Here is a 143105-nt window from a genome sequence, read left to right as displayed (position 1 = left end):
ACACAAGATACTAAATGTGCAGTAGACTAATTTTACTGAGCATTAGCGCAGTAGGCAAAATCCATGCTAACGTGCAGTAGAATTAGTCTGGTGATCATTAGCATCACAAAACAGTAGAATTAGTGTCCTGTGCAGTAACGCCAATTATGGTGCATTAATTAGTGCCTTACAAGTACTAAACTTAATGCACTGTAATTAGGTTGCATTAATGTACTTGTAGCTGTGTCCATTGACTATTTCATGAAACCCAGACTTGCCTTTAGTGAATGAAACTGAGATAATCTGGGCTAATTCAGGGAGTTAAAAAGGGCCAGCTCAGGCTGTCTTTGGCTAAATTAGAAAGAAGCATAAACACAGTAGGTGGGATTTTTAAAAGTGCTGCTGTTTTGTAGAAGGTACAACTGAAAGCTAATGCAGACAGTGCTCTGAAGTTACTTAAGGTGACATCCAGGGAGGAACTTTAGGCTTTGTAACATATAACAGGTAAGTACCTGGACCAAAAAGGGAGAAAAATGTTCCCAGTTTGCTTCCTTGGCTCATTGGATTTAGACTTATTGATGTGACGTTCAGAGAAGTTAGACACTGAGGGAGAGTAGTATGGAGAGTTCATGGAGATTGCTAAAGATGGACATTGATTTAAACTCACAGTCCCTCTGGGAAGAAGGACACCTTCATGTGTTCAGGATTTAGAGGATGGAGTTCTCCTCTGAGGCTAGGAATTGGGCATTATTGTGGTGGTGGTATTGTCAACTACATTTGGCATGATAGCCTTCTGCTTTAAGCACATGCCCAGGAAGTCTGAGCTAGTATCTGCAAGACCATACCACCTATCTCCCAGGTGACTGCCCTCATCGACACGTTCTAGACCCACCTGTGGAATGGGGCATTCTTCATGAACAGGACTGCCACCAAAGCATTCGAACAGAAGCACCTTGGGTTCACAAGGGGCCTGGCTGCCATGCACAGCAGATGCCATTTAGTCTCCTAGGGGAAACCTGGATGGTAAGGGGCCCATCATGGGCGGTACAACTGTGGGACTAAGCAGCTGTGCAGAGCTCATTGCCACAAACAGCCCTGCAAGATGACAACCAAACATGGATCATAATCTCCAAAGCAAGGAAACAACCCCTCTAGGCAGGGGAACCAATACATACATGGAAGATACACACACTGATACAATCAACTGTTGTGCAGCAGATGTGTGTATGGGGAAGAGGTAGAAGGGCAGGTGGTCTTTAGCAACTGGGAAAAAACTAGAATTCTGAAGCTGTTTTATTGGCAAAAAGATACTTTAACTGTATCTCCAGGGATCGTTCTGCAGACCCAAAGGCCTGGACATACATACTTCTCCTTTGTCACCTTGTACCAGAGAATGACGAAGGTGGCAATATATCAGCCATTTGAAATGACTATAAGAAAGTCTGTGTCTTCTGATCTGAAAAGCTTCAGGTAGAAAGAAAGAGCTGAGCACAGTGTTCATTAGCTGGGGTGGTATGGGCTAGCAGATAGTGATGTAGAGGATGATCTGCTTTGGGAACCTGACATCTTTGCAACACCATGCCCCTTGCTCTCAAGTAGTCTGCTGCTGTGTGTCCATTGGGCTGGGAACCCTTGGATCTAGGACAGTAAATTGGGCTTGTCTGCCTCAGAGCATGGGAGCCTAAAGGTATCTGGAAACCCTGTCTTAGATATAGGAGGAGTGCTTTGGACCCAGAATGTTTCAAACAGTATACCTGAGAAATGGAGAACCAACTTTTGGGGGCAGAATTTTGTCTCATAAGAAGGTTTCCCTTCCAACTCTGCTCCTGGCTCCTAGCCAAGCGCCTGATTTCCTTACCCACATCACCTGGTGCTTCTGTTTTCATTGTTCAGGGCTCCTGGGACTGCCTGCCTGGAAGCCAATTGGGCTAGACATTGACAAATACCCTTCCACAGCACAGAGGTTATCAAAAGAAATCATCTGCAGAATATTTCCAGCAGATGGACATTAAAATGTCCCCTGCAGCAAGATCACCATATACATAGATCAAAAAAATAGTGCAAGAAAGAGAGAGAGAGATTCCAAGAACTCTGGCTTTGGAAGAGGAAAAATATCTCAGGAGGGATAAAACACACATGCAGAGAAGCAAAGTAAGTTTGGTGCTGACTTTAGAGATACTATGGGATTATAGAGGGGATGTAATCCCTTCTGGTTGGGATGCGTTAGTCAGTATATCCTACTTAAAGGAGGGGGCTAGACAGATGACTTCACTAGGTTCCTTGTAGCCCTACTTCATTTCACGTGACCCTCTGATGCAGAGGCTGATTCAAGGGCAGTATATATATTTTCCCATATTTTTGTTATCATTTGAATTTTAAGTAATGGAAATTAAGGGCTCGTTTACCTGTGACATTCCGGTGGGTTCCAGGTCTAAATTAAATTTTCAGGTGGTTTAGTTAAAATTCACTAATGTGGACCCTTGTCCTTTGGCTTGCCAAAATAAACTAAGGCTACTTCAGGTCAGACAACCACAATTCTGGTTTGGCTTTAAAGCACTGAGCTAATCCTTTTGGACTTCACCACTTTTCTGAAGAAGAAATCTTGTGGGGCAAGGGGGCGGGGGAAGGATCTGGGCACAGAACCCAGGAAGTGCCCCAGGCAGTGATGTTACCTTTCAGAAACCAAAGGTGGAAACTTTGTCTCCTGCTGCTGTCTGGTGAAAAGACACAGCAATAACAAAGATGATGCATAGATGTTTACAGTGGATTATGATCTAAAGAAAAATTGCTACTGTCACACTCGAACTGCAGATAGACTTGGGGCGGGGGGCTGGGGGGCAGCAACAGTAAGTGAGATTTCTGAACGTTCCAGTCATGTGGATGCATGGAGTTTTGACATATTAAACAAAACAAAATGAAATAATCAGATACATTACATATAAGATGAGAAGCCTTTGCTTGGCAATGTCTCTGCTCAGGCTGAGCTGTCAGGTAAGGGGGCTTCTGTGTACCTGCATGGCACTGTCTTTAGTGTCACATACCGGAGTTGCTTTCCATATAAAATCTTTTATATACCTCACAATTCCTTTGTTTGCCATTATTCAATCAGATTTTACTACCCTCTTCAGTTGCTGATTCTGATTCATGTCCATTCTTCACATGTCTTGTGGGCATCTTTTTTGGTACCTCTTTTCCCCTCTTGACCACCTGTATTTATGCATCGTATGCTGTCAAGCTTGTAACAATCATATGCAGGTTATTCCCCGAGCAAAAAGGGGCGCATTATGGTCCGCCAAACTTGTTCTATTTCAGATATAGATGTTTCCTTCTTTGGTGTCCAGACTAAAATATCACATGGTTCCTATCATGAACCTAATGTATGCTTCATCAGACATCATGTTAATCTACAAACAATATTAACTATTGTGTTACAGTTTGTTTATCTATCTATCTATCTATCTATCTATCTATTTCTGTGTGCCTTCTTTAATGTGGTTAGAAAGATGTTTCCTGGCTTGTGCTAATGCTTAATACCTATGGTTAACAGTTAACTTGTAAATTTCATAGAAATTTTTTTAGACATCAGGGCTGGAAGGGACCTTGGAGGATCATCGAGTCCAGCCCCCCACCCCAGGGCCAGGAAGTCAGTAGGGATCATAGGATCCCAGCAAGATACGCATCCAAATGTGTCTTGAAGGCGTTCAAAGTGGGCGGTTGAACCTCCTCAGGCAGCAGTCTGTTCCAGACCTTGGGGGCTCGGACAGTAAAAAAGTTTTTGCTTATGTCCAGCCTGAAATGGTCATGGAGGAGGTTGTGACTGTTCGACCTTGTCATCCCTTGGGGGGCTCTGGTGAACAAACGTTCTCCCAGATCCTGGTGAACACCCCGATAAATTTATAGGTGGCCACCAGATCATGCCTGAGCCTGCACTTTTCCAGACTGAAGAGTCCCATAGTTCTCAGCCTCTCATTGTAGGGTCTGTTTTTCTGACCTCTGATCATGCACGTGGCTCTCCTCTGGACTCTCTCAAGCTTCTCCACATCCTTTTTGAATTGTGGGGCCCAAAACTGGACACAGTACTCCAGCCGTGGCCTCACCAAGGCTGAGTACAAGGGGAGAATGACGTCCTGGTATTTGCTTGAGAAGCAGCTATGGATGCAAGCCAGCTTTTTGGTTGCTTTACTAGCTGCAGCATCACACTGAGGGCTCATGTTTATCTTGTGGTCAATCATGACCCCCAAGTCCCTTTTGCCCGTAGTGCTAGCCAGCATAGCACTGCTGAGTCTATAAGGATGCTGCAGACTTTTCTTCCCAAGGTGGAGAACCTTGCATGTTTTGGTGTTAAACACCATCAGGTTCTCATCATAAACACTATGGAGATTTATTAGGGCTGCCAAATGGTTAAAAAATTGATCATAATTAGTTGCATGATTTAAAAAATAGTCACAAGTAATTATGTTTTTAATCGCACAGCTAAAAACTCAAAATTCTGCAGGTACTTTGTATGGTTGGGGAGATGGGGAATTTGTAAAGGCATGGGGGCTGTGGGTATGAGTGGGGGGTTGGAGCTCAAGGAGAAGGGCTCCCCACATGCCCTGGAAGGATGCAGGGTACTGTAGGTCAGAAATGAGCGGCGGCAGCAGGGCTGGGAAGGATGTAGCTTAGGAGTGACAGACACACACACACACACACTCATGCACACACAAAGATGGACAGACACACACAGATAAACACACACACACATAGAGTGCCTAGCAGGTAAGTCTGTGGAAGGGGAGAGGGAAGGGGTGGGGGAGGGCAGATTGAGGCCCCCATGGGGAGGGAGGGAGTGGGACAGGGGCAGAGGCTGGGGTGAATGGGACCCTGGGCCCAGGGCAGGTTGTAAGACAGCCGTGAAGAGCTGGTCCAGGGACATTAGAGAGGGGCACAGCTCCCCACCATTGGGTGCATCCCGGGGGAGGCATGGGAGGTATATGTGCCCTGGACTTGTGTGTGGGTAGGAGGCACACTACCCGCTGCATGCTGGACTCTGCACCCTGATGCCTTTTCCTTGGGAGCCATGCATGATGCCATGTGCCTTCCGCATGCTGGCTGCACTGTGTTCCCTACCTGTGGTGGGCAAGAGGCACAGTGTGGTGTCATGTATGACTCCTAAGGGAGCAGCAGCAGGGCACAGAGCCCAGCATGCAGCGGGAAGCCCACTGCTCCTGGTAGGGTTTCTCTCTGCAGACAGGCTCACCCTGTGTCAATGAGATGCTGCAGCCGGCAAAGCAAATAAAACTCTGGCTTGCCTCTACCAATGCATCTCAAGCAAGACCCAAGAAGTTACCCTCCTGCTTTACTAGGACTTGGTGAGGCCACAGCTGGAGTACTGAATCCAATTATGGGCTCCATATTTTAGAAAGGATGTGGAGAAGCCTGGAAGAGTCCAGAGGAGAACTATGTGCATGATTAGAGGTCAAGAGAACAGGCCTTATGAAAAGAGGCTGAGAGGCATGGGACACTTCAGCCTAGAGAAGTGAAGGTTCAGGGGTTACCTGGTGGCAGCCTATAAGTATATAAGGGGTGTGCATCAGGAACTGGGAGAACATCTGTTCACCAGGGTACCCCAAGGGAAGACAAGGTCTAATGGTCACAAACTGCTGGAAGACTTTTTTAGACTGGACATAAAGAAAAACTTCTTTACTGTGTGAGTCTCCAGAGTCTGGAACAGACTCCCCCCAGAGCTGGTGCAAGCATGTACTCTGGATGCCTTTAAGAAATTCTTGGATGCTTATCTTGCTGGGGTCATCTTTCCCCAGTTGACTTCCTGCCCCTTGAGCAGGGGGCGGGACCCAATGATCTCGCAAGATCCCTTCCAGCCCTAATGGCTATGAAATCTATAAATCTATGAAGTTCCTCCACCCGGGCCCTTCCTGCTTCCCAGGCCCCTCCCAGGGCATCCTGGGCTTTTCTAGGCATGCAGGGGGGCTCCCACCACTGTGCACAGCCCAGGAGAGGCAGGCGGGGGGCACATGCCCCCTGAATTTGTGCATGGGGTGGAGGCAGGCTGCCACTGCATGCTGATCTCTTCACCCCACTGCTGTTGCCTCAGCAGCCACACATAACGCTATGTGCCTTCTGCTGCCAGGCAAGCAAGGGACAAGGCTCAGCCTGGTGGCAGAAGGAACATGGAGTCATGCACAGCTCCCGAGGCAGTGGCAGCAGGGCACAGAGCGCAGCACGCAGTGGCAACCTGTCCCCTGCGTCTCTCCTGGCGTGTGCACACAGCACTGGAGGCTCCTTGCATTCCTAGACAAACTGCCCAGGGCTCTGACTGCCCCACCAACCACACTGGGGCCCCATTCACCCAAGCTCCTGTCCCTTCCTCTGCTTCCCTCCCTTCCTCACTGTGAAGCCCTCCATCCCCGCCCCCACACACAGACTCCCCTTCCCCCACAACACACTTACCTGCTGGGCACTGCTCCACCATGTGGCCAGGCTGCATTTCTGGCCACCTGCAGCAGGCTGCAGCTGTGTGTCTGTGTGTGCGCATGTGTGTCCCTCCGCCCGCCTGCCACGTACCACTAACAGGTCTTCTGTGTACCACTGGTGGTATGCGTACCACAGTTTAGTATCCACTGCTATATATGATCTGTCTGTCTGTCTGTCTGTCTTAGAATCATAGAAATTAAGGTTGGAAGGGACTGTTATTCCTTTCTCTCCATACAGATATCTCCACTTCTTCAAAGCCAATGGTATTGCTCCTGACCCCACGTTAATTGGGAAGATGATCATTGAACAGAATGTGGCTGTTTTACTTTTCCTTGACTCCTGGAGTTAGCCAAGAGTAACTTGGTAGAGGGATTGCACCCCAAATCTTCCTGATGAAAATCATCAGGAGCTTAATGCAGCCAACTGAGTAACATCAGGGAAGGCTCTGTCTCCAGGGCTGTATGTAGACAAAAGAAGAGGCGTGTGTGCATGACACTTTAAAGTGGGCCAAATGCTTTTGCACTGCTTCAATGGTGTTGCTGCTTTCATGCCTCGGCAGCATATTACGCATTAATTCCAGTAGCTCTGGGAAATTTGGCAGCATAATGTGCCTTAAATGACTTGGGGCACAGCAAACTAAAACTCATTTGAAGAGTTGTAGTTTGCTGCCCCTACAGCCACAGAGCAAAGTACAGGCAGTCCTCAACTTTCAACGTTTTGAGTTACAATGTTTCACGCTTACAATAATTTGTTTATAAATTGGCACTGTTTCAACTTTCTGACATCAGTTTTGAATATACAGTGCTTGATTTGATTTGATGCCATGCCAGCGAACAAGTTTGCTGCATTGCCCGTCTCCCTGGAGAACATCTGTTGAAACTTCCTTGGACACTTTCTTTAAGAAAGCAAGACTCCAGACAAACCTGCAGCCAGGACCCCTGAGAAGACTCCAGCCAAGAACCCTTCAAAAAGTCCAGCCAAGAGCTCTTCAATAAGTCCAGCAAAGTCAACTCAAAGAAATCCTTCCAAATCAATATGATTGCTATTTACAATATAAATACATTGTTGTAGCTATATTACTCATCTATAACTGATCAAGTAGAAAATTCTGGGGTATTTTTGGTGAAAATAGGGTATTGGGCCTGGTTCAGGAACCAATCCCCCATTTATAACATTGTTTCTTATGAGAAAATTGGTTCCAAGTTACGATGTTTCAACTTAAGACACAGTTTTCAGGAACCAATTGTGTTGTAAGCCTGAAGACTGCCTGTACCGGGCTCCGTGCAGCTCCATGGCTCTGCAGGAAGCCCCGAAGGCATCCTGACAGCTGCCCGGGAAATCAGCTCCACCCAAGAAAAGCGGTGAGTCTGTCTGCCTGCTTGAGCTGCGCAGGGGCCTGGGACTTCCTTCCATGGCTGCGGTGACCCCCAGGGCCACCTGAGCCATGGAAGGAAGCGCCACTCCCCCTCCCCACAGCCCAGGGACCACTCCACCCATCGGCAGCTCGCCCTCCCCTCCCCGCCAAAGAAGCAGGTAAGTCAGTGGAGAGTATGCATGACACAGGGATTTAATCAGCCCTAAATTGAAGCAGTGTTTTTTTTAAAATGCACTGCTTCAAATTAGGGGCCCCATTTCATTCAGTAGTTTTTGCATGATGGAGCTAACCCTTGACTTTCGTATCTGTCATTTCCTCTGCAGACAGCCCACAGTGTAGCAAGACAGAAAATGGCCAACCAAAGCTCTGTGTCTGAGTTCATCCTCCTGAAATTGTCTGATGCTTGGGAGTTGGAGATATTATATTTTGCAATGTTCCTAGTGATTTACCTGACCGCCCTGATGGGGAACCTTCTCATCATCATGGCTGTAGCCCTTGACCACCATCTTCACAACCCTATGCACTTCTTTCTGATGAACCTGTCCATCCTGGACACTGGGATCATTTCTGTAATCATCCCCAAAGCCATGTCCAACTCCCTGACAAGCACCAGAACAATTTCTTATGCTGGCTGTGCCACCCAAGTTTTCCTCTTTGTCTTCTTGGTGGGAGCAGATTTTGCCCTTCTCACTGTCATGGCATATGACCGCTACATTGCCATCTGCAAGCCCTTGCATTATGAGATGGTCATGAACAGAAGAGCATGTGTCCAAATGGCATTCAGTGCCTGGGTAGCAGGGATACTCAACTCCAGCATGCACACTGGGAACATGTTTGCATTCACCTTCTGTGGAGGTAATGTGGTGAATTTGTTCTTCTGTGAAATCCCCCATCTTCTCAAGCTCTTGTGCTCAGACATATATTTCAGAGAAATCTGCATAATGTTTGTCACTTTCTGTCTATTTCTGTGCTGTTTTATTTGCATTGTTGTGTCCTACATTCAGATCTTTAGCGCGGTGCTGAGAATCCCTTCAGAGCAGGGCCGGCATAAAGCCTTCTCTACCTGCCTCCCTCACCTCATTGTGGTCTCCTTGTTTGTCTTTTCTGTCGCGGTTGAATGCTTCAAACCTACTTCCCACTCTCCAGCAAGATTGGATCTCATAGTCGGTATCATATATTCATTAGTTCCCCCCACAATGAATCCCATCATCTACAGCATGAGGAACAAGGAGATCCTTGCTGCTCTGAAGAAACTGGCTCACTGTTTGTTCTTCACTGACCACTGGGTGCCCAATCTTTCTCAGTGAACTTGCTGTCACAGTGTGCTTCTTGGGCAGTGTTAGTTATCTCTTTGACAGCACAGTATCTACAAAAGTGAGGTTCTTCTCAGAAGTTTCATGACTACCAGCAATCTGAGCCTCAGTCTTTTATTCAGGGTTGTAAAGCAGGAGTGGCATCATTGCAGATAACTGTTTGAACTTCCCTCATAAAATTGATGTGCGTGAGAGAAGAACACCTCAACATTTAGAGGTAGGGCCTCAGCAAATAAGCATGACTGCATTGTGCTGGATGGAACATGAGCAATTGATGCTGTGGGAGGACCTAACTTAGTTACTTTGGTGGAGCTGCCTCCATTTCTACTGGAGAGAATCAGATCTACCATTTTCAGCCATGAGATGGCAATATAAACCAGACAGGTCCACTTCTGGGTCTGCTGCCGACCGCACTGGGGATCCCACCCCCACCGCACTCCTGTGGGATGCTCCATCCCTCCCACCATCACAGCATTCATGAGCCACCTAGTACCTTGAGGTATCTAGAAAAAAACATTTAAAGCTGTGTCTATGTCCAAATCATTGATTTTTCCTGAATATTTCCAAATCAATTTAGAGGGTTCTGATTCAATTCAAAGAGATTAAAGGGTCTCCTGATTCAATTTAGATTCGGCGATTTGGCCACTGAATTGGGCTGAACCTCCGCTGAATTAAATCAGTGACTGAAGCTTCACACAACCCAATTTGTTACACAGAAAAATTGATGACTTTTTTGTCTTAATTAGCTTTAGGCTTCCAAACCAGTTGAGTCCAGTGGGGGGTTTTTTCATGCCCCCTGTAACATGTTTACAACTGAACTTCATTTCATGTTTTTGCAAAGATTTTTTTAAATAAATCCCAGTGGGACAAATTAAAATGAAAACACATTCACTGTTAGCTGATCAACTGATCATAATTTTGAAGGGCTAAATCAATGCAATACTTGTCTTCACATAGCTAATAGATTTCCAGGCCCCTGTTATACCTAGCTGTGCTGTTGGAAGCACATTTAAGTGCTTATGTAACATTTGTAACAATTGTTCTAAGCATTTATAAATGCTACCATTTACAAATGTTTGTAATAGTTTCTAGGCATTTTCAAAGTTCTCAGCCCTCTCCTTTAAGGGTTATTATGCCAATCTCATTAAAGCATTTAGTTAGGGTGGTGTTACAGGTTAGCTTTAAGCTATTCTAAATACCAGGCATGCTAGGAAGCATGCTTCCTTGGGCTTCATGTTCTCACTACGCTGTGCCCAAAGGAGATCTTTTTCCAGAAGTGTGGGAGGCTGGGAAGGAAAGCCATGCCACCACCACCCCCTAGATTCTCCTGGCTAGGGATGAGCCATGAGGATATGGGTCTGTGGGGCTGGCCCGATCAGTATAAAAACCTGGCCTGGTGAGCAGCTCAGGGTTACTTGCTCTCAGGAGCTTCTGGGAGCAGACGTGTATGTGGCAAACTTCACAGACACCCCAGTCTCCTTCCCCTTCTGTGGGCAGAGGGAGACCCTGGCACACATGACCCACAAACGCACCAGGCTGCAGCCCATCCATCTCCACCTCTAGAACCTCCTCCTGAGGTTCTGGTTGAATTTCACCTCTCGGCTTTTTGTTTTTCGTCACCCCATCCGTGGCCCCACCAAGTCCCAGGACCTCCTGCTCAACCTCCTCCTGGCCCTGGGCAAATGGGTCCTGTCCGTGACCAGGAAGGAGGCTCTGACCCAGGAAGGTGCCTGGTGATTGTGGGGCAGCATTCCTTTCACTACTGCATGCACATTTCTGGGCAGAACACCAATGGGCGGCATCCACCAGATCCTTGGATGCCTTTGAGAACCAGTGGGTGCAGCCTGAGGGGCTCTTTGCAGTGTCCCCCTCCAAAGCACTTATTTTCATGTTTTGACCCCTTGGCCCACATGGCACTTGTTGTCCCATGAATTTAGTTGTTCCATTGATCCATTAGCCACCATGAAAAGGGGCTACTAGTTAGCCAGACAGGCCTTGCCCACATTACTCAAAAGGACAAATAAACAGAAGGAGGCTCTGGCTGGGAAGGTACACAAAGACTGTGGGGTCATGTTCCTCTTACTGGTCTGCACATGTTTCTGGGTGGAGAACCACTGAGCAGTGTCTACTGGCTCCTTGGATCCCTTTGAAGACAGGTGTGTGTGGCCCAGGGTGCTCTCTTCAGTGTCCCCCTCAGGAGCACTCATTTTCACATTTTGACCTCTTGGCCCACATGACACTTCTATCCTGTTTTCTGCCTCTGTTGTCCCCTGAATTTTGTTGTTCCATTCATCCTTTAGCCCCCATATAGTAGGGGCTGCCAGTTAACTGGGTGGGCCTTAGGATTCATGGTAACTGAATGGACAGGAGCTTCTGGGGCCTGGCCAGTTGATATCTGGGGACCCCTTATGCCAGCTAACCTGCTGCAGCAGCCCTAACCTAGAGTTCCCTGCACCCTCTACCCACTGCAGCAGTCTGGTAGTGGAGGCTTCTGCCTGGCTATGACCTGCTGCCACCTACAACAGCATGCAGCCGCAAAGCTGAACACCTGCCAGACCTGGATGGGGATTGCATGGATGCAGCAAAGGCATTTATCAGAGAAGCCCAGAAATGACAAGTGAAACATTACAACTGAGGTGCCTGGGAAAGGAAGTTTGATGTGGGGGACCATGTGTTGTTTCTATTGCTGGACAGTAAGTGTAAGTCACTTGCCCGGTGGCAGGGACCCTATGAAGTCATACACCAAGCGGGGCCCATGGACTACGAGGTGTACCAGACAGTTAAGCAGAAAAAGAAGCAGGTATACTATGTTAAAATGTTGAAGAAGTGGGAAGACTGGGAGTGTATGTACTTAGCCTCTCATCCTGAGGAATTAGAATTGGGACCCACGTTAACAGAGGGAAGTGGACCGGTGATATAGAATTGCCCCACAATTGTTGGAAGAACAGAGAAGACAGGATGCCGAGCTAGTCAAGGAGTATAGAGGTGTGTTCCAGGGAACCCCTGGGGAAGCTCAGGGTGTGCTACACTGGATAAAGACTCTTCTGGGCCAGGTGATCTGTGAGAACTGGAGACGGATTCCCCAGCGACTTCAAAGCCAGATAAAAACAGAGATTGCAATGATGCTAGAGAAAGGTATCATATGCAAATCCTATAATGACTGGCAAAGCCGCATTGTAGCAGTACCTAAGCCCAACGAAAAAATCAGTCTCTATTGATTTCCAGAAGATGAACACAGTGGCAAAGTTTGATGCCTATCCAATCCCAAGAGTGGACAAACTGGTGGAAAACATCGGGCAAGCTCACTACATTTCCACTTTAGACCTGACAAAAGGTTACTGGCAGGTCCCAATAGTGCCTGAAGATCAAGAAAAGACAGCATTCACCACCCCACGGGGTCTCTTCTAGTTCCAACGCATGCTGTTTGGGTTACATGGAGCCACATCTACATTTCAGCAGTTAATGGGCAGAGTTTTGGCTCCCCATGGGGGTTACACAGCAGCGTACATTGACATATTATTATATACACTGAGAACTGGGCTGAACACCTCACTGTGCTGAGAGCAGTAGTGCAAGACTTGAGAAGGGCCAGGCTGACAGCCAATCCAAAGAAATGTATGATAGGAAAAAAGGAAATGCAATACCTGGGGTTCCTAGTAGGAAGCAGGAAGGTGAGACCTTTGTTGAGCAAAGTGGAGGCATTGCGAAGATATCATGCACCTCATACTAAAAAACAAGTGAGGGCTTTTTTGGGGCTAGCCAGTTATTATAGAAAGTTTGTACCTCACTTTGCAGATTTAGTAGTACCTTTGATGAAGTTGATAAAAGCAGGGGCTCCAACCAAAGTGAGATGGACACTGGAGCCAGAGAAGGCGTTCCGAGCGGTGAAGGATGCACTATGCTTACAACCACTCCTGTATACACCGGACTTTAATAAACCTTTCCTCGTGCAGACTGATGCATCAAATGTGGCTATCGGAGCAGTATTGGTTCAGAGAGAAGGAGAAGAAGAGCACCCTATAGCCTACATAAGTAGCAAATTACACTCACTGGAATGGAGTTATGCCACAATAGAGAAGGAGTGTTTGGCGATTAAGTGGGCTATTGAAACACTCTGATATTATTTGTTAGAGGGGTGGTTCATGCTGATTACTGATCACACACCCCTAGGCTGGTTGCAGAGCATGAAAACGGACAACTCAAGACTGATGAGATGGGCCCTTAGTATGCAACCATATTGCTTTGAGGTAAACCATCACCCTGGAACCCAGAATATAATTGCCAATTTCTTCTCAAGACAATATGAGGAAGAAGAGGGGTAGGAGAAACAGGGATTCTGGATGAGAGAGAAGAGAGGGGGTGGGTAACAAGGAACCTTAACCTTGTTACTAAGAGGCAGGGTGACCCCTCCAAGTCTGGAACCTTCCAGGCAGGGCCAGCCAGTCGGGCGACAAGAGAAGGAAGTTCAAGGTCTTACAGATGGTGAATGGAGAAGGACAGAGGGGTGGCAGAGAGACAAACTCCCAACTACTACAGTAATGTGCCTGCTGTCTCGGTCAGAAGGATACATCATGCCCAGGGCCATCCTCACGATCATTTCAAAGCATAGAGAAAAGACAGGCCTAAGCAGCACCCTACCAAGGCTGGCTAATGTGGGGGGGATTACCTGTGGCAGGGTATCTCCCACAAAATCCCACATCGTGTGACCTTGGAGAAAAGGGAAGTAGGAGGTGCCTGAAAACCTCCACCTCCTGAGTTACCAGGTGACCAAAGAAAGGCCAAGAGAAGCCCAGGACCAAGGCTGTACCTGCAAAACGTGAGGACCCACCCGGGTGAGTGAGGGCCTTAAGGAGGGAAGGTGTGTAGCAGGACACTAAGGTGCCTGCTACTCTCAGAGCAGAGTCAGGAACACAGGTGCCAGTTGCCGTGATGACAGGTTAAGGAGGGAATTGGCTGCACCTGCACCTGGTCAGCTGACCGGAAGGGGCAGGGCTGGGATCCCATATGAATCCCAGGCCTGAGGCCAGGAGGGCAGTTCCCTGCTGGCAGCCAAGGAGGAAGGGAGCTCTGCTGGAGCAAGTGGAGGGGAGAGGCCTGACTGCACAAGCAGCCCCTGATGCTGTTATGGGATGGAGTATTCCGTGGTAGGGAATGAATGATGCTTTAGCTGCGCAGCTTGGATTTTTGTTATAGCCCAGGAGGTTGTGTTTTGTGTTTTGCTTTTTTACCAGAAGTTTAGGTGAGGCTATTAGGGGTTGGAGAAGGCCTCATAGAGGACCCCCAGTGCTGTGGGAATCTCAGCCCCAGAGAGAGGGGGCCAGCGAGAAGCCCCAGAGCAAGGGGGTCAGCGAGAAGCCCCAGAGTGAAGGGGCAGCAAGAAGCCCCAGAGAGAGAGGGCAGTGAGAAGCCTCACAGAGAGGGGGCAGCAGAGCACCAGGAAGGTGCGGAGTGAGACAGAGCGAGACAGGGCTGTGGAAAGCTCAGGGAAGACAAGGGGAGGGCCAAATTACAACAAGTCCAGATCAAACCATGTCAGTATCATCTGCGAGGCTTGGGCTGCAGTGTAGGGGAGGAAAAAAGAGCCACAGATAGTGCCCCCTGGCACCAGGGCAAGAAAATGGGCAGCCTCCCACTAATTAACATCCATTAATTAATTAAGATCAAGTTGTGGCCGGCCATAACAGGAGGGTGAGGTCACCAGTAGATGGACTCCAGAAGAGGCACTCCTGTCACAAGGAGACTTTTTGATAACTGCTGGGGGTGCATTTGTGCCCTGGGGGGTTAGAAAGGACATGATTGTATTACCTGGTTAGATGAAGACATAAATCAAACAATTCAGGAATTTTGCCAGGAAAGATGTCTTTGTTAGAAAAGGAATATTGTTAGAAATGCGCAGCTTGCATCTTGCACCTGATAAGAAAGAAATACTGCCCAAGGCTCCTTTCTCCCCCTCACCCGCCTTAGCCTTTCTCATGCTGATACAGAAGCTGGAATTCAATGGACTGTGGCCTTGGGGTATGAACTTTTGGCAAACTGTTGTAGTTTCTGGGCATGCTTAATGAGCTGATGCATATTTAGCTCTCCGCCCCGCATACTTAAGTAGCTAATTATACTATACATGCGATGTATGTAATGATGTAACTACATGTATGCTTGTATGAAATGGAAGTAGCTGTAAAAGTTCCGGTCTCTGCACACGTGCTCAGGAGAGAGAAGATAAATTCCGCTTGCAAACACAATTAGTTTGTCAGAAGCTCATTTGGGCATCAATGCCCCACTCTGACCTTGTTTGCAAACAAATACAACCTTTTGTGCCGACTGATGACTGTGTGTCTGTGATTTTTGGGAGCCTCCAAAGAAACGAACCGCTTTTTGCAACAATCTGGCAAGCCAGCCAGGAGTTCTTTGGATCACCTCGAGACCCAGTGACAAGGTCGTCCCTGCCACCACGGGGAGTGCACACCAAGCCGCCTTTTTGGGCTCGCCCAGGGGGCTTGAGACGTGAGTCAGGGTACCCGGGAGATTAAAGGCTACCTGTGCAAAATTTTTGGTTTCTGAGGACGCCAGACACACATTCCGGCATTCTGATCAAGATCTCTAGGATACCTGAGTGAGTATACGAATTCCCTTGCCCAATTTGGTTTCTGGATCCAGGGGCAAAGATTTGTTCGATTTGGTTTTGTACCGGGGGATTTTTGGCCCGGTATTGGTGTGCGTAAGACGTACTTTTGCGAATGGTCTGTGACTAGGATCTTTTGGTATTTGGTGTGCGTTGGGCGCACTTTTGTGGGCATTAATATGGGTGCAGATTGCTCCCGTGTAGAAAACTCAGGTACGCCTTTAGGATGCATGTTACAGAACTTTAGTAAACTTGCAAAGCAGGCAGATTATGGGGTGAAGATGAGAAAGGGTGATTTAATTAAGTTTTGTCAACTCGAGTGGCCAAGCCCTCAAGATCACTTGGAAACTACACACACCATGGAGACCACAGAGTTCAGGACAAGTGGAACGCATGAATAGGACCTTAAAAACTCTACTCACCAAGATCTGTATTGAAGCACACCTTAAGTGGCCTCAAGCATTACCGCTAGCTCTTACTTGCATTCGAAACACTCCCTGACGGGGCATTAAATTAACCCCATATGAAATTATGTTTGGCAAGCCTCCTTGAGTCTTACCCCCTGGGATGCGAGAAAATGTAACTTTTGAATTAGGTAATAGCGAGCTTCACATGTACGTTATTGCTTTGCAGTCTGTCTTGTCTTCTCTTCACAGATATGCAGCCTCCTTTCAGCATCTGCCTTTAGACGTACCGGTACATGACTTCCGCCCGGGAGACTGGGTCTTGGTGCAGCGGTGGAAAAAGGAACCTTTGACTGAGAGGTGGAGTGGCCCTTTCCAGGTACTTCTAACAACCCACACCGCTGTAAAGATTGCTGGCCATGACCGTTGGATACACCATACCCGTGTGAAACGACATCCACGAGCATCAAAGGACATCAGCTCCCAGGACGAGCTCACTCCGGAAGCTGAGCCGTCCTTGGAACAAGAAGCCAGCAGGTGGAACTGTGAACCTACTGGTGATCTCCAAGTGCGCCTGAGACGGCTTAATCAAAGTTCAGAAAATTAGATAAGGAAGTAACAAAGAAAAAGTTTAGGCTGTATTTGATCTCAAGAGAGGGAGGATATGGTGGGAATCTTAATATGCTTTGTTGTTATCGATGTAGTAAAAGAGGCAGGACTGAGCAGCCCTAGCCGCCACCCTATATCCCCGTTTCCCCCAATTGCTCCCCCAGAAGCAAATTTGTATGTTGACATGATGGAAAGAATTGCAGGTACCTTCAATCTCACCAACTGCTGGGCCTGTGGGGGACTCCAAGAGGCCGGAGGCCGGTGGCCTTGGAGGGCTTTTCCTTTAGCCCCAAAGTGGCTAGTGAGTAGTAAGGCAGATGTTAAGAGTACTAGTTAAGAATGGGGAGCAGAAAGCATCTTGACGGGGGAATATTGTTAGAAATGCGGAGCTTGCATCTTGCACCTGATAAGAAAGAAATACTGCCCAAGGCTCCTTTCTCCCCCTCACCCGCCTTAGCCTTTCTCATGCTGATACAGAAGCTGGAATTCAATGGACTGTGGCCTTGGGGTATGAACTTTTGGTGAACTGTTGTAGTTTCTGGGCATGCTTAATGAGCTGATGCATATTTAGCTCTCCGCCCCGCATACTTAAGTAGCTAATTATACTATACATGCGATGTATGTAATGATGTAACTACATGTATGCTTGTATGAAACGGAAGTAGCTGTAAGAGTTCCGGTCTCTGCACACGTGCTCAGGAGAGAGAAGATAAATTCCGCTTGCAAACACAATTAGTTGGTCAGAAGCTCATTTGGGCATCAATGCCCCACTCTGACCTTGTTTGCAAACAAATACAACCTTTTGTGCCAACTGATGACTGTGTGTCTGTGATTTTTGCGAGCCTCCAAAGAAACAAACTGCTTTTTGCAACATCTTGATAGCATTTTCAATGCTGTTATAGCCATTGGCTTTGCCAGGAATGTTCTCAGAATTACTGAGAAACATTTCCTTCAGATTAGAGAGCATCTAAACACTGTGTATGCTGCAGAAGATCCTAATGCTCCTCTTCCTGATTTGATCACAGAGGAAGATAAAACTCTTATGCCCCATATTGAATGCTTAATTGGTACTAGAAATGATAAAAATCTACTTAAGAGAAGGGTTTAGCAAAACCAGTTTAAAATGGGTGTTTATATCTTTTGGTGATTTTTGTGGGAGGCTGGGGGTGGGGGTAGTAAAGTGCATCAACAGTTTTTGCCTATGTAGATTAGCATTTGCTTTAGTGTCTTGGATCGCTAATCACATACATACAGGTTTTATTGTAAAGATAAAGCCAATGAGACTTAATGGTTACTAGAACTGATTTTAAAAAAACCTTCTTAGGAGAAGGGTTAACAAAATAAATGAGTAAATATTGTAAAAGTTTTTAATGGAAATAAAGACTGAATTTAAAAATATATATTCTCACAGACTTTGTATGGTAGGAGGTGGTGGGTATGTGTGTTATAAAGATAAACCAGACCACAAAAAAGATGACCTGTGTATTCAGAGCTCTGAAAATTTTAAGACTAAAGAAGTTATCTTTTACAAAAAGGCCTGTTGTAAAGATAAAGCCAATACAGCTTAATGGTCACTAGAAATGATTAAAAAAAACTTCTTAGGAGAAGGTTTAACAAAATAAACCAGTAAATATAGTAAAGTTTTTTGATGAAAATAAAGACTGATTTAAAAATATATATTCTTACAGGTCTTGTATTCTATGGGAGGGACTGTGAATTTTCCAAGAACCAGACATATGTTGTAAAGATAAACGAGACCACAAAAAAGCTGACCTGCGTGTCAAGATCTGTACGTATTTTACGACTAAAGGGGTGAAGTTTTCTTTTAGTGGTGACTTTGTTTTAAAACAGTTCTATTTCACTTTATACATACATTATTTTCCTTACTGTATTATTCAATTTTTAATATAGAGGACATACTTATTGTATCATTTCATTTATATTACAGAGAGCTTATCTAGTGGGAAAGCCCTGAAATTTTACCACAGCAAAGTAAAAATTATTTTAAAATGGTGAGTTATTTGTGGCTGGGTTAATATAATCACACTAAGTTGTAACAACTGTTTGCAACCATTTGTTTCCAAACAGAACCTCTTCTTCTAAAATAGAAAAGCAGAACAAACGCATACAGTCATGTTTTTATCCAGGAGTAAAAGGTAATTTTTCTGAAATCAGCTTTTGAAACTTTATGTGTTTCTTGTGGAAGGAGAAGTTGTGTGTACGAGTGAGTTCCGCCCCCCGCCCCCTTGAAGGTGCATAGAGAGGGTGGGGTTAAGCAAATTTTAAATTTATAATGTGTGAGGAAAGTGAATTCTCAATGTTGAGATGTAAATTTTATATTTTCTGAGTGATCATATGCACCACTCCCAAAGAAGAGCGGGGGCCGGGGCAGAGACCTCTAAAAACACAAAAAGCCACAGAAATTCTTGGCCTGCTGATCATAACACCCAAGGATCAGAAGACCATCAGGACAGAACAGAAGGGCATGGTTCCTCAGAGAAAAACACACCACCTATCTCTGAGAAAACCATATGTAAAAACATAAGGATTCATGCCCCCCAAAACAGGTGATCTTAGCCCCATGAATAAGAAACCCAGGACAGGTTGCTCATATAATTTAGAGAAAGAGGAGAGTATTAATCCTTTTTTGAAAGATCATGATTATTGTGAAAAAAGGGTGGGATTTTGGGGTAGGGGTAACCACCTTGTCTTGAAAGATCATGATTATTATGAAAAAAGGTGGGGGGTTCTGGTGGTGCTGGCAGGCATATACATCTCAGAAAGAATGTGCAGAATCTTTGAAAGATCATGATTACTAGTGGAGCAAAAAGGTAAATTTTACTCAGAGAGGAGGTAGTCTGTGTAACTCATAGTTTCATAGTTTCTAGGGTCGGAAGGGACCTGAGCAGATCGTCGAGTCCGACCCCCTGCCATGGCAGGAAAGAGTACTGGGGGTCAAACGACCGCAGCAAGGTGTTCATCCAGCCTCCTCTTAAAGACCCCCAGGGTAGGAGCCTGCACCACTTCCCTTGGAAGTTGGTTTCACATCCTAGCCGCCCTGACCGTGAAGTCGCGCCTCCTGATATCTAGCCTAAATCTACCCTCTGCCAGCTTGTGACTGTTATTCCTGGTCACTCCTGGTAGTGCATGAGGAAACAGGGACTCCCCCAGTGCCTGCTGGCCCCCCCTGACTAGTTTGTAACAGGCCACTAGATCCCTCCACAGCCGTCTCTTGTGGAGGCTGAACAGGTTCAAGACCCATAGCCTCTCCTCGTAGGGCCTGCCCTGCTGCCCCCTGATCATGCCAGTGGCCTCCTCTAGACCCTCTCCATGCTGTCCACATCCCTCCTGAAGTGCGGTGCCCAGAACTGGACGCAGTACTCCAGCTGTGGCCTGACCAGTGCCGCATAGAGGGGGAGGATCACCTCCTTGGACCTGCTCGAGATGCATCTGTGGATGCATGACAAGGTGCGGTTGGCCTTCCTGACTGCATCCCCACACTGCCGGCCCATGTTCATCTTGGCATCAATGGTGACTCCAAGATCCTTTTCTGCCTCTGCACTGATGAGAAGGGAGTTCCCCAACCTGTAGGTATGGTGCTGATTGTTCCTCCCCAGGTGCATCACTTTGCACTTGTCGGTGTTGAATCCCATCCTATTCTCATCCACCCACCCCTGTAACCTGTCTAGGTCCGATTGCAGCCTATTCCTCCCTTCTAGTGTGCCCACATCCCCCCACATCTTAGTGTCATCAGCAAATTTGAACAGGGTGCTATTTACCCCCTTGTCCAAGTTACTGATGAAGATGTTGAACAGTGCAGGCCCAAGGACCGAGCCCTGTGGAACCCCACTGCCCACACCCCTCCAAGTCGAAAATGACCCATCCACCACCACTCTCCAGGTGCGGCCCTCCAGCCAGTTGGTGACCCATTTGACTGTGTGGGTGTCAACACCACACCAGTTTCTTAATGAGAAAGGGGTGAGAGACAGTGTCAAAGGCCTTCTGAAAGTCCAGGAAAACTATGTCCACTGCTACCCCTGCATCTAAGGATTTGGTGACCTGATCATAGAAGGCCACCAGGTTGGTCTGACAGGACCTGCTGCTTATGAACCCATGTTGATTGCCCCTAAGCATAATCTCTCCTGCTGGCCCCTCATGGATATACACCAAAATAATTTTCTCGAAAAGCTTGCCCAGGATTGAGGTAAGACTAACTGGCTTATAGTATCCTGGGTCCTCCTTCCTCCCCTTTTTGAAGATGGGAACCACATTGGCCCTCTTCCAGTCCTCTGGCACTACACTAGAGCACCATGAGTGTTCATAAAGCCGTGCCCAGAGTCCCACAACTCGGACAGCAGTCATGGCCTGTATCATAAGAGGGGGGAGTCATGGTAAATGCAGGGGTAAGAATGGGTGGCTAAGCAGCAAGTGGCTTGTGGGGCAAAAAGTACGGGCCTGCGTGGAAAAGACCTGATAAGGAGCAGAGGTTGTGGGACACTGCACTGGAAGATGAAAGCAGTGAAAGTGAAACCGCGCCAGGTGAAGCCACCATGGGGAAATACAAAAAGGAAAAAAATGGCTGAGCCCAAAGGAGCCGGGATCGGCACACCCGTCAGTGTGGGCACACTTTATAACAGTGTGCCAGGACCAATTGCATGGCCAGAACCCTGGGTCCAAGACAAAAGGCCCAAGAGAAGACAAGCGGTAGGCACCGGAAGTGGCATCCCCAGCCAGCCCAGAGGGGGCAGAGAACACAAGCAGTCCCAGTGAAGGGACCTGGTGACTACCCCAGGAAGCAGTCTCCATGAGAGCACAGGGTCAGAGGGGGCCTGAGAATTTGTTTACAGGGCCAACATGGATTGAGGAAGTTGGCAGCAGAGACTGGAGCCTGGCAGGACTCAGCAGAGCCAGGATACAGATGAGACTGATGGACAGCAAGTACGAAGCCCAGGGCAGAGGTGATGCATTGGGGGATGGACTGGTACTGAAGCCGGACAACATGTAATTGGAAAGGAGGAAGGCCAGGGGAAATGCTCGGGATAGTAACATCCCCCATACCCAATGGCCATCATATTCCAGGAACCTGAGCACCAAGAAGACACAGGACATCAGCCTCAACAATGCAGGTGAAGGCATTGTGCTTGGCATTAGGCAGGGTGTAAGGGAGGCGGAGCACCACAAAGGCAGAACAGTGGGAACAACCAAGGGGAGAAACCAAGGGGAGGTGGAACCAGACATCGTCCTCCCAAACTGAAGGCAATCATCATCAAAAATATGGCAGGTGAGGCCCCCTGGTAAACTGACCCAAAATCATTCCAATAACCAAGCTGTTCATCTCTAAGAATAATGGTGAAGTTCGAGAGGAATCCCTGTGGTGGGTCAGAAGGGGGTGCTCCTGTGTTGAGCCGCCCACCTCACTGCGCCCAACCACCTTCCAGGCTCCGAGTGCCTCCCTAGGGATATCTTGCATCCGGCTGACCCCCTTCCTGGAGCACACTCGCTAGCCTGGGGGTAACGTAAGCTGCCACCACCCCAAGAAGGGACTCTCTTGGCCCTGTGTCCTCGAGGAAACACAGGTCTAATAGTTCTATGGGTACTCAACCCAGTACAAGCACTTGGGGCACTTCCCCAAGTCAGGGGCCAGAAAGGAAAGCTCCTCTTAGACCGCAGAGCTAAGGGGCCTCTTAGGCATAATTTAGACCCACCCCTCAATAACTCTCCTACACTGGTCACAAAGAAGAACTGTGTTGATCGCAGGGGTAGGGTGAAAATCGGGTACAAGATAGAGCGATATCATAGAAGTCCCATAGAGCAAAACAGTCGGGCTGAGGTAGTCTTTTGATCACGCACCTGAGCTACTGCCAGCTAGATATCTAACCAGATCTCGAGTAGCTTACTCACAAGCATCATCCCAAAGCTGTTGGAGATCCCCTCTGGAGGCAGGCCATTCCTCGCTCATGAGTTATGGGGGAGAGAGCCAATTTCAGATGGTAAAACTCCTCTCTAAGTCTGAGTCCCCCACATGGCTGCTGCCCCCTCCTCCTGAGCAGTCTTAACTTATATAGCCCCTGTGACCTCATTCACCTGGTCCAGTGGAGGCCAGCTCCGGCTGGCTGTCAGCCAACCAATTTGAAACACATCAGTAGTTGCCAGGCAGACTCTAGCCCACCAGGTAGATGCCCCCCACCCAGGTAGCTGATACCAGTCATGTAGGCAGAGGAAGCAGGTTTCTCCCCTCCCTCAGGAATGTATCCATCTTAGGTTACCTAAAGAGATGGGGTAAGGGTGTGTCTCCTCTGCTGGGCCCATGCTAATCAAATTGTCACAGGGCAGAGATTTTGGGGAGAAACAAAGGTGGCTTCCTGCCACAATCCCCATACATGATGCACCGGAGAAAGACCCTAAGACTACAGACTGGTTAAAGAGGAGCATGGGGAAGGATAAACACTGGTTGAGAAAAAATAAGAGATCTCCTGCTAATGGTGCTTTCAAAGGCCCCTCAAATGCTTTCCCTCCTCCTGGGCATGACATTTCACCTGGATCCATGGAGCCAGAGACAGGGGATGAAGAATATGATTCAGGAAGCCCTTTAGAGGGCCTCTCAAATGTTCCTCATCTTCCCAGGCCTAACCCTTCCCCAGGACCCATGGAGTCAGAGAGACGAGATGATGACTGTGATTTAGGAAGCCCTTTAGAGGGCACCTCAAATATTCCCCAGCCTCCCAGGCCTGACCCAAAACCGAGACTTGAAGAGTCAGAGACTTGGGATAGCAAATCTGATGTAGAAGGCACTTTAGAGGACCCCTCAAGCACCCCCCAGTCTCCTGAGTCAGCAGAGGATGTTTTACCAGACATACATATGGTGCGGGTGAGAAGGCAACAGTGGTCTATAGCTAGGTCTGGGGACATGAGGTACACAGAGGAGTTCCATTTTGTGAATCTGGAGCGTGTGCCATTACACGTGGCATATGAAGCCATAACCCAAGGGGAGAAGAAATTGTAGCAGAACTCCGCTGAAGATTCACGGGCAATGACTATGCCCAGTTACATATTCAGGCAGATAGAATGGCAAACTGTTTATACTCTTGATCTATTAATATAAACCAGATGACCCCAGAGCTGTTTTTACAGTGGATCAGTAACCTGTTACAAAGCCAGAGAGAAATATTGCTTTATTTGACATTTCAGATGGTTGTGGTGGTTGTGAGAGTTGCAGGCAGAGGGAGCCATAGAGTTATAAGCAGTATCCCCTATTCCAAGATCATTGCTAAAAAGAGGAATTATTTAATCGACTTGAATACCTATGATTTTAACCTGTGCTTTGGTGGCAGTCTATTGGCTGTTACAAAACATAGAGGGGCCAGAGATACTGAACTGCTAGATGGTGCCAAAGAACTGTACAGGAAATTAGACATGTCTATATATCAAAAAGTTATGCTGCATCAAGTACCTTTGTTTGAAGACCTTGAACAGGTTAACATTCACACAGTGATGCATAAGGAAAAAAATGTGTGGAGTTTATTTAAAACACAGGACATACCCAGATACTCTGACACCTGTTTCTTCTGCTGCGTGGTGAACATTATTATAGTATTTTGGATGTGAAAAAGGTGTTTGGCATAAGAAATTATTGTGATCTCTGTCAGACGTTGTACAGCCATAGCCACATGTGCAGGTTCTGATGTCATCTTTGCCTGAGCCTGAACTGTGCTGAAAATGTGGGCAAGACAGAGAGGTGCCTTAATTGTTCTGTCATTCCAAAGAGTGCTTAAAAAGGCATGTGGCCCTGGCCTCTGAAAAGAGTATTGAATGTCTGACTAAAACTCTTATGTGAACAAAAAGTATGAGTGCAAAGGGAGGCAGTGCAAACAGTGTTATGGGAAAAGTACGGATGTAAACAAGCACTGGTTCTTTATGCACCAGATTAAAGATCCTGAAGAAGACAAGGGGTACTTCTTTATGATTTTGAATGTGTGCAGGAGATGGGGGGGATGCAGGTGCCCAACTACATTTTTGCAATGGAGCTAAGACAAGGGAAAAATACCTCAGAAAGCCGCAGTCAAAACTCCCCAAAAAGGCTTTTAAAGCTAAGCCCAAAAAGCCAGAAAGCACTTGGGACAAAGGGTGTCTGTCTGGTTTTATTAAGGTCTTTATGGATAAAAAGTTAAATGACTATACCTTCATAGCTCACAATGCCAAAGGATATTATGGTTACTTCATTGTTAGCCAGTTATTGAAGGAAAAAATGGGCTTGAAACTAATCACCCAGGGTGGTAAACTCATATGCATAGAAGTGACCAGGTGAGGCATCTGTTTCATAGATTCTTTAAACTTTTTGCCAATGAAACTTAGCAGGCTTCCATAGGCAATGGGGTTTGAAGGAGGCAAAGGTTATTTCCCACAATTTTTTAACATGGCAGAAAACCAAAATTTTGTGGGGCTTCTCCCAAAGAGGGAGTATCACAGCATTGAAAATATGATGTCCGGTGAGAAAGAACAGTTTTTAGAATGGTATCAGAATAACCGCTATAAGACGTTTGACATGCAAAAGGAGCTGGCCTATTATTGCCAGCAGGACATAAAATTTTTGAAAGAGGCCTGCTGCCTCTACAGGGATGAGATTATGAAAATGACACAGCAGGTAGACTGAGTGAAAATAGATACTGAACTCCAAAACACAGAAGGCTGCATAGATCCTTTCCAATACATCACGATGGCCTCCATCTGCATGGGCATGTACAGGTTTATGTTTTTGGAACTGCAGACCATAGTGCTTCTCCCCCCAGACAACTATCACAGACAGAAAAAAAGGTTTTCAACCCCATCTATTCAGTGGCTAATGTACATTTTGGAGAAAGAAAATATTCAAATTTGACATGCCTTACGAGGTGGGGAATTTCATGGTGGGCTCCTATTTTTTAGATGACTATGCCAACATTGATGGGGAACCTATAGCATTTGAATTTAATGGATTTTTTTCATGGTTGTGTCAATTGCTACAGTAAGAAAGACCAGGACCTGTTGATGGAGACCACCTATGGGCTTCTGAATTACTAGGTATTGCACAAAACTGATTATCTCGAGAGAAGGGTTTACTGTTAGGACCATTTGGGAGCACAAGTGGAGAACTGTGTTAGAAACGGATGGGGAGTTGGCAGGTTTTTTAAGTAGAACCCCATTGCCTTCTCCACTGGTGCCTAGGGACACTCTTTTTGGAGGGAGAACTAATGCCATCTGTCTATATTACCTGTAGCAGGGCGCTGAGGTGCCTGCTACTTGTAAAGCAGCAAGTAAGGAGCCCAGCTGTGGATTGACAGGGATACTGGTGGGAGTCAGCTGACCGGAAGGGGCAGGACCTGGCTCCTATATTACTTCCAGGCTGAGGCCTGGCAGGCGGTTGCCCGCCAGCAGCCATAGGGGTAGGAACTCTGCCAGAGTGAGAAAAAGGAAGAGGCCAAATACACAGGCAGTTGTTCAGGTGAGAGATAGAGAAACCCAGTGACAGACTTGAAGGTGATTATGGCCAGATGGCTTAGGTTTATATTATAGCCAAAGGGCTTGAGTTTGCATTGGCAGTTTACAACCAGTGGTTTGGGTGAGGCTATTAGGGATTGAAGGAGGCCTTATAGGGGACCCGCAGTAGCATTGGGACCCCAGTGCCGGAGAGGGCACAGCATTTGGGGTGTGTGGACCCTAGCCCCAGTGTGGGTGTGGTAAAACCCAGAGCGAGAGGGCAGTGAGAAGCCCAGAGAAAAGGGGTAGCATGGAAGATAAGGGCTGCAGAGGGCCCGAGCACCAGAGGGCGTGCTGAGAGACAAAGGCTGCGGAGAGCCCGAGTGCCAGAGGGCACACTGGGAGACAAGGGCTGCGGAGAGTGAGCTGAGAGACAAGGGCTGCGGAGGGCCCAAGCACCAGACGGCACATTGAGAGACAAGGGCTGCGGAAAGCCCGAGCACCAGATGGCGCGCTGGGAGACAAGGGCTGCAGAGAGCCCGAGTGCCAGATGGCACCCTGGGGGACAAGGGCTGCGGAGAGCCCGAGCACCGGATGGCACCCTGGGAGACAAGGGCTGTGGAGAGCCTGAGTGCCAGAGTGCGTGCTGCGAGACAAGGGCTGCGGAGAGCCCGAGCACCAGAGAGAGCGCTGGGAGACAAGGGCTGTGGACAGCCCGAGTGCCAGATGGCGCCCTGGGAGACAAGGGCTGCGGAGAGCCTGAGCACCAGAGGGTGCACTGGGAGACAAGGGCTGTGGAGAGCCCGAGTGCCAGATGGCACCCTGGGAGACAAGGGCTGTAGAGAGCCCAAGCGCCAGAGGGCATGCTGGGAGACAAGGGCTGCGGAGAGCCCGAGCACCAGAGGGCACGCAGAGACTGAGAGAGACCAAACAACTTCCAGTACATCTGCATGGCTTGGGGCATGGTAGACGGGTGGTTGGAGCCACAAATAGCCCATAAGGCTGGGTTGCTCAGAACCCTTGTATAGAAGCAAGATGTGGAGTAGCAGGAGCACCGTGATCAAGAAGACGAGAGGCAGCCTCCCTTTAATATATTTATGATCAAGACATGGTGGGCGAGAATGAAGGGTGCCTTATAGGCGAACTGGACATGGTGAGCGCTAGAGGAGAGCACGGCGACCTTAGGGCCCCCCCCCGGTACATTACAAAACTAAACCCAGCAAACAAATACACTATTATGATTGTACCAGTCTTTACCTCTTCATAAACAAAATGAAAGATTACCCAATCAGACACTCTGAAGTCATTCATGACAATTTGCAACCCCTGTTGAGCTATTTTGGAACAGCCAGGATGAAACTGTACCCACTGTGAAACCTTTTTTCCCTGTGCTACCCATCAGGGTGAACGGGAAACTTATGTTCACACTGTGCTGCCTCTGTGCAGAAACAAGGGAGAAAAACCGCGACGACACTGATAAAGAGAGGTCCTTCCTGGGCATGTGGTGCACATCAGAATTGAATAAAGCTATCACCAAGGGGTACAGAGTAGCTCAAATCTATGAAGTCTGGCATTTTGCCGAGAGGCCTAGCACCCTTTTCTCATGGTACATAAAAATGCACCTCTGCCAGAAGCAGGAAGCCTCAGGCTACCCCACCTGGTGTATCGACCAAGAAAAACAAGAGAGATATGTGGCCAGTTTCTTCCAAAAAGAAGGCATGACCTTATGCCCAGAGCATATCAAACCCAGCCCTGCAAAGCACCAAATAGCAAAATTGTTTCTAAATTCTTTGTGGGGTAAATTCAGTCAGAGAACCAACTCGCCCAACACCAGCATCATGAGAGACCCCGAACAACTCTTTGGCTACCTCTTTTCTCCTGCCTGTGAAATTTCATCTTGCAATTTTATTGATGATGAGGCAGCCCACGTGTCTTCAAAACACACCAAAGAGCATTACACACTCTCGGGTAACACAAACATCTTTATAGCCTGTTTCACCACCACTTATGCATGCTTAGACTTGTCCGAGCTGTTAGACAGCTTGCCAGACCGGTGTCTGTACCACAACAGATATTCCATGATATTTGTGATCCACAGGGGAGATTGGATCCCCCCGCTAGGTGATTATTCAGGTGAGCTCACCAGATGAATACATCATGGAGTTTGTGTTGGCTGGGTTGAAAACCTATGGGTACAAGTTGTCCAGGAGAAAGTTTGCTTGAAGGTCAAAGGGATTACTCTGAATGTGGCCAACTGTGAAAAAGTCTACTTTGAAACCTTGAGAGATCTTGTTCTAGATTATGGGGCAAACCCCGCTGGGGACACCCCTAAAACAATTGTGATACAACAGCGCTCTATCGTCAGGAACAAAGCAAGTGACGATAGAAACCAAAGCCTTGAGAAAAATGCAGAAAGTCATTTATGACAAAAGGGTCCTCACAGAAAACTTTAACAGTCTCTCCTGTGGTTTTTAAACATAGATTTGCACTGGAAGCACCCCTTTTCTGTGGTTTTGGCAGGCCCTAGCAACTGTGGTAAAAGTTACTTTATAACAAACCTTCTGGATCAGGCTGATACAACATTGTCTGTTATGCCTGAGAATATTGTGTGGTGCTGTAGCTGTTGGCAGCCTTTGTATAAAGAACTGCTTGGTAAATATCCTTTCATCAAGTTTGGGGAGGGTCTACCTTACAGTCTCAGTGACGGCTGTTTGTTTTCTCCTAATAAAATAAATATGGCTGTGGTCAAAGATTTGATGGACTCTGCTTGTGACCATGGCAAAGTCCAGAAAGCTTTTACCAAGTACGTGCGTCATCAGTATCTCAGTGTTATGTATACAGTTCAAACTGTTTTCTGTCAAGGGAAAAGGAGCTGCACCATAACCCTTAATGCAAAATACATGGATTTGTTTAAAAAGTCCAGGGATAAGCTACAGATAGCATCCCTGGTGCAGCAAATTCACCCAGGTAAGGCCCAATTCTTTCTAGAAGCTTTTGAAGATGTCACTAAAACACCTTACAGGTATCTGGTGGTTGATTTAAATGCTTCTACCCCAGATGCTTTCAGATTAAGAACCAGACCTTTTTCTCCTGACCAACTGCTGCTTACACTTTAAAAAAAACAGCAGGTGGGAATAAAAAGAGATGATGTAGTGTCAGCCTCTTCTTAGCTCTTGAGACGGTGGAAGGGAAATGTGTCTGACCACGTAGAAAGAAATTTGGCTCTCTTAAAACTGCTTCTTCTATCCTCCCAACAGCAGAGAAAAGATATACTCTTGTTCAGCCTTTGACAATTTAGTAGTGGCCATTTCAGAAATTGATCTGAACACCTTAAAAGGAAACATCCCTTTCACATGCTGAAAGAGAGATGTGGGATCATAAAAAACCTAAGTAACAAAAGATTGCCTCTTAAAAAAAAGAAACAGCTGGTGAAATGGTCTGGGGGATTTATCCACCCCTCTGTTAAGTTTTGCTCTCCCTCTGATTACAGGGTTTTTGAACAGCCGGTGATGGAGCATGCAGAAAAATGTACCTGGTGCCCAAACATGAACTGGCACAATTAAGGGCTTCCCCACCACCTCAGGAATATATCAGAACCAAGGCAACCCACTTATTGGATGCTGAAATGAGGGATATTCTCCAAAGGCCAGGTTTAGCAGAATATGATACGGCTAAACTGTATGCTGCTGAGCTTCAGAAATACCTGACCTACGTAAAGCAGGGTGATCTGGACAGAGGGAAGTGTTGGATAATGTGCATGCCCAATACAGGAAAAATGCTAAAGTGTTGCTCACTATGCTGAGCCAGTACAAGGATATTTCTTTTGAGGATTATCAAGGGGGTTTTGCCTATAAAAGGATGCTTGTCAAGGGCTCTAACATGCTCGGCTTGGGGGGAACCCTTCAGACTCATGCCGGGAGTAGTAGTCCACCTAAAGACTGGGACATCCTTATAAAAGCTGAACATACCATCGTCTGTTATGGGCAACACCGTGAATTGTGATCATTTGGAACGCCTGAAAGCATCAGCCTCAGACCAAGAAACACCAACAGTGCCACTTAGAAGAAGCAAAAAACTTTCTTTAAAAGCCATTGACTCTCCATTTAAAGTCTTACGCTTTGAATTAAACTATCTTATACTGCTATAAAGTATTTATCTACAGAGGATTTTTTTTCAATGAAAACACACACACACACTTAAACAGCAACAGATTTATTTACAAAGCATCAGCTGAGTGTTTTATTTAGCCAAAGCATTCATGAAAGTCATAGCAAGAAATACATGTCTGGGCATGTTGAAGCACGTTTTGAGCAGGCCTGGCCCCATGGAAATTTTGATATTTACTTTTTACAAAATGCATCACCACCCTATCATTTTGCGGTAAATCATCGGAATAATGCAATTTTCTGTTCAAACAATAGCCCCTTGCTACGGTGATGCAGGAAGAACATACAGTGGTATCCACTGGTGACAGATCAGGGGTCTTGTAACTGTTTCGTCTGAAAAGCAATGTCCACAGTTTTCTTGTTTAAAAAGAACATAATGAGTTGAGGGAAGGGAGGGCGGTTTGGGGGGCGGCTGCACGAGTCGAAAAATTCCCCACAGTTCTGATCCTCCAGGTGAACAGGCAATGGGTGCTCTCAGGTTGATTATGCGGGTGTGTGTTGACCACCAAGCTCTGGGGCCTTTGGGACAGTCCAGTCTTAGGAAGCCAGCTGCGGGGGGGAAACCATCTAAGAAAGTTTCTTTGGCACAAGGGTCTAAGCTGTTCAGTGTCCATCTTCACATGTAGTCAAACAGGACGTTTCTCCTCTGATTTATTTCAGTAATGTTGTGAAAGACCCCGTACACGATCATGTTAACTGTGGTGGGCAAAGCCTCAGCAAAGCGTACTTCTGCCCTCAGGTTCCCAGTTTGAATCAGCCAATAATGATCAGCACACTCCTGGTCAGGAGACAGGTCAAAGGCAAACAAGGTGTGCCCTAGGGCAAACTCCTCACAGTTGGATTATCTTTCATACGTTTACCGGCTGTCTGTACCAGCTGCATGTATTCTCTCACGCAGTTACCGTTCTCAAAATCTGGTTGTAGGGGCTTTGTCAGGGTTTGTTTTCCATCCACGTAGAGGGCCACAAAATTTATATTGTAATGTTTAACGTTAAAGGGGTTCTTAGCATAATTCTCACTAAAGGCATCCATGAACCTGGTGATGATGAGTTTGGGCAGCTGCTATAGAAACAGATTCTTCTGGTTGCTGACTCGGCTGCCAGAGGAATGTTAAACACTTTCATACCCATGTGATCTATGGGGTATTTAGTGTTGGCCATAAGCAAGGCCTCCGCATGGCCCAGTTGGACACCCCGGACTACCTTCACTTTTTTCCACAAAATTGAGGTGGATGTGGTTTGTAGTTTACATTGGCCAGCCGCTGTGATGCCCATCAAGTAGAAGGCATCTTTGCTGCGTGTTAGTTTAATTTTCATGTCCGTGCCATTCAGCAACAGTTTTTCTTGAAAAAACAAATCACTATGGAGATGACCAAGCAGTTCTATCTTTTTGCCTCAGTCTGCCAGGTTTGCCTGTCTCCGAAACCCTTGATTATTACCATCCCACATGACCATTTCATGATGTCTGGGGGTATCTTTGCAAAACAGGCCGGCAGAAAATTTGGTGGTGAGGGTGTCATTGGTGTAGTTGAGAACCAATTTGATGAAGGCTCGGTAAGGGTAGCAGTTGTTGCTCTGGCTTATGAGACGGTCTCCCAGAGTGACATCCAGCTGACTGAAGACAGAGGCCAGCGGGTAATTCACCAGACCCGCCGCTGCCCCGGCATCAAGATCAGTTCTGTCGCCTTTTACAGTCCTGCAGCAAAGGTACAGCAGCGTGTTGTTCAAATCCATGTAACCTTCACCATAACCAGCTATGAAAAATTCAAGGGGGCTGGACTCGGTAATAGCCGAGAGTGGGGTGAGCTCAACATACAGGCTTTTCTTGATGCAAGTCTGCGTCAGGGCTATTTGAAACACATCCGGTTTGGATTTGGTGCATTCTTCAGTCCCGCAGTGAACAAAGGCCATGGCAATTAAGATACATTTCTGTTTCCTGCAGGAGAGCACCCCTTCTTTCTCCCAGGCTGCTTCTTGGTTTTTCATGTATGGCTGCCCTGTCAACTTACCCTCTTCTTTTTAATGGGTTGAGGAGGTCCTGCACGTCCAGAGTGTGGTGCGTCTCTCTTTCTTTTAAGGCTCTTTCTTTGAGTATACATGAAACCAGACCCTTCCTGCTTTGCCGACTTGACCACATTATCCAGGACAGCTCAGTAGATGTGACTGATCACGTCTTTGGCTGTTATACACGGCATTTTTAGCATGGGGATTAATAATCTCCAGACCCTTTCTCAAAAGCGGAATGGCTTTTCTAAAGAGGCTGCACAATATGCCTTCTATGCCAGCCACGTACATCACAGGCACCCCCTGATATCCGAGAAGACCATACCCGGCCTGGGCTTTATAATAGTTTCTGTACAAGTTAGGGTCCCCATAGTTTTTACCATCACCATCATGCTTTTACTTATTTTAAAATCTCAAAGTCTTCCCAAGGGCATAGGTAAAGTTTAACGATTACCTTACCAAAGCAAAATGAGATGTGTTTGTTCTGATCTGTCTTTATTTCAATGCTGATTGTGTCAATGTGGTGCTGACTAATGGGGACATAATGCGGCTTGTCATATGTGATGATGACAAACTCATTGCTCCTACAGACAGGGACACAGCTTAGTAAAGGAACCAAAAAGTCCCCAACAAGCTTATGTTCCACAATGTTTGTGTAGCCATGCAGTAAATTGAACCCACTTATAATATTGGCTGGGAAGGGTGTTTTTTTAACAGAGGACCCAGGTAGCATTCCCAGAATATAGGCTAGCTCACCATGGGTATAAAAAGCATAAGAGTTATCTTTGGTTTTAAGTCTCACTTTTCCCATCACTTGATCATAGCATATAACTAATTGGGGTGCAGTAGGATGAATGGTAATTGTATCATTCATAAGATCCAGCAACTCTGTGATGGTTGTATAATACCCCTGATGCAGGAGGTACTCCCATTTTCTTAGTCCCAGAAATGATTTTGAAAGGGGTGTCTTCACTGATGTTTTTGCAGCTGTGCAGGTATTGTATTTCTGCTAACTCTATCTCCTAGTTCCCCAGCAGATCCAGAGGTTTAAACAGCTGTATGGTAAAGTTTGAGGTGGTGTACTCTAGAAAAATCCTGGCACAAGTGTTGCTGGACAAAGTGATGTAAAAGCCGCCATCACACATCTCAGCCTTCTGACTGAGGTACCCCTATATGTTGCAAACTTTAGAGGCTTCCACCCAGCTGTTAAATTTAGCTGGCCAACCCAACCATTCCACCAGCAACCACTTCTTTCTTCCCTTTCTTTTTGTTGCTAGAACTTTTTCAACCCTGTAAACTCTGCCCTGTTTGTGGTTCACTTTTTGTAGTTCTTCAGGGTAAAAAGAACCCTTGATAGGTTCGTTTTTGTAATCTTTTAGGCAGTATACAGGCATCTGCATGCATCTAAGGACTTCATCCACTATGAAAATCTCATTGGTAAATGTTTGTTCATAACCTTTTTCAAACCTCCCTTTGGTTCCAGACACCCACATGTGGTCTTCTTTTCTAAACAAGGGTGCTGCTGTTTTTATTTTAAAATAGACCCCATGCATGGTTTTCTACACCCATGGAGAGTTTGAGAAGTTCATGTTTAAATCAGGAGGTCCAGATGATCTCCACCCCAGGGTTCTGAGAGACTTGGCAGGGGTCATTGCAGGACCTGGCATGGCTTTATGAGCACTCGTGGTGCTCTGGTCAGGTGCCAGAGGACTGGAAAAAGGCCAATGTTGTCCCCATTTTCAAAAACGGGAAGAAGGAGGACCTAGGTAACGATAGGTCCGTTAGTCTTACCTCAGTCCTGGGGAAGCTTTTTGAGAAAATTATCCAGGAGCACATTTGCGAGAAGCCAAAGGGGAGATTATGCTCAGGGGCAACCAACATGGGTTCATTAGGGACAGGTCCTGTCAGACCAACCTGGTTGCCTTTTATGATCAGGTCACAAAATTCTTGGACACAAGTGTCACGGTGAACATAGTCTTTCTGGACTATAGAAAGGCTTTCAACACGTCTCTCACCCCATTCTCATGAAAAAATTAGGTGACTGTGGCACTGATGCCTACACAGTCAGATGTGTTGTAAATTGGCTAGAGGGCTGCACCCAGAGAGTGGTGGTGGATGGGTCATTTTCAGCCTGGAGGGATGTGGGCAGTGGGGTTCCCCAGGGCTCAGTCCTTGGGCCCGCACTCTTCACCATCTTTATCAGTGACTTGGACGAGGGGATGAAAAGCACCTTGGTCAAATCTGCAGATTACACTAAGATGTGGGGAGAGGTGGGCATGCTGGAAGGGAGATACAGGCTACAACTAGATCTAGACAGGTTACAGGGGTGGGTGGATGAGAACAGGTTGGGATTCAATACTAACAAGTGCAGGGTACTGCACCTAGCGAGAAAGAACCAGCAGCATACCTACAGGCTGGGGAACTCCCTTCTCATCAGCACAGAGACAGAAAGGGAACTTGGAGTCATTATTGATTCCAAGATACCGCACCTTGTCATGCATCCACAGACGCATCTCGAGCAGGTCCAAGGAGGTGATACTCCCCCACTGTGTGACATTGGTCAAGCTGCAGCTGGAGTACTGCGTCCAGTTCTGGGCGCTGCACTTCAGGAGGGATGTGGACAACATGGAGAGGGTCCAGAGGAGGCCACTCGCATGATCAGGGGGCAGCAGGGCAGGCCCTACAAGGTCAGGCTACAGGACCTGAACCAGTTCAGCCTCCACAAGAGAAGGCTGAGGGGGGATCTGGTGTTTATCTATAAACTTAACAGGGGGAACCAGCAGGGAATGGGAGAGGCCCTGTTCCCCCGAGCACCACCCGGAGTAGCTAGGAATAATGGTCACAAATTGATTGAGACTAGGTTCAGGAGGCACTACCTCATAGTCAGGGCAGCTAGGATCTGGAACCAACTTCCAGGGGAAGTGGTGCTCACTTCTACCTTGAGGGTCTTCAAAAAGAGGCTAGATAATCACCTAGCCTGGGTCGTTTGACCCCAGTACTCTTTCCTGCCATGGCAGGGGGTCAGACATGATTGTCTGCTCAGGTCCCTTCCAACCCTATCAACTATGAAAATATGGTAACACATAAATGTAGCAAAAGGTGTTGCGGGCTGTAAAAGACCTCCACATCTTTGATTTTAATGTTCTGTTAAATCTCTCTACCACCAATGCTTTCACTTCATTATTCGTCACAAAATAGTGAATATTATACTGTTTTAACAGTCTGCTTAAAGACTTATTTAAAAATTCTTTCTCTCAATCAGTCTGTAATTTTCAAGGTACATGGCCTTCTGTAAAAATGGTTTTAAAGGCCCGAGCTATTTCACCACCTGACTTGTCTTTTAGACCCACAGCCCAGGCATACTTTGATAATATGTCTATCGCTGTTAAGATGAACTTAACCCCATGATTGTGCTTGGGAAATTGCTGCATATCCACTAAATTGGCCTGCCATTGTGTATCAATATCTAAAACAACAGTCTTGTTTCTTTCAAAACATCTTCTTGCTGGTTTGTGTGGGGTGCATAAGCATCCTGATCTGAAAGCCAGGCGGCCACCCCACTTCTGTTCAGAACCTTATTCTGCCTTTTGGTGGCTTCAAAAAGCATGTTCACCCTGCCAAAACTTCCAGCTTCACCAGAAGAGTAATAAATTTTCTTTAACATAGCTTCCTGTGTAGATGTGTCTGGTAACCACTGTGCCCCTCCCCACCCCACACTAACACCTGTGTGGTGCATTCAAATGCTTGAGGACAAATTTAAACCATGGTAAAACAAGGTTTATTAAGTAAGTAAGAAATACAACATTAACAGAGGTCTTCAGCCTCATCTTGAACAGTTGTTCAAAACCAGGCCACGCAAGAAACCTTCTTCTGAACAGGTTTGGGATATTTTAATATTTGAAAATAGCCCCCGAGTACATCCCTGCTCGGTGACTTCCATGGGCTTGTAGCCCTGCTCAGTAACCTCCATAGGCTCAAAGCCTGGGTTAGCGTTCATTGTCTTTGGACAAAAATGTTGCATCAGTCTTTGGTCTCAAGCTGCTGTCTTTTGGACATGAACAAAAACAGTTCAGACATGAGACCTTTACTTTCAGTGGGGTGCCAATTTGCAGATTTTGAAAGCTCTCTGTGAAGGTGTTATCTACCTGCAAAAACATTGTTATTAACACAGGCCCAGACAGTTACAAAAAAAGCACCTCCACAAAAGTCATCTAAATTAGGCACCTCAGCGGAATCACTTGAGACAAAGGTGTCCATGCTCTTCATAGGCAGGTATGATACGGACTGCTCGAGTTCTGTCACTGTCCCTGGTCATGTTTTGGTAGACTTGTCATTCAGCTCACACTCCTGAATCTCCTCCATTTCTGTCCCTGCTTGCCTTAGCATGGTCTCAGACAAACAGAAGGGTCTCTTTGGAGAGCAGCTAGACCTGGTGGTCTTGCAGCCTAAGCCCCTCCCACTCCTCTACTCACTTCAGTTCAGCATCATTTGTGGGGAGGTCCGAGGCTTCTGAAACCCCTGCCAATCGGTCAGGGGTGTTGGGGTGGGTTGTTAGAGGGGTCACAACACCCGAAACTGCCACCCTGTAGGCCACGCCTGTGCCTAGGGGCTAGAGCAGTCTGGTGCTTGATAGATCATAACTGTACCAGGTGGTCTAGGGCAAGTCTTGCAGCATGAGGGGGTGGGCTTTGGGGGGGCCTGCATTAGCTGTCCTTCTGATGTCGTGGACCATGTGGTGGTAGTGTCACACAACATGTGACTAGGGCAGGGGCGGAGTGGCGATGTCATGCACCATGTGACATGGGTCAGGGGGTGTGGCTTGTGACATCACACATCATATAAGTGGAAAGGGGGAAGGGGTGAAACTTATTCATGCTGCTGGCCTGACGTGGGGGGCATGGAGGAGCCAAAGGGGTCCCTTCTCCTGGAGATTCTCACCGCACTGGTGGCCCCTGATAAAGTTGTAGGCAGCCACAAGATCCCCCCACCCCTCAGTCTCCTCTTGTGGAGACTGAAGAGATTCAGGTCCCTCAGCCTCTCCTCGTAGGGCTGGCCACAGAGGCCCCCCACCATATAAGTGGCCTCCTCTGGACCCTTTCCAGGTTCTCCACATCCCTCTTGAAGTGCGGCGCCCAGAACTGGACACAGGACTCCAGCTGTGGCCTGACCAGCACCGCATAGAGGGGGAGCAAGACCTCTCTGGACCTGTTAGTGAGGCCCCTGTTGATGCACGACAGGGTGCAGTTGGCTCTGCTTATTGCTTCGTCACGTTGGTGACTCATATTCATTCTGGAGTTGATCCTGACTCCAAGATCCCTCTCTGCTTCTGTGGTGCCGAGAGGGTCAGCCCCTAACCTATAACCATAATGCTGGTTCCCTCTCCCCAGGTGCAGCACCCTGCACTTGTCCTTGTTGAACCTCATCCTGTTCAGATCCGCCCACTTCTCCAACCTATCCAGGTCTGCCTGGATGCGGTCCCTGCCTGCCGGTGGATTCACTTTCCCCCACAGCTTGCTGTCATCAGCGAACTTGAACAGGGTGCTCTCCACAACCTTGTCCAGGTCGCTAATGAAGATGTTGAACAGCACTGGTCCCAGGACTGAGCCCCGGGGGACTCCGCTGCCCACACCCTCCCAGGTCATCATCCACACATCCACCACCACCCTCTGGGTGCACCCCTGGAGCCAGTTTGCCACCCATGTGACTGTGCATTCGTCAATGTCACAGTCCCTCAGCTTGCCCACCAGAACTGGGTGGGACACTGTGTCGAAGCCTTCTGGAAGTCCAAGAAGATGACATCGACTTCCTCTTTCACATCTAAGCTCTTTGTTAGCTCGTCATAGGAAGAGACCAGGTTAGTCAGGCAGGATTGGCCTGGCATGAACCCATGATGGTCCTGTAGCCTCTCCTTATAGGGCCTGCCCTGCTGCCCCCTGATCATACGAGTGGCCTCCCCTGGACCCCCTTGATGCTGACCACATCCCTCTTGAAGTGCGGTGCCCAGAACTGGACGCAGTACTCCAGTTGCGGCCTGACCAGTGCCGCATAGAGGGGGAGGATCACCTCTTTGGACCTGCTTGAGATGCATCTATGGATGCAGGACAAGGTGCGGTTGGCCTTCCTGACTGCCTCCCCACACTGCCGGCCCATGTTCATCTTGGCATCAATGATGACTCCAAGATCCTTTTCTCCTGGCTTGTGCATCTGCTCTTTTCTCCTCCTTGGCAGATGGTGCTTTAAATCCATGCCTGAAATTCACTGCCACTGAGCCCCTCACAAAAGCTGCCTCGGGGCCGTACTGTGTGCACATTGGAAGAAGGAAATTCTGAACCAGAGCATTTTGTTCTGAAAAAACTTAGGCCCTTCTCTGGCCTAAGGCTTGGCCTTATGTAGTAGGCTCTGGGTCACCTGGTCCTTCACTTCCAATTCCTGGGTTGTCAGGCTTGGTCTGCACCTGGACTCGGTGGCCATCTTGGTTCACATCCTCAGCTTCTGTGCAACCTGTGTGTGGCGGAGCACCTTTGGGGGTGCTCACCACTTGAGGGCTGTCACAGGGTCCAAGGGGAGCCTGCTTTGAAGAAGCAGCTGGGGAAACCTTCCCCAGGTACCATTTTAAGAGGAAAGGTATGTAGCAGGGCACTGTTTGTGCCTGCCACTTTAAGACCTAGGGCCAAGCAGTCAGCAGGTACTGAATTGTGGTGGCCATTTTAGAGCTCTGGCCTTCCACATAAACAGGGCAGTTTGCTGCTAGCAGGCAAGTAGCAACATTGCCTGGCTGTGAGGCTCCATAACATCCTGGAGGTAAGGGAGGAACTGTAAGGGATGGTCTGGAGACTCCTGATCCTGGGAATGACCTAAAAGTGCACCCTGCTGGAAGTGGGTGGCCTGGTGAGGCTCTCAGTAGTGCAGGAGCCCCCAGGAAATGCCAGGCCAGTTATCACCTTAGTGAAAGGTGTGTAGGGGCACCTTAACCCTAGTCCTCACCTTTGGGTAGGTTAAGTAACACCACAGGTAGTTGGGGACCAGGCACAGCTGTGGCCACCAGAGCCCTGTGGGGTGCAAGACCCCAAGAGACCCTGAGGAGGGAGAGTGGGGCCAAGCACAGCTATGACCACCTGAGCCTACTGGGGAGTGAAGCCCCATGGCCCCAAGTGATGGGGCAGTGTAGAGCCCCAGTGAGGGGGGCAGAAATGAGGATCTCAGTGAGGGGGTGACTCCAGGTGAGGGGGGTGGAGATCTGGAGTCCCAAGTGAAGGGGGTGCTTTGGAGCCCTGAGTGAGGGGATAAGGCTGCCCTGCTGAGGGGTGTTCCCAGAAATGGGCAGACATGAAGAGCCCCAGTGCAGGGGAAGGAAAACCAGAGGGCTGAGTGCCTAGTCTGTTGATGTATATCGAGTTACCCATGGAAGGGGCTAGAGCAAGCTTAGACCCAGTCAGGTAACTGGCTGGCCACTACCCTGGTGAGGGTCATGGGAAAGGCCCAAAAGATGGTATGTCTGCCACCCAAGGGATGGACTAGCTAAGCCTATGGCCTAAGGGGCTCACTCCAAGAAGGAGCAAGGCAGGATGAGTCGTTGATGTATGCAAGAGACCCTGTGAGAGAGGGTGGAGTGAGAGAGGCCCTAGTGAGAGGAGGGTAGTATGAATAAGTGTGTGACAGGCCTGATGGCGCAGCCTAAGCTTGGTCTGGGTGGGAGCACTATAAACATCTAGGTGACATCTGCGAGGCATGGGCTGCAGTGTAGGGGAGGTTCAGAGCTGCAGATAGTGGCCCCTGGCATCAGGGCATAAAGTGGGTAGCCTCCCGCCTTAATTAACAACTATTGATTCCTTAAGAACAAGGCATGGCAGGAAAGTCAGGTGGGTAGCATGTCCAATGGCAAGTGGGGAACCTAGCACTGTGGCTAGGTGAAGAGCCCTACCTTGCCACATTGGCAGCTCCCAGAGACCCACCAACTAGGACCCAATGGTAAGGTAAAGGGAAGCAGTGCATGTGTGTACACATAGAGCCTTTCCCTACACACACATACACCTGGGTACCAGTACAGCTGGGAGCAGCTAGGAGCCATGTGGTACTGCAACAGGGCAGGAGGACAAGGAAATGGCTGGGGATGGGGTGAGGCTGGTCTGCTTGGTTCCTGCTGAGTCTCCCCCTGGGTCCTACTGCCCCTGTCTCCTGTCATCTTTGACAGGCAGCCAGGAGCAGATAAAGATTTTCTAAATGTTTAAGGGCCCTGTGGGCTGGATAGAATGACCTGGTGGGTCAGATGCAGCCCACGGCCACAAATTGCACACCCCTGCTTATATGGTAAGAGAAAGTTGAGTAGATAAAGCTAAGGGGTGAGAACTCACCATGATTTGTGTGGAAGTCTAAGATGAAGGGACTCTCAGCTCAGGCAGCACAGAGAGAGGCGCCAGGTTGGAATGGCATTGCATCTCACCATGCAACCAGAGAGGGATGAGTGCTGGTGATGTATAAATTGCTTGAGTGAGCCCAGTCTGAACTTGTTGCCCACTGAGTCCTAAATTGCTGATACTTTAGGATGTTAGCAGGTCAGGTAGGAGCCTGCATTTCTCAGATCCTGAAAGAGCTGAGCCTGAATGTAAGACAGCTGGGCTGCTTCTCCAACTAGCAGAGGAGCTGTGCCACTCCCAGCAGCAGCGGGCAGTGATGAGAAGCAGCATTCCCCAGCAGTAGTGAGAAGCAACAGTGGTGGAGCAGGGCCCCAGCAGCAGGGAGACAAATAAAGCCTTGGGCTAAGAGCTGCACTACCTCTACTGGCTGCTCTGTGCACCCTGCCTGGGATGGACTGAGACCACTAAGCCTACTGACTGCACTGAATGGTTAGTAGGGAGTTAAGGGGGGCACTGATTATTATAGGGTTCTTACATCTGTCTGTCCCTTTCCTGCATTCATAACCCTTCTTATAGTTTATTATTGCTTGTGAGTGGGGAAGTTTGTTCACATGGGAACACACAGGCAGAAATTATTTCCCCATGCTTCTGGGTGGGAGCTTTAGCCAAGTTTGTGTAACAGTCCTCAGGTGAATTGGGTCCTTGCTGCTCCTGTCCAATGCCTGGCAGATGGGTTACATGACAAGTAAAAGACATAACACAATTTGGGAACAGAGGGTCATTGAACTACTGGATGACTAATCCACAGCCCTGAATGTTCCAGTGAGACCATGGACTGCCTGGTCAACAAGATGGGGAGCAGGAAACACTGGCAAAGTGGCTAGTGCATTGCTAGCTACGCACTAACTAGCTGCTAAATAAACCAAGTGAGTCGAATGGATTCTCTTGGCTCTCAAGCAGTCTTTCTCTCACAACCCACTTGTTCTCCAATCCAAGGTTTCCCCAATCCCAGCACAAACCATATACGAAGTGGAGGAGATGAGTGCAGACCACGATGCAGGGGAATGCAGCTTCAGGTACTCAGTACTCCTTCCCCTCAGCCATAGCCCAAACCCTCTATCCACGGGGAACCCAATGCAGCTCTTCCAGCAGAAGTTGCCTATGGTAGGCTGGGCACCAAAGACTGCTGTGATGCTCCAGAGTAGTCACCTTAACCCTGCCCTATGCACCTGCTCTGGCCTTTCAGGGTCTTGCCCTCCTGCCTCACCTGCTACATCTTGATGGTACAAATAAAGAGGGGGACCCACCTTCTGAGGCTAAGAAGCTCTGGGTGATCCTTTAATTCTGTTCCTCAATTTATCCCACTTGATTTGGGGCTTTGACCCCTCATCCTTCAGGGCCCCACCTCTGCTAATCTCAGTATCTCGGTCCAGGGACTCTGACCCCTCATGGGATCTTCTCATGAAGCTTAGCCCCCACTCTGGCCCTTATTGCCTTAAGGGCTAAAATTGTGGCCACCTGCTGCCTCCATAACCATGCCCAAGTCTTTCAGGTGTCACTCAGTATCAATTTGGAGTGGAACCCTTAGCCCCACCCCGGACCTTGGCCAGTGAGACCTCACAGCTTTGGCTTTCAGACAACCCAGCCTTGGCTTTTACTCTAGTTGTCCCCCTCAGCCCATATTCACTGCTCTGAGACTTGGATTATGAACCCCAGCCTCTCTTATTCTCCAGGCCACTGACCCTGTCTCATTCCCCAGACTCCTGGCCCTGTCTCATTCCCCAGACTCCTGGCCCTGTCTCACATGCTATCCCAGTCCCCTGGAACCCCTGGTCCAAGCCAAACTACCTTCTCTCTGCCTTCTTTACAGCCCCTGAGGTCCCTGATCCTTATAGAATTCTATGCTGGGTGCCCCTCAGGTGCCCCAGTGCCATCCATACCACCCTATCAGCTATGCCCAGTCCACTGCCAGCTACATTTCACTCATCCACCTCCCTGGGTCCCAGAAAACTTGCCCTGTAGCTGCTGCCTCTTGCAGCTTCTCCAGGGTACATGTGTTGCCTGAGTTCCCCTCTACTGAAGCCTAAGGCAGGAGAATTTCTGCTCTCAGTGAGAGTAAGGGCCAGACGGCCTCTATGGTTAAGGGGCCATGCTTTGTGTATGCTGACTCCCACAGCTTTTCATCTCCTGGCCTTCTGCTTGCCCAGGGCTTTCTAATTCACCCAGTACTCAGTCTGCCCTCAGGCGCTGCAGCTTAAAGCCCCAGCTCAACTCTAACTTCCCATAGTTAGTAGGAGGGCAGTGGGTGGTGGAGGCAGCAGGACAGCAGAGGGTCTAGTGCTGGGGAAAGACCAGTCTGCCCTGCAGACATAGAATAGACTTCAGTCTGGCTTGCCTTGGCCAGGAGGTTCTGACACATGGGCTCTTCTGTGCTGCATACATGGAAAGCCTGAACATACCCTGTGTGCCCACACCCTGATCTGCCTTGCTGGAGAACTCCCATGGCTTGAGAACACTTCAGCCTCAGGGACAGGACTCACTCACTGCCCTTGCATATAGGAAACTGTTACAGGGCAACAGACTCAGAGGACTGTGGGGCTGACATCAGAGGGACTGTGGAATGGTCAGGGTCACTACTGTCTTCTCACTGTCAGCTCCATGACAAAGGTGCCTTCTTGAGACCCTCCTCAATGGTCTGTTCCACAGCCAGGCCACCCTCACATGCCACCCCATTTCAGCCACCTCTCCCTCCCACTTATCCATCACCCCCAGATGTGTCCCTTCTGTGAGGCTAATACCATTTCAATTTTTCCTTTCCAGAAAGCCAGGTGGCTCTGATCCTCTACTTTATTGTCCAGATGAGGAAGCATAGCTGGGTCAACATTAGCCAGGCCAAACCACCATCCCTCAATGCCTGCAGCTACAAAAGGAATCTGTTTTGCAGCAACTGTTTACACAAAGGGGTCAGACCCTGGAGACAAAGACCTTTCCCTGTGGCAAGCAGCCAGCCCCTGAGCACAGCTTCCTGCAGGAGTAGTATAACATGGGGTTTCACTCCCAAGGGCAAAGGCATGGGCAGGATAAGCAGGGTAAGCAGCAGGCATGTCAGGGGAGACTAGCAGAGGTGACATTGCCCTCCTGGCTAAAAGAAGGTCATGATGCCAGGGATGGGGGGAAAGGGACACCAGTGCTATCTTGCAACAGGCATACAAACCATTCTCCATGGCACAGCTCTCTTCTGGCAGGCAAGCTGTTCTCTCATGGAGAAGCATGGCCCTGCCATAGTAGGTATAGGCTTCCAACCAGTTGGGAGACAGGACTATGCCCAGAGAGAAGAGGGAGACATCACAGGGGTGAGGGTATCAAGCAGCTGACATCAAAACAGCATGAACACAGGGCTGCTGCATTCTGCAGCTGAACCTCGAGGGGAAAGACAATCTTGGGCAGGTCAAAAGTAAATGACTCAGAAAAATCCTAGAAACATTTAATTTTGGATTAACACACACACACACACACACACACACACACAAAAGTCATGTTTCATTTGTGAGAGGTTATCCAGTCTGTTAGTCTGAAGTCAGTCAGAAGACAGGTAGAGATGCATCTTTACAGACCAGCTAAATAAGTTGGATAGAGAGAGCACAAAGTTTTGTGGGCTGAAGCTCTCTATGCATCTCACTTCAGCCCTCTCTATATACATTACTTAGTCTATGAAGGTACACCATCACCCAGCCTGCTTTCATTTCTGAGTCACTCAACCCTTTTAAAAGCCTTTTTTTTCTGTGTAAGTTTGAGCCAAATAAAAAGAAAACAGGTTTTGGTACAAAAACATCAAGGGCTTCATTGAAAAAATGCTAACAAGGAAAATGACAGGGTTTCCAAGATGGCAGAAACCATTAGTCTAAATAGTCATGACACATTCCAAAGTTTCCCACCATGTCTTTTCTGGCTGAAGCCCTTAACAAGTTCCACCTGGATCCCTGAAAGGTCAGCACCTCCAGCAGCGAAACACCAAGGGCACAGGCTCCTTTGGCCTCATAGTTCAGAGCCTGGGGGGGGGGGGGGGTTCAAGAACAGAGGACTCAGCACCAAGTGGGGTCGCAGACTCTGTGTGAAATGTGGGGTGAGTCACAGCACTACCCTGAGGGGCTGCTGTGGGAGCCAGGTAGCAAGTCACCCATGGCCATGTGGACATGGGAGGGATGCTCACTACCTCTCCCCCATGGTGGGGCCAACCAGAACAGTCCCTGTACATGTACCTGGATGCACCTCCTGCCATGGACACAGCCACAGCTGTCTAGAGACATACATTTCTCCTCTTTGTACAGGGCCCTCTCATCTCACTGGCAGCCTTTAAAGCACTTCCTTGTACACCGGGCTGGGCTGGGCTGGTACATGTGATGTGACAGGAGGGGGTTCACAAGACATAGTGGCTCCTGTATAGGCAGCTGATGGTTGGAGGCGACACCTGTGAGATGCAGAGCTTGGGGACATTGATATGCCACCAGGCCCCCTCACCCCGGGCCTTTTGGCGGCTCCCTGCTTCCTTCCCTGCCCAGTCAGATCATGTCATCTTGGTTCTTAGTGGCTGTCTCAGAGAGGATAGGAACTCTCTATTGCTTTCCATTTTCCCCTAGACCAAAGGGACCCAAGGTCAACCCCTGATGCCAGCCTAGTGGGGATAAACATTCTTTCTGCCTTCCCCTGGTATGTGTTCTGCGTCCCCCTAGCTCCCATTAAGGACAGTGAAAACAAATCAGGAAAGTAGTGAGTGAGGGCAATGGATTGAAAACAATTGTGGAGACTCACAGCAGAAGGAGGCCCCAATCTGGGCTCTGGCAGGCAGTTGCATAGGCCTGGAGGCTCCAGCATGCCCCATCAGAGGCACACAAGTTATAGATACAGTGGCCAAAGTAGATGACAGGACTGAACAGCATGTGGCAGTGGCTGAAGAACCCAGATATGGTTCAGGTCAGCCTGCCGGACTCACAGCCTGATACGACTTTGTCCAGGCATTAGGGCACATGACGCATCCCTCCCACAGAGCTTGTAGTAGGAGTGATGAGGGCAGGAGGGGCCTGCAGGGAAAGCAGGAAAAGCTAAATGAGCACCTTCCCAGCTGCCCTCTGGACTCACCCTTTTCTCCCAAATCCTGAGAATCCTTCATGGTTCCTCTGAAGGAAACTGGAGCCCAGGCTTAGTCTGGTCTATCCCTGTGGTCCACAAATCCCTTGAACACTTCTCAGACCATCACCACCCTCAGTACAGATGCCCACCAAGCCCTACAAATACAGCAGGGCAATCCGAAAGCTCAGGATGCTAAAGACTGCATTGGGGTTGCTCCATGCTGAGCCATGCTGTGGCTGCTGAAACTCCTGCCCAGGCTATAGGTGCCCCAAAGATAATCCAGCTCCTGGATCATCTGCCACTGGGTGGATCCTGGCAGCCTCTTATCGATTGCGATGGCCCAGACATCCTCTGCCTTGGCCACCAGGGCCACATAGTTGTTGAACCCTGCCAGCCCAGTATTGTGGTAGGATGAGCAAAAGCTCATGATGGGTGGGTGAAGAATGAGGAAAAGGTGATGTGCTCATTTGTGCCCCACAGAGAACATTAGAAGACTTGCATGCTAGCACTGGCCATGATGGAAAGCACTGTGGAGCCCCTAACAACCAGCTTAACCACCTCCCTGGCTGCCACGTTCTGGGTCCTGGGGATGCTCCTGCTCCAGGGAGCAATGACACTGAGCTGGGACACCTCAATTTAGACCTGGTTAAGCTTTTCCTAGCTTCTCGCCAGTGGGGGCAGGATGAAGGAGGAGACTCAGCTGGATATAGGCAGGAGATGCTTGATGATGTGACTCTGGGTGTCACCTAACTTTATGCAGCTTTATGTGTCCAGACAGGACCACCATGGGCCATGGGGAGAAGACACCTGAGCCAGACAAGAAGGCCTGACTTTGCAGCTGAATGGCCTGGTAGGATTGGAGGTCAATGGTCAGCATGTTTCAGGGGTTGTAGAAAACCCCATAAGATCTTCATTGGGCCCTAGGGGGTGGATCTCCATCATGAGGACTTCAAGCCTAGTCATGATGGTGAACTCTGGCCAGAAGTCTGGTCTCTGACATGGGGCTAACCACATAGTACTTCTGGCCTAAGCTCCCCATGGGGTACAGCACCATGCTTTTAGATGGCTGGTCTTTTGAGCTCACTGTGAGGATGGAGACGATTGGTCAACAACCACCAGAAACATTCTGTTGAATAAGCCTGTCCCCACCATCTCTGTGGAGGCTTGAAAGTCCATGTCTCACCCTGGTGAAGGGTAAGGACCCTCTGGAAATCTGTTCCTTTGACAGTGACCATAGTGGAAAGGGCCAAGCCAGTGATGAGCAGCTGGAGGTTGCCCTGGGCCATGGGGCTCCATGAGCCCTGCATCTATGGGAAGGTGATAAGGAATTGCTTCCCCATGGGATTGGTGTCCAAGCCAGGTGTAAGGCAGAGGTGGGTGGTACATTTATAAAAGCTCCCACCCCCGTGGCTCTTCTGGTGCTCCTCATTCTTGACCCTCAACCCCCTCACTCATCTGACAGCACCCATTCTTTTTACTCCCAACCTCCCAGTGCTGGGACCCCCCCAGCTATACTTGTGCCCCCACCTCTCAACCTACCCCAGCCTTGAACTCCTTTGCACCAGCTCTGCCAGTACACTTTCCTACCACCCAAGTGTAGACAAATTCAGTTTGGAAATGAGACATCTAGCTGTCAGAGAAGCAAATGTTTGGAATGCTTCTCTAAACAAAGCACTGGAAGCACTTCAAGTAGGGACTGGATTGCCTTGTGGAAGGAATGATAGGCCATGACATGGAGCCCTGGCTCAGCAAGTCTGTGGAGTTATGTGCTTCCATCCCCAAGATGGGCATGGAGGTAAGTCTAGGACAGGGTGGTTGGGGTCCGGTAATCCTATGGGCAGTGCCCCCATCTCCCCTACTTTTTAGCCATGGTGCATTCCTGGGTGTTTTTGGTTACTGTGCCTGTCACTGGGGGTGGGGGTGTGAAGTGGGTATCTGGGGAGTCCTTGGGTAAAGAGTTGTCTTTGAATACAGGGCACTGGTTTGTAGTCCAGGAGAGACCTTCCATCCCTGTGTTCCCAGCCCCTCACCCTCTCCTAGCTCATCCAGGGCTCCCCCAGGTCCTCATGCTAGTCCTGTCCCCCTTTGAGTCAGCCCAGACCCAGCTCAGTTCAGACTCACCACACAGCACCAATCCAGCCCAGAACAGCACCAGCAAAAGCGTCCTTATTCCCAGTGCCATTGCTGGAAAAGTAAGGACCAGGAGAGGGGTCATTCTTCAGAGAGGGGTCAGAGGTGGCAACAAGGTGCTAAGGGATGGGGACACGCACAGTGTCTGGGGGGAAGGGGGAGGGATCTAGTAAGTTGAAAGGAGGGTGGTTCATAACCCCTGGACCCCATGCCCAAATAAGGAGTATGCAGAGTCTACAGGAGTTGAGCTTGGGGCTCATACAACCCATAGCAAGGATCCCCCACTTTGAGGACACCATCCCTTCTGCATGAAGAAGGCAAAAGGAGTCCCCTGAGCTTTGCAGAAAGAAAGCCATGCACTTACCAGCCCCAGGATTCTGACAGGCTGGGGTAGGTGCCAGTGAGGTCATATAGTAGCCTCAGCCAGAAGGAACAGGGGACACCTAGGGAGGGCACCCAGTGCCAGATCCAATTTCCTGGAACAGATAACCCCATGCCTGTGGGCTGGGTGGAGAGAGAGATTCAGAGGGCAGGAGCTTCCTCTTGTCACTGCCATGAAGCTGAGGGTTCCTGATATCGGTGTGGGGGACAGAGTGAGAAAGGAGGGGGAGGCTGGTGGAAGGGTGAAGGGGTCCAAACGCTAGAGGCAGAGGAGTCCATACCAACACTACCACATAGCTATTCAATGATTCTACAGCTGATTCCCCCAGTCTTGTGAGCCAGCCCTTTCCCAACACTTGGCCCAGTCCTGCCACACAACATCCAGCTGGTTGCTAAATCTCTGCACCATGGAGCTCCTTGACCTGGCCCTCAGCCAGCTGGGCACTGCCTCCCCACACAGGGTGGTCACCAGCCAACACCCTCAAGTGCAATCCTTGCTAGGTTCCCGGAAGCTGATCAAACCAGCAGCAGCTACCTCTTCCTAGAAGGCAATAAATAACAGATAAGCCATGAGCCAGAGGCTGTCTTGCTTCCAGGTCTCCAAGTGCATGGAGACAGTCCCCACCCTGGATGTGTTACAAGGGGATGACACTGCCTGGAGCAGGGGCTCCATGAGGTGTGACAGCTGAAGGGTCCCACCAGCCCAGCCATTCTGGGGCTCCATGACCAGGGGTTGCCATATCTCCAGTGACTTTCAGTGCTCAGGCTGGTTGTGGACCTGCCTCTCTGGTAGCTACTGCCTGCAGAGGCTACTCCAGGCTCTTCCACAGCACCAGGCCTAATGTTTGCTCCTTCTCCCACTTCAGAAACTTAGACATGGCCCCTGTACTGTGTATGAGCTGGAGTTTAGCCTGCAGGGCTCTGAGTGTGGGGGCCCCTGGGGAAGAGTCCTGTTCAGAACCAGGAGCAGGAATTCCCTGTGACACAAAGCACTTGAATGTCTTTACGGTGACAGCATCTTGGTTGGGGTTTGATTCTGGACAACAACACCCCACAATCCTTCTAATCGTCTCTAGAAACCAAAGCACATCTACAGAGGTGGATCCAGGGGGGCAGGGAAGCAGTTGCCCTGCCACCCCCTTTGACTCCTGACCCACACTTTAAAACCAAGTGCCTGTTCATGAGATCAATTGTCTTCATTAGCATGTACCTGATTCCTGGTGATATCTCTTCCCTTCCCAGGGATTGATGAATCTCTCTCTTGTTTGACGGTCTGAATGTTCCTTTAATCAAGCTTTCTCTCCTTCAGTGTTGCTGTGTGTCAGCCATTCCTCTTTATATCCCTTTTCTATTTTCCTGCTTTCAGATCTCTTTTACTTCTAACTAAAATCCTTATAACAGTTGTGTGTGGTCATGTTGACTCAGGTGAACATTAACTCTGGTTTGGAGAACTGTGAAGGGTGGGTTGCACTGTCAAAATGCTCCAGGAGGCTCAACTATGCTTTATGAATCAAAATGAGAGATGTGAATTTTACTATGATGACTGTGGGATTAACACAATGAATAGACCATAAAATAAACTATCTAAAATAAAACAAAATCTAATGAAAATCTATTCAAAATAAAAATGCCAGGCTGTGTCTGGTCATACCTATCTCTAGAGGTATTTCTTTATGTGTAAAATGAATGTCTTTTCAAATTTTGAGCTTTCACAACAATTTCTTACATTTAAAGAATGAGGAAAGAAAGTCTCTGGTTTCAATTTGAAGTTGTAATTTAAAAAAAACCCATCTGGATGACAGCACATCCGGTTGCAATTCTGACTGTCAAACCTCTCTGGACATAGCTTTCTCAGTGAAGACTTCCCCACTGCAATGGGATGTTATGAAAGGGACATCTCCCTGCTGCTCCCAGCCCTCCCTGCCCTTCATTTCTGCTCTTCCCATCCAGCCCTGCCCCTTGGGGGAAGAGCCAGACACTCAGAGATGGGACACCACAAAATGGTGGGCCTGGGTTGTGGCTTGGGGCCACAGGCTGGGAGATGGAAGATGGGTTGAGGAGTCTGCCCCTAGGTGTGGACCCCAAAGCTGGGGTGGCCACTGCAGTTATCTTTAGAGAGAGTTGGGGGTGGGGATTGGGGCCAAGGGCTACAGTGGGTGTCCCCTGATTTGCCTCTGAGAGAGCAGGACAGGGATACAGGGCAGGGAACCAGTCAGAGGACTCCGGATGGGCCCCCAAGACTATAAGGGAGACTTGGACCATGCCTATGCCCCACTCCCCTGTCAGTGCTGCTGTCCTCAAGATCTGGCAGCTGTTTGCTCCCCCAAGGTCCAAAGGTGAGGACTGAATCCCCTTGCCTTCCAGGAGCAAAGTCTGCCCCACAGGGAAGCTGTATGTACAGACAGCATGGCTCAGCATGGGCAGGGGGGTGGGGGGGCGGTCCTGTGGACACTGACCCTGACTGCCCCAGGCAGTGGCACCAGGTAGCTCTGGGTTGGGTTGGGGGCAGGGCAGGGCAGGTCATGAAAAGGTCTTCCCTGACAGGGCACTAGGGCTACATCCCTCCCTTTGTGCTGCCCCCCACACAGGGCCCTGCCCACCCCACCATGTGTCCTGAGCTCAGCCCAGAGCCCTGCCTCACAACACCTGTCCATGCCAGCCGGGCCTCAGGGTCCCACGTCTGCATCCGGGGCTGTGATGGCCACTCAATTCTTCACCTAGAAGGGGATCCCCTTCCCTTGCGTGGAGTATTCATCCGAGACACTCAACTACATGGACAGCCAGTTCCAGGTGCTGGACAATGACATCTTCAACATCGCCTACCCCAAGTCAGGTAAGCAGTGGAGGGGAATCCAGAGTTTGGGGAGAGGAGAGTGGTCCAGAAAGTGCAGGACGGGCTGATTCCCATATGCCAAACCTTTCACCCAGGCACCAACTGGATGCTGGAAATCCTGAGCCTGATTCGGTGCGATGGGGACCCCAGTTGGGTGCGCAGTGTGCTGAACTTGAGGTGGGCCCCCTAGATCGAGACCAGCAGGGGGCTGCAGAATGCCCTGGGGTACCCACCGCCCCGGCTTCTCAGCTCACACCTGCCCATCCAGCTCTTCCCCAGGTCCTTCCAGGGCTCACAGGCAAAGGTGAGCAGGGTGAGCAGGGAGTTGTGGGTCAGGAGTGAGGGGGTCTCCCAGGTACAGCATCACCTCAGCCCCTGAACAGGTTGAGCCACCATCTCCAAACCCAACTGGGTTTCTTCCCCAGAATGTTCCCAGGTGGCACAGAGATCCTCTTGGTCTCTGCAGAAAATGCCTCACCCCATTCAGCATCTTCCCTCTCTTGGTTGCATCATGTTGGTTGCTCAGAGTCACCCTGGGATGGTCTCCCCTCCCCTGATGCTCCCAGCCCATGAGGCCCCAGTGCCTGGCACTGGTCCCTGTTGTGTCTGTGAGGGCAAGACCCAGCCCTCTGTGCTGTTGATTTTTGCCCCATTCCTGTTTTCTCCATCCTCAATATCATCCAGTTCTGTCTGCCAGATATTCAGGTCCTCCTCTGTGCAGATGATGCTCCCAGCCCTGGGATGTCACCAGTTTCATCAGCTCACTCCCATGTTGTATGCTGAGGTTGTTATTATCACTATCCCATAGGAACCATCACAGAGGGTTCTGGAAGAGCTGCACTGTGACCCCCTGCAGTCTGACACCCCTGTTCACTGCCTGCTGCCTATCCTGTGACCCAGCTCCTTACATGTCTTATGGCTCTAGCACCAGTCCCTGTCTTCTACCAGTGCTTCCACAATCCCAGAGAGACAGGATCCACTGCATTGCTCTTGTCTGTATGTCAGGTCCCTAGGCTGGGGAAGCTTCAGGAAAGTCTGGCTCCACCTGCTCTAGGTGCCCCCAGGTACTTTCTAGCCCATCTACTCTAGGGTTCTGTGGTCCTTTCCTTCATCTCTGTCTCATGCTCTTGAAGTTGCCTGGCTTGAAAGAATGGGCCTGGACTGTCCCAAAACAGTCCTTCCCCTCCCACCCACAAGCACATGCCACATTAGCAGTGGGGAAGACTAGGGCAGGACTCACAGCAGCCATAGGAGGATCTCTTCTTCAGGATCTGAGTCTTGCTCCCCTCTCCCCAGGTCATTTACACCCTACGCAGCCCCAAAGATGTGCTCGTCTCACTCTATCACTTCTCCAAGGCCTTTCACCTCTACAAGGACCTTGGGTCCATGGATGCCTTCTTGCAGGACTTTGTCAGCAGCAACCGTGAGCAGCACTGGTGGGTGGTCTCTACACCCAAAACACACAGGCCTGTCCTAGGCAGACACCTGGGTTTCCTGGGAGCCCCCACTGCATTTAATTTGGGAATCCCCCTGCCCAACACAGCAGGGAGCTCAGCGGGGCAGTGATGGTGTCCCTAGGCCCCACTCCACAAGTCTCAGCTCTATCAGGAGTCTCCAAAAGTCTTGGTGTGTCACACACAGCACCTGACACCTTCCAGTGAGACCCACTCCCCTTCCACCACTGGGGACAGACCTTCAGGCTCCTCTCTCACTATCCAGGGCAGTGAGGGCAGCAGTGGCAACATGTACAATGTGCAAGGGGGTGCACATGCACCCCCTGAGAGTGCCAGTGTACCCCCTGACTGGCCATACTCATGACTTAGGTGATGAGCAGGGGGTGGGGGCAGGCAGGAACACTTATGCCCCCCATGAGTGCTAGTGAGAATGGCTGTAGGGAGACACCCCCACCCCCAGTCAACAAGACTTGTCATGGGAGGGTCCCCTGGTCACTAACTGGTAGCTGGGGGAGGGGGTATGTGCCCCTCCCAACTATGGTGGCACCAGTTGCCCATGGAGGGCAGGATGGGCTAGTTCACCAGGCTGTGGGCCATTATCACAGCTACTGTCTCCCCATGCAATCCATTATGGCTCCTGGTTCGACCACATGGCTGGCTGGCTGGGTCTTCGGGGCCAAGAGAACTTCTTCTACATCACCTACAAGGAGGTGCAGGAGGTAGGATCCTGGGGATGGGGTCCCCATATCCACCAGGAGGAGCAGCTTTCAGGTCAAAACCCCATGGCTGTTTCTGGTGTAAAATAAGAGTTACTCCCAGATGCCAGTTCGGCCCTGCCCTTGCTCGACTGCAAAAATGTAAGGTGCTGGTGAGACACAGACTTGGCCCAATTGAGGCCTCCCCTAGAGCCCTGTGTCCAGCCTTTGGCCCCAAACAAGTAAGTGCAGGGCAACAAATATGGTCAGAGGCCTGGGAAGCAAGGTAGATGAGGGAAGGCTGGAAGAGCAGGGAGTGGAGAAGAGGACCTTGAGGGGAAATTTGATAACAGGCTTGAAATATGCAAAGGGCAAGTCTACAGATGCTGGAGATGCGCTTTTCTCTGTGGTGGTGGGGAACAGGGCAAGGAGCCATGGCTTCAAAGTGCAGTAGTACAAACTGAGATTGGAGACGAGGAGGAACTTCCTGGCTCTAAGGGGGGTCAAGCACTGAAACAGGTGGCCTAGAAGTAGCTCTGGAGTCTTGAAATGTCCAAGAGTAGGCTGAACAGACCCTGGTCTGTGACATTTTAGTCAGGGCTGATCCTGCCTGGAACATCCATCTTGCTCCACAGGTGTGTTCCAAGTTTCTTTCAGGGCAAGGCTGGGTGAGACATGCTTAACCAGCCCTAATTCACCAGGAGTGCAGTACTCATGAACAACACATGCCCTTGGAGGCTGGGGGGTGGGGAGGGCATGGTGACCACCTGCAGGTGGTGGTGGCAGTGGCAGTAGCAGTGGCAGTGGCAGCAGCAGGGGCATGGCAGCAGCAAGTGGGGAGCTCCTGCAGGCAGCCATGGCAGTGTCAGCTGTGGGAGGAGGGGGTGAGTAGATGCCACCGGCAGCACAGCCACCTGAAGATGCAACCAATAGGAATGATGGTGGCCAGCAACGATCGACGACTGCCCACAGGCATTGCCACCGGTGTTGGCAGCAAGGGGGGGCATGGCTAGTGGCAACTGTCCACAGGTGCCACTGGCAGCAGTGGTGGTGGCTGATCGCAGGGCATGCATGTGCACCTGTGTGCACCCCCTACACATCACCAATGGCAGTACTGGTTCTGGCACCAAAGTGAGCCCTTCAGTATGAGTTTCATAGTTTCATAGTTTCTAGGGTCGGAAGGGACCTGAGCAGATCATCTAGTCCGACCCCCTGCCATGGCAGGAAAGAGTACTGGGGTCAAATGACCCCAGCAAGATGTTCATCTAACCTCCTCTAACCTCCTTTCAGTTCAGTCTTTCCCTAGACACCTTCCTGGCTCACTCAGAGCTGGTCTTTCCCTCCTAGGACCTTCATGGAAGTGTGGTGAGGATCTGCCACTTCCTGGGGAAGGAGCTGAGTGAACAGCAAATATCCTCAGTGGTGGAGAATGCTTCCTTCCAAACCATGCCGGAGAACCAGATGTCCAATGGCTTACAGATCCCTGATGAGTACATGGATCACCAGAAGGGGCAGTTCCTTAGGAAAGGTGGGCACTGAACTGGGTGATAGGGGGCTGCAGGTCAGGATTGAGGGCACTGGAAGGGCTGAGGGCCTCAGGGCTGGTGCCCTACATCTAACTTGGGTCTTATGTCCCTCCCTGGCTCTTCAGTGGTGTCTGGAGACTGGAAGAACTTGCTGTCAGAGGAGCAGAGCCACTGCATCACCACCAGGTCCTAGGAGCAGCTGCATGGACTTGGTATTGCCGTCCCCTGGGACTAACATACCCCCAGGGCCCCTCTGTGCAGCTCCAGCCAGGGTATGAGCCAACAGACCCCTCCTCTGAGCTCCACAGCTGCTGTGAGCACAGAGAGGTGCTGTCAATTCTCCAGAGCAGAGTCTGAGACTAGCATAGGGGTGCACCCCAGGCACATACACCCCAGGCAACTGCAGGCCATGAGGGGAGTGCCTTGGTCCTAGGTCCCTCCATCACTTCCACAGCAGCCCTGTGCCAGGATGCACTTGATCCTCTGCTCTATACCTTCCATGCCCTTGCTGAGAGAACCCAACTTAGCCACCTCACCCAGCCATCATGTTCATTGCTTCCATCTATGCAGCTGCACAGAGACCCTGGGTGGGTTGTTTACTCCCTCCCCCCACCCCAGGGACCTAGACAGCACCCCTGTGCTGTGCATGAACTGAGGCCTGGCCCCCAGGGAACATTCCTGTTCAGCACACATTTGACCGTCTTTACAGTGACAGCGTCTGGCTTGGTGCCTGATTCTGAACAATGACACCCCATAATCCTTCTAACACTTTACAAATCCAAACCACCTGTACAACAGCGGTGGATCTAGGAGGGCAGGAATGCAGTTCCCCCCTCCCCCTTGACTCTGGAGCTACCCACAATTTAAAACTAACTCTCAATAAAGTTGATTCTCTTCATTATTGCCTACCCACTTCCTGGTGATCTCTCTTCTCTTTCTGGGAGTTAATGACACTTTCTCCTGTTTTATAGTCTTGGGCCATGTGTAGACAAAATGGGGGGCATGTGTGCATGACACTTTAAAGTGAATTAAATGCTTTTCCACTGCTTTAATGGTGTTGGTGTTTGCACATATCAGGGGCATATTGTGCAGTAATTCCAGCTGCTGTAGGAAATTCGTCAGTGTAATGCGCCTTAAATGACTTGGGGCACAGAAAACTAAAACTCCTCTGAGGAGTTTTAGTTTGCTGCCCTACAGCCACAGAGTGAAGCACCAGGCTCCATGTAGCTCAGGGGTTTTGCAGGAAGCCGTGCAGGCAGCCTGACAGCAGCCCAGGAAAGCAGGCTCCACCCAAGAAAAAAAACGAAAATTAGTGAGCCTGATCTTTTTTTTTTTCCCTTGCAACCTCCCTGCCTGCCTGAGCTGCATGGAGGCCTGGTACTTCCCTCCATGGCTGTAGTGGCCTCTGAGACTGCCCAAGCCAGGTGTCTGTGGGCAGGTGCTGCCGCTGCCACAGAGGAAAGCACCCCCCAAAACCCAGTGACCGCTTCTCCATCTGGCAGCTTGTCCTCCCCTCCCCCTCACTGGAGAAGCAAATAAGTGCATGAATGTGTGCACAACACGGGGGTTTCCTTGGCCCTAAATTGAAGTGATGTTTTTAAGAACCCACCACTTCAATTTAGGGCCCCCATTTTGTCTACACAAGCCCTTGATGTTTCATTAATCAAGCTTCCCTTTCTTCAGCAGTGTTGCATCGAAAGGGTCAAGCAAAAGAGAGCAGACCCCTAGAACGAGTCAGTGAAGTTTGTGAGGAGCTGAACGAATTCCTTAGGGTGAGGACACAGCCCCAGGAAAGCACTGGAGAGTGGGATGTCAATTCCCTGCTGGGCTTGAAGACTTGGCAGGGGGGAGGAGGTTGGTAAGGGTGTGATAATGCCCAGTCCCACCACAGTTCTTTCCCCCCCGCCCCCCACCGTGTGAGTGGTTGGGAAAAGAACTGTGGTGGGACTGGGTGGCTTCATGGAAAGAGATACCAGGTAAGGAAAGTCCCCAGGATGCCTGTATGGGTTGAGACTCAGAGAGACATGACCTGAGAGGGAGCCTCAGCGTGCCTGAGTGGCATAAGGTAAAACGAGCCCAGAGATGCTGCCTGGTCTGCCAGCAGCAGCTTGCTCTCCGTCTCTGTTTAACTGTGTAAACAGCTCTGTGAGCATGGAGAAGCTGTGCCCAGGCAGAGAGGAGCACACGGCAGTGGATGGAGGAGAATTTGTGTTTTGCAGGAGTCTGAGTAGGAACAGTTTCTGCAGACTGTGAGACACCTGAGCCTGCGTGGGTACCCTGAGGTAGCTGAAGCCACAAGCCTGTGGTGTAAGGAGTGAGGGACTGCTCCTCCCTCTATTTGTTGGGCATAAGTCAGGGCGATTGGCTTTTGGTTGTACATAGTTAATTAGGGATCAAATATAATGAATCTACAACATAGTGCCCAAAAGTTATTAGCTGTGTATCCACTGATTTAAGCATCCTTTAAGTGTAAATAGTTCTCAACTGTTATTCCTGTATTAACTCAACCTTGTACATTGTAAATAAAGAATTTCAAACTTTTTATATTATTTAATGTTTGTTGGCATGTAACAATCATGGCGGGCCAGTAGAGGGTGCTCCTGTATTAAGCCACCCACCTGAACTGCGCCCAACCACCTTCCAGGCTCTGAGTGCCTCCCTAGGGATGCCTCGTGTCCGGCTGACCCCCTTCCTGGAGCACATTTGCTAGCCTGGTGTTAACGTGTGCTGCCACCACCCCGAGAAGGGACTCTCTCGGCCCTGTGTCCTTGGGGAAACACAGGCCTAATAATCCAATGGGTACTCAACCCAGTACAGGCACTTGGGGCACTTCCCCAAGTCGGGGGCCAAAAAGGAAAGTCTCCCTTAGTCTGCAGACCTAAGGGGCCTCTTAGGCATAATTTAGACCCACCCCTCAATATGTCTCCTACATCGGTCACAAAGGAGAACTTTATTGATTACAGGGGGTAGGGTGAAAATCAGGTACAAGATAGAGCAATATCATGGATATCCCATCAAGCAGAACAGTCTGGCTGAGGTAGCCTTTTGATCACGCATCTGAGTTACTGCCAGCTAGATATCTAACCAGATCTTGAGTAGCTTACTCACAAGCATCATCCCGAGGCTGTTGGAGATCCCCTCTGGAGGCAGGCCATTCCTCGCTCATGAGTTATGGGGGAGAGAGCCAATTTCAGATGGTAAAGCTCCTCTCTGAGTCCCCTGCATGGCTGCTGCCCCCTCCTCCTGGGCAGTCTTAACTTATATAGCCCCTGTGACCTCATTCACCTGGTCCAATGGAGGCCAGCACCTGTTGGCTATCAGCCAACCAATTTGAAACACATCAGTAGTTGCCAGGCAGACTCTAGCCCACCAGGTAGATGCCCCCCACCCAGGTAGCTGATACCAGTCACGTAGGCAGAGAGAGCAGGTTTCCCCCCTCCCTCAGGAATGTATCCATCTCAGGTTACCCAAAGAGATAGGGTAAAGGTGTGTCTCCTCTGCTGGGCCCATCCTATCACATTGTCACAGGGCAGAGATTTTGGGGAGAAACAAAGGTGCTTTCCTGCCACACTTCCCCCCTCCCTTTAAAAGCTTGGACCCCTAGCTTTACAGAGCTATGGGTACAAGCGTGCTTTGTTTGGAAGGGTCGCCTTTCACACCTGAAGAGAAATTACGCAACACATAATACTGATTGTCAAGTAACTCTGTCATTTGCAGACCTGTAGGACACTGCCTGCTGATCGACGAGAGTGTTACTGTTTCTAAATGGTGATCTACACGCCCATGTTTCTCCTGCCACAACTTGATGGTAAAGGAGTTGGCTCGTTACCTGTACGTGTAGTCCCATTAGTAGTCTCACAGTCGTCCTGTGGGGTCCTACATTCCTGAGGGCTCCACCATCCCTACACCCTCGCCTGTTCCACCGGGGTCTGACCAGCCAGTTGGTCTTGCCACGTGTCCTCGGTTCCAATCAAAACGAACAACAAAAGACAAGAAAAACAAGAAAACAAAGAAGGGTCTCCTGGCCTGTTTTATTGTTCCTGCTATTTGTAGCCAAGATCAAAACAAATTGGCCTTCATGAGGTCAGTCTGTCTTTGGTGGCTCTCTCTCTCTCTCTGAGCCTGTTGTTGAGGTTGCCATGATTCCTTTTTAGTGCATTAAGTCCATCTGTGACACCATCTTTTTGGCTTGTGCCACTTCTACATGCCATATGGTACCACCAAATCTACAGTGCCCCTCTATTAGGGGTATTACAGTACAATTCTCTCTGCCGGGCCCTGCCGGGTCAGTAGTCTGGGCTCTAATTCCCCTCTTGGGGGCTTACTTTCTGCAAGAGTCTCCTACCAGCTCTCCACCTTCCCTGCAGTGTGTGTCAGCTCGCTCCTCCTCCTTGTCCTCCTTCTGGTTCTGTGCTTCTTCTCCTTTCCTGTCACCTGCTCTTCTTTATACCGGCATGGGAGTTCTCTGTCCCTCCCCTCCCAAAACACCTGGGTAAGGGAGATTTCTGCCAGGCTCCTTGGGGCTGAGCACCTGAGGTCGCTGAGCCTTAGTTTAGCCCGTGTGCTTTGGAGCCTGGTGGCTCCTTCTCTCTCTCACACTGATCCTAACAATAACACATATAAAACATGATAGCACTTTAAGGAACTCCCCCACCAGAGCTCTCTCAAGCAGGTCTGAGTCCATCTAACCCACTACCCAGAGTCGTTTCGTGACAGGGCATCTGCTACCACATTCTGGGTTCCTTTGATGTGTTTGACAATGAAGTTGAACTCTTGAAGCTACCAGGCCCATCGTTGCAGTTTGGCAGTGGTGTTTTGCATTGTCTGCAACCACTGCAGTGGGGCATGGTCCTATAGGTTGGTGAACTGCTGCCCCCATAAACAGGCCTTCAGCTTGTTCAGTGCCCAGACGATTGCCAAACACTCCTTCTCAATAGATGACAGGTTCTGCTCCTGAGGGATTAACTTCCAGTTTAGATACACCACAGGGTGCCACGTCTCTTGGTGCTCTTGTAAGAGTACAGCTCCTACTCCTGAATCGGAGGCATCCGTGGTGATGTAGAACGGTTTATCATAGAGCGGTGCCTTCAGGATCGGTTGTTTGACCCGGGCAGCCTTTAGGGTGTCAAATGCTTCTTGGCACCCCAGCTTCTAGACCACTGGATCAGGGATGCCCTTCTTGGTCAGCTCATGTAGGGGAGCTGCTGTTGCTCCAAATCCTGGGACAAACCGTTTGTAATATCCAGCCAGGCCAAGGAAGGCTCTGACTTGCTTCTTGGTTTGTGGAGGCGGCCAGTCTTTAATGGCCTCGATCTTGTCCCATAAGGGAGCAATATGACCTCTACCCACACAATGTCCCAAATATACCACTTCGGATAGTGCCCACTGGCACTTTTTGGCTTTCACTGTAAGACCAGCTTGCTTGATCTTGCTTAACATGGTGGCCAGATGAATCAGGTGCGATTCAAAGTCCTGACTGAAGATGGTGATGTCATCGATGTAAGCCATGGCAAACTGCTCGCACCCTTGTAGTAGGTTATTAATCAGTCTTTGAAAAGATGCCGGAGAGTTGCACATACCGAAAGGTAAAACCGTAAACTCATATAGTCCCACGGGGGTCTATAGGTAAAGGCGGACTTGGCTATGGCATCCGGATCCAGTGCCATTTGCCAGAATCCTTTGGACAGATCAAGAGTAGAGATAACCTTGGCTGGGCCCAGGTGATCAAGCAAAGCATCCATCCTGGGAATAGGGTATGCATCAGGGGTGGTCACAGCGTTCAGCTTCCGGTAGTCCACACAGAACCAGATGGACCCATCCTGCTTCCGGATGAGTACCACCGGGCTGGCCCAGGGACTCACTGAAGGCCGGATTACCCCTAACCCTTCCATCTCTGTGATCTCTTGAATTATTTCTTGCTTTACTTCTTGTTAACTGGGTAAAGTCTGCAGTGTATAGGGCGATGGCTGCCCATGTCTATAGAGTGTATTGCCAGGTCCGTTTCACCCGGTTTGTTGGAGAACACTGTCCCAAAGTCTTTGAGTGCTGTGAGCAGCTTGTCCTTGTCTTGAGAGGACAGATGGTCCGGCAGGTGGAGTTCCTTCCATTCCTGCTTCTCCATCCCAGTCACCGTACATGACCGGCTCCTCTGGGTCCTCAGGTGATCCTTCTACTGAGGAAACCCAGAACACCGTATCACCTCTATCAAAGTATGGTTTAAGCATGTTCACATGAACTGTCTTAGGCTTCTTCCCACTCCTGGCACTACATAAGTTACATCATCCAGCTTGTCCAGGACAACATGAGGACCTTCCCAAGCGGCTTGCAGCTTGTCTGTCTTTAGTGGCAGGAAAACCATAACCTTATCACGTCGTTCAAAGGTACGTAAGCAAGCCTTTTCATCATACCAGGACCTTTGCTTCTCCTGGGCCTGTCTCAGGGAGTCTCATGTCACTTTCATCATGTCAGTCAGTTTCTGACGAAAGTTTGGCACATACTCCACCACGGAGGTCTTGGTGGAAGGGATTTTTCCTTCCCACTCCTTTCTCACCAAATCGAGAGGACCTCGAACTCACCTCCCAAACATCAGCTCAAATGGCAAGAACCCAGTAGACTCCTGGGGCACCTCCCAGTAGGCAAATGTGGAAGTTTCTCATCCTAGTCTTTGGAGTTAGAGTCCACATAGGGCTTTAGCATACCTTTCAAGGTCAAATTGAACCTCTCTACTAGCCCATTTGTCTGAGGGTGGTAGGCTGTGGCCTTGAGGTGTTTCACCCCACAGCACTCCCACAGGCATCACCTCTGCCAGGAAGTTGCCACCCCGGTCAGTCAGGATCTTTAAGGGAAACCCCAGCTGAAAGAAGATCTTGGTGAGGGCATCAGCAGCTACAGGTGCCTTGGTGGAGGTCAAGGCAACTGCCTCCGGATATTGAGTTGCAAAATCCACAAGAGTCAGGATGTATTTCTTCCCTCTACAGGTCTTATGCCTCAGAGGGCCCACAATGTCTATCCCCACTCTTTGGAAGGGTTGATCAATGATAGGGAGGGGCTGTAGGGGAGCCTTTCTCTGGTCCCCACTTTTGCCCATCCACTGGCATGTCTTGCAAGATCGGCAGTAGTTCACCTGGTCCAATGGAGGCCAGCACCTGTTGGCTGTTGGCCAACCAATTTGAAGATGCCCCTCACCCAGATTTCATAGATTTCATAGATTTCATAGACATTAGGGCTGGAAGGGACCTCAGGAGATCATTGAGTCCAGCCCCCTGCCCAAAGGGCAGGAAGTCAGCTGGGGTCATAGGGTCCCAGCAAGATAAGCATCCAATTTACTCTTGAAGGTGTTCAATGTAGGTGCTTGAACCACCTCCGCTGGCAGACTGTTCCAGACCTTGGGGGCTCGGACAGTAAAGAAATTCTTCCTTATTTCCAGCCTAAAACGGTCTTGCAGGAGTTTGTGACCGTTCGACCTCGTCATCCCTTGGGGCGCTCTGGTAAACAAATGTTCCCCCAGATCCTGGTGGTCACCCCTGATAAACTTATAGGTGGCCATCAGATCACCCCTGAGCCTACGCTTTTCCAGGCTAAAGAGTCCCATGGCTCTCAGTCTGTCATCATAAGATCTGTTTTCCTGACCTCTGATCATGCGCGTGGCTCTCCTCTGGACTCTCTCAAGCTTCTCCACATCCTTTTTGAATTGTGGGGCCCAAAACTGGACACAGTACTCCAGCTGCAGCCTCACCAAGGCCGAGTACAAGGGGAGAATGACGTCCCGGGATTTGCTCGAGAAGCATCTATGGATGCAAGCCAGCATTTTGGTTGCTTTACTAGCCGCAGCGTCGCATTGCAGGCTCATGTTCATCTTGCGGTCAATGACGACCGCCAAGTCTCTTTCTTCTGTAGTGCTATCCAACGTAGCACTGCCGAGCCTATAAGGAAGCTGCAGGTTTTTCCTCCCAAGGTGGAGAACCTTGCATTTTTCGGTGTTAAACACCATCAGGTTCTCGTCCGCCCATTTGCTGAGTTTGTCCAGGTCAGCCTGGATCACCCGCCTATCATCTGGCGTGGATGCTTTGCCCCAAAGTTTGGTGTCATCGGCGAACTTGGCCAGTCCACTCCTGACTCCAATGTCCACATCGTTAATGAAGATGTTGAACAGGATGGGTCCCAGGACAGAGCCTTGAGGGACCCCACTGGTCACAGGGAACCACGATGAGTGACTGCCATCGATTACAACCCTCTGGGTCTGACCACGGAGCCAATTTCCCAGCCAGCAGATCGTGGTGGAGCCAAGGCCACAACTGGGCAGTTTGGCCAAGAGGTGATCATGGGATACCAGATCAAAGGCTTTTTTGAAGTCAAGATATATGACATCAATCTCTTCTCCCTTGTCCAGGTGATAGGTCACCTGGTCATAGAAGGAAATGAGATTGGTCAAACAAGACCTACTCACAACGAACCCGTGCTGGCTATCCCTTAGAATGTTAGCCTGGGCCAGTCCATCAAGGATAGCCTCCTTAATAAACTTTTCTAAGATCTTCCCCAGGATAGAAGTCAGGCTAATGGACCTGTAGTTAGCCAGATCCACTCTCCTCCCTTTCTTGAAGATCAGCACCACATTGGCCTTCTTCCAGTCTTCGGGCACTACACCAGAGCGCCAGGAATTTTCAAAGATCTGTGCCAGGGGCTGGGCTATGACGCTCGCCAGCTCCTTGAGTACCCTGGGGTGCAGATTGTCAGGGCCGGCTGACTTGAAGGTATCCAGCTTCTCAAGGTGTTCCTTCACGAGGTCAGCATTTATGGAGGGTAGGGGATTCCCATCACCCGGATCTCCCTGTCCCATAGCAGGCATGGGCATCCCATGGGACTGATGAAAAACTGACGCAAAGTACCTATTTAATAGGTTGGCTTTTTCCTGGGCGTCAGTTGTCAGTTGCCCCATCTGGTTTAGCAGGGGTCCAACATTGCCCTTGCTTTTCCTCCGGCTCCCCACATATCTGAAAAAGGACTTTTTGTTGTCCTTGATGCTTGAAGCTAGTTGGAGTTCAGTTGCAGCCTTGGCTTTCCTGGTTTGCTCCCTGCAGGACCGGACCAGTGCAGAATAATTCTCCTTGGAGGTGAATCCCGTCCTCCATCCTTTGTAGGCTTTCCTTTTTAGCCGCAGGAGGAGAAGGAGGAGGAGATATCAGTCACGTAGGCAGAAGGAGCAGATTCCCCCCTCCCTCAGGAATGTATCCATCTCAGGTTACCTAAAGAGATAGGGTAAAGGTGTGTCTCCTCTGCTGGGCCCATTCTAATCTAGTTGTCACAGGGCAGAGATTTTGGGGAGAAACAAAGGTGGCTTCTTACCTGTCACAGAGCACTCAGGTGCCCTGTGCCTGAGAGCAGAAACAGCTCGGGAGAGACTCCTAGTGTCAAAAAGCAGGAGGCCCAGCTGCCAGTTACCAGGGCAGCCAGAGTCACAGGTGCTGGTTGTCAGGACAACTGCTGGGGAGCCAGCTGACAGGAAGGGGCAGGGCCTAGCCCATATAAGCCCAGGCATGAGGCCAAGAGGGCAGTTCCCCCCCAGCATTTAAGGGAGGAGGAGCTTAGACAGTGCAGACAGAGGGGAGAACCCTGACTGTGGGAGCTGGCCCTGATTACTGCTATGGGTTGGAGTACTTCCTGGTAGGGATTGGATGTTGTGTGGCTGGACAGTTTAGCTTTTTTATGTTATAGCCCAGGGGCTTTGTGCTTTTGTGTTCACTGTTTTAACCAGAGGACCGGGTGAGGCTATTAAGGGTTGGAGGAGGCCTCATAGGGGCTCCACAGTAGTGTGGGGACCCTGGCACCAGAGAGGGTGTGGCATTTTGGGGTGTACTGACCCCAGCCCCAGAGCAAGGGGGCAGTGCGAAGCCCCAGTGAGGTTAAGAAGAGGGCCAAGTCACAGCAGGGCCCAGGTCAAAACCATGTCAGTACCATATGCGAGGCTTAGGCTGCCTTATAGGGGAGGAAAAGGAGCTGCAGATAGCGCCCCTGGCACTGGGGTGCATAAATTGGGCAGCCTCCTGCTAATTACATCAATCAATTAATCAATTAAGATCAAGGCATGGCAGGAAAGTAAGCAGGTGGTTGGCCCATAACAGGAGGGCGGAGTCACCAATAGGAAGGCTCCAGTAATGATACCCCTGTCACTGCCACACCGTCCAGTCAGAGAAATTGACTGCAGTGTACCCCCCTCCCCCAGTCACTGAATGGCCAATGCCAAGGGTTACAATAGGAGTTCTCTGGGGTCACTCCTGCAGTACAAGCTATTTCAATGTGTTGCTGTGAGGTGACAGGGAGAAGGAACTATCTAGCAAACAGCTTATCTGAGGTGGAAGATAACCCCCAACCCAGTGCATTTTCTCCACTAATGTATCCCAGGCAAATTCTACACTGGATCTGAGTGAATACCACTTGTCCAGTGGTGTGTGTCCTCATTCTTTACTCTAGTGTAAATGTAGATTACATAGGTGTAAATGTGTCATGTGTCCAGGGATTCATGTAACTCTTGATGTTTCCATTCGCCATTAAAATGCTCAATCCCTTGTCAGGGATCTGGCTGTGCTTTCCATTGCCAGAGTGCCTTGTAGAGCACTGTCCATTTGTGCCAACACCACAGCTCAAAGGCGGACTCTGGCCTGGTGGGGAGTGAGCCTGGCATCACTCTCACCTGGTCCAGGGGGGGTGATCCTGGCCTGGTGTTGGTTCAGGGAGTTGGGATGTTTTTCTCTAAGGCCTGCCAGGCACTGATCCCAGCCAAGGAGACACAAGGCATGGAGCAGTAGTGCCAGATGGAAGTGAAGTTCTTCCCTTAATCGGAGAACAGGGAACATTTTCCTCCATACCCAGCCTGGTCCTTTGGGCACCAGGGATTTGGGGTCTCTCTGTGCAAGGCTGCAGGGAGACCCTGAGTTTTAAATACATCCAGGGGCCTCAATCCTGCTTGGGGGAGACATTCTGAGAGAGTCCTAGCCACTGGGGGCAGCTGAGATATGGCCCTGCCTGAGATAAGTGCATACAAGGGGCCCAGCCAGGTCTAGGATAGAGGGAAACCATGCTGTGATGCACAGTCAGTGACATGAACTGACCACAGGGGAAAACCAGCACCTTAAAACAGTCACAGGCTAAGCTAGTGAGGGCATTAAACCTTCAGTATATTTTAGGTTATTAAGTATTCTTAACACTTCCTGAGACCATTGCCTGCCTGCTGGCAGAGCACACTGGCATCTTACAATGGTTCCAAGGCACAGGTTTGAACCTGTTTTTGGACTCATGCCAAGGGCTGCCCCACCCCTCCCCTCCCTGCCGAGGCCCAGCTGGACATGATACCAGGCCATGTGGTTGGCCATGCCAGGCACCTGGATACAATTCCAATCATATCCCATCTATGGGTGTCATTGGTTACCGAGGTGAGCTGGCCTCAGCCTCTCCAACCACAGAGCCATTCTGCCTTGGCTGCACTGGAATTTTGACATCAACAACAAGGTTTCTGGCATCATGACCAACATGCCTGTGGGCCTTGGGCTTGGAGCATCATGTGCCAGGCTGCAGAAAGTCAGAGAAGAGAGACCCTTCAAGCAGACTGTACCATGGGTTGCAGGGAACCCCTCCCTGGGTCTGCAAGGGCATAGCTCTTTCCTTGCTGGCAGGGATAACAGGCTGGTATCACCCCCAGCTTCAAAACATGGCAGTGTTTTAAACCAAGTATCTCAAACTTGCCCAGAACTTACCAGCTGCTGAGGCCTGGCCCAGAATGCAGCCCTGTCCTCCCAATTCACCAGGAGGGGCAGCAGAAAGCTCCTTCCCCATGGAAGACAGCCCAAGCAAAGTCTCTCTATGTGACTTCAAGGCTAAAGCAGCAGCTGAGGCCTTGGGATACCTGGGGTCCTGGGCCCCAATATTCCACTGTCCTGCTGTGGTAACCTTGGGCAAGCCATTGGTCTGTGCCTCTGTATCCCCATTACTCTGTGGTCCATTCTCTAAAACAGCTGGGGAGATCCTGCCTCCAGTGTACAAAACTTGGAGATCTGTCAACAGGTGAGGGGCTGTTATTTCCAGGAAGCCAGCTGCTTCCCCAGGGAATAAACATGGGCAACCCCTGAAAAAGTGAAGACAGCTGGGCCTGGAGGGTAAAACACAGACACAAATCCCAGCTGCGAGCTCATGACTCAGGGGATCTTGGTAGCTCCATCCACCACTGGCAGTGTAGCCCCACCACTCCTTCAAGGTCCCGATTTCTGTTTCTACTGCCCTCAGAACTCATGCTGTTCTATTGGGAATGGACACAGAGCATACCTCAGACCCTGGTCAGCCCTTCTGCATGTTTATCTGTGATGGGCACTGAGGCACCAAGGCCTGTTCCACTCAGCTTCAGGGCCCTGAGCTACTGCCTCTGTCCAGACATCCTAAAGAGACCTAGAATTCAGGACGTGACCATTGGGGTGGGCAGGACTGTGATGTCATTTAGTGTCAAAGCTTCATGATACCATTCAACATCATGACCATAAACAGCAAAACCCTGGGGTCCTGTCCATACCCACAGGATGAGAGACTTCCTTGGCATGCAAATGTTAGAGCAAAAGCTGAGCATCCTTCAGGACAGAGAGCTCAGAGCTGGATGGGACCCTCATGTCACTGAGTCTGACTTTCTGGATGGTACCAGGCCAGAAAGAACCATGCAGCCATCTTCCCTCCTTGTTCCTCTCATGTTCTGACCCCAGTAACTTCCAGGAGTTAAGGCCCCATAGGTATAGAGACTCCTAGTGGTGGGACAGTAGGGGGTGCTCCTGCATTGAGCCACCCACCTCACTGCACCCAATCAGTTTCAAGGCTCCAAGTGCCTCCCTGGGGGCATCTCACATCTGGATGACCCCCCCTCCAGAGCACACCCACAAGCCTGGGGGTAATGCTGCCACCACCCAGAGTCTGAACTGGTCTTGGACCTGTGCCCTCCAGGAAACAAGCCTAGTAGTCCTTGAGGGTATTTGACCTTCTGCAAGAACTTGGGGTGCTTCCTTCACTCTGAAGCACAAACAGTGGTCACCCTTAGTCAGCCCAACCAAGGAGATCCCAAGGCATAATATAGGCCCCTCTCCCATTAAGTCTCCCACGCTAGGTACAAAGGAGAATTTTATTGGTTACAAGGAGTAGGTCTGAAATAGAGGAAAAGGGTAGAGCAATATCAGAGAACTACCTAACAGCAAACAGTGGTATGGTAGCCTTTTATCACACATTTGAGTTATTGCAAGCTAGATATCTAGTTAGATCTCATGTAGCTTACTTATGAGTAACATTCAGAGGCAGGTGGAGATTCCCTCTGGAGGCAGGCCGTTCATTGATCATAAGTTGAGAGAGAATTTCAGCTGGTCCAGCATCTCTTTTCATCATGGCTTCTGTCCCTCCTCCTGGGCAGTCCTTCATTTATATAGCCTTTATGACCTTATTTACCTGATCCAATGAAGGCCAGCAACTGTTGGCTACCAACCAACCAATTTGAAAAGTTTCACTGGCTGCTGGATAGACTGGCAGGATCTTTAGCCCACTCCCAGTCAGGTTGGCATTGCTTAGAACAACAGGGAGTTTAAGCCCCCCCACCCAGGTGTGTGATGCCAGTCACATAGGCAGAGGAAACAGGTTTCCCCCCTTCCTCCGGAATGTATCTAGCTCAGGTTACAACTCAGTGTTACATGAAACCGATGGTGGCCAGAAGTATCTACCCTCTACTGAGACTATGGTCACCAAATTGTCAGATAGCAGAGTTTAGGGACGGACAGAGATGGTATTCTGCCACACTGTTTCTCTCGTGGTTTTTTGCTAGGTATGGCCATTTCCTAGGGGCCTGTGCCAAGATGTATTAGTCTGGCTGCAGCACCTGGCCTGAGAGGAGGAAAGGTACTTTAAAATGGCTTTAAAAAGAGGGATCCCCAAAACAGAGTACACAATGGCTCTAGTTTGGGATAACAGTGGGAGTGACAGATATGACCCAGTACAGTAGATGTAGCTCTGTGGTAACATGGCCCCGTACCCAGGCCCTTCTGATCCATAACACAAAGGCATTATTGAGTTAGAAAGCAGCAATGAATAGCTAATTTTATATAAAAATCAGAGAAAATGAGTGTTGGAAGGGGTCACATCTAATCTAAGCCCTGCTCAAAGCAGGATCAGTACCAGCAACATCATCCCACTCAAGGCTTTGTCTAGCTGGGTCTTTACAACCTCCAAGGATGAGGATTATACCACCTCTCTAGGTAACCCATTTCAGTGCTTCACCACCACCCTAGTGAGAGATTTAAGTTGAATATTAGGGAGAAACTCTCCCTTGCTGCAACTTGAGCCCATTGTTCTATATCTGCCACCAATGAAGGGAAAAAAAAAAAAAAGTCTCACTCCATCCTCTTTGGAACCATCCTTCAGGTAAGAAATGTTACTATCAAATTCCCCTTGTCTTGTCTTCTCCTGACTAGTTTTGATGAACCTAATTAATTTTATAGATGGGTCTGGCAGCCTTGTGCACTATTTACACTTGGGGCAAGTTGTACATGGGATGTTTTCTTCACTATCACGTTGTGAGCAGATGTCAGGCTCCCTTGTGTAGTATCTTCCAGGTCTGCTGTGCACATGCTCTGGAAGCTGCAGACCCAGTGCCTCTCGGTGGTGCACCTTGAGGAGCTGACCGCCTTGTCATTCAGGTATGCACAGCCACCCCCTCCTCGTATTGGAAACCTGGAATGGGAGATGACGACCTGGTTGTCAGCCAGTCCCAGAGGAAGAAAGAGCCTCTGGCAGCCCCAAGATGGATCACTGGATCTCTTACCAATGTGAAAGGACAGGTTTCCTCAGAGGTGCCACTGCAGTGCATGGTAGATGTCCAACACTGCTTCTGGTGGAGGTCACTGCCATGGACAGGACACTGGATTTGATAGATCCGTCTGATGAGGCCTATTCTCCCACACTGAGGTGGGATTGAACAGGATCTGGCCCAGTCCCGCTTCCCTGGGGAACACGATTCCCTGAAGTGGCCACATGAGGCAGTGAGTTGGAATTTAAATCTCCTGCCAGGGGTGGGGGGCTTATTTCTGACACCTTTCACTCTGACTTAATTGCACTGCCTCTTCTCCCACAGAAAAGGACCCTGCTTTCTGTGAAGACTAGGGGGCATTTTGTGTCCATCTCAGATGGCCCAATAGGCAAGTACTGTGGTCCTTTGTAGGGTACTTCACTTTCTCTCTTCCCAGGACTTGAAAAAATAGAAAGTGAGGGTTGGTCACATCTAGTCCAGCCCCCTGCTCAAAGCAGAAATCAGCCCCAAGTAGATCATCCCAGCCAAGGTTTTTTCTACGTGGGTCTTCAGAACTCCAAAGAATGGAGATTCCACCACCTCTCTGGGCAACTTGTTCCAGTCCTTCACCACTAGGGAGGTGCAAGGCTTCCAACACAGCTTCAGATCTGGAGAAGTTTCGGACACTTCAGGGGCCAAAGCAGCACATCCAGGTCAAAGCACCAGCCTCGTTTGGCTTCCCAAAGTGCTTCAGAGCAGCCTCGGAGATCTGGCCATAAGGTATAGTGGGGAAAACAATAAAGTGTCTATAACTTTGTTGTTTTTTGTTCTATTTGGATGAACATTTCAGGGGTGGTAGACTCTGTAGAGAGGATGAAGCCTGCTAAGTTTAAAAAAATATTGGTGCAGGAATTTGGAGGTAACAGCACCCCAAATTCTTGAAAGTAAAACTCATGTCACATATAGGCATTACAATATAGCAGGGTAAAGCCTGCAGGGCTGGTACCTCTTACTGAGGCCACAAAGCCTGCCAAGTTTCAAGGAGTTCGGTGCAGGGTTTTTGGTTTTTTTTGGGGGGGGGGGGGAAACGGGCTTACCCCCTGCCCCCAAGCTGTGGACAAGCAGAACTGGTGCCCTGGATGCTGTGGGACTGACAGTCTCTGACTTGGAGCATGGAGGGGAGACCCCGCTGCAGGCCTGGCAGCAAAGCTGCTGTGTTCCCAGTTACCAACCAATCAATCATGATTCACTCAGGGACCAGCTCAATACCCAGGACCTGGCTATTACAGAAGGACTTAATGAGCATCAATTAGCACCCAAAAACCATGCTAAGGGGAGGAAAAACTCAATACAGACAATCAACTGCCCCAGGACAGTCTTGGCACGAGTTTTGCCTGTTAGCAGCTAGGGGTGCAGGGCCCCAGGACCCCCCTGCACTTATCTCCTCAACAGCTGGCAGGTATCAAAGCATGGGCCACCATCTCTGCAGCTGTCACCCTGTTGTACCTTAGCACATGCAGTGTTACCCAGGGCACCAGTTTTGCTTGTCCGCAGCTTGAGGGGCAGTTTCCCTCCCTCCCCCAAACCCTGCACCGATCCCCTTGAAACTTGGCAGGCTTCATGGCCTCAGTAAGAGCTACCACTCCTGCAGTTTTGACCCCCCTGTGGTGTGACACACAGCCGTGACATGAGCTTGGCTTTCAAGAATTTGGGGTAGAGTTTCCCACCAAACCCCTGCACCAATTTTCTTGAAATTTGGCAGGCCTGCACCTAAGGCTAGTATCCCAGCAAGTTTTATCTAAATCAGACAAGTTATAGATATTTCATTGATTCCCCATTATATCCTATGGCCAGATCTCTGAGGCGGTTCTGCCAAAAAGAGGTGGAAACCCAGTCCGGAGCTCTGGATTAGATCACGGCCATCCAAAGTGGCCAGATCCAAAGCCAGATCAGATCGTTACTGACTCACACACGCCTATTTACCAACTTGCTAGTGAGAAAGCTTTTCCTAATATACAACTTAAAGCTCCCTTACTGCAACTGGAGACTATTGTTCCTTGTTCTATCATCCACTGGTGATGCATAGGGGGTTCACATTTGTGCATATGTACATCCTGAGATTGACAGTGCACCCCTTGTGATTGGCCACTGGTGCCACTGCTGGTGGTCACTGCTTGCCACCCGCCCCACCCTCATTGCCAACACTACTGGCAGCATCTGTGGGTGGTCACCCCTGTGGGAGCTCCCCACTGCCCCCACCCAGCCTCCAGGGGCACATGTTATTCATGCGGTCATCCTCCACCACCAAGAACAGTCTAACTCCAGATAGGCTAAGAGAGAACTCTTTCTGGAGAAGCTAACACATAGATGGCCAACATGCAGCCCTTGGACCAAAACAACCCCTTTGCCTCTGCCCTGAAGGGGGTGAGACCTCATTCAAGTTTGGCCCAAGAATATGTTTCTTCACAATTAAAATCAACCCCCCAAATATTTGTCTGGAATGGAGCTCTTTTGGTGCACAGGAGTTGCAGTGCACAAGCCTCATGCTTTCTTGTTGCTTTACTGGATGACTCCATGGCTGGGCTACATTTCCCCCCATGCACCATGTTGCTGATGAGAGTTTACACTTCATGGAGTGTCTGGCCAGGGTGCACCATAGGGGACATAGTGGACAAAAGAGAATGGGGTCATGAGGAAGCCAAACCATAGGAGGTATTAAAACAGAGCCTCCAACAGAAACATTTAATTTTTGGAGTGCTTTGACCTCCAAAATATCTACAGGAATGAAAGAGGTACTCAGCCATGTTAGTCTGAAATCAGGCAGATGATATAGTCTATAAAAGGTGCAGTTCTGCCTTCTACACAACTCATAATTTTTGCAAAGCCTTGTTTTGTTGAAAACATTTTCCCATTTGGATGGACAGTTTTGGTGTTGCTCTGGTGCTGACATCCTATCTCCCAGGGCAGTGTCTCCAGTGCTACTGAGCACTGATCCAGATCTGAGCAAATGGGACTGGAAAGGACACTAATGTCAATCACTATCAATATTTTTCATTCAAATTAGGGGATGTTGGGTCTGACTAAGCCCATCACCCACCCCACAGGGCTCAAAGCCAGAATGGGCTGAGAAAGTCTCACCTGTGACTGAATCCGGTGCCATTTGTCCACTTCCATGGCTGTCCCTCGTTCCCCCTCCACAGGCCAACCCAATGCTCAGCGATGCCTTTATACCTCATCATGAAAGCCTTTAAAATTAAAAAAAAAAAAATTTAAAACATTCGACTCTGTGTGGGCTGTTCAACGGGCAGCAGGCAGCACAGGGTCATGTTCTTGGGTAGATTTCCCTGGTTACAGTTAAAGTAGAGATAGGGAGATTTTGGTTCAGTTCCAATGGGCCTGCACCATACAGCCTTCAGGAAAGCTGCATCTCCATTACAGCAAGCCATGTAAGTAGGATAACAAATGCAGCTAGTTGGCCCTGGTAGCCCCCTGTTCCAGGCTAAAACAATCTCCATGAGGCCCGCCCACCTTCTTACTCACCATGCCTTGGTCTTAATTGATTAATTAAGAGATGCAATTAGGCAGGAGTCTGCCCATTTTCTGCCACGTGCTAGGGGTCGCTATCTGGGGCTCCATTGCTCCCCTACACCACAGCCCAGGCCTTGCTGTTGACATCATGATGTTCTCATACACACCAGTCCCCCATGATGGGGCCCAGAATCTTACTGTAGAATCCCACCTGGGTTCCTCCCTTCAGGCAGACTCTGCCACCATCATATCAGGCCATATATTGCCCTGCCATTGGCTCCCCTTTGTGTGTGGTCCCCTTACTGGGACCTTCAGCTTACACTAGCCCTGGCCCACTTCCAGGCCAGTCAGGACCCCAGGCCCCTGGCTCTGGGCATCCCTCTTGGTGGGCCTCCTTGCCCTTGTGACCCTCCTGGTTCTGGCCCTGCCTGGGCCAGTCAGGGGAAGCTCTGGCAGGCCCTGATGTATGACCCATACTCTTATCCAAGGGTCCTCCTTTACAGACATGGGGAGCTGGGGTACATCACACCATGACTGGTGCCTCATGGTCTCACAGGGGACTCTCACTCCCCCACCCTAGGCAGCAGGTCATGGTGCTACAACCGGTGTTATCTTTGACCCACACTCTGCCTCTCAACAGTGGAGGACTTATTGGGGTCAGGGCTCAGCTCTCGCTGTCTGGCTGAGCCCCCTCTCCCTTCAGGGGCTCCACATTGCCCGCTCTCTGGGGCTTCTGATCACTGGCCCCCTCTTAACTGGGGCTCAGATGTTACATTTGACCCAAACTCTGCCTCCCAGCATTGGAGGACTTACTGGGGTCAGGACTCAGCTCCCCACGCTGCCCACCCCCCCTCATGCCAGGGGCTCCCCACTGCTCATAACATCCCCTTTACTCAGGGGATCAGGGCTTTCCTCTACAGGTGGGCTCAGGTGGCCATAGCCATGCCCAGCCCCAACTCTCCTCTTTGGGGGTCTCAAACCCCCACAGGGCTCAGGTGGCCTTGGCCACATCTGGCCTCCAACTCTCCTCCTCGGGGCTTGCATCCCCACAACTACCTCTGGTGTATGCAACCCACCTGAAGGTGAGGGCTAGGGGTTAAGGTGCCCCAACCTGACTTTCACCAGGGTGATCACTGGCTTGGCATTTCCTGGGGGCTCCCAAACCACTGGGATCCCCACCAACCCATCCACTCCCAGCAGGGTGTAGTTTCTGGTCATACCCAGGACCAGGAGCCTCCTACCATCCCTTACCTCCAGACAAAACTTGACAGCCCCCAGGCCACCAATGTTATTACTTCTCCAGCAGCCAAACTGCCTCATTTATATAGGCAGCCCTGAGCCCAAAATGGCTGCCCTCATTAGGCACCTGGAGGCTGCCAGCTCCAGAGCCTTAAAGTGGCAGGCATACCTAGTGCCCTGCCACATGGCCCTTGATCAAACTTCTTACACAGCCCTGGCTCATGCTTTGCTCTTCATTCCTGTGTTTGGTATCAATCAGGGGCCCAGTAGGAAAAACAAAACCCATGCACCCACTTAGAGACTATATCATCTCCAGTTTGACAAAATGAATGAGAAGAAAAAAAAAACAACCCCAGCCTTGGGGCAGTGCTGGTTTGGGGCCCAGCATCATTTCAAAAGTGCTTTCAGGCATATCCCATGATTCTACTTTGCACTGTTCAGCTTGCCTGAGACAGAATCAGTCCTCTCATTTACAGACGCATGGAAACCTAATGTCATGGTTCTGAGCTCTTGAGGGTTATTTTTCACCAGTCTCAGACAGCACCTGTCAACAGTCCCATTTCCTGTCCCAATGGTCTTTATGCTCAGGGAGATAGTTCTGCTGGACTGGAGGTGGTGAGTTGCAGACCAAGAACTTCACCGCAGACTCATTGGAGCCCCTGTACTAATGTTCAGACACTTAAGCCAACTTAACTTTTTTAAGTTGACTTAACTGTCAGAGTGTTGCTTTAGTTAAGTCAACTTTGCTCACAAGATGGCTGCCACTATGTCAAGAAGCTGAACATGTGTAGGCTCCAACATGGATTAACTTAAGTCAATTTAGTTAAGTGGGCATAGTCAAGTCACCTTATTTTAAGTTGACTTAGTATATGTGTATGCACCCAGAGTGCCTTGAAGATCACAATGGGTCTTCTTTGGTTCTTACCAGGTCCTCTTGGCTGTCAATCATAGCCAGGGAGGCCCCAAGAGAAGAGCAGTGTCTCTGGCTCTCATTCCAGGGCTTTTCGACCTCTGAGAAGTAATAGCATTTCCTTTGATACCCAATCCAGCCTGCTGGACACCAGGCAGAGCATTGTTGCTGAGAGTGACATGTCAGACCTGAAACTGAGAAAGCAAGAGGGTAAGGATGTCACCATTCCCCTGCCCTGCCTCAGGTGGTGGAAGCTTTCCCCAGATCCAGGCATCAGATACAATTCTTGGCAGCTTCATGCAGCTACAGCCTGGTCATGGGAGGGGGCAAAAGGAACATCAGAAATGGGACTGTAGGGGTTATGGTAGAATCACAGATCATAGTCTGACTCCCAGTGATACTCTGATGGCCAGGACTCCATCTGCTGCAGCATTGATGTGAGCAGGGAGACAGCTAAAACCTGTGTCCCTAAACCACACAGTGCTTGGATACGCTGGCCGGGTCCTAGTCTGAGGATGTGCCCCAACTCCATAGATAAATACAGCAAGAAGAGGGCATGAAGAAGAGGAAAAAACTACCAGGGACCAGCATGACGGAACACCACCAGGGACCAGCACTCACCTGCCAAAGCAGAAACAGCAGCTGTCAGACCTAGAACCACCAGCATCAACAGTACTGTCACCTCCACCCTGCACCTAGCCAGTGCTCTGAGACCACTGCCAGGAGCGTAACCTGGAAGAGAAAAAGCCATTGATGTTCCTGGAGTGCACAGGGCAGAAACCAACAAAGGGACACAGAGGGCCAAACCCCGAATGCAGCCTGCATGGCCTCCGTGACAGACATGTAAATTCCAGCCCCTTACACCTGGGAAACACTCACCCTACTTGTGCTTTTACCACCACAGCCAGGCTCAGCAGACCCCAAAGAAGGCTCATCAGGCTTCAGACAATCCAGCTGTCTTGCTGAAGACTGGCAAGCCCTAAAAGCTTGAAGTCGGGGAATGATGCATAACCACGATGCACTCCCCAAACTGCACCTTCCAAGGTGTCTATGACCTACATCTCAACAGTCTGTGTTGGGAGGCCTGCTCCCCTTGACTTGGGGACATCTGGCTAGTCTGGCAACCAGGCAAGAGTCCTGCCTATGGGTTGGGTGAAGAGCTCCCTATGAACAAGCCCATTTGAGGCTGCAAGAGCTGGTTTCTGTCCATGCACAGACTTAGAAAATACTGCTACATGTGGAGGGTCACATTTACGCCAGAAACAGGGAGCCCTCCTTCCCCCGCACAGAAAAACAGGACCCAGGGCTGTACACCCACAGGTGTTCAAATCCTGCCTACCACCTGCCTCCACACTTGCAGACACCAACCTTTTTTTGCAGTGGGTTCACACCTTCTGCAGTTTTGGGGTTTTTTTTACTGCCTAGCACCTGCTGTTATTCAATTTGAAAATGCTGGGCTAGATACAGAGATGAAAGTTATACTCTTTGAACTTCATTGCCACCACCCCACAGGGCTTCTATTCCCTGCTGATGTATTACCCACCACCATACATGTGATACCATTTGCCCCAGTCTCAGCATTATTCTCTTCTTTGTCCCTAGGCAGCTGGGCTCATCTTCTGAGATTAGTCAATCAAGAGCTTCAACAGTGTCAGGGGGTCCCCCCCCATCAACAACCAAAATGCAGGCCCTGGGCCCTCTATGGTCACTCCTATTTTTCCATGAGTTACCTGTCTTCCCTTCTCCATCTAGGTCTGCACTGACAAGGTGGTGCTGCTTCTCACTGGCATCCATTCTTCGCTCTTTCTGTTGTTACTTAGCAAAGCACATGTCTGGATGCTGGGCTTGGTGCCCAGGTGCTCATGAGCTATATAAGTATCCTGAGGGCCTGTCCCAGTCAACAGGCTGAGCACTGGTTCCTGGTGGTCATGAAATTCAAAAAACATACCGGTCAGAGATGAATGAGGCCTGGGGTCCTCAGCCCTCTGAGAAAACACAAGACGTGCCTGAAGACAGCTGTGCTAGAGGTGACAGGGGGTTGTACCTGACTAAGGAGCCATGGACTTTTGCCACAGGTTAAAACTTAACTTTTCCTCAGTACAGTTGGTATTTTGGATGAGAAGGAGGGGCAATATTTGACACAAAGCAGGAAAAAGAGGCAGAAAATTTCCTGTCTACCCATAGGCCTGAGTCTAGATGTGAGTTAATATAGGGAACCAGCCTTGCCCCTTTCTTAGGGATAATAAACAGCTCTCTTCTTTACAACAAAGCTTTCCCAGTCCATATCAGGCTCAGGTCTGGGGTAGAGGGGTGGCCTTGTGCACTTGTGTGAATGAGGACTGAAACAGTGCAGTCCCCTATGGTTGCCACAAGAAAATCTGATTTTTCTTTCCCTCTGCTTAGGACAATCATGTGTTGAGTGTATCTAATGATCCAGCACTTTGGGAAAAACCTGACAAAGGAAATTAATCCCAGAAAGGTATCAGGACCCTTGTCTACACCAGGGAATGTTAGGAAAGGAGGCCCCAGCAACTGTGCTGACAGAAGCAGGATCAGAGGGGCAGTCTGCAGGAAGAGGGCCGTATGGCTGAATATCCAGTTAAACCCCAATAAGGTGCAGATCCAGCAGCATTTGGCAGGCTGCAGCCAATTGATCTGAGAAGCATTCAGCTTCACAGATGGAAGTGAAGAAAAAGGTATTATAGCTAAGGGAGCTGGGAGGATGGAGAGTGAGGAAGTGGGTGCAGTAAAAGGTCAGCATGTTACATTCAGTTTTGCTTTCCTAGAAAAGAAATGTGCGTTTGCAGTAATAGCTGTAGAAATGAAAGAAAAAGTGCCTAGTTTCCCAAATCTGATAGGTACAACTAGTATGTTTCATAGTTTCATAGTTTCTAGGGTCAGAAGGGACCTGAGCAGATCATCTAGTCCGACCCCCTGCCATGGCAGGAAAGATTACTGGGGTCAAACGACCCCAGCAAGGTGTTCATCTAACCTCCTCTTAAACACCCCCACGGCAGGAGCCTGCACCACTTCTCTTGGAAGCTGGTTCCAGACCCTAGCTGCCCTGACCGTGAAGTCGCACCTCCTGATATCCAGCCTAAATCTACCCTCTGCCACCTTGTGACCGCTATTCCTGGTCCCTCCTGGCAGTGCACGGGGGAATAGTGACTCCCCCAGTGCCTGCTGGTCCCCTCTGACTAGTTTATAACAGGCCACTAGATCCCCCTCAGCCTTCTCTTGTGGAGGCTGAACAGGTTCAGGTCCCTGAGCCTCTCCTCATAGGGCCTGCCCCGCTGCCCCCGATCATGTGAGTGGCCTCCTCTGGACCCTCTCCATGCTGTCCACATCCCCCCTGAAGTGCGGCACCCAGAACTGGACGCAGTACTCCAGCTGCGGCCTGACCAGTGCCGCGTAGAGGGGGAGTATCACCTCCTCGGACCTGCTCGAGATGCATCTGTGGATGCATGACAGGGTGCGGTTGGCCTTCCTGACTGCCTCCCCACACTGCCGGCCCATGTTCATCATTTGAGGCCTGTTGTTTGAGCTGTCCCCCCGGCCCCAGACAGGGTAAAGGGGAGTCCCTCTGCTCTCCCCCCACAACCCCAAAGTCTTCAGCTCACTCAGATATCCAGAATCAGGGGTTGCCTCCCATCTTCCTTCCCCCACAGCAGCTCCTCCTAGACAAGCAGGCTTCCCAGTCACCCCCATCCCAAAATTATCCCAGCAAACAGGTTGTAGCTGATTCTGGCATCCCATCTAAAGCAGTGCCCCAGGCTGGTGCCCCACTTCGCCCACCCCCTACTAGTGGATTGAGCTGTCTCTCAGAGCCTAGGGCCTATGGTGAGGAGGGGATGAGGCAGACCCCTGCAGAGCTGGGGAAGGGAGTGACTGCCACTACAGCTATAGCTGCTTGGGCTCTGGCTACTGCCAGTAGGGGAGAGACCCACTGCTCACCAGCCACAGCAGACCCATGGTGCTGGGTTCCAGAAGCTGCCCCTGATGTGCCATTCCCTCCTTCTCCCTGCCCACTGGGTACAGGGGTACCCCTGCTATGTCTAAGATTGCCCAAGAAGCACCAGTCCCCCTGCCCCACACATACACTATTAGGTGAGGGGCTGCTCCTGGTTGCCTCATAGACTTGCACAACACAAGGCTGTTTCCTGCAATGGCAAAAATTCCCAGGGCAGTGTAATTCTGCCAACCAATTAAAGACAGAAACTAGAGCTGGTGGTGCCCCCCCTCAGTCCCCACTCATTACATTACTGGAGGAGATGGGGAACAAATGATATCTGTGCTCTCTGCCCCTGTGACAGGAGGAACTTCCCCAGGATGGAGGCTCCCTTCCTTTCAGAGTAGGGGCCACTATCTGCAGAAGGGAAGCGGTTAAATGGGTGAGAGGGTTAACTGAGTGTACAGCACGCTGGAAGGGGGAGGACTGGAGGAGTCAGGCAGGGTTAGAGTGAAAGAAAAGGAAGGGAATGGGTACCTGCCAGGCATCCACAGAGGAGGGTGAACCACACTCCAGCAGGGCGGTGGGTTTCAACCCCAGGAAGGCAGATACAGTACAACTTTTTGTAGCTGGAGGGGAAACTTCAAACCATATTAAAAAGAGGGGACTTCATTAAGAAGTGTGCATCAGCTTTTCCAGTTTAACTCGACCCACCACAGCCCCAGTGAGTGAAACCCCAATCCCATTAACCCTAACTGAAACAAGTTTACAGCTGCAAAACTTTAGCTTCACTAGGCTGTAATAGTGGCACCAGGATATTCAATACTAATCTGTCAACATCCTCGCATCAGAGCTGACAGGGCCTGGAAAAATCTGCCCCAGGAAGCCCCATCCTAGGTGAATTTAAGAGGAGGCTGGACAGACTCGGTGAGGTGCAGGGGGTGATAGGTGACCCCTCCAGCCCTTTCTGTCCCCTGGATTTTATGATTCTTCAGTCATGACCACGCTTCTGCAACCCTCCTCCAGCACCAGTCCTTGCTCTGACCTCCAAACCCAGCTCCCTTCCTGCCAGCCTGCTCTGGACTCTGCTACCTGAGGACAGCTGCACTGCTGTGTCCTAGGGGCTCCGCTTCTCTGCACTGCTCACAAAACCCTGTCAAGCCTTGGCTACCTCCTCCTTGACCCTGCCCAGCCTAAAGTGGGGTCCAGACACTGTCCACCCCATCCCCCAACCAAGCCCAGCCCCTCCTCTCACCTGGGACAGGGCCCTCCAAGAAGAGCTGGGAGCAGGATATGCTTTCATGGAGCAGCCAGGGCAACTGTGAGAGAAATGAAATGAGAAACCAAAGTAGATATAATACACACAAGCTCCGCCCCTTCCACTACAAATTGGAGGAACACGTTACTACTACACAAATCCTTTCTGATCCCAGAGCTGGTAGAGCAGTGTCACATATTAGGAGGTGACCCCAAAAGAGGAGATCTGTCTCAACACAGTAATCAGAGCAACCAGGGTTCAATGAGCTAGGGAAAGGCATCCCAAAAGCCTGAGCCTGAACTGATTCAGCCTTTGCAGGTTAGTAGAATCTGGCTAGTCTGAACTGGTTTACAACCATACAGACAATCCCTCTGGACTGAGGAAATTCAAGCACATGCCTGCTGTGGCTGATTGCGCCAACACAGGAAGTAGCCGCAGCACTCCCAGAAGTGCTCCCACTCCCTGGCCAGTGTTTGCAGGGGGGGTACCAGCACGCCCACCTGCTCCCCCTGCCCATCACCTAAGCGGGGAGTGCAGCCTGTCAGGGTGTGCACCAGTGCTCTCAGGGGGTGCACGTGCACCCCCTATACATTGCCACTGACCCTTGGGGCATGGTGCTATCCATGGCTGTATCCAATTGTTCAGGACCTGGGGTATCAGTTAGCTCTACCCCTGCTCAGCTCACCTAGGAGTGGCCAGAGGCTCCCTGAGAGGAGAGGCTCCATTTACAATAGAAAGACCTTTCAGACTCATAAATAACTATTTACAAAATTGAATTATATACAGGAGGTAATTGTTACATGCCAACAAACATTAAAAATATCAAAAGTTTGAAATTCTCTATTTACAATGTACAAGGATGAGTTAATACAGGAATAACAGCTGAGAATTATTTACACTTAAAGGATGCTTAAATCAATGGATACACAGCTAATAACCTAGACACCATGTTATATATTCATTATATTCAATCCTTAATTAACTATTGCGGCAGGGCACTGTTGGTGCCTGCCACTCCAAGGGCTGAGTCAGGCATCTACCAGGTGCCTGATGGTGGCAGTCATTTTGAGAACATTGTATATAAAGGCTGAAGTCCCCTGCTGCCAGGGGAGGCAGAAAAATCACTTAGCTGGGCTGCAGCTGGAACAACCCAGGAGGTAAGAGAAAGAGCTTATGGGGATGGCTAGGAGGTTCTTGGTCCTGGGCATGACCTAAAACTGCACTTGCCAGGGATGAGTTGCCTGGTGTGGTTCCTGCTGGCATGGGAGCCCCCAGGAAATGCCAGGCCAGTTACTCATGTTAGAGAGAGGGCTAGGGGGTCAAAAGCCTGACTTGAGGCACCCTCACCTGGTCAATGCTGGGGCCAGAACCAGAGTGTCAAAACGGCCGGGGGCCCACTGCAAGGGATGCCCAGAGCTGAGGGCCTGGGGCTCTGACTGGCCTTGGAGGTGAGACCAGGGCTTGTGTGGGCAAAGGTCCTAGGGGGGCATGCTTGAGAAGGGAAAGAGTTCAGGAAACCAGGCAGTCCAGAGTGAGGATGGAGTAAGCCACCTGATTGGAGGGTCCAGCTGGGGTCTGGACTGCAGGATTATGGGGCCCAGTGTGGGGCTGGGGACATTAAGAACTGTGATGCCATCTGCAAGGCATGGGCTGTGGCGCAGGGCAGGCTGGAGAAGCAGATAGTATCCCCTGGCATTGGGGCACGTAATGGGCAGTCTCCTGCATTTTTACCACCCATTAGGAGAACAGCAAAGTTGTGGCAGTCAAGACTGGGTAGGGGTAGATTGCCCCAGAGAGACAGGTGGGCGGGCCAGCATAAGATGCGGCCTCAAGAGATGCCCCGTCACAACTATGCACAACCAAAAGCAATAATGCAAGAGATCACAGAGATGGAAGGGTTAGGGGTAATCTGGCCTTCAGTGAGTCCCTGGGCCAGCCCGGTGGTGCTTGTCTGGAAGCAGGATGGGTCCATCCTGGGTGCCACTGGTTCTGTGTGGACTACCGGAAGCTGAACGCTATCACCACCCCTGATGCATACCCAATGCCCAGGATGGACACTTTGCTCGATCACCTGGGCCTTGCAAAGGTCATCTCTACTCTTGATCTGTCCAAAGGATTCTGGCAAATGGCACTGGATCCGGATGCCATAGCCAAGTCTGCATTTGCTCCTATCCTATCCTATGGCAGATAGAAGCAATGTGCCTGCAGGCAAAAACTGCACAACTGAGACCCTTGCAGTCATGAGTTGCCTGTGGAAAGGGATTCCCACAGGGGAGGGGGAGTTACCCAGGCACTAAGGCTGAAGGGGAAGCTCAGATGAGGGAAACCTTCCTTAGGTCAAGGGATGCTCCAAGGAGACATCCCTAGAAATCTTGTTGGGGCCTGGGGAAGCACTGAAGGGCTATAGGTACCTGATATTGCTGCACCTCATATTTTGTATATTAGTATATTTGTAAATTTATAGTTATAAGATCCTTACTGGGCTTCTGCTGGACCCTGTACCAGCTGTTTGCATTTAGCGATTGTTCCCCTATACTTTCCTGAACATACCTGTACTTATTTGTTGTCCTCCAGTATTCTCCTAAGTTTATCAGTTTTAAGCCAGCTGTTTACCCGTGCAGGGCCTGATGTGCTTTTGAGGTAGCATAGATCCTTGGCATATAGCATCACATAAGAATTGTGCATTTTATTTATATAGATGTAAATATGTATTAGTTTTCATATTTTTATTATATTCTGTAATATTGTGCTTTAAATTTTGTGTACCTCTATATCTGTGTATTAGTAGTTCAGTAGAATCTATAATCCTGCTTGGGGAATCTGCTGGGACCCCTTACTGTTACTTACCTGTGTTTACCTGTCACTTACCTGAAACCCCAGTCCATTGTAGAGAATAAGGTTTATAGTATATATACTGTTATAAATATATATATAGTACCTATGCTTATACTTATGTCTATTTTTTATCCATTTATGTAAATATTAATAAATTTGTATATAATTTAGTATTGTCCTGGCCTTGCTCTATAGGGAGTGGAGAGACTGTGCTTGGCTTGCAGTTCTCTCCCACAGCACCTCTGCCTGCTGCCAATCCGCTGTCATCAGAAAGGGGAATACTTGCCCTGGTACACCCTGGCTACATGTGTTTGGCCCTTAGATAGCTTTGCTTGTGCTGAAGAAACTATGCATATCATTGTTTTCATAAACTTCTGCATCTCTTTTGCTTTGTCCTCCTACCAGTTGTTCTTTTGCTCTCCACTTTTCATCTGGACTCCATTTTAATGTGGCAATAACTGCCTTGCCTCTCTTTCCAGATGATGTCATTCTGACAAGCTTTAAGGCTCTAATTTTTCTGTCAAGGAGAGCTTGAATTTCCCTAAAATTCTCAGCAAATTAATCCTGATATTTCTTTGTGAGGAGGGCTGGAGATTCTTCATATGCCTTTCTTGAGGTGCACCCAGTGATCAACAGTGTCAAGATCATCAGGGAAGCTGGAGTTTCTCACTAAGGCATTGCTGGAAGTAATCACTTCAAGCAGGGTCTTTCAAGCGCTCAATATTGAACCTCCTTCTTGGTTCCTTCTCTTACTTACATCATTTTGGGACAATACAAATGGATACGATGGAGTGCATCAAATGACAATGAGTCCAGCAGTCACCCACACTGGTCATAGCTGGTGATACTGGCGTTGCAAGGGTCCGATGTATGCACGATGATGTAGTAAATCAGGTGCCAGTGTTTTGAGTGGGAGTGCATCCATGATGTCTTCTATTTGTTGCTCTGACAGAATAGGGAGTTTGTGAAGATGAAAACATGCTTTGAATACTTGCTCAGCTGGAGAATTTCATTTGACTTGACTTTCCCCGCCACTTCCTTTCCAAGGGTTCCTTACCATAGTTTAGAATACCTGCCCACTCTAGCATTGAAATTAAACAAGAAGAATTATCTTATCTACTTTGGGGATTGTAGTGAGGGGATTGCAACCCTGTTACTGGGCAAAGTACATGGGATGGGACTGCAGGGATAGGTCCCTTTAAGGAAGGACTTTTTGAGTCAAAAGGAGTTAAGGAGCAAGTTGTGGACCCATCCCATCTGAGAGCTAAATGCTATTAACAAGGACTTCCTGGGAGGGCCTGAATGGAGGGGGTCAGGTGACCACAAAGAACCCATGGCTATAAAAACAGATCCCATGCTGCCAGAGGAGAGGAGAGGCCTGTTAGGGAAGCCAGGTGGGACAGCACCTGAGGGGAGAGAGGAACCACCTTGGAAGCTGGCCGACTGTACCCTGGGGCTTGGGGGGAGTGACCCCGAAGAAAAGGGATTTCTGTAGCAGCAAGCAGTGTGAGTTTTTCTTTTTTATCCCTGGTGGAGTGAAGTCTATGTTTGAGGAATTTGTGTGGTGGCCTAGAGGGCAGGACAGTCCCAAAGAAAGACATCTTTGTTGTTAACAACCAGTGGTACAGACACAGGTGTAAAGGGAGATGTAGAGGCCATACAACAGACCTGAACAGGGGGAGGGGGCAGGCTGGAATGCGGGGAAAGGGGGGCAGGTTTGGACCCGAACCGGGGGGGGGGAAGGAGGGGAATGGTGTTGGTCCCAAAGTGGGGGAGAGGGCAGTGAGATTGTATCCAAAGTGGGAGGAGGGGGGCTGGGGTCAGAACTGAATGGGGGGTTAGTGTGGGCATGGGGCTGGATGGGAGCCTCTGTTCCCACCAGCCCCATTTCCCCCTACATTCTTGATGGGCAATTTGCTAGTATACATATATATGTATGTGTGTAAACATTTGTGTGTGTGTGTATGTATATATGTGCATGTGTGTGGATGTGCATGTTTGTGCACGTGTGTCTAGGTATATGCTGCTAGGGCAACCAGGGTGCTATTGCATGCAGCAGTGCCCCCAGCTCCATTGAGGGGTGCTGTAAGATGTGAGAAAATAAGATAGACTAATGCTTGTTTATGCTTTGCTAGTCCCCACCTCCACCGTCAGGCTCCTCTGCAAGGAAATTGTTAGACCATGACTTCATGTAGCACCCAACAACTAGAGAAACGATGATCCAATTGCTCGTGGATCCTGGTACTCATTAGCCAGAGCAAGCAGGGAGCAAATGTTACTTGCACATGTTGCTCACAGCAGCTTTATTCAGAATGGAGACGGCTTCAGGGAGCACAGGGAACAGTCATGAACAATAGTTCTTTTCACATTTATACACTTTGGTTCAGGTTCATTAACATTTACACCACCTTTGTCCCTCCTTCTGTTCCACCCATTTGTCCTCCCATCTCAAGTTCTGCCTCTGTTTACTGTTTACTTCATTATGGAATTGCTAAGCATTTCATTCACTTACATGCCTCTCTGCTAAGAGCGTATGCGTAAGACTTTGACCTCCACTTTTTTCAGTCACTTGCTGGTTCCTTCTGGTTTCTTGCTGACTTCAGCACCATCTCTAAGGCCTTGCTTCTATTTTATCTCCTGACGATAGCTGCTGGGCTGCATCTTGTTCTTCTTACACCATATATGCTACACACTACGCCATCGTTAGAAGACTGATCGCTTAAGCATTTGCAAGGTTATTTTTAATACACCAATCTGCCTTGTGACCAGCAGGTTTTGCTGCGACACACATTAAAGCCTTTATTCAGCTGCAAATCCAGCCCCAAAATCCAAATACTGTCACCCTAACAGAAATAAACACTATAACAGATAGTTTTAAATTGGGGTGTCCTCAACGCATTAAAAATGTCATGGAGGGGTGCTTTGAGTTGAATAAGTCAAATCAGGGGTGTCTTGAGTCCAAAAAGTTCGAGAACCACTAGGTTAGTGTATTTGATTTAAGACTCTTCAATATGATTTCCAGCCATGTCTCAGGGATACAGTTTGAGCCCACAACCTACTCCTAGCCCAACCCAAGGAAGGATTCTTTCCCCTTCAAAAGATGCCTTGGGAAAACTGAAGATATGGGTAACATTACCAACATCAGTAAATATTACCCATCCTCCTTCACAGTCCAGATAGACCTGGATGATTGTGGGTTTTTTATTCAGGGTGAGGTGGGTCACAGGAGAGGTGCAAGCCATGGATTGACCTCCCCACTTCTGCAGAGACCAGAACCCATACTCAGGGTTAAAACGGATCCATCCTTTCCTACCTGCAGACTCCTTGGCAGCACCTACAACCCAGTCTCCTTTGCCCTCCACCCTCACCTCCCAGTAATGTTTCCCTGTGGTGAATCCTTCACAGGTCAGCACACAGCGCCAGGTGTCAAATCTCTTGGGATTCTCAGGAAGAATCTTCCGTTTCTGTCCCCATCGTACACTTTTCAGATCATGAGACAAAACAAGGATGGGATGAGCTGTTTCTGAATCTAGAGTCAAAATCTCTGAGAAGGGGGTGGGGAAGGAGGGAGAGAGAGAGAGAGAAAATTAGAGCGTTAACAGTAGAACTCAGTACGGGGAGACATGGTATTTTTGGTGGATCATGATAGTGGTAGGATCTGCCCCAGCTGGGGAATGAACTGGGAAATCTCCTTTCTCCAGGATTCACCTGGCTCAGAAAGGGAACAGCTCTAAGATCCCATCAAAGCACAGGGGAGATTCTGTGTTTATCTGTCTCTGGGCACATCTACACATGCACTTTAATGTGAAGTAACTTATTTTACTGTGCACTAAAGCATCACTTTAAAAACTATGCATGTTCATTACTGTGCATTACTCCAGCCTAATTTGTATTCCTTTAGTACCTTACATTGGAGGTACTAGATTTAATGCATATTAGAAAAAAGCACTTTAAGCCACTGTAGATGTGCTCTCTCATCCCTAGGATTGTAATGTTCCTTTCAATATGTTATCGAGATGCCCCACACAGATTTTTGTCTGTTCCTCTGAATACCGTTCAGTCCTCCATGACAGTACTTGGATGCAGTAAGAGTTGGAAAAAAGTCAGGAGATACAAACAGAAGCAGTATCCAAAAAAGAATGTTCTAGCTGTTTAAAAACCTTCTCCTACTTTTGACACTCTAAACCTTAATAAACTCCAGACTAGGCCAAAAGAGTTGTTCCTGGGCCTAAGGTCATCAATTCTCAGAAACTCCCAGCTAGTACCAAATTCTTCTTTTGTGTTTTGCACAGGTCAGTTTATCCCAGTGAGATCATACATGGAGCAGTAGCTCATGCATCTGTATTGTACTAACAAAAAAGGATGAACTGAAGGTTTCCAAGCCGGTCTTGCCTAACAGGAAGCAAGAACAATATGGAATAGCAGGAATCATAACATATATGCATAACACAGCACATGACACCTTTCTGCTATTAGATAACTATTCTTTTAGAATTTTGGGTGGAACATAATTCACCCCAGATAACTCAGTTCAGATATTCATTTCACCGCCTTGGAAGGGACAGAAGGCTCTTTAAGCTCTTTTTGATTCATTTTATTAGCTGGGGAATTTGGCAGCTCTGGAACAACAGCTGATGGTACTCAACCTTGCATTTGATTGGCATGTCTGTGTAAGGTCTTGCCGTCTTGAGTCTTGATCTTATATGACTTCTCCAGGAAGTTTTTGGAGAGTGTTAGGGACAACTTCCTGGTGCAAGTGCTGCTTGTGGCCAGCTAGGAGCCTTCTTGACCTGCTGCTCACAAACAGGGAAGAATTGGTGGGGAACATAGTAGTGGGGAAGCAGTGATCATGAGATGATTGATTTTGGGATCCTGAGGAAAGGAAGAATGGAGATTACTACAGTAAGGACTCTGGACTTCAGAAAAGCAGACTTTAATTCACTCAGGAAATTCATAGGGAGGATCCCCTGGGAAGCCCGACAGGGGGGAAGGAATCCAGGAAAGCTGGTTGTACTTTAAAGAAGCCTTACTAAGAGTGCAGGAACAAACCATTCTGATGCACAGGAAGACTAGCAAGTATGGCTCCTGAATTATTCAAATGGATTTGGACCTGATCTGGCTAATTTGACCAGGGACATGAAAAAATTTCCTAAAAAAAAAAGAAGACTAGCAAGCATGGCAGAAGACCAGCTTAGCTTAGCAGGGAACTCTTCAGTAAACTAAATCACAAAAAGGAAGCTTATAAGAAGTGGAAACTTGGGCAAATACCTAGAGAAGAATATAAGAGCATTGCTCGGGCATGCAGAGATGAAGTCAGGAAGGCCAAATTGCAATTGAAGATGTAGCTAGCAAGGGATGTGAAGGGTAGCAAAAAGGATTTCTACAAGTATGTTGGTAGCAAGAGGAGGAGCAGGGAAAGTGTGAGTCCCTTATTGAATGGGGGAGGCAACCTAGTGACAGAGGATGCAGAAAAGGCAAGGTCAGTTCCCGGACTACTGCACTAGACAGCACAGTTTGGGGAGGAGGTTAACAGCCAATTGTGTCAAAAGAACAGGTTAGGGACTATTTAGAAAAGGTGGACATATACAATTACATGGGGCCAGATGGGATGCACCCTAGGGTGCTGAGAGAGTTAGCTGATGTGATTGCAGAGCCACTGGCCGTCATCTTTGAAAACTCATGGCAATCAGGAGAGGTCCCAGATGATTGGAAAAGGGCAAGCAAAGTGTCCATATTTAAGAAAGGGAAAACAACGATCCAAGGAACTACAGACCAGTTAGCCTCACCTTACTCCCTGGAAAAATCATTGAGTAGATTCTCAAGAAATCCATTTCTAAGCACCTGGAGGAGGAAAAGGTGATTAGGAACAGTCAGCATGGATTCACCAAGAGCAAGTCACGCCTGACCAATCTGACTGCCTTCTATGATGAGATGAATGGCTCTGTAGATGTTGGAAGACCAGTAAATGTTATATACCTTGATTCTGGCAACGCTTCTGATACAGTTGCCCACAACATTCTCATCGGCAAGTTAAAGAAGTCCAGGCTGGATGAATGGACCGTAAGGTGAATAGAAAACTGGCTGGAGCATCAGGCTCAGAGGCTATTAACTGATGGTTCAATGTCTAGTGGCAGCCTGTATCAAGTGGAGTGTCCCATGGATCAGCCCTGTGGCTGGTTTTGTTTAACATGTTCATCAACAACGTGGAAGATGGTAGTCAGTGCACCCTCAGCAGGTTTGCAGATGACACCAAGCTGGGGGGAGTAGCAGATATGCTGAAGAGTAGGGCTAGGATTCAGAGTGACCTAGACAAATGGGAGGATTGGATCAAAAGAAATCTCATGAGGTTCAACAAGGACAAGTGCAAAGTCCTCCACTTAGGACGGAAGAATTTCACACACCGGTGCAGGCGCAGGGCTGACTGGTTGGGCGGCAGCTCTGCAGAAAAGGACCTGGGGGTTACAGTGGACAAGAAGCTGACTATGAGTCAGCAGTGTGCCCTTGTTGGCAAGAAGGCTAATGGCATCCTAGGCTGCATTGGTAGGTGTGTTGTCGGTAGGTCCAGGGAAGTGATTATTCAGCACTGGGGTAGCCATATCTGGAGTACTGTGTTCAGTTTCTTGTTCAGAGGCACAAGTAAGCACAGCACTGGAGCAGTTGTACAGATGAAAAAATAACAGCTGCTGCTACTGACAACCAGAAGTCACTGCTGGCTCCACGCATCGCTGCTGTCCTGGATGCCCAATTGCCCTGCTACACCTCTAGCAAGCAGGCACATAATGACAGGGACAGAAGACAGCAAAGCATCAAAACTGTGTGATTTACCTTGTAAAGAGCTGTTCCTGACTGCTGAGGAGTTTGCTCTGAGCTCTCCAGGAAAAGAGACATCATTTTGCTATAGGAATTTGGCTTTTGGTATAAATGAAATGTGGCCTTTACTCACCTGGGTGTTTGGCTTTTCTTCTCCATTCTTAAACTAACAACATAAAAAGAGATAGAGCAGAACAAATAATGTATTAATAATATTCAAATAATGTTTCAATGATATTTCTTAAGTAAAAAAGCAACGGCACGCATACCCCGTGAGAGCATTTTTTTTTAACACTTATACAGTTAACAGCTCTATTATACTATCAGAATTATATTTAGTGATCATCTTTACATTGTCATCAACCTCCTCCCCTGATGAAAATGAAAATGTATATGGGGCTTTCCTTTGTAAATCTTCCTTTGAGGACACTGGTAAATGTTTCCCTGATTTCATTGGAAATAGAGGGATCTTTTCTTATTACTTTCAAGATTTACAATGGGTGAGAACTACAATTTTTAATGTTAAAATAATGTAATGTCTTTTCTTTCAAGAATTCCCATACTTTTGTCCACAGCTCTTTATATTTTTATATGGATGACAAGCAAAAGCAGCCACCACAATGAGCACAGCAGCATCCGGCTTGGCCATGGAGTTGCCCTGCTATGCCTTTGCTGACCAGACTGTCACACATCACAAAAATGAAGGAGATTTAGCATACACATTTTCTTAAGACTTAGATTAGGGGTCAGACACCATTAGGGGTGGCCTGAATTAGTGCAGCTTAGTCTGAATTCTGGCCACCACTTGCAACCCACCAGCCATCACCAAGGGGACACTTGTGTGCCTATACACAAATGCCAGGAGCTTGGGGTACAAACAGGAGGAACTTGTCCTCCTGATAAATGCAAATAACTATGATGTCATAGGGATAATGGAGACCTGGTGGGACTCCACCCATGACTGGGCCACAGGTATAGATGGCTATACCTTGTACAGGAGGGATCAAGTGGACAAAAGGGGTGGAGGTGTAGCTCCCTATGTCAAGGAAAGCTACACACCCCTGCAGGTTGACACTGATACCCACGGTGGACGACTTGAGATACTCTGGGTTAAAATCAATGGGGAACATGGCACAGGGGATACTATGGTGGGAGTCTACTACAGACCCCCTCCTCAGGGTCAACACCTTGACCAGCAGTTTGCCATGGAATTGGCTGAGGCTGCGTGCTCCTGGCATATGGTTGTCATGGGAGACTTAAAGTACCCAGACATCTCATGGGAAGAGCGCTCAGCCAAATCCAAGCAGTTGCAAATCATTCTCTCATGCGTGGATGACCTCTATCTGATGCAGGAAATCTATGGGCCGATGAGAGGTAAAGCACTGCTCGATCTGGTTCTGGCAACTGGGGACGACCTAATCAGCAATCCAATGGTTGAAGGGAAGCTAGGTGACAGCGATCACAAGCTGATCACCTTCCCCATCCACTGTAAAGCTGGCAAGTCAGCCAGTAATACAGAAGCCCTCAACTTTAGGAAAGCTGACTTTGAAAAGCTAAGGAGACTTGTATGTGAGGCCCTAAAGGGCCACAACCTAAAGGGGAGGGGAGTTCAGGATGCATGGTTGCTCCTCAAGGGAGCAATCCTGGATGTGCATGCAAAGTCTATCCCATCTCAAAGGAAAGGCAGCCAAAGGGCATAGGAGCTCCCTTGGCTCTCCACGGAATTAGTGGACCTCCTGTGTCTTAAAAGGAAGACCTGCAAAGGATGGAGGACTGGAACCACCACCAAGGAGGAATACTCTGTTCTGGTCCGGACCTGCAAAGAGCAAACCAGGCAAGCCAAGGCTGTAATGGAGCTCCAGCTAGCTACAAATATCAAGGACAACAAAAAGTCCTTTTTTAGCTATGTGGGGAGCCAGAGGAAAAGCAAGGGCAACATTGGACCCCTGCTAAACCAGATGAGGCAGCTGACAACCACTGTCCATTAAAAAGCAAACTTGCTAAATGGGTACTTTGCATCGGTTTTCACCAGTCCCATGGGACCCCACTGCCCACTGTGGGGCAGGGAAGCCTGGGTGAGGGAGATTCCTTACCCTCCATTGAAGCTGACCTCATGAAGGAACACCTTGACAGCCTGGTTACCTTCAAGTTAGCAAGCCCTGATGGTTTAAACCCTAGGGTACTCAAGGAGCTGGCTAGCATCATAGCTCAGCCCCTGGCATGGATCTTTGAGAACTCCTGGCGCTCTGAAGTGCCTGAAGAATGGAAGAAGGCCAGTGTGGTGCCGATCTTCAAGAAAGGGAGGAAAGTAGATCCAGCAAACTACAGGTCCATCAGCCTGACCTCTGTCCTGGGGAACATATTGGAAAAGATTATCAAAGAGGCCATCCTTAACAGACTAGATGATGGCAATGGGATACCCAGCATGGGTTTGTTGTGGGTAGGTTTTACTTGACCAATCTCATTTCCTTGCATGACCAGGTGACCTATCACTTGGACAAGGGGGAAGAGACTGATGTCATATATCTTGACTCTAAAAAAGCCTTTGATCTGGTATCCCATGATCACCTCTTGGCACAACTGGATAACTACAGCCTTGATCTCACCATGAGCTGCTGGCTGGGGAATTGTCTCCACAGTAGGACCCAGAGGGTGGTGGTTGATGAAAGTCAATCGTTGTGGTGCATGGTGACCAGTGGGGTCCCCTAAGGCTCTGTCTTTGGGCCTATACTTTTTACATCTTCATCAATGATGTGGACATTTGTGTCAGAAGCAGGCTGGCCATGTTCACCGATGACACCAAACTCTGGGGTAAAGCATCCATACCTGAGGGCAGGAGGGTGATCCAGGCTGACCTGGACAGGCTCAGGAAATGGGCAGATGAGAACCTGATGGTGTTTAACACCAGGAAATGCAAGGTTCTCCACCTTGGGAGGAAAAACCTGCAGCATGCTGCTAGGCTTAGCTGGTTAGCACTGCAGATGAAAGGGACTTGGGGGACATAGTTGGTAGGGTTGGAAGGGCCCTGAGCAGATCATCAAGTCCAGTTGACCACAAGATGAACATGAGCCTTCAATATGATGCTGCAGCTAGTAAAGCGACCAAAATGCTGGCGTGCATCCATAGATGCTTCTCAAGCAAATCCCAGGATGTCATTCTCCCCTTGTACTCGGCTTTGGTGAGGCCACAGCTGGAGTACTGTGTCCAGTTTTGGGCCCCACAATTCAAAAAGGATGTGGAGAAGCTTGAGAGAGTCCAGAGAAGAGCCACGCGCATGATCAGAGGTCAGGAAAACGGACCTTATGATGACAGGCTGAGAGTCATGGGACCCTTCAACCTGGAAAAGCGCAGGCTCAGGGTTGATCTGGTGGCCACCGATAAATTTATCGGGGTGACCACCAGGATCTGAGGGAATGTCTGTTCACCAGAGCGCCCCAAGGGTTGTCAAGATTGAATGGTCAAACTCCACCGTGACCTATTCAGGCTGGACACAAGGAAGAATTTCTTTACTGTCCAAGCCCCCAAGGTCTGGAATAGACTGCCGCCCGAGGTGGTTCAAGCACCCACTTTGAACACCTTCAAGACACAATTGGATCCTTATCTTGCTGGGATCCTATGATCCCTGCTGACTTCCTGCCCCTGGAGCAGGGGGCTGGACTCTGATGCTTTGGGGTCCCTTCCAGCCCAAATGTCTATGAAATCTATTTAATTAGTCCCCCCACCATTGACTGCTGTCAGTTCTTCCAGATGCTGAACTGCTGACTGTGGGGCACGATAAAAATCACTCAGCCGTTTGGATCCAACCCACAGGCTGTCAGTTGCCAACCCCTGATATAGGTGTTATCACTCATTACCATAAAGGGTTGTCAGTAGGGGTGTGCGAAATGGGCCTTATTTGATTTGGATTCAGATTCAGCCCGAATTGGACACAGTGATTTGATTCTTTGATTCAGATCACTGTGCCCGATTCAATTCAGCCAAATCCAGATCTGAAGATTCAATGCTGATTCAGAAAATCAGCATTCAGACGTAAATACAGCTTTAGAAGTTTTTTCTTGTGAACACTGTGATGCTGGGGCGCATGGAGCATCCCACAGAAGTGTGTGTGTGTGTGGTGGGGGGCACTCCACGTGCTCGGCAGCAAACCCAGAAGTGACCTGGAAGTACTTCCAGCCCGCTTCCAGGTCCACCAGGGAGCACATGGGGGGGGGAATCCCCTGCACCCCCCCCAGCTCGGCAATCAGCCGTGGGGGAACCCCGGGTGCCCCCCTGAGACCCAGGAGGCACCAATTGCTGAGCTGGAAGGGCATGGGGGGTGGGGGGGCCTGGCGCACTCCCCGGCAGACCCAGAAGTAGACTGGAAGTGCTTCTAATCCACTTCCAGGTCTGCTTCTGAGCACGCTAGGAAGCCCCTGTGCTTCTGTGGGACACTCCAGGTGCCCCAGCATTGCAGCACTCATGAGCCCCTGCTACCTAGAGGTGTGTAGAAAAAACATTTAAAGCGGTGTCTATGTCTGAATTGCCAAATCTTTCTGAATCAATTCAGAGGGTTCTGATTTGATTCGGAAAGATTAAAGGGTCCTCCGATTCAATTTGGATTCAGAGATTCAGCCACTGAATTGGGCTGAATCTCTGCCATATCGAATTAGGGACCAAAGTTTCACAGAGCCTTAGCTGTCAATAGGAATTCCTGAAAGACCATATCTATTCATTAGAAAGAACTGTATATTCAACGTGTGTGTTTAGCCACAGTATGACAGCCTAGTTTTACTTGCACTGTTTTTAAAAGCATCAGAAGCTAAATTTGAAAGCATCAAAAACAAGCAAAATACTTTTATGAGACCACAGCCTCATAAAAAGGGGATTTTTTTGTGGGGAGGGAAAAGACGGAAGGGAAGAGGGTGGAAAATGATACTTACTTAGCTCCTCCTGGAGTTTTCCTTTACAAAAGAGAATGAGTAAGCAGTTAATATAGGAGTATTTCTTCTTCCCTCAACATTAAAATGCCTACTGGGAAACAGCCAACATATGTGCTGCATATTCAGGGCAGTGAGAATATAGAATCATAGAAAAGGAAGGCTGGAAGGGATGTCCATAGGTCATCTAGTCCAACCCCCTTGCTGAGGTAGGATCATCCCTACCTAAACCATTCTAAGCAAAACCCTGTCTAACTGATTAGTAAAATTACACAGTAAACACTGACACACAACCAGAAGGCATAACTCCCAAATATGCCAGAAGTACAGCTGGCAGACAATGGCAGCCTCTTTTGGCTTCTATAAAGGGTGTTAAAATACGCTTGAGAGATCCCAGGCAGAGGGCCATGCCTCCCACTACAGAGAAAGCCCCGTGGTCCATATCAATCTAACCATGGGGTAACATTCCTTCATGACCCCACATGAAGCAATTGGTTTGACCCTGAGTGAAAGGGTAAGACCCTCTAGCCAGAAACAAAGCCAGACTAGGCTTTGTTCCTAGTCAGAGTACTGGTATATCCTAGGGGGGTGTGAAGTGGGCAGTACTTGACTTGGATTTCACCCAATTCAGGGGACAGTGATTCAATTCACTGTTTTTGATCGCTGCCCCAGTTCAATTTGGCCGAATCTGAAGATTCTATTCTAGTTCATAAAATCAGCGATTCGGACGCAGACGCAGCTTTCTATGTTTTTCCTACGTACCTCGACGTACCAGGCATGACTTGTGAACGCTGACATGGTGGGGGAGATGGAGTGTCCCATAGGAGCGCGGGGGGGCGGGTCTGCTGCCCCCAGGTGCCCCCCAGACCCAGGAGACATCAGTCACCAAGCCGGGGGACAGGGGGAAGGGGGTCCCCCATGCGCTCCTGTGGGACAGTCCATCCACCCCACCATCTCAGCATTCATGAGCCACACCTCAGCCTCAAGGTATGTAGAAAAAACATATAAAGCTATGTCTATGGCCAAATCATTGAATCTCTCTGAATCTTTCCAAATCTATTGGAGGCTTCTGATTTGATTCAGAGAGATTAATGGGTCTACAGATTTGATTTGGATTCAGAGATTTGGCCGGAGAATCGGCTCAAATCTCCTCCAAATTGAATCAGTGACTGAAGTGCATACCCCTAGTATACCTCAGTCCCAATCCACAGCCCTGGCTCTAGGAAATACTCACTGCTTCTGAGAAGACAACCTCCCCCATCCCTCCCCACAGTCCTAATACATGTAGCAACAGAAGGGGGGGGGGATATTTCTTGGCCCCATATGGCAACCAGCAAAGCGCAAAAGTATGGGAAATACCCACAGTATAGCATAGCTACTCCTAGGTCATCCCTGGTCAATCCAAATTCCAAATTCCCTGCAGACCTACAGTGATGGAGAATTCATAACATCCCTAGGAAGTCTATCCTACTATTGTAACACTGAAGATGTCCTTAGTATCCGTTCTGAACCTATTTTGCTGAAGCTTCAAAACATTGGCCCATGTCCTGCTCCCTGCCGCAAGAGATAAAAGGTGCTTTCCCTCTTCTTTATGGCAGCCCTTCAGATATTTAAAGACTGCTATCATGTCCTCCCTTAACAGACCTTTTTTGCAAGCAGAATGTGCCAATTTCCTTCATCCTCTCCTCATATAGCTATACTTCCAAACCATTTATCACTTTTGTTGCCCAGCTCTGAACCCCTCCTAACTTCTCCCTGTCCTTTTTAAAATGTGAAGCCCAAAACTGCACCCAGTACTTTAGATGAGGCCTAACCAGTGCCTAATAGAGAGGCACTGTCATCTCCTGTGCCTTGAAACTTGTTCTTGTGTTGATGCAGCCCAAAACTGCATGTGCCTTTTCTGTTCCTGTGTCACATTGAAGACTCATATTGGGCACATCTACGTGAGATGCTTTACTCAAGATTAGAGCAAAGTATTGCACAGTAATCATCCCCATCTACATGTACAGATGCTTACTGTGCAGTAATTTGCTCTAATTGTGAGTACATTTGCTACCTGTAAATACAAGTAGCAAATTTACTCGGAGTAATTAGTGTGCAGTATAGCACATGTAGATGGCCAGCTGGTAGCACATATACTCCCAGGCAGCCAGGCATCGGGGCAGGAGATTGCTTCTTACCCCTGGGAGCTGCCTGCTTCTGGAACAGGTTCTGCCATGGGAGTCCAAGCAGGAACAATGTCCCCCTGCCTCAGCAGCAGGGAGCTCCCAGACCCCACTCTGCAATGATGAAGCAGGGACTGGGAGCTCCCTGCTGCTGGGGCAGGGGGACATTGTCTCTACCCAGGCTCCAATGGCAGGCTGCCCCAGCAGCACTCATTTCCTAGGGGCACGGAGTGATCTCCCAGCCCCTACCAGAAGACAGCTGTCTTCTGGCCCCATACTCCCTGCCAGCCCCTGGGCTAGCACCCAGGGGGAGCCTAAAGCTCCCTCTGGCTGCTGAAGGAGGCCAGTCCAGGCCGAGTGGGGGCAGGAGTAGACTGCTGCCATGAGCAGCAAATCTGGTTCTGCTTCCCCACGTGTGTAGACTGCCTGCGGTGGGTTTACAGAGTAAATTCCTCTGGAGTAAACCACCCTGGGGGCATTTGCATGTGTAAATGTGTCCATTGAATCTGTGATCAACTAAGACTCTCAGACTTTCTCTTTAACGCTGCCATCCAGCCAGGTGTCATGCACACAGCTTTTTGCTCCCTGGCTCCCTCCTGTCGTGAACTCCCAGACAAACCCTCTCTGCTTCCAGGTCCTTTTCTTTGCAAAGGGGTGCCTAGCCTCAGTCTGCCTGGCTCTGCTTGTCAGTTTGCTAAACCAGCCCCGCTTGAAGCAGATGACTGCACATCCATCTATGACTGCAAACCTTACTACACGGTCTCTCCAAAAATGGGAACAAGTCAAACACACAGAGGCAACAAATCAGACATCCAGAATACCTGATCTTCAGACTACCAGCTCCTGGAAAAATCCTCCTAAAAGCAGTCCCACTGCTCAGTTGTTCCTCCTTCTTCTCACAGCTGCTCCCAGGCAAAGCCCCTTTCTGTTTGCTGCTCCTCTTGTCATTGGAAAATAAGCTCTGAAGTTACAGCCTTCATCATGAGCTGCATGCCCAATTGCCATACTATTTTCTCTTAGTGGGTGTATCAACACAAGCATGTGCACTTGCAGCAGCTCAAATATGAACAGCACAAATTTGTGACAGAGATTTTTTGCTTCAGTGCACATGCCTGAACATGTACTTTGCTGTGGGGCAAGTTGTGCCACTTGGGGCAAAAAGACCCTGCCCAGCTCCTCCTGAATCTGCAGCCAGGGGGAGCTAGAGTCTGGTGCTGGCCCCAGCAGTATAAACAGCTGCCCTGGCAAGCATCTCAGGGAGTCTCTGAGGCCCAGCCAGTTGGTATCTGGGGACACTAGCCCCTTGTGCCAGCTAGACTTTCCTAACCTAGGGTGGCCCCTACACCCTCTACCCACTGCTGAAGCCTGGCAGTGGGGGCTGCTGCCTGGCTGTGATCTGCTGCCACCTTTAACAGCTTCCAACCCCTTGGACCTGCGGCCCCATGACTGCATGCCTACCAGACCTGGATGGGGTGCCCCCACTCTGTCGTCTGGTCAGCTATGGCCCGGAAGATGAGCTCCTTGTGGTGGCCTGCTTTGAATGGTCAATGCATGTCTTCTTGTCCCCAAATGACCAAAAGGTCAGCCACTTCATCTGCGCTCCAGCTGGGTCCCCAGTGCTGGCCCTGAACAGGCTTCTCTGCATGGGTCTCACCACTTGTCTCACCAACAGTGATCCTGGTGTTCCCTGTTTAAAACTTGCAAATACTCTGATAAGAAACCCAAATATGCTGATTTAAAAAAAAACAAAATATTGTTCTTGTGCTAGTAAAATGAAATGCCACTATATAGAGAAAGATCAGTTGGGCAATGTTTTATTAATATATTTACAAATTTAAAGCAATGAAGGGGGGGTTGTGGGTGGGTGCAGGGTTTGTGGGAGTGAGGTTTGGGGTTATAGGACTTGTGCAGGGGTTTGGGGTATGTGATTGGGTATGTGGGTGAGGGTTTTGTGGGGGTAAGTTAGGGGATGTGGGTGTTGGGGTGGATTGTGGGGGGACTCTGGATATGGGTGTTGTAGGTGGATTGGGTAGGGGGATCGGTGTAGGAGGGATGTGGATGGATAGTGGGGGAATTTGGAGTGTGGGGTGGCTGTGTGGGGGGGCTTCTGAGGAAAAGTGGGTCCCTGCCCTTCCACAGACTGCAGCCCCCCCCGCACAACACATGGACTACCCCCCACAGGGCCCACTGCTCCCCACCAGGACCACATGCCCCCACACTGCCCACATGCCTGCTGCATGGCACACATGCCCCCCCACAGGGCCCCCATACCCCTGTCAATAGCCTACATTCCCCCCATGGCCCACATCCCCCCCCACAGGGCCCACATTCCCCCACAGGGCCCCCATATTGCCCTGCATGGCCCACATGCCCCCCTCACAGGGCCCAGATTCCACCCCCCACCTGCATGGCACACATCCCCCCACACAGGGACTGTGTGTCATGCTGGGCCAGGTCCTGCACAGAACTGGCCCAGCCCAATGGCGTGTGGGGCACATGCATGCAGGACTCAGTCCAGTGTGATGCATAGTCCCTGCGAGCAATGCTGGGCCCTGGGTGATGGCCTGAGTGGCCTGGAGCTGCCTGAAGGCACATGGCCCCACATTGAGCCAGACCAGGCCCATGTTATGTGTCACAGATGGCTCCAGGTACCAGGTGGCTGGTGCTGAGCCACTCTACTCCACACCATGGGGGGGGGGGGCTGTGCCAGGAGGGCCCCAAGCACCCTGATGGCAGCTGCAGCTGCTGCTATGGGGTGGGGGTACTGTGGGCGGTGAAGGGAGTAGGCAGGGTGTCCACCCCTTCCAAACAGCCCAGCCACCCACCCACAGTCCCCCCACACCCACACAGCCCCCCTGCTCCAGTCCCCCCTACCCTGAAGTCCATTACTTACCTGGGAAAGAGGCCAGTCCCATCAGGCTGCAGCCTACACCACTCTTTGCCCCACACATGGAGGTAGCATGATGATGCACTGGGGCAATGGGCAGCCAAAGAGATGCTCTGGCCAGCTACCAAAGTGGCTCTTTGGAGGAACTCGGCCTCCAGTTGCCTCAGGGCATGGTCCAGGACTGTGCCCTGTTCCATTTTTTCTTCCTTGGCCATGGGCAGGAAAGAATGCTGGGGTCAAATGACCCCAGCAAGGTGTCTGTCTAGCCTCCTTTTGAAGACCTCCAGGGTAGAAGCGAGCACCCCTTCCCTTGGAAGTTGGTTCCAGATCCTAGCCGCCTGATATCTAGCCTGAATCTACTCTCCATCAACTTATGGCCTTTATTCCTTATTACTCCCGGTAGTGCTCTGGGGAACAGGGACTCTCCCATTGCCTGCTGGTCCCTCTTGGCCAGTTTATAGACTACATAGTTCTGCAGTTTCATGAGATACCACAATACCAGAAGGAAGTCAGTTCTGGGTTTTGTTCCAAGTCCCAGTACTCTTTTGGCCTCAGTTCCAGCTCCAAGTGCTGTCCATGCATGTTATCCAATGACAGCTTAATACATAATGGAAAATATAGAATAGGAAACAAGAGCTGGAGGGGACTCTTGGCTCTTTCTAGCCCATAGCCTGGTCGAGAGATAGATATAGTGGGAAGCTGGAAATAGGGCCTAAACCCATTCTGAATGAAGGAAGGCCCAGAAAACCTGGGTTTCTCACTTTCTGGGAAAGTGTCATGCCACTAGGCTATTTTGCTGAAACACAAATATGTCTTTCTCCTTCTCTTCAGTTGCTTAGTCTCATTTTTTCCCCCAGATAAAATATCAGACACTTGCATAAGCCTCTCCCAGGCAGAATAGGATTGCAATAAAACATAAACAGTCAACCAGAATTGAGGCCTTAGTTACAAAAACCAATAGTCAATATCTCAGTCAGTGCTTGCTGTACATAAGAGCTTACTCGGCACACAGTAGTGGGCTCATAAAAGATCATACCAACTTAGTGGGCATGTCTACGTGTCACCCTACGGCAATGTAACGATGTGCTACTTTGCTGCAGAGCACGCAACAGTGACATAGCAATCATGTGTGTCCATACGATTGCCAGCTATGTCTCCATAGTGGTGCACTTCCCAGCTATAGTGTGCTGTTACAGCGATATAGCTGGTGAATTTAAGCATGCAGTGCCCATATGCTGCAGTACTGGAGGTGCGGTTTCCCCCAAACCCTTGCACTTATCTCCTTGATACGTGGCAGGCTTTGTGGCCTCAGCAGGAGCCACCACCCCTGCAGTTTTCAGCCCACTGTGGCTTAACACATGCAGGATCATCTACATCACGAGTTTTGCCTGTCAGCAACTTGAGGTGAAGTTCCTCCCACACCCCTACACCTATCACCTTGAAGCTTTGCAGGCTTTGTGGCCTCAGGAGGGGCTACCAACCCTGAAAGTTTCATTGAAATAAGACAAAAAACAACAAAGTTATAGATATTTAATTGATTCCCCATTATACCCTATGGCCAAATCTCCAAGGTGGCTCTGAAGCTTCAGATCTGCTTCAGCCGGATGGAAGTGGGAAACCAATCCGGAGCTCCAGATCAGATTCGTGGCATCCAAAGCAGCAGAATCCAAAGCCAGATCAAAAAGCTGCCTACTCGCACTTGCCTAAAGAACGTGTCCATACGGCAACATGTAGACATGCCCAGTAAGTCAGTCCTGTTCTTCACACAACTTGTTGGAGCATAAAATATTGTTTGGCAAACCAGGAAGTACAGGGTGAAGGTAACACTTCCTACATTTCATCCCTCTGTTCACATATGCAAGCATCTTTTAATTTCTCCATGAAAAGAACTTCTCTTGGAATTAATTTATATTTCCAGGATCAATGTTTACCTTTAACTTTAAAGAGGTAGATGGTAAGGCTGATGAAAATGAGGGAAACCACAAGGTATACACTAAAAAGCCACCATCCAAGAAGAGACTGATGGGAAAAAGGGACTTGAAACAAAAAATAAAGAACAGCTAAACAAAATAAAAATGCAATATGTATTACTTGAAATGAAGGATATGAGTAAAATATCATTACTGATAAAGAAGCACCACTACAGTAGGCTCGGCAGTGCTACGCTGGCTAGCACTATGGAAGAAAAGGGACTTGGGGGTCATCACTGACCACAAGATGAACATGAGCCTGCAATGCGATGCTGCAGCTAGTAAAGCAAGCAAAATGCTGGCTTGCATCCATAGATGCTTCTCAAGGAAACCCTGGGACTTCATTCTCCCCTTGTACTCAGCCTTGGTGAGGCCGCAGCTGGAGTACTGCATCCAGTTTTTGGGCCCCACAATTCAAAAAGGACATGGAAAAGCTGGAGAGAGTGCAGAGAAGAGCCACATGCATGATCAGAGGTCAGGAAAACAGACCTTACGATGATAGGCTGAGAGCCATGGGGCTCTTCAGCCTGGAAAAGCGCAGGCTCAGGGGTGATCTGATGGCCACCTATAAGTTTATCAGGGGTGACCACCAGGATTTGGGGGAACATTTGTTCACCAGAGCGCCCCAAGGGATGACGAGGTTGAACGGTCTACACTACTGCAAGACCATTTCAGACTGGACATCAGGAAGAATTTCTTTACTGTCCGAGCCCCCAAGGTCTGGAACAGCCTGCCATCGGAGGTGGTTCAAGCACCTACATTGAACATCTTCAAGAGCAAATTGGATGCTTATCTTGCTGGGATCCTATGGCCCCAGCTGACTGCCTGCCCTTCAGGTGTGGGGCTGGATCTGATGATCTTGCAAGGTCCCTTCCAGCCCTAATGTCTATGAAATCTAAGAACCAGAGCAAGCTGACTGATCCAATTGCTAACATAAGGTCCTGCTTATGTGATAGAGCAGAAACTGGAAAGACCTTCCCACAGCCTTACACAAATGTCATGTTTTTTCATCATGATAGGCAATGTTTTTAAAATCATTGTATTGCTACTCCTACAAGCATCTTTAAGGGGGAAATATCAGGATCTTTCCACAGGAGATTTCCACGGGGGGGGGGTGTTCCTTCCATTTCTTTCCAATTTAACAATGTCTGAATTTTTAGATAAGTAATATTGCTTGTCTGGGGAAATAAACCCAGCAATTCTGGGATATTTTTAACCATGAAAGTGCTGACAAATACTTTCAAACAACTCCACCTTGAAGCCATTTTTTTTTCTTCTGGGAAATAATATATTGTGCTTGTATATTTTAATATTTGTGGTATATGTAATCCCTTGTCAGCTGGATGGAGGAAAATGAGAACAACAGTGGGGTTTGGGGTGGGTTTCTGCTTGATTGTTTTCTGACTCAACATATATTTTTACCTTAAGAACATTTTATGATCTCTTATAATGTCTCAATTCTCCAAACTTTTCAACACCACACATTTACCTCTCTTATATTTGGGGAGGTGTTTTGGATATTGTCATTTTAATGATGATGATTTTAACGTGTAGCTGGTTGCCTGGTAACTGACCTGATATATAAATTCTGCATATCTTCTCTTGGTGGAGGCGGGAGTTAGTGATAGAACAGGATAAGATCTGGGATGAATCTTCTCTTATAATAATAGAGTTTTGCTTTTCAAACAGTCCATGTTCCCTTTGGGCTTCTGTTTTTGAAACTGGTTGTAGATGCTGCCCACCAGGATTTTTCCATACCGTCTCAGGCTCTGGTTACCACCTGGATCCTTGACATGCCACCCGGATCCCTCCATCCTGGTAAGCCTCAATGAAGATGAGAGGTTCAGAACCTATGGCTAAAGAAAATTTGATACATTTATGGTAATTGATAGTTTCATAGTTTCTAGGGTCGGAAGGGACCTGAGCAGATCATCTAGCCCGACCCCCTGCCATGGAGAAATCTAGCTATTGTGTATGCATGGCCTTTCCTTTTCTGAAAGGTAATTGAGACCTTGAAGTTTGCTCTGACCAATTCAATCCTAGTCACCAAACCATGGGAAAGAAGCAGGTACACCCAAACCAAATAACAGATGAAACAATAACTTGTGCTTGATCGGTTTTTTTTTTTAAATCTGTTGTTTTCTGTGTTATGATTTTATTGTGCTGTACGTTATTTACCATAGACTGTACCTGCTTCTTTCTCAAACTGTTATGGCTACAACAACAAGACAACTGTACTATTTACTTAATGAATTATCAAGGAGTGATGGGTGCATGCAAAATTTGGTTGGCACGTTTCTTGGTGGATGTGGGTATAAATAAAGAGGATCTCTGAAAATGGAAAATAATGAACCAACTCAGAAGGAAATACTATGGCAAGCTACTGACCTGCTACCTTCAGTTCCAGTATACCTTCTTCATAATAAGTGCCATTTTCAACAAAACAGTGATACTGTCCTTCATCAGAGGTCGTGATACTGAGAATTCGCAAAGTAACATTACCATCTCCAATGCCATCTTTCAAAAGCTGTGTTCTTCCATTATATTCTGGCATCTGCTCTGTATCTTGATCCTTTCCAGCATGATATAGGTGCACAGGGGATGAAAACTTATTTTGGAACCATCTCACCCTCATGTTCTTAGCATTTGTTTCAGGAGACAGGTAACATGGTAACACAACATCGTCTCCCATTAGAGCAGTAATAGGCTCAGCAGGTACAATCACTTTGAACTGGACTGTGAAATATACCCCACCCCCAAAAAGCAAAAGGTTAGTGACAATATAATGCACATTGAAGAAATAAAACACATATGATTCATAATTTCTGGTCTATGTACTGTATAATTTGGTATGCCTTGCTCATGTGAAATGTATGTCTTACATTTGTATATGAATATTATGACCATGGAAAGAAGCTATTTGAATGACCATGGAATGGAGCCATTGTAGCCTGGAATAAGAGGAGTCATACCAGCCAATACTAAATAAAAAAAATATCAGGCCTCTATTATAAGTTTGGTCAAACTTTGTCAAAACTGCTAAGTTCTTCTGACGTTCTTCTGGTCCAGCAAAGCCCTGGCTGGGATAATCTAGGTGGGCCTAGTCCTGCTTTGAGCAGGAGGGGTTGATTAAATGTGACCTCCTGAGGTCTCTTCCAACACTTACTTTCTATGATTTTATGATTCTATGAAATTAGATATCAGAAGCAGGTGAGTATATACTGTGCCCAAAATGAAAGCCTGCCATGTTTCAAGGACATAGATGCTGGGGTTTTGGGGGAACTGCACCTCAAGCTGCGGACAAGCATAACTCATGACATGGGTGACACTGTGTGTGTTAAGGCACAGGAGGATGAAAGCTGAAGGCCTGCTAGCCCCTGCTGAGGCCATGAAACCCGCCAGCTGTCAAGGAGGTCGGTGCAGGGCTTCTGGGTTCTGGGGCCTGCCCCTCTAGCTGTTCACAGGCAAAACTCTTGTCATGGGTGCTTGTGCAACTATGTCTGTCTTAGGGCACGGGGTGGGGGTGGGGAGGGAGGAGACTACTGCAGGCCTGGCTGCTAAGCTACTGTGTTACCAGTTATCAGTCAATCGCGATTCACTCAGGGACCAGCTCAATGCACAGTAGCTAGCTACTAGTAGCTACTAGATAATTAGTTAAAAAGCAACAATTAACACCTACAAAATCACAGACTAAGGAGAGGAAATAATCAGTACAGACAATCAACTGCCCCAAGACAGGCACAGTTGCACAAACATCCATGTCATGAATTTTGCCTGTCAGCAGCCAGAGGTGCTGGGCCCCCGAACCCAGAAGACCTGCACAGAACCCAGAAGACCTCCCATAATACCATGAAGAGCCATTGCCTGCTCCTACCCTGACTTCTGGATCTATGGTCTTTGCCTCTTGAGTTCCCTGCTGTGCTGCCCATGGATGACTGCCCTCCCTTTCATGTCTTATCTCAGAGGATGTCTAGGTCCCCTTCCTTGTGGGGTTCCCCTGGCCACTATCCTTGTCCTGTTGTTCTTCTCTCTCCCCACCCAACTCCAAAACATCTTGTCTCTACACAGTCTCCCCAGCATCAGTCACCTCCTCCCAGGTGTCCCATCTTCCCATAACTGAGCAGACTGGTATCCCAGGACTGCTGGGCTCTCTTCCAATGTCTCTCCCACTGCTCTGCCACTTTCTGTTGAAAAGGGAAAGTTAGTTTTGGAACAGAAAACACTCACAGGGCTGGATGAAGCTGGGGGTCATTCAGCTAGGTCCAGCCCTTCTCCAGGGAGGGCACGGACAGGCCAATCGAGAACTGTGTGTGAGCTGGTGTCAGCCCCTTCATGGACTCCTGTGAGGATGTGAGACAGGAGCTGGGTGAATGCAGCCTGGTACACCTCTGCTCCCATGTTCTTAACAGTGTCTTCACCAAACTTGTGTGTTTGTCTCTATATACACTGTTCCCCACACATTTCCCTCTGTCCATCTATCCATCGCTTCATCCCCACACCAACCCTATCTCCCATCCATTGTCTCACAGCCTGATCTTCGGTTTCAGCTAATTCTTCTTGGCAGAAAACCACAAGGGGAACCATTAGGATGGTATTAAGCTGCCCCTGTGTCCCACCGGTCTAGCGATTCAGGGGGAGGATGTTGCAGTTGCCCAGGGAATTTGGACACAGCATTCTTACTCGCACATACTGGGCCTCCCAGTCACTCCAGGAATTTTGAAAGCCCCATCCCTGCAATGAATCCTCCCAAGTTCCTTGGGGTCTGTCCCCAAGGCCCCTCCCCTGCATGACATTATCATTCCACCTTGTCCTGGATTAGCAGCAGCTGGAAGCTCCTGGCTGCACAGTCCTTAAGGCTCTCACTCCAGGTTTTATATTTTGTGGAGAACCCAGTACTGCTTGTCCCCATGCAGCCGCCAGTCCATGAGGCAGAGTTTGCAGCTAGAGCTATAGAGAGGTAGAGATGATCCATGGTAAGAAGTGAACTGGGCCTGATTCTCCCTCCCTGTGTTCCTACGGTGGGGCACTAGATAGATGGGCTCAAGCTATTGTTAATTTCCATTTGTTTTTCATGGGATCTGGGAAGGTTCATGGCCCTTCTTTGGTTACTGCATAAACTAAAGCAAACTTAGAGACCCTGGGGAAACAGAGATCACTCCCAACACAGTGCTCTGGCTATGTGCCTGAGCCACTCCCTGCAGAGTAGGGGCAAGTGCTAGCAGCAGGGCTAATGCAGGGGTCACACGCTGGCTGAGACAGTCCCTTTCCCAGACAGAGGATTCACTTACTTCAAGACCCCTTTACATGGCCACAGAAGCCTAGATAGGGCTGGAGTAACTGCAGGTAGGAGCTCAGTGTGAATGCATCAGCAAATGGGAGAAGTTGGGACTAGCTGAAGGAGAACAGGAAGCAGTGTGGGGACTTGAGAGCAGTGTGGGGAGGGCCATGGGGCAGGGGTAGTGAGCTGTGATCCTCAATGTTATCTCATGTTACAGTGTCATCAAGGCCTGTCTGTTCCCTTCCATATTACTCCGGGCTAGTTAGGCCCCAATGGAGCACTGTGCACAGCCCTAGCACTGCAGTTCAGGAAAGATGGGGAGATAAGCAGCGTGCAAAGAAAGGCTGAGAGAACTATGCAGGTGTAGTTAGGGAAAGGAGACGCAGGGGTGGGCACAGGCAGCAAGCCTCAGCTACTGCAGAAGCTGCTGTAAAGATAGGGAAGCAAGTACCAAGCAGCTGCAGTTACCTGCTGAGCTGCTCTGGGGCAGGGGGCACAGACTCTGGATCCTGTCAGATCAGAACTTCTCCATGTTCCTGCACTCAACAGCCAACATGACCCTGACCCCAGCTCCATTGATGTTCAGGGCTCCCAGGGTCCCATGGTTACTTCAGATGGCCTGGACTAGAACAGAAAGCACAGAATAGGGTGCCCAGAAACCAGGACCTGTTGGGAACTTGGCTGAGTTGCTTTGCTCCCTACCCCACCTTGTGCCTCAGTTTCCCCAAAATAGGCCTGGTGAGAGCTCCTGGCCCTAGAGGAGTCCTGATGCAAGGCCTGGGGTTGTCACTATGTGCAAAATGGGTTTTCCAACTTGCTAATCCTGAGTGGGAGCTTGAAGAGGTTTTCCGGGGACAGTGTCCTGCGGAGGCCCTGGTTCTTGCACACATCCCACTATCCAGCTTCTGCCAACTCCCACAGGCATTGGGTGAGTCTTGAAGGGCCAGAGAGCAGAGCAATGTTTGGGGTTGGAGTTGCTGTGAACCAGGTGGAAAGGGGGTGTGACAGGAGGCTGTCATGAGGTCAGTCTAATCATTGGCCCACCCAGCTGTCTAGGGTAGTCAGCCCACCAGTCTTGCCTGCCACCCCTTTGTTGTAACATTATAAGTAGTTGCTTCTAAGGCAGGAGGCTGCTCCTTTACTGCCCAATGCCAAAGGCGTAATACACTGGTTCAAACTGAACCTTATACCATGTCCCATGCCTCACAGATGGCATTGCTAAGTGGCTTTGGCCCACAATGGGGCCTCATTCTACGCCTGCCTGATGTTCAGACCCCACCCAGATCTCTCCTCCTCAGGCGGTCTACTCTGCCCTCATTCTGGGCTGCAAAACTCCTTAAACCCTTTTTCCTTTGTGGCTGTGGCCCTCTCCAGGACTTTTGGCCTCACTGGCCCTGGCCTCATCTCTAGGCCAATTAGGACTCCCAGCCTTTAGCTTCTAGCCATCCCTCATGGTGGACATTCTCACCCTTCAGCTGGTCTGCTCCTGCCCCAACCCAGGTCAGCAAGGTGATTTAGGGTAGGTACTGAGCTGCTTGCCCTCACTCTCCCATATGGGTCTGCTTTCTTGGGCCCCTCCAAACAGCTCACTCAATCTCTAAGGCTGGCTTATACACAGTCCTTCAGGCCCGCCTGCACAGACCTTACTCTACATGGCCTACTGCTTACACATGTCCCCTCACTGGAGCCACTACACTGCCCCCTCACCAGGGCTACTAGGTCTTAAACCCCTTGGGTCTCATGCCTCTGATGACATGCCTTAAACACTCACTTGTGCCCTCTATGGAGTAACCCACCAGGTCATGGGGGCTGAGGCTATAAGGCACCCCATACTCACCTTTCACTAGGGAGGTACTAGTGTGGCATTTTCTGGGGACCACCCTGCCACAGGCAGCCCCACCACACCATCCTACCTAGCAGGGTGTAGTTTTAGGTCATGCTCCTGTAGCCCAGGTTTACTCGGGTATATACTCCCCTTCTCCAACTGAAGGGAATTGTTAGCTGGCAGGTGTGCTGTAGGGGAACTGCAGACTGCCCAATTTTCCTCCATCCCTTATCTGAAACAGATAAATCCCAAAATAAATATAGATAGCCAACAGATAAACTATAGATAAGTATGGATGAACAATAAATAAGCCACAAATAAAAACAAATAAACAACAGATGAAATAATAGCAAAAGGAGATCCCAGCAGCGCCCTAGGACTCTACTCATCTACTAATTTAGAAACATGAAAGTTCACAAAATATAAGGCATGACATCACACCACTTATGGTGCCTAATCCCAAAGGGAAAGCCCAATGCCGTTGGGCTTTTTCCCAAGCCCTTCAAAGAAGTTGGTAACTTTAGGGGGGCCCTCCCAGTGGGACCTCCACTTTCAGGAGCCCTTTACTAACCAAGGGGAACTCCTCCCCTGTGGAAAACCATTTTTTCCCTGCAAGTCATGGCTCCCAGACCTGGAGGGTGGCCCTTGTCCTCTGCGCCAAGCTACTCTCTCGCCTGCAGTGGGCTTTGTGGGGGGGAGGGTTGCTGTCCCCTGGGCTTCTGGAGCCTCTATGCTCAGGCTACTGAGCCAGCAGACAGGGCCAAGCCAGTCTGACTTCCTGGACTCAACCCTTTTGCTATGGGTCAGAGGCCTGGGCTGCCTCATGCAGCACCAGGCTCCGTCCGCTCCTGGACCCTCTGTGCAGCGCCTCCTGCACTGAGCTCCCATCCTTGTTCTGATGGTTGACGACCTTAGCCACCCAAGCACTCCAAAGATCCTACTCCGTGCACTGGCCTGTGCAGTGTGTCTCTGGCTGCACCCCAGAGGTTGCAGACCCGAGCTGCCTCACGCAGCCCCCGGGGTCTGGATGCTGTGTGCTCTGCTGCACACTGAGAGCCTAGCTGCTGGAGCCATATACCATTACCCGCCAATGGAAGGCTTCAGGGGCCCTTCCAGTCTACTGCTTCAGACTGCTGATCAGATCTCCCCAGCTCTTCTAAGCTCCACTCTTCTCTCTTCTCTGTCTCAGATGTGTCCCCCTCATGCTGGGCACTCAGCTCCTTTTATACTCTCTAGATCTCTGCCCCTTAAGTCTTCCGGACCTCGCAGTGTTGCAGTTTTCAATCAAGTGTGGTGGGGGGGAGGGCTCCTCTCCCCTTCCCCTCAGGAAAGGGGCATGACTTAACTTCTCTTGCTGCCTCCTGATTGGTGGATGGACTCCACCAATGAAAAAAGCAAAATTTCAAGCCTGGGACTCAACCCAAGCTCCAAAAGGCAAGCCTGCTATGCTCCAGGACCAGGAACCTCCTCCATCCCCGTAGTTCCCCATCTTCCAGGTGTTCTGGGAGCAGCAGCTGCAGCTAGCAATGTTATTCCTCTGGCTCCCTGCAACAGCTGCCCATTTACCTCTGAGGGCCTGGGTTTATACTGAGGCTTCCCAACCCTACCCTCCACTTCAGGAGCCCTCTTGAGGTAATATGACCACCTTGTTAAGCCACATGGGACCTGCTGGCTACCCCACAGCTTGTTCAAGCCTCTTAAAGTGGCAGGCACTAAAGGTGCCCTGCCACAGAGGTCCTTAAGCCTCTCCCACACACCAAAATTATTGTCTCAGCCTGGTATAGATGGGCTATGTCTTGCAGCCTCTGGACATGCCATGGCCTGGTGCATTCATCTTCACCAGGTTCAAGACTGTGTAGCCTCTCCCAACACACGCCACACCATCCTCCAGCCCTGTTGCTTCACACCCTGGAAGGATATGGCTGCTAGTTTCAGCCCAGCACAGGAAGTTGAGACTCCAGGCTGGACATATGGGATGGCAGAGGCTTATCACGTGTTCTGGACCTTGTGGTCATTTAATGCAGCAGAAAGTTGCGCATCCACTGAAGGTCCCAAGCCTTTGTATCTGGATACAAAGGTGAGGGGCACAGCCACACTACCCCTGGGCTGTCCCATTATTGCATCTCTGCCTATCCACTGTCCTGAGAAGCCATGATGTCACTGACATCCTGCCCTGAGGGACTGAGCTCCTGCTTTTAACACCAGCCTGTCTCTTCATCATCTGTTCCCCTTCTTTTTGCCCTGTACCTCGATTTCTGGATGTTCATTTATTTTTAGTCTTTTCCTTTCCTTCCTTGTTTTTGGAGGAGGGACATATTTTTTTGGTTTGGTTGGGAGGGTTGTTTTCACTGTGGGGATTTCTTGTTTTGCTTTTTCTTTAGGGTGGAGTGGGTGTTTAGTTTTCTTCCCACTATTTCTCACCCTCCTTTTCGGAGGGGATTGTGGGAGAGGGAGGGGAAATGTGTTGCAAAAAAATGCCTGCCCAGAAATTATCACTAATATGGAACAGTAGGCAGCTATGATAAATATCAATCATGTCAGGAAAACTTAGATAAAGTTTGTGAACAAGGAGTCTCCCTTGCTGGACAAGGCCATGCTATGAGTGCCAATGCTCCTCCCCTGTACATGGCAGCACTGGAGAACAGCAGCACTGAGAACAGGGGGCAGAAGCCCCAGCCTGAGCCATGCACTGGGAGCATCTGAAGCAGGGCTAGAAGGGACCTGAAAGGGACCTCCAGAGATCAGCTATTCCACCCCTCTGCCTGAGGCAGGATCAGCCTTATCCAAATCACCCCATAGAAATGTATAATCTAAACTCTTTGTAAAGCTACCATCAACCCTGACACAGGATAGGCATAACACCCTGAGAGCCAGACAGAACCAATGGAGATTTGGGGGGGAGCCTGGAATGTGTTCACATGGTATGGCAAGAAGCCACCTTTGTTTCTCCCCAAAATCTCTGCCCTGTGACGAGGATGGGCCCAGCAGAGGAGACACACATTTACCCTATCTCTTTAGGTAACCTGAGATGGATACATTCCTGAGGGAGGGGGAAACCTGCTCCCTCTGCCTAAGTGACTGGTATCACCTACCTGGGTGAGGGGCATCTACCTGGTGGGCTAGAGTCTGCCCGGCAACTAGTGATGTATTTCAAATTGGTTAGCCAACAGCCAACTGGAGCTGGCCTCCACTGGACTAGGTGAATGAGGTCACAGGGGCTATATAAATTAAGACTGCCCAGGAGAAGGGGGCAGCAGCCATGCGGGGGACTCAGACTTAGAGAGGAGCTTGACCATCTCAAACTGGCTCTCTCCCCCATAGCTCATGAGCGAGGAGCGGCCTGCCTCCAGAGGGAATCGCCAACAGCCTCAAGATGATGCTTGTGAGTAAGCTACTCGAGACCCGGTTAGACATCTATCTGGCAGTAACTCAGATGCATGATCAAAAGGCTACCTCAGCCAGACTGTTTTGCTCTATGGGATTTCTATGATATTGCTCAATCTTGTACCCTATTTTCACCCTACTACCCCTGCGATCAATACAGTTCTCCTCTGTGACCAGTGTAGGAGGCTTATTGAGGGGTGGGTCTAAATTATGCCTAAGAGACCCTTAGGTCTGCAGACTAAGAGGGACTTTCCTTTTTGGCCCCAACTTGGGGAAGTGCCCCAAGTGCTTGTACTGGGTCAAGTACCCATAGGACTATTAGGCCTGTGTTTCCCCGAGGACACAGGGCCAAGAGTGAGTCCAATCTTGGGGTGGTGGCAGCTACGTTACCCCCAGGCTAGCAAGTGTGCTCCAGGAAGGGGGTCAGCCGGACGTGAGGCGCCCCTAGGGAGGCACTCGCAGCCTGGAAGGTGGTCAGGCGCAGTGAAGTGGGTGGCTCAATGCAGGAGCACCCCCTACTGACCCACCACATGTGCTGTATTAGAGGCATAATTTGGTAAGAGTAACAGAGTCACGGAAATCCCTTGAGCAAACAATTTCTAATTTGGCATCAGGTCGACTGGATAGCTAGGATGGCAGACGAGTATGTCAAAATGACCGTGCCCAAACTAAGAGATCTGGTGAAAGACAGAGGCCTTCATGTGAAGAAAGGGCTAAAGAAGGAAGAGCTGATTAAACTCCTGTGCAACAATAATTCAGCCACAGAGCCCCCTTCACGCACGTCAGCTCCTGAATCCTCCCCAGAATCAAGTCTGGGAGCTGCTGAGCAATCATTCCCTATGGAGGAGTGCTGGAGGTACCAGATGCAGCTAGAAGCTGAAGAGTGGGAGCAGGAGTGAGAGAGCAAGCTCAAGTATGAGTTGGAGTTGAAAAAGATGGAGCTGGAGGCCCAGCGTGAGCACGAGAAGGCACAGCTAGAGTTGAAAAGGATGGAGATGGAGGCCCGGCGTGAAGAGGCTGAGCGCCGAGAGAGAGAGGGAACACCAGCACCAAGAGGTAGAGGCCCAGTGCAGGCACGAACTGGAGGTACTCCATCTGCATCCCAAAGGGGGAGATGCTAGCCTTCCGCAAGTGCCCGGGGGACACCCCAAACCGAACTCCCCAGCCTTCTCTCGCTACCGAGTCACAGACGATTCTGACGTATTCCTCAGCATCTTCGACAGGCAAGCCTGACGGTGGAAGGTGCCCGAGGGAGAGTTCATGATGCACATGGCTGCTCTGGTAGAAGGTGACATGGCGGTGGTCCTGAACAGCCTGCCCTCGATGCAGCTGATGACTATGATGCTTTTAAAAAAGCCGTGTCTTCAAGGTTCAAGTCAGGACTGGATTATTTCCAGAAAAAATTCCAGAATATCTGCCCACAACCCAAGAAGACAATGGCTGATTTTGTGGCTCTGGGGTGGGATCCACTCCTTAAATGGGCCGACGGAGCCAAGGCTGACACTAGAGAGGAGCTGCTCCATCTCATGGCATTGGACCAATTTTATTACTGCTGTCCGAGGGAGATTAAAACCCTAGTCAAGGACAGGCCCCCAAAACCGTCCAAGAGGCTGCTGAAATTGCAGATCAGCTGTTGCTAAATCAAGCCAGTGGACAGGTGAGGGGGGTGGAGAAAGGCGGCGGCAGTGAGAAGCAGTGCGTGGGTGCCAGGCATGAGTGTGGGACTCATGCCAGTGTCTAGCGGCAAGATTGGTGGGGGCCCAGAGCGGGGCAGCAGGAGCACAGGTCCGGGCTGGTATGTGGGGCTGGAGCACCAGCAGGTGGGCAGGGGAGTGGGGAGAGCATCCCCATCCTGGGTGCAGGACCCTGACGACCCTGGCCTCAGGCACTGGCTTGGGCCCCACACTTGGCCCCCACACTTGGCTTTATGAGCACTCGTGGTGCTCTGGTGTGGTGCCAGAGGACTGGAAGAGGGCCAACATGGTTCCCATCTTCAAAAAGGGGAAGAAGAAGGACCCAGGAAACTATAGGCCAGTTAGTCTTACCTCAATCCTGTGCAAGCTTTTTGAGAAAATTATTCTGGCGCATATCCCCGAGGGTCCAGGAGGGTAGGTCATGCTTAGGGGCAACCAACATGGGATCATTAGTGGCAGGTCATGTCAGACCAACCTGGTGGCCTTCTATGATCAGATCACCAAATCATTAGATGCAGTGGACATAGTCTTCCTGGACTTCCTGAAGGCTTTTGACACTGTCTCTCATCCTGTTCTCATTAAGAAACTGGGGGCTGTGGTGTCAACACTCACACAGTCAATTGGGTCGCCAACTGGCTGGAGGGCCGCACCCAGAGGGTGGTAGTGGATGGGTCCTTCTCAGCCTGGAAGGATGTGGGCAGTGGGATCCCCCAGGGCTCGGTCCTTGGGCCCGCACTGTTCAACATCTTCATCAGCGACTTAGACGAGGGGGTAAAAAGCACCCTGTTCAAATTTGCTGATGACACCAAGATGTGGGGGGATGTGGGCACACTAGACGGGAGGAATAGGCTACAATTGGACCTGGACAGGTTACAAGGGTGGGCGGATGAGAATAGGATGGGATTCAACACCAACAAGTGCAAAGGGAAGCACCTGGGGAGAAACAACCGGCACCATACCTACAGGATGGGGAACTCCCCTCTTGTCAGTACAGAAGCGGAAAAGGATCTTGGAGTCATCACTGACTCCAAGATGAACATGGGCCGGCAGTGTGGGGAGGCAGTCAGGAAGGCCAACCGCACCTTGTCATTCATCCACAGATGCATCTCAAGGAGGTCCAAGGCAGCGATCCTCCCTCTCTATGCGGCACTGGTCAGGCTGCAGTTGGAGTACTGCGTCCAGTTCTGTGCGCCGCACTTCAGGAGGGATGTGGACAGCATGGAGAGGGTCCAGAGGAGGCCACTCGCATGGTCAGGGGGCAGCAGGGCAGGCCCTATGAGGACAGGCTACGGGACCTGAACCTGTTCAGCCTCCACAAGAGAAGGCTGAGGGGGGATCTTGTGGCCTGTTATAAACTAGTCGGGGGGATCAGCAGGCATTGGGGGAGTCCCTGTTCCCCCCAGCGCTACCAGGAGTGACCAGGAATAATGGTCACAAGCTGGCAGAGAGTAGATTTAGGCTGGATATCAGGAGGCGTGACTTCACGGTCAGGGCGGTGAGGATCTGGAACCAACTTCCAAGAGAAGTGGTGCTGGCTCCTACCCTGGGGGCTTTAAGAGGAGGTTAGATGAACACCTTGCTGGGGTCATTTGTCCCCAGTACTCTTTCCTGCCATGGCAGGGGGTTGGACTAGATGATCTACTCAGGTCCTTTCCGACCCTAGAAACTATGAAACTATGAAACTCCTCCCCTCTTGAAGCTTGTCTCCACCCCAGCCACCCGCTCCTGCACCATGTGCCAGCTTGGTCCCACGCTTCTGCCATCCCACCCTGGGCCCTCATGCCTTCCTGCCCACTCACTGCCACTCATTCACCCCCCACTCACTGCCGCTGCCACCGCTATTTCTCCCTGCCCACCTGCTCACTGAAACTCCGATTCCACTGAGCACTATAGCGAAACTGGCTGAGTGCTCAGTGGAACTGAGTATCAATTTTAAATGAGCACTATAGCAAAATAGTGCTAACTGAAACTGTGTTAAGCGGGGGTTGCCTGTACTGTAATATCAGCAGGGATCCAGGTTTTCTGTTTGCTACAGAAAAACCCAGATTTTTCCTTTTAAAGGAACAAACCACAGGAAACAGAGGGTTTTCCCTTGCAGGTTGGCAGCTTTGGGTCTGGGGAGACCAGTTGGGGAGAAGAGGGGATGGGAGACAGGGTGCATCTGTGGCCGACATGCAGCCAGTCAGGGGGGTGGGAGCAGCCCTGGCTTCTGCTGCCCTACATGGTGGGGCAGAGCTGGTTCAGTCCTGGTCCCAACAGTGAGGCAGCTGGAGTGGGAGGTCTCCTTTCTCAGTTGCTGAGCCAAGGGACTTGTGTGGGACCTGGCTTTGCTGTCCTGGCTTCATTGGGTTACTTTCTCTGCACCCCAGTCTCTCAATGGACACCCGGGGCACAAAGCAGGGCTACCTGGCTTCATGACACACCCTGGCCACCTTCCAGATGCCTCTCCAGAAAGATGACTCCTCACTGGGCTCCACAGGCACATTTCCCCTCCTCTCTGCCTGCTCTTTCACGATTTCTTCCACTAGATGTGCTTCCACACCTGACCCTAACCCTAACCATGACTCTGGCCCTAACCTTAATCCTAATCCTAACCTAACCCTGACCCTGACCCTAACCCTTTCCGATCTTTTGTAGGTGTTTCTCCAGGTCTCTGTCCTCCTTTGCTCTTCTCCCTTCACACCAGTCATCTCTTGACATAGTCTTCAGCTGGCATCAGATGCTAACAGCTCTCACATCCACTTCATACCCCTCAGCTACTTCCTCCCACTCCACCCCAGCCTAGCCTTCCTTATAAACCTCGGTCTAGATGGTTTCCTCCTCTACTCAGAGGGATGGCAGCCAAAGAAAACTCCTCCTCTCCCCTTCCTGCCCTCCTCTGTCACTGTCCCTCACAGTCTCAGGCTATCTCAGACTCCTCTCTCTGTTTGCTTTGCATTCCCCCAACCTGTCTCCAAGTCCCAAATGCTTCTTTTCCCTGCCTGCATGATCCAGCCTCTTCTCAATCCTAATAGGCAGGTCTCTCACTTGACCCACGTTCTCTCCTGACAAAGCTAAGCCAGCCCCTCCACTTTTGGCCTCCCCAAAATGCATGCTGCCCCTTTAGCCCATAGCACATGGAGGAAAGGCCTGTCCTTGGGAGAATGAGGTTTCTTGGGGAGTTACTTGGGAGACAGCACAAATCTCATGGAGCTTCTGCCCTGAGAAAGAGCCCTGAAGAGCAGCTGGAATATCAGCTGCAAACCATGAAACTTTGTGCATCCCTTCCTGGGGAAATGAATGAAGGATCATTACTTTCATCAGCACAGTGCCCCTCTGAAACAGCAGGAGAGCCATGTTACACAGATGGAAACCATGATGAAAAGTTTCAAGCAATGACTTTTCCAGTCTCTTCCTCTCCGTTCCCCTTGTGCACAGGAAACCTGGGTCCCTAAACCCTTTGCCCCTCCAGATGGACAAGGTTGAGAGGAGCCATCAGTAACTTGTGGGAGAAGTACTTCACAAAAAAGGTGTAATCAGACCCTGTCCCAGAGTGACATACCCAGGAAAGCTCAGGGAAACTGTCAAAAAGCTCTACCATGTTGTGGGTTGGGAATACCATTAAGGCACCTGAATCCTAGAATCATAGTCAATGAGGGCTGGAAGGGACCTCAGGAGGTCACATCTAGTCCAACCGCCTGGTCAAGCAGGACCAGCCCCAACTACATCATCCCAGCCAAGGCTTTGTCTAGCCATGTCTTAAAAATCTCCAGGGATGGAGACTGCACCACCTCTCTGGGTAACCTGTTCCAGTGCTTCACACCCCCCCACCCCCCCAGTGAGAACTCTTTTTTCTAATATCCAGCCTCAATTTCCCTTGCTGCAACTTGAAGCCATTGCCCCTTGTCTTGTCATCTGCCACCACTGAGAACAGTCCAGCTCCATCTTCTTTGCAACCCCCCTGCAGAGAGTTGAAGGCTGCTATTAAATCCCCCCTCAGTCTTCTCTTCTGCAGACTAAATAAGCCTGGTTCCCTCAGCCTCTCTTCACAAAGCATGTGCCCCAGCCCCTGAACCATGTTCACTGTCATCCGCCCCTAACCATTTTCATTGCCAGTTCTCCAACGTGTCCACTTTCTGTAGTGGGGGCCCCAAAACTGGACACAGGACTACAGATGTGGCCTCACCAGTGCTGAACAGAGGGGAAAAATCACTTCCCAAGACCTACTGGTAACACACCTGCCAATGCAGCCCTGGATGCCATTAGCCCTCTTGGTGACAAGGTCACACTATTGGCTCCTATGCAGCTTCTTGTCCACTGTCACCCCCAGGTCCTTTTCTGCACAGCTGCTGCTTAGCCAGTCAGCCCTGCACCTGCACTGGTAGATAGGTTTGTTCCATCCTAACTTCAGGACTTTGCATCCCATGGTCCCTTGTATCATGCAAGATGGTGCCTTTTTAGAAATCAGCTCATGAAGCCCTTGTCAGCCTTCCCTATGGCACTGTGGGCTGGATCTCTCTCTTGCTGTCAAGTGTGTCATTCTGACTCATGATCACTCTGTTCTGCCATGGACTTGGGGCCTTTGTGGTTTTCCTTTTCCTCTGCTTCTGTTTTTCATTCCTCTTGCACTTGGGCCCTTGGCTCCTCCCCAGAGACAGACACACCCGGAAGTATGGGCCTCTATCCTGACTCCCCTTGGATTAATCTTTTTAATGCCCCCATGACCCTCGCATTCCTGTCCATCATCCTCTTGGCCATGCCCCTCTGTGGGGCACAGAGAGGTAAGGAGCCAGCCCAGCCTCAGGAGCGGGGACTGCACTGAACAAGGTGGGACCTGGTCTGGGGGGCCAAGGGAAACCTTCAGGAAGGGGTGGGTGAGATATGCAGGGAGTGCTGTCCCCATGCAGGCAGGGCTGAGCATAGCCCCCTGCACAGCCCGAGTTGTCCTTTGCTTCCTCCCCTAAACATCCCATCCTGCACATCAGCCCAGTGTATAACCAGCCCCCTGACACAACCCACCCCAGAGCCAGCTGCACCTCAGCACTGACCTTGGCTTGGTGTTTGCAGGCTCTGAGCAGACAGAGGTGGAGGCTGGGTCAGAGCTGGCTTTGCACTGCAGCCTCCGGGGGCCAAGTCTGACGTGGCTCTGGGTCCCCCGATACCCACTCTGTGCAAGGCAGCCCCGGCAGAACACCAACATATTCACCTGGACATCAGCAAAGACTCAGATGGTGAAACTAGCTCATTTCCAGCATCGCCTACATCTCAGGGGGGCCCCATGGGATGGGAACAGCTACCTTGTGCTGACAGAGCCCAAGGTCAGTGATTCAGGGCTCTTTTTCTGCACCAACGGGGACCAGACTGCCTCCGCAACACAGGTCACTGTTACCCCAGGTACCGTGCCCAGATCCTACCCTTGCTCTGGAACGTGGCAGGGGGCGGGGGTTGGGAGGGCTTGGAGCCAGGACACCTGGGTTTTACCCCAGTTCAGGGTGGAGTAGGGTCTGAAAGGAGTGCAGGACACTTGCTTCAGAAGAGGATTAGGGTTTGGAATGAGGTGGGGCTGGTAACCCCGATGCCTGGGTTCTCTCCCAGCTCTGGGATGGTTACAGGGGACATTTGAGAGGGCCAGAGGGGGGGCACTATGTCTCACACAATCTGGCAATCAATGTCATGTCCTCAGGTTGCCAGAAAGGGGCATCCATCAGCGTCCAGGCCCAAAAACCACTAAGGAGGGGGGCAAGAGTGATCCTGCGCTGTGCCCCCTGTGCAGGGGGTCGCACCCGTGCCCCCACATCCCACACTGCCACCTGGAGCCTCAATGGAAAGACACCAGAGTTCTTTGAAGATGTCCAGCACTTGCGGATGCAGCTCACCATTAAGTTTTTCTCTGCCCGCTATCAAGGTCTGTGGGGCTGTGTCCTGTCTGGAGACTCCCCATTCTCTGGGGAGCTCTGCCTGGAGCCGGAGCCCACCCTTACCCCCACCTCAGCTCCCCCAGGTAGGTAAAAGCCCACTTTCCTGGGGCCACATGCCTTCCAAAGCACCTGCCATCCAGCCCAGCTGGGGGTTAGCAAAATAATCATCCCCCTAGAGAGAAGTTTGATGTGGCTGTTAATGCGCACCCACCCCAGAAGCAGGCGTATCTTCATGCCAGGGGAGGTGTTTCTACATAACCAACCTGTGATATGACTGCAGAGGGAGCTGAATTTCAGTGATGGGCAACAAGTCCCTGTGTAGCTAGCCCCCAAAGAGGAAGCCACATCTATGCCCCAGGCTCTGTATAACCAACCCCAGCATGCCCCTCTCCCCCCAGGCAGTTATATCTCAGTGCTGGGCAAGGGGTCCAAGTGCAGTGGATGATGCTCCTGCCCTGTCTCTCCCCAGCCTCGGGATCCCTAGAGACTCACCAGCATTTTCCCATAGTTGCTGGCATCCTGGCTGGTGCCCTGGGCCTGATCCTGATTGGAGCCCTCACTTTTGTCTGCTACAGAAGGCACCAGACCAGAAGAGCCAGGTAGACAGGTGTCTCTCTTCAGTGTGGGAGGGGATGAAGTCAGGAGGGTAAGGGCAACAAAGCCGGGATGCCTCAGTTATCTCCCAGCACCGGGAGGGGAGTTGGGGCTGGTGGGCTGGTGCAGCAGTGGGGCTCTCTAAGCTGCTTAGTGCCACATAGAAATAATCACCCTCCCCTCCACAGCCAGACCCCAATAGTTCTGGAAGCAGAAGGACACAGGGACAAGGCTGGTGAGTGAGGCAGGGGCTCTGGCCCTGATCTGGGGGCACCGGCTGGCTTCCCCCCTCTTTCTGTCACCTTTGTGTCTCCTTTTCTCCTCTTTCCCAGCAGAGTATCCAACACACACTGAGACCAAGGCTACCAGGGACATGAACTCCTCCCTTAACAGCAACCCCAGCCCAGAGGTAATACCAAGGGACACTGTGCTACAGGGAGGGAGGCCAAAGGGTGCAGCAGAGGGTGCTAGCCCCAGGCAGGCAGGGCTGGCTGCAGAGCCTAGAGGCTGCTGTGCTGAAGGGAGTGGGAGACCCCTGCTATATAATGGCTCATCTAATGACAAGTCTGGCCACTTCAGGACTCAGCTGATGTCCAGTACACCATGCTGCAGTTCAAGAAGCCTCCTGTGTACACTGCACTTCAAGAACCTCCTGTGACCTCCAGGGATGGGCCCTCCACTGTCTACTCTGAAGTGCTCACACCCTGCTTGTGAAACCCACTCCCCAGGGACTGGAATATCCCTGCCCCCAACTGTAATATCCCCCCTGGGGCCAGAAGACAGCTGCTCCTGGGGTGAAGAATACTAACCACCAGCTGGCCATCACAGGGAGGGCATTTTTTAGCATCTGTGATGCCTAATAAAGCCTCCCCACACACACACCTTGCCACCACTGCTGCTATGATGGTAAGAGCAGCTAGACTGAACAACCCCATAACATTGTGGCTCCTACCTATGTTTCATAGAAAGGCCTGTGCTAGTAAAAGCCCTGCAGAAAACTACAAATAGACCTCAGGAAAAGCCTGTACTGGGAGAGACTTGGTGCGCCTAGGGGGAAGCTGTTGCCCAAGAGCCCTGATGACAGACAAAAGGCAGCACAAGATGTGGGACAATTTGGAAGAGCAGTATGAGGCCACACTTTGCAAGAGACCAACCCCCCCTGTTCAAAGTAGGATCAGCTATGTGTGTCTGGTGCCTCTTGACTCAGGGGGAGCATGTGCCCCTCCTGACACCAGTCAGCGACTGGTGGGGGTTCCCCTGGTGGCTGATCCTGCTGATCCCGGAGGCGTGGGGGGTTCCCTGGCAGCCGATTTCAGTCACCATGAAAGCAACCATACCACTTCCAGAAGTCCCATTGTTAGAAATATTATTAAAAATGCATTATCAATAGCAGATTTAGAAAAAAAAAAAAAACACAGCTGCTACCCATCCTTGTCTCCTTAATGGGAGAGGGAAAGGGGGGGTGGAAATTGAAGGGAAAAGTCACCAAAAGGCCCTTTGTACTAAGCCATCACTCCCTTTCTGTCCTGCAAATTTACTATCTCTTTGTCACACTAAATCACACTTTCTTTTATGACCCCAAATTCCTAAGGCTAAGATAAGAGCAAATGCCATTTTTTGCCTTTAGGATGAACCTTGAGTAATCCTGAATCCCATCCACGCACGCGTGATAGACTAATGCATATTAAGCCTACCCGCCCCGCATACTTAAGTAGTTAATTATAATGCACATGGGACGTATGAAGCGACATGTTTACATATATGTTTGTATGAACCGGAAATGAGTTGTAAAAATTCCTTCTTCTGCACACGTGGTCAGGAGAGAGGGGATAAAAGCCTGCTAATGATTATGCTCGGGGGCAGAGGGACTTGATCTTTTGTCTTCTCCCTCTGACCCTATTTGCAAATATATACCTTTTGTATTACTAATAAAGTGTGTCTGAAGCTGAAAGTTTTTTTTCCACCTCCCGAGAAACGAACCACGATTTTTTTCTTCAACAATTGGCGCCCAACGTGGGGCTTCTCGAGGACTACCCCGGAATTCAGTGACAGAGCACCTCCAGTACCAGGGATTTGTGCACACCGAGCCGACTTTGGACTCACCCTGGTATTTGAGGTTTAAGTCTGGATATCCGGGAAGTTAAAGGAAGTATCCTATGTAAATTCTGAGTTTCTGGAGAGGCAGACACACTTTGGAATCTGGATTGAGATCTCTGGGGTATCTGAGTGAGTATACGAATTCCCTTTGCCTAATTTGGTGTACGGATCTAAAACAAAGGATGTGTAAGTTTGCTGAGAAATTCTAGGCTTAGCTCTCATTGTAAATCATCTGTTGTTGAGATCTTTTTGGTATTTGGTGTGCATTGGGTGCATTTTTGTGGGCAAATGGGTACGAGTAGCTCTCGTGTAGAAAACAATATTGATACCCCTCTAAAAGTCTTATTACGTCATTTTAATAAATTTGCAAGGCCGGCCGATTATGGAATAAAAATGAAAAAAAATAATTTAACTAAGTTTTGTCAACTCGAGTGGCCAACATTTGGGGTCCACTGGACCCCGAAAGGATCCTTTGTGCTAAAAGAAGTGATAGCTATCCATGAAATTGTTATGCAAAATGGGTATTGGAATCAGTTTCCTTATATTGATTGTTGGTTGTGGGTGGTTCAAAATCAGCCACCTTGGATTAAGAATTACTTAGCAAAGTCTCATGTGATGCTTGTTAAGAAAAAGGCTCGGGGGGGGCCGCCTGTACTTCCTGAGTCTAATGAGGGGGGAGATTCTGAATTGGCTGAGTACCGGACCCGTGCTCCGGTTGCCCTGTCGGGTAGCGAAGATGAGTCAGACGCCTCCTCGGCATCCAGTTCTTCTGCACCACCGCCCCCTCCCTTAGAGAGACCACCACCGATGTACCAATGCATACCTAATGAGTTAGACCGTGAGCCTCAGCCAAGTGCCTCATCTGAATCAGGAAATAAGGGTTATTATTTGCGCAAGCCTGTAGAGTCACAGCCGGTGTTGAACTGTCCGATGCGAGAGGTTATTGGGGAAGGAGGCACTGCAACTTTTGTCTACACCCCATTTAGCACTTCAGATTTATTTAACTGGAAAAATCAGAGCCCCTCTTTTCGTGAAGACCCTGAAAAGATGAGGGATTTGTTTCGATCTATTGGGCAGACTCATCGACCCACTTGGGCTGATGTCCAGATGATGCTCCAGACTCTCTTAACCCCGGAGGAGAGGAGATTAGTGTTAGGTACAGCAGAGCGTATTGCGACAGCCAGAGTTGAGTCAGAGGGTGCTGCTGGTCGTACTCTGCGTGATACCTACCCTGTAGAAGAGCCAGGATGGGACAATCATACTGCAGAGGGCAGAGAGCTGAGTGCACGGTATTTGGGAATTATAGTGGAAGCAATGGGAAAGGCAGTGCCTCGGATTACCAATCTGTCTAAATTGTATGAGGTGAGACAGGGAAGAGAGGAGGATCCCTCAGCTTTCCTTGGGAGGCTGTATGAGGCGTTTCGCAGGTTTTCGGATCTGGATCCAGAAGCCCCAGATAACCAGCGCATGGTAAATCTTATGTTTATTGGTCAATCTGCTGCTGATATCCGTAAGAAGTTACAGAAAACTGAGGGAGGTGCTGGGAAACCGATTTCAGAGCTGGTGGAAATTGCATATAAGGTGTATGGGAATCGTGAGCAAGTGCAGGAGCGCAAGGAGGATAAAAAGGCTCAGCGACAGATGGCAGCACTAGCAGCTGCTATAACTGGAGGGAACCCTGGAAAGGCTGGGATACAGAAGAGGAAGGGAGAAAGAGTGGGAGCAGATGTTTGTGCTTATTGCAAGGAGAAAGGACACTGGAAGAGGGAATGCCCGAAGTTGAAGGAGAAGAGAGAGGGGGAACCGAGAGGTCACCTCATGCGGGCAGAAGACAAGGGTGAGGATTCAGAATGAAGGGGACAGGGATCTAAGACCACTACCCTTCGGGTTGGAGCCCGAGAAGATCCCATGGTAACCATTAGGGTTGGTGGCAAAAACTTTGAAGCCTTAGTGGATACTGGGGCTACATTTTCAATGATTCCAGAAAAAACCCCCTGTGCAGGAACTAGTGAACAGCATGTACTTGTAGAAGGGATTGAGGGAACACAGACCCGACTCCCTGTTTGTAAACCACTCCTCACCAAGGTGGGGGACCATTTGCTCGAGCACTTCTTTGTGTATTCTCCAAGTTGCCCGGTTGCACTCCTTGGGCGGGACTTACTCACAAAATTGCAAGCTGAGATCTTTTTCAGAGACGATCAGATGGTGGTCCAGCTACCTGTCAAGCAGAGCTCGAACTATCAGATGGCTCTCCTGGAGGACCGACGCCCTGCAGTAAGTCCAGAAGATCACATGACTGGAGTAGACCCCTCAGTATGGGCTGATGGAACCCCTGCGCGAGCTAAGTTCGTCTCCCCGGTAAGGATCGTACTCAAGGATGGGGAGGGGCCCGTTCGGGTAAAGCAGTACCCACTCAGCCGAGCGGCCAGAGCTGGACTCAAGCCGTTAATAGAGAAATACAAGAGGTACGGATGGCTAGTGGAAGGGTCTTCACCCTATAACACCCCCATCCTTGGAGTGCCAAAGGCAGATGGGGTCTCATACAGACTGGTCCAAGACTTACGGGCAGTAAATAAGAAGGTCCTTTCAGACCATCCTGTAGTCCCGAACCCTCACACGATTTTGACACAAGTACCGGGGGAAGCTGAAATATTTTCAGTGCTAGATTTGAAAGATGCTTTCTTCTCTATTCCTCTTCACCGAGAGAGTCAAAAATTGTTTGCTTTTGAATGGGAGGATCCAGATACTTTCCATAAAGCCCAACTCATGTGGACAGTTCTTCCACAAGGATTTATAGCAGCCCCCCATATTTTCGGACTTGCCCTTCAAAAGGACTTGGAGGAATGGAAGGGATCACACCCCGCAGTGACTCTCCTCCAGTATGTGGACGACCTGCTAGTTGCAAGCCCAAACTTGCAGCTCTGCGAGGAAGCCACCAGGTCACTCCTAAACACTCTGGGAAAAAAAGGATATAAAGTCTCTAGAGAAAAAGCCCAAATATGTCAGTCTGAAGTCACATTTTTGGGATATAAGCTCTCAAAAGGAGTCAGAGCCCTGAGTGCAGATCGCATACAGGCGATTCAAGGTCTAACCCCACCTAAGTCACCCAAGGAGCTGCGAGCATTCCTAGGGCTAACTGGGTTCTGTCGACTATGGATACCAGATTACGGTGGGAAGGCTAGACCACTGTATGAATCCCTGACTAAGGAGAGTCTCACTAAATGGAAATGGAATAAAGAAATGCAGCATGCTTTTGATCTGCTGAAGGCAGCATTAACCCAGCCCCCAGCCTTAGCCATCCCAAACAGTAAAAAGCCATATCGACTGTATGTTCATGAGAATCGAGGGGTTGCATCAGGGGTGCTGACACAGCCATCGGGCCCGACCTGGAGACCCGTGGGATATTATTCAAAGGTTCTAGATCCAGTTGCACTCGGGTGGCCAGCCTGTCTTCGGGCTGTGGCAGCCACAGCAGTGGTTGTTGAAGAAGCCCAGAAGATAGTCATGGGTGCGGATATGGAAATACTCACTCCTCATGGAGTTCCCCAGATCCTAGGGACTGAGGGAGGGAAATTTCTTAACCCCTCCAGACAATCACGGTATGAGATATTTTTGCTCTCTAATCCAGGATTTACTTTCAAACATACTACAGCCTTAAACCCTGCAACCTTGCTGCCAGAGCCAGGGCAACCGGCGCATGACTGCCTTGAGGTCCTGAATCAGACCACGCAGGTGCGACCTGATCTTGCTGAGGACCCAATTGAAGACCCAGATGTTGAATACTTTGTGGACGGCTCCAGCTCTGTCATCGATGGAAAAAGACGAACAGGATGTGCAGTGGTAACCTTGGATAAGGTAGTATGGAGGGAGTCATTGCCGAGCTCATGGTCGGCACAGGCCGCAGAACTCACTGCGCTCACCCGAGCATTACAGCTGGGGACAGACCAGCGAGTTAATATATACACTGATTCTCGCTATGCTTTTTCTACAGTCCATGCGCACGGACTATTGTGGAAAGAAAGGGGTTTCATTACTGCCTCTGGGAATAAGATTGCTAATGGCCCCCAGATTATTAAACTACTAGAGGCACTCCACCAGCCTAAAGAGGTAGCAGTCATTCATGTGCGGGCCCATGGGAAGGCTGCTGAGAAAAAGCATAAGCTTGGGAATGCAAAGGCTGATGCAGCAGCAAAGGAAGCTGCATTTATTGGGGGAGAAGCGGAAGAGGTATCCAAGCAGGCTATGTCCCATGCCATATGGCCATACGTTCAGGATTTGGTCCCACAGTATTCCCCTGAAGAAGATAAATTTGCACAGAAAGCTTGTGCAGAAAAGAACTCCCAGGGGTGGTGGATAGTACCAGGAGGGAAAGTCATGATACCCAGGCCATTGCTTCGGGAGGTGCTGCAACAGCTCCATGCAAGAACCCATATGGGAGGTTTGGCCATGGGTGATCTAATGATCCGCCAAGCAGTAGCCCCAGGGCTATATGTAGAAGCTCAGCGCATTGCTACCAGGTGCATTACATGCCAGAAAGTAAACCCTCGAAGGAAACCCCCTGTGCCAATGGGAGGTAGACCCTGGGCAGCGTACCCTGGACAGGCATGGCAGATTGATTTTGCCGAGCTCCCACGATCCGGACATCACGGGTTTTTACTTGTCATGGTAGACCAGCTCTCTGGTTGGGTCGAGGCTTGGCCCACCAGGACTGCCACTGCAGCTGTAGTAGTGAAGTATTTGTTACAGGAGATCATTCCTCGGTATTCCCTGCCTGAGTCCATCGAGTCGGATCAAGGACAACACTTTGTGGGAAGAGTGATTCAAGAAGTCGCACAAGCTCTCAAGGTTACTTGGAAACTACACACACCATGGAGACCACAGAGTTCAGGACAAGTGGAACGCATGAATAGAACTTTAAAGACTTTGCTCACCAAAATCTGTATTGAAACACGCCTTAAGTGGCCTCAAGCATTGCCGCTAGCTCTTACTTGCATTCGAAACACTCCCCGACGGGGCCTCAAATTGACCCCATATGAAATTATGTTTGGCAAGCCACCTCGAGTCTTACCTCCTGGGATGCGAGAAAATGTAACTTTTGAATTAGGTAATAGTGAACTTCATACATATGTTATTGCCTTGCAGTCTGTCTTGTTTTCTCTTCACAGGTATGCAGCCTCCTTTCAGCGTCTGCCTTTAGATGTACCGGTACATGACTTCTCCCCGGGAGACTGGGTCTTGGTGCAGCGGTGGAAAAAGGAGCCTTTGACTGAGAGGTGGAGTGGCCCTTTCCAGGTACTTCTAACAACCCACACCGCTGTAAAGATTACTGGCCATGATCGTTGGATACATCATACTCGTGTGAAACGATATCCACAAGCGTCAGAGGACAACATCTCCCAAGACGAACTCACTCCGGAAGCTGAGTCGTCTTCGGAACAAGAAGCCAGCAAGTGGAGCTGTGAACCTACTGGTGATCTCCAAGTGCGCCTGAGACGGCTTAAGCAAAGCTCAGAAAATTAGACAAGAAAGTAAAAGGGAAAATATGGTGGGAATCTTAATGTGCCTTGTTGTTATCTGCATAATGAAAGAAGCAGAATTGAGCAGCCTTAACCGCTGGCTCACACCCTCGCTTTCCCAAATTGCTCCCCCAGGGACAAATTTGTATGTTGATATGATGGAAAGAATTGCAGGTACTTTTAATCTTACCAACTGCTGGGCCTGTGGGGGGCTTCGGGAGGCCAGAGGCCAGTGGCCTTGGAGGGCTTTTCCTTTGGCCCCGAAATGGCTAGTAAGTAGTAAGGCAGATGTTAAGAGTACTAGTCAAAAATGGGATGAGGACCACAGTTGGGAACTTTCCCAAGTGGCGTTAGGAGAGTATTGCATCAGTAATAATGGTACAGGAAAAAGGTTGGGACACAGCCGTTGCATATGGACTTTAAAAGTAAGGTGGATGAACCTTACAAGATTAGAACGGCTTTATTATCCTAATAGCCCAGGGTATAATCGGCTAGTGTGGCAGCATCCCAATGGAACAATTGTGTGGTTTAATAAATATTGGAGTGCCACAAATCAAAGTGATGATCGGACAGATTGTACAGACAAAAACCAGGATGGGCTATGGGAATGTTCCATGAAAGGAGGCCACGCAGTTGCTGGTCCTTTGGGTCCAGAAGGAGGCTTGGGGTTTCCCGAGATGCCCTATGGTTGGGCCCCTCCAAATGCCACCAATAGAGAAAATAGGGCCTTAAGAGGATACTATTGGATTTGCGGACGACGGGCCTATACAATACTACCACAGGGGTGGACGGGAACTTGCTATATGGGAGTAATTGTACCAGCTTTCTTTTTGTTACCATCTGAGGTTGGAAATAAGCTAGGAGTCTCTTTGTATGATGACTGGAAAAGGGCCAAGAGAAGTATTGATGTCAGTTTGACACAGGGTAGCTCCCAAAAGTGGAAGAAAGATGAGTGGCCCCCTCAGAGGATTATTGAGTATTATGGACCAGCTACATGGGCTAATGATGGGAGTTGGGGATACCGGACACCAATATATATGCTGAATAGAATCATCCGGTTGCAGGCAGTCTTGGAAGTAATTACTAACCAGACCGCCACTGCTCTCGAGTTATTAGCCCGACAAAGTTCTCAGATGAGAGCAGCCATATACCAAAATCGGATGGCCTTAGACTATTTACTTGCAGAGGAAGGCGGAGTCTGCGGAAAGCTCAACCTTTCTAACTGTTGCCTCCAAATAGATGACAATGGGAAAGCAGTCTTAGAGATTGCCAAAGAGATTAGAAAAATAGCCCATGTACCAATACAAACGTGGGAAACCACATGGAATAAGGACTGGTGGTTTCAATTATTTGGAGGACCCTGGTGGAAAAAGGTAGGGTTTGTGCTTTTGTGTGCTCTAACTGGTTTGATTTTTATCCCTTGCCTTATTCCTTGTCTCACTAGATTGATAACCACCACAGTGGAAGGAATGCAGGTCGCAGCAGTCCCTCTAAAAGCACAGACTGCTGCAAAGGTCATGGTCCTCAGAAAAATTCCTCGTAATTATCTTGATATGCCCGAATGAAGTAAAGATCAGAAAGCATCTCGAGGGGGGATGTTGTTAGAAATATTATTAAAAATGCATTATCAATAGCAGATTTAGAAAAAAAAAAAAAACACAGCTGCTACCCATCCTTGTCTCCTTAATGGGAGAGGGAAAGGGGGGGTGGAAATTGAAGGGAAAAGTCACCAAAAGGCCCTTTGTACTAAGCCATCACTCCCTTTCTGTCCTGCAAATTTACTATCTCTTTGTCACACTAAATCACACTTTCTTTTATGACCCCAAATTCCTAAGGCTAAGATAAGAGCAAATGCCATTTTTTGCCTTTAGGATGAACCTTGAGTAATCCTGAATCCCATCCACGCACGCGTGATAGACTAATGCATATTAAGCCTACCCGCCCCGCATACTTAAGTAGTTAATTATAATGCACATGGGACGTATGAAGCGACATGTTTACATATATGTTTGTATGAACCGGAAATGAGTTGTAAAAATTCCTTCTTCTGCACACGTGGTCAGGAGAGAGGGGATAAAAGCCTGCTAATGATTATGCTCGGGGGCAGAGGGACTTGATCTTTTGTCTTCTCCCTCTGACCCTATTTGCAAATATATACCTTTTGTATTACTAATAAAGTGTGTCTGAAGCTGAAAGTTTTTTTTCCACCTCCCGAGAAACGAACCACGATTTTTTTCTTCAACACCATGACCACTTCTGGAAGCGGTGCGGCACGGCCGCTTTTGCTGGCGGCCCCACTCCCTGGCTGGCACTTGCAGGGGGGGCAGTGGTGCTCCTGCCTGCCCCCCCGTTCAGTGGCTAAACAGGGAGCATAGAGTGACAGGGTGCTCTCAGGGGGTGCATTTGCCTCCCCATGCACCCACTACACATTGCCCCTGGGATCAGCCCTATTCAGACCAACCCATACAAATTCTTGTCTAACCTATTATGAAATAGGAACCATGGCTGTTGGATGTGCATCACCTCTTGGGGCCAGGCCCTGTTCCAGAAACCCTGAGACAACGGCAAGTCAGGCAGGGAAGCAAAGAGAAGAACCTGGAGCTGAGGTGCGGGACTGCACAGACTGAATCAGCACAAGGAGGTGGCCGTATCACTCACACTTCCTCAGAGGGGAGACAGGAGGGATTAACACAGAAAAACATGGATTTGGGGTACTTTAATGAGAGAATTATCTGATAAAAACCCCAAATTATCTCATTAGAGTACCCAAAATCCATGTTCTTCCATGATTAAAATGAAACATCACTATATAGGTAAGACATATAAAGAGAGATCAGTTGGACAATGTTTTATTGATATATTTACAAGTTTAAAGCAACTTGGAAGCCTACCAGTGCCTCTATCATCATAATAAAAATTCTAAATCTCTATACACTTTGGTGTTTGTTTTGTTTTTTTTAACATAGAAAAATAAGGCTTCCCCTGCTGCCCTTCGCTCACCAGTTTGTGGAGCACTGAGCAGCATTGATATGCCAGTGACCTGCCCCTGTCCCTTACTCTCAACCCACAGCTCCCCCCTACCCTCCAGTCCCCTCACTCCTGCCCTGCAGCCACTGCCTGTCCCTACTAGGTCCCTCCCAGCAGCAGCTGCATCCCAGCACCAGGACATGGGTCCAGCTGCAGATGTCCCACCCGCTGCTTTGTGGCTCCAATCAGTGCCAGCTCTTGCTGTTCTCTTCCCTGTACCTGTGCCCAGGCCCCAGCGATCCCCATGCCCTTCCAGGAAAGCCCTTGACTGGGGCTCAGGGACTGGACTGGGCAAGACCTTTCCCTTCCCAGCGAGACTCCCCCTGCACAGGCTGCTCTATGGGGGCAGGGAGGCTCTAAGCCTGAATCTCATGGCCTCTCCTACCCCAAGCAGTCCCCCACTCCTGACTCCCATCTCTCTCTCTGTCACACACACCCCTCCCCCAACCCATCACACCCCCCCAAGTGGTTCCTTGGACCAAGAGCCCCAGCAGGATGGATGGGGCCACATGTTTCAGTACTGGTGTGGGCGTGAAACAGGGCTGCAGCATGGCAGTTGCCCCTAAAACTGCAGCTCCCACCCACAGGTCCCATCCCATCCCATGTGGCCAGCTGGGCATGCAAGGTGTGAGATTTGAGGATGGTTATGGGGTTTGGCAGGAAGGGATGTGGTGGTGTTTGTAGGTGGGTGTAGGGTTTGTGAGGGGTATAGGGCTTATGTGGGAGTTTGGGGGGTGTGGCTAATTATGTGCAAGAGGGGTTTGTGGGGGTAGTTTGTGGATGTAGGATTTGTGGGCGGATTGTGGGGGGTTGTGGTTGTGGGAAAACTATATGTGGGGATGATGGGGACTGTGTGGTGGTGGGGGGAGGCTGCTTAGGAGGGGTAGGTCCCTCACCCGCCCCGGCCCCCCACCATGCACAGCCTCTCCATCCCCACCCAGCAGCAGCAGTGATGTTCAGGACCTGCTGCTAGGAGAGTCACCCCCTCGGTGGCAGCACAGCCCCAGCCACCTCAGACCCAGCACCCCCTGTACCCGTCACAGGCCCGACCTGTCTTGGCCTGGGGGTGTGCATCTTTGGCCAGCACCGGGCTACTCTGGCTGTCATCTGGGGCCCCAGCACCACATACAGGGGCTGTGCATTGCACCAGGCCAGGTCCTGCCTCCACGGAGCCGGCCGGGCTGACAGCATGCAGGGCATTTGGAGGCAGGACCCGACCGGGACCCAGACCAGGTGACAGCTAGAGTGGCTCAGTGACATGGTGGGACTCTGCCAGCAGCAGGCCCTGAGTGCCTGATAGCTGCTGCTGCTGCTGCTGTTTCTGCAGCGGGGGGCTGTGCTCCTTACAGGGGGTGGGTGGGGGGTAGGTGGGGGACCCACCCTTCCCAAGCAGCTCCCCCCACACCTACACAGCCCCTTCCACCACAGTCCCCCTCACACCCACAATCTCCCCGCCCACCCTCACATCCCTACTTACTTAGGATGCTGCCTGGATCCAGTTCATGCTGCAGCCTTACCCCACTCCTGTTTGCCCCAGCGTGCAGAAGCAGTGTTGGGGCAGCAGGGGAAGGGGGCAGTCATAAAGACGCTTTGGCCAGATGCCAGAGCACCTCTCTGGAGGACCCAGGGGCTCCAGTTGCCTCAGGACACACTACAGGAGCTTGACACCTCTGTTATCAATATTTCTCAAAGGCAAGAACCTGCTCCGTACTTGTAAAATATGTGAAGACATGTTAAATATTGTTAAGGAGTTTTTATCTGAAATGGAATAGAAACAAAAGACCTACAGTTACCACCACAAAAAACCCCCAAGAATTGTGATATCATGGGAAACCTGACAACAACTAGAATGCAGCCTGGGACTTGTGAGTCCAAACATGTTGAGGAAACAACAGAGGCAGTGATGCCCTTGGGTTAAAGATGCCCGGTCTCTGCTCTGGGGTTCTTGTGCATTTCTTTCATACTAGCAAATAAAATGTAAAACTGCTTAGTACTTATCCATCATTCTACCTAACAGTATTTAAAGCTTGTTATCATGATCATTCATTGCTTATCTCTCACTGGGAGCATCTACATGTGCAATTGATGCTATTTGGATTTACTGCACAGTAGATTAATTTACTGTGCAGTCAGCACCTAGACATGTAGATGGTGACAATTTACCGTGAAGTAGATTAGACTACCACACAGTAAAGTGTCTCATATAGACACGGCCACTGCGTATCCAAGATGCTTCCCGCAACTATAAACAGGCCACACCTCTCAGCTTAAACCCAGGAATACAAGGGGTTTTGGCTTCCTCTTAAGGGGGAGGGGGCATGGTCAACTTTCTTGGGCCTCCCAAATGTATTTTAACAATAGCTTGATTGACAATGCCTTTGTTCCCTTGCTTTACTTGTGGAAGGACAGGGCGTTTTGGGGAGATATGCCTGGTAGTCATGTGTCAGGGCTGGTTTTGTAGTTTTAAGTCTGGGTTAGACAAATACTTGTATGGGTTGGTTTGGATAGGAATGATCCTGCCTTGACCAGGGGTTTGGTTAAATGACCATGGGAGGATCTAGGATTTCAAAACAGGTAGTGCAGATGGTATGAGGCAGCATCATATATAATCTGACAGATTTTTCTCCAGGTAAAAAGAAACTAGAAACTTTATGAATATGCTAGGGGGCTAGGGTTATACTTTATGAATATGCTAGGGGGCTAGGGTTATATTATTCAGCTCAAGATTAAATAAAAAATAAATAAGATGTATTGTAATGAACATTTATTTGCTGTGTAGTACATCATGTATTAAAAAACACAACATACTAGGCAAAAATTCTCAGAAGACATTGTTTCGTCAGTCATTATAATGAAATAGAATGACAGAATCATAGAAAATGAGAGTTGGAAGGGACCTCAGGAGGTCACATCTAGTCCAACCCCCTGCTTAAATCAGGACCAGCCCCAACTACATCATCCCAGCCAGCGCTTTGTTGAGCTGGGCCTTAACAACCTTCAGGATGGAGAGTCCACCACCTTTCTACGTGACCCATTCCAGTGCTTCACCACCCTCCTAGGGAGAAATTTTTTCCTAGTATCCAACCTAAACCTCCCTTTCTGCATCCCTTTGAGATTCATAATGGACATAAATATACATCTCTTTCAGATTCATAAAACAAAATCAAGCCTTCTTGAGCATCTTGGCAGTGCATCCAATACTTCACTGAAGCTTGTTTTCACACCTCAGTTAATGTTTCTCACTAGAGTGCAAACCAGCCTGGGGGACTGAGTCATAGGAGCTACACTACCAGGAGCAGCTAAAAGACAGAAGAAATGCAGAAGAAAAAATAGTTTAATTAGTGAAAGATTAAAGATCATTTAAAAAAAGAAAGAAAAAGGCTGTGGGATGAAGAGTTTAGAAGAAATTCATAAGATTATAATAAATCATGAAATCAATGGACTCCCTCACTGCTGCCTGAACTTTGGGTAGACCAGGAATCAAAGGTGGGGCTGAAGCACACCCAGGTGAGCCCCTAAAAACGACCTCCTGAGGTCCATTCTAGCCCTGCTTGTCTATGGTTCTATGACCTCATATTTCCAGGCCCAATGTAAGGGGCAGAAAGTGGCTTGGATAAACTGCCTACAGGTTGCAGGAGGGAACATAAAGAACAATGAGTAGGCAGAGAAGGGGCATGAATGTACAGATGGTTATAGCAAGGCGGGCATATACTAGTGTTAGTCCACTGGGTCAGATTCAGTGGGTGCGTCTACACGAGGTGCTGACTGCACAGTAGCTTGATAATAGAGAGCAGTAGCATGCCAGGGAAAAGCCATGCTAATATGCTACTCCACAGTAGTATTAGGCTCCTGCACAGTTAATGCCCAAATAAACCCATACACCAAAGCTACTGTGCAGTACCATAAATTATTGCACATTGGTTTAGTATTTGGTTATCCAAGTACTAAACTTAATGCATAGTAACTATGGCACCTTCGTGAACATGTAGATACACCCAGTCTATACGTGATGTTTTCTGGGATAAAGGTTAGGGTTAGGATTAAGGTTAGGGTTAGGGTTAGACTTCCTCCCTTTACGGAGACAAAAAACCAGGGGAATGCAGGCCTTGCTGGAATATGGGCATTGAGCTGTGTGCCAAACCCTGCCCCAACCCACAGGGAAGAATCTGCTCTAATTCCTCCCCCTGCCAGAGGTTTGGTCTTCGCACAGTGACAGGGACACAGAACTACAAGCCACACCAACAAAGCTATACAATACAGCTACACAACCCTGCCCGTGCCAGGGCCTGTTGCCTACAACTGGGCAGAGAAGTGGGCTACATCTCAACTACACAACCACACAGTGCTGCTATGTACCTTAGCTGTGACACAAGCCATCTACACAATGCAGCCCAGAGACTCAGCACAACTACACAACTGGGGTACAAACCCCACCCATGAGACAGATACAGGCCACAACTGCATGCATTGGCACTGCCACCTCACAATGGAGCTACACACCAGGGCACTGCAATACTGACTATGTCTACATGAGACAATTTACTGTGCAGTAGATCAGTGGTCTCCAAAGTGGGGTGCGCACACCCGAGGGGGTGTGCAAGACGATCCATTGGGGTGCAGGAAGAAAAATATTAGAACTTCTATTTATACAGATAGGGGTGCACGATCAAAAAAGTTGGGAGACCACTGTAGTAGACTAATCTACCATGCAGTAAAGTGTCACTGTCTACACGTGCAGGTGATTACTGTCTGGTAAATTAGTCTACTGCACAGTAAATCCGAATAGCATTAATTGCACCTGTAGACATACCCACTAATGCAGATGCAGCCCCGCACAGCTGCAACTCACAGGCACAGCACACTGTTACATGACTTCAGTGTTACACAGTTGCACACCAGACCCTAGCTACACAAGTCCAACACGCTGTCCAGCTTCCCTGCCACACAACACAACAGCTACATCCCACACCAGGGTTATGCAATAACACTACAAAATGGCATGAGAGCTAAAAAAACCCACACAGCTCAATGCAGCATCAATACACAACTGTCCTCCTCACATCTCAGTGCTTTGGTGTGTAGGTCCATTGTGGACCACAAGGTGTGTACCTCTGCTGTGGGGTTTATACCATAAGTTGTGTACCTCTGCTGTGATGAGCCTCTGAGCAACACTGTGTAGATGTCTTGCATCACAGGCTGAGGTATGTAGCAGCACTGTACAGTTGTGTAGCAGTTGTGTAGTTGAGATGTGCCCTCTTCTCTAGCCTGTTACCTACAGCCTGGGTCAGGGGGTGAGTCTGAAGCTGGAGGGGAGAAAGGAGCTCAGGAGGGGGACTCTGTGCAAGGACGTGGCTTCTTCTTTTTGTAACATTATGGTCCCCAAGGGTGCACCCAGTGCCTGGAGGAACAGACACAGCACACACAACACACACAGCACCATGGCAGAGCGCTCAGAGGCAGAGAAGGACAAGGAGTGAGGGGGTCCAGGGCAAGCAGTGGTGCTGGGTGGCACACCCCGTGAAGCAGGAGGGTTTGCAGGGCTTGGTGGCAGGGATGGGGTTGGCAGAGGGCACCATGGGGATGGGACTGAGGGTGAGGGAATCTGTGGGTGATGTTGTGATGATATATGTGAGGCCCAGCAGTGGTACCAGTTCAGCACTATCCTGTCCCATGCAGAACATGATCCTACCTCCTGTTCCTTGCCTCCCCACCCCCACCCCCACAACCCCCCAAAAACCTGTGTGGACCCACATTTCAGAGCCTGAGCTGAGTCTCTAGCCCTCCTTTTCCTGGTTTTGGGGTATCTGGGGAGGGTACACCCCCCAGATAAGGGCCCTTCAAGACACAGTCCAGGGGGTACTGGTAGGCTCTGCGGTGGGGGACGCGGGCTCTCACTCCCTTGCTGCCAGGCTGAGTCCTAGCCTCTATCACCCCTCTGGGTCTGAGACCTCCCACTTCATAACTTTCTAGGGGAAGGTCTGGTGTCATCCCTGCTGGGACTTCATAACACCCCCCACTCTCCCCGCACAGCCAGGAGGTGCAGAGCAGCACCCTGGGGCCTCTGGGACTCAGGACCTCTGTCCTGCTGCTGGTCTGGGGAGTCGGGGCCAGGCCTCCCCTAGAGGCCCCATACCCAGCCCCACAGCCCAGCATGGTAAGACTCAGGTGGGCTGGGAGTGGGGCAGGGGGAGAATGGACAGAGAAAAGGCCCCTAGAGTGTGAACCTCCTTCCCCGCCACTCCCCGTCCTTGAACACACGTGCCAGGGTGTGATGTCTTGTGCCCAGGACATGCTGGGTCCAGTTCAGCAAGGCTGAAGAGGGGGATCTGCAGGTTGGGAATGGTGTGTGGGGGGGGTGTCACAGGGGTCTCACTCCCCCAGCTCTGCAGCTGCCTCAGCTTCTTTCCCCTTCTGTGACAGTGGAGGATGTGGGAGCAATTTTCACCTGGGGGATGGGTGGAAGGAGGGGACTCTAGAACCGGGGGGATGGGGGGAGTGGGGTCCTCAGGGTTTGGGAGCATGTAGGTCTTGTGGGGCTCCTTGGTGGGGGTGAAGTGCCCCTTCTGCTCCCACACTGGTCCTGAAACCCTGCCTGCCCCTGCAGAGCAACACCGGTGGTTTGAGATCTTCCAGCAGAACATGGCAACAGCGCGGGCCCTGGAGCAAGCACAGCCAGGCCAGGCCCAGTTCAGCGTGACCTGCTTCAGTGACCTCACCAGTGAGATCCCAAAAATCCTGCCATGGGGTATCATCCCCCCCCCAGGCTTGACCCCAAAATGGCACCCCAACCCTCTTACATCCCCTCTACCTGCCCTCCCCTTGATCCCCCACTCCTATTGTGAACCCATTGCTCCTTCAACCCCGAACCCTCCCTGACCTCACAAAAATCAAGCTACTCCCCAAGCTCCTCTGCAACCCCCCCATTCTGCAACCCTTTCCCCACCAAACTAAGTCCCCTTATCCCACATCCAAGCACCCCCAATCTCAGCTCTGCCCCCCTCGTTTTCCCAAAGAGGAGAAGTTCAGGGAATGATTATTGCATCCCATGCTGGGCTAGGCCCCACAACCCACTGTTCAGGGCCCTGGAAAGCCGGCCCCTCATGGCTGTGACTGGAGGAAGGCTGGGGCTGTCACCCTGCCAAGAATCAGGTCGGGGGGCTGGGATGGGGAAACCATGGACTTCCCTAGGGGTAGCTTTGATGCCCAGGGCAGCCCTTGGTGGCCCCCAGTTCTCCCCCCTGTTCCCCCTTAACAATTCCCCCAGTTTGTCCCCCTTGACTGAGCAGCCTCAACCCAGCATTGCGTCTTGATGTTTCCATGCAGCTTCCTGTGCCCCTTCCCTCCCCACAGAGACCTCAGCCTTGCTCCCCTTTCTCACTAGGATAGTGAAGCACTTGAAATAGGCTCCCTGGAGAGGTGGTGCAATCTCCATCCTTAGAGGTTTTAACACCCAGCTAGACAAATCTTTGGCTGGAATGATCTAATTGGGGATGGTCCTGCTTAGAGCAGGGGGTTGAACCAAATGTGAGCTCCTGAGATCCCTTCCAGCCCTCATTGCCTAGGATTAGGCTCCCCTACATTAGGCTAGATATCAGGAGGCACGACTTCACGGTCAGGGTGGCTAGGGTCTGGAACCAACTTCCAAGAGAAGTGGTGCTGGCTCCTACCTGGAGGTCTTTAAGAGGAGGTTAGATGAACACCTTGCTGGGGTCGTTTGAACCCAGTAATCTTTCCTGCCATGGCAGGGGGTCGGACTAGATGGTCTACTTAGGTCCCTTCTGACCCTAGAAATTATGAAACTACATCTGTCAGCCAGGCCAGCACCTGCCTAGCATGGAGCTGGGTTGCCCTGGTCTAAGCTTCCCCGCCCTTCCCCTCTCTTCCACTTCCACCCCAGAAAATGTGTGGCTCCTACTGGGCCTTTGCTGCTGTTGCCAATGTTGAGTCTCTCTGGTCCATCCACCACAAACACCTCTACAACCTCTCAGTGCAAGGTACAGGCTGGGGGGACTTGACTGCAGGAGAGGCAGGGGTGGGGGTGGGGAGCTGATCTATAGGAGGAATTGGGGACTGCATTCAGGGGAGAGGGACCCCAGTGCAGAGGGGGAGCAAGGACTGGGCGCAGGGGATGGGGTACTCAGTCCCTGGGGGAGGAGGGCTTCCTACAGGATGATGGCAGGGAAGTGGGAACCCCAGTCCATGAAGGAATGGATTCACGGGTCCTTGAGGGACTCCAACCTATGGTGGAGATCCCTGCAGTGGGGGAGACCCCTCTCCATAGGCGCTGTCTCTTCTTATCCATTGGTGGGGGGATGCAAGGGTGGCTCTTATCTTATTGAGGGAGGGAAAAAGGTATAGCCTGGTTAGTTTTGGGAGGAGGAAGGACCTCTTCAGCAAGGAGAGTGAAAATGCAAAGACCAGGCTCTACTCAGCTGCTTGCTTGGGCATTGGGCGTGGGCAGAAACCTCTGGATGTGTGTATCTGTGTCCGTGCATATATCTATGAGTGCATGTACAGCAGCAATACATGTGCATGTTCCTCACCAACACAGACCTGGCCAGCCACATCGCAACCAGGGGTCCTGTCACTGTGGGCATAAATGCTATGATCCTGCAGGTAGGAGCCCGCTATGGGGAGGGGAGCCCCATATGCCTTCCACCCCCAGCTGACCTGTGCTCCTACCTGACTACAGGTGCCTTCCTCTAGAGTTTTACAGAGAGGGCATCATCACAAAGAAAATGGTTTGCAATTGTAACCCAAAGGACAAAAACCATGAAGTGCTGCTGGTGGGCTTTGGCATGGGTGAGTGGGGCAGGGTGAGGGTATGGATGTGGGTGAGACAGGGTTAATGGGCTGGGGGGAGAAGAGTGCCATGAGTCGAGGGAGATGTGGGATTGGGTCACGAAGGGTACAGGAGCTGGGCAGGTTGGAAGAGGGGAGCAGTGGGGTGGACACTGGAGTGCTCCTAGGTCGGGGAGTTTTCATAGTTTCATAGTTTCTAGGGTCGGAAGGGACCTGAGTAGATCATCGAGACCGACCCCCTGCCATGGCAGGAAAGAGTACTGGGGTCAAATGACCCCAGCAAGGTGTTCATCCAACCTCCTCTTAAAAACCCCCAGGGTAGGAGCCTGCACCACTTCTCATGGAAGCTGGTTCCAGACACTAGCCGCCCTGACTGTGAAGTAGCAACTCCTGATATCTAGCCTAAACCTACCCTCCGCCATTCCTGGTCACTCCTGGCAGTGCTTGGGGGAACAGGGACTCCCCCAATGCCTGCTGATCCCCCAACTAATTTATAACAGGCCACTAGATCCCCCCTCAACCTTCCCTTTTGGAGGCTGAACAGGTTCAGGTCCCATCACCTCTCCTCGTAGGGCCTGCCCTGCTGTCCCCTGATCATGTGGGTGGCCTCCTCTGGACCCTCTCCATGTTGTCCACATCCCTCCTGAAGTGCGGCGCCCAGAACTGGATGCAGTACTGCAGCTGCGGCCTGACCAGTGCCGCATAGAGGGGGAGGATCACCTCCTTGGACCTGCTCGAGATGCATCTGTGGATGCATAAGGTGCGGTTGGCCTTCCTGACCGCATCCCCACACTGCCGGCCCATGTTCATCTTGGAGTCAATGATCACCCCCAGATCCCTTTCCGCCTCCGTGCTGACAAGAGGGGAGTTCCCCAACCTGTAGGTATGGTGCCGGTTGTTCCTCCCCAGGTGCATCACCTTGCACTTGTCTGTGTTGAATCCCATCCTATTCTTGTTCGCCCACCCCTGTAACCTGTCTAGGTCTGACTGTAGCCTGCTGCATCCTTCCAGTGTGCCCACATCCCCCCACATCTTAGTGTCATCAGGAAATTTGAACAGGTGCTTTTTACTCCCTCATCCAAGTCACTGATGAAGATGTTGAACAGTGCGGGCCTGAGGACCGAGCCCTGGGGGACCCCACTGCCCACGTCCTTCCAGGTTGAGAAGGACCCATCCACCACCGCTCTCTGGGTGCGGCCCTCCAGCCAGTTGGCGACCCAGTTGACTGTGTAGGTGTTGACACCACAGCCCCCAGTTTCTTAATGAGAACGGGGTGAGAGACAGTGTCGAAAGCCTTCCAAAAGTTCAGGAAGACTATATCCACTGCTACCCCTGCATCTAATGATTTGGTGATCTGATTGTAAAAGGCCACCAGGTTGGTCAGACAGGACCTGCCACTGATGAACCCCTGTTGGTTGCCCTTAAGCATGCAGTCCCCGGTGGATGGGGAAGGTGATGGAGAGGAGCCATGGGGTGAAGAGGTGCAGGACAAGCAGGCTGGAGGGTGCCAAGAGCTCCGGTGTTAGGATGGCTCTGCTCAACCCTGCCTTGCTGCCCTCCCTCTTCACTCCAGAGAAGTGGATCGTCGAGAACTCATGGGGGCCAGAGTGGGGAGAGCAGGTGAGAGGGGGGCACTAGCTGGCAGGATTGTGTGCTAGGATGCAGCTAGCTCTGGGGTGGGGTGCACTGGGGGCTCATCATAAAGGCCCCCTTTTGCTCTGTGCAGATTGGGAGTGGGTCTGGGATGGGAGTGTAGGGAGCCGTTTATACAGGGCCCTGTAGCTCACTGCAGGTTGGAACGGTGTGTACTGGGGACTGATTATAAAGGCCCCCCTTGCTCGGTGCAGATCATGGTTGGGATGCATTGCTGGCTGGTTGTACCCCTGCTCAGTGCAGACTGGGGTAGAGCACATCAGGAGGCTCATCCTCCCAACATTTGTGTGCGCAGCGGGGAGCGGGAGAGGTGAGGGTTGACTGCCCAGCCCCTGACTGCATCTCTCCATTAAAGCCCCAGGGCTATTTCCACATCTACCACGGAGTGAACGCCTGTGGCATTGCCACCATCCCATCCACAGCCACCATGAAGCATGGCAAGGCTGCAGAGGTCCAGGGTCCTGCCCACCGTGATGGGATGGATGGAGTGGGCTAGCACAATGAAGCAGCATGGACAGCTGGCTGTGCGTGTGATGGGGCAGTGGAGCCGGGGAGGCCCCAGGACTGGCTGTAGATCGTAATAGGTTTAGGCTGCTTAATAGTGGAATGTTAGACCCACGTCCTATCTATTTCGAGTTGAGGGAGGAAAAGGGGAAGGAGGGTGATCGGTTACAGAGCTGCTGAAGCAGAAGCCCCCAGACCATAGGAGGCAGCCGGTGAAGCGTGAGCTTGCTGTGTGGCTTGGCATCTTGTGCACGGGGTTGGGGGCCCACACAGCTGTGTGCTCTCAACTAAAATACGCCCATTTTCTGGGCAATGAATGAGGTCTGTCCCAATACCCTATTAGAAGGAAATATTTTCTAGTACTGCTGAAACAGCGTAACAGGCACAGTGACTTCCTGCTACTCGCACTGGAGATGAGCTTGCTGGGCTACTACGAGGAGGGAGAGACAGAGACCAAGTGTGCCCGAGACACTCACTCTCCGGGCTGCCACTGGTGCTTCTATTTTGCCTTTGGGTGACCAACTCTCTCCTCCTTTGTAATCAACAGCTTGATTTGCCTCATCCCCATGGTCTTCTCATATTACGATTGTGATTAAAAGGGAGCTGAATGACATACCTGTGTGAAATGTGGCTGGTGCAGATGCTCCAAGCTTCCTTGGTCTGCAGAGCCTCCCTGAG

At 49.8% G+C, this 143105-nt stretch overlaps 3 protein-coding genes and 2 pseudogenes across 3 annotated transcripts; 3 read left to right on the top strand and 2 right to left on the bottom strand.

Annotated features, from left to right (window-relative positions):
* The first annotated feature begins 8178 nt into the window (after positions 1–8178).
* LOC149861579 (olfactory receptor 14A16-like) lies at positions 8179–9135 on the top strand. The gene has a single exon (XM_090053774.1). It carries the CDS (start codon positions 8179–8181, stop codon positions 9133–9135), a length of 957 nt encoding a protein of 318 aa, XP_089909900.1.
* A 41949-nt stretch (positions 9136–51084) lies between these two features.
* Positions 51085–55088, top strand: LOC149861578 (sulfotransferase 2B1-like; annotated as a pseudogene).
* Positions 55089–68033: 12945 nt separating this feature from the next.
* Positions 68034–80630, bottom strand: LOC149861577 (C-type lectin domain family 2 member D-like). The gene is made up of 6 exons (XM_090052587.1): positions 80571–80630; positions 77097–77285; positions 75988–76098; positions 75382–75560; positions 72828–72934; positions 68034–69634 (listed from the first exon to the last, which is right to left on the bottom strand). The coding sequence occupies exons 2-6, from the start codon at positions 77158–77160 to the stop codon at positions 69397–69399; spliced, it is 699 nt and encodes a 232-aa protein (XP_089908713.1). The 5' UTR covers positions 77161–77285; positions 80571–80630; the 3' UTR covers positions 68034–69396.
* A 5807-nt stretch (positions 80631–86437) lies between these two features.
* LOC149861576 (butyrophilin subfamily 1 member A1-like) lies at positions 86438–106408 on the bottom strand (annotated as a pseudogene).
* Positions 106409–118988: 12580 nt separating this feature from the next.
* LOC149861575 (uncharacterized) lies at positions 118989–121701 on the top strand. The gene is made up of 7 exons (XM_090052547.1): positions 118989–119097; positions 119384–119710; positions 120000–120317; positions 120704–120833; positions 121017–121063; positions 121161–121237; positions 121408–121701. Exons 1-7 carry the CDS (start codon positions 118989–118991, stop codon positions 121540–121542), a joined length of 1143 nt encoding a protein of 380 aa, XP_089908673.1. The 3' UTR covers positions 121543–121701.
* The last annotated feature ends 21404 nt before the right edge of the window (positions 121702–143105 follow it).

This window comes from Crocodylus siamensis, chromosome 6 (genome assembly GCF_052110815.1).
Source record: "Crocodylus siamensis isolate JL-2025a chromosome 6, ASM5211081v1, whole genome shotgun sequence".
NCBI lineage: Eukaryota > Metazoa > Chordata > Crocodylia > Crocodylidae > Crocodylus > Crocodylus siamensis.
The sequence above is the reverse complement of the archived record's forward strand: the minus strand, read 5'-3'. Positions and strand labels throughout refer to the sequence as shown.

Bases quoted from the DNA above. Each gene is read 5' to 3' on its own strand.
- LOC149861579 (XM_090053774.1), top strand. From the start codon at position 8,179: ATGGCCAACCAAAGCTCTGTGTCTGAGTTCATCCTCCTGAAATTGTCT.
- LOC149861577 (XM_090052587.1), bottom strand. From the start codon at position 77,160: ATGGATGCCAGTGAGAAGCAGCACCACCTTGTCAGTGCAGACCTAGAT. The intron at 72,935-75,381 runs GTAAGAACCAAA...TTAATTTTAAAG, and splicing joins TTGACAGCCAAGAGGACCTG to GCTTTCATGATGAGGTATAA. The intron at 69,635-72,827 runs GTGAGACTTTCT...CTCCCATTCCAG, and splicing joins GGCACCGGATTCAGTCACAG to GTTTCCAATACGAGGAGGGG.
- LOC149861575 (XM_090052547.1), top strand. From the start codon at position 118,989: ATGGGCCTCTATCCTGACTCCCCTTGGATTAATCTTTTTAATGCCCCC. The intron at 120,318-120,703 runs GTAGGTAAAAGC...GTCTCTCCCCAG, and splicing joins CCCCACCTCAGCTCCCCCAG to CCTCGGGATCCCTAGAGACT. The intron at 121,238-121,407 runs GTAATACCAAGG...TGGCCACTTCAG, and splicing joins ACAGCAACCCCAGCCCAGAG to GACTCAGCTGATGTCCAGTA.